The sequence below is a fragment of the Coregonus clupeaformis genome, chromosome 26 (assembly GCF_020615455.1).
Source record: "Coregonus clupeaformis isolate EN_2021a chromosome 26, ASM2061545v1, whole genome shotgun sequence".
In the NCBI taxonomy this organism is placed as follows: Eukaryota; Metazoa; Chordata; class Actinopteri; order Salmoniformes; family Salmonidae; genus Coregonus; species Coregonus clupeaformis.
Window position 1 is genome coordinate 25,168,647 of NC_059217.1, and position 102,210 is coordinate 25,270,856.

The 102,210-nt window shown below is 44.0% G+C and overlaps 2 protein-coding genes across 5 annotated transcripts; both read left to right on the forward strand.

Annotated features, from left to right (window-relative positions):
• The first annotated feature begins 581 nt into the window (after positions 1-581).
• LOC121540237 (centrosome-associated protein 350) lies at positions 582-74,703 on the forward strand. The gene is given in 39 exon segments (XM_045207622.1): positions 582-624; positions 30,967-31,010; positions 31,183-31,297; positions 31,449-31,620; positions 31,982-32,562; positions 32,661-32,762; positions 34,549-34,662; positions 36,418-36,665; positions 38,156-38,174; positions 38,487-39,121; positions 39,422-39,546; positions 40,555-40,870; positions 40,872-41,511; positions 41,610-41,763; positions 42,027-42,169; positions 42,266-42,458; positions 52,986-53,239; positions 53,352-53,515; positions 53,694-53,804; positions 54,055-54,195; positions 54,378-54,580; positions 54,739-54,899; positions 55,024-55,223; positions 56,102-56,286; positions 56,526-56,613; positions 56,717-56,869; positions 58,599-58,738; positions 63,781-64,013; positions 64,263-64,348; positions 64,350-64,451; positions 67,022-67,157; positions 67,609-67,769; positions 67,872-68,008; positions 68,103-68,185; positions 68,289-70,066; positions 71,057-71,518; positions 71,595-71,741; positions 72,022-72,144; positions 72,284-74,703. Coding segments are annotated over 39 exon segments (9,057 nt in total). The 3' UTR covers positions 72,449-74,703.
• Positions 74,704-75,636: 933 nt separating this feature from the next.
• LOC121540236 (sulfhydryl oxidase 1) lies at positions 75,637-98,303 on the forward strand. 4 transcript variants are annotated; one of them, XM_041848943.2, is made up of 12 exons: positions 75,637-76,351; positions 77,240-77,340; positions 77,775-77,874; positions 77,954-78,053; positions 82,331-82,421; positions 84,323-84,468; positions 85,628-85,762; positions 85,884-86,013; positions 89,185-89,307; positions 90,129-90,267; positions 91,646-91,822; positions 96,343-98,303. In XM_041848943.2, exons 1-12 carry the CDS (start codon positions 76,060-76,062, stop codon positions 97,299-97,301), a joined length of 2,493 nt encoding a protein of 830 aa, XP_041704877.1. In that variant the 5' UTR covers positions 75,637-76,059; the 3' UTR covers positions 97,302-98,303. The 4 variants fall into 4 exon arrangements, with proteins under 4 accessions (XP_041704877.1, XP_041704876.1, XP_041704879.1 ...); XM_041848942.2 differs by having other exon boundaries at positions 75,638-76,351; positions 77,951-78,053; XM_041848945.2 differs by having other exon boundaries at positions 75,644-76,351; positions 77,775-77,823.
• The last annotated feature ends 3,907 nt before the right edge of the window (positions 98,304-102,210 follow it).

The window sequence follows — 102,210 nt, forward strand, 5'->3', positions numbered from 1 at the left end:
ACAGCAAAGGACCTTGTGAAGATGCTGGAGGAAACAGGTACAAAACTATCTATATCCACAGTAAAACGAGTCCTATATCGACATAACCTGAAAGGCTGCTCAGCAAGGAAGAAGCCACTGCTCCAAAACCGCCATAAAAAAGCCAGACTATGGTTTGCAACTGCACATGGGGACAAGATTGTACTTTTTGGACAAATGTCCTATGGTCTGATGAAACAAAAATAGAACTGTTTGGCCATAATGACCATCGTTATGTTTGGAGGAAAAAGGGGGTAGCTTGCAAGCCAAAGAACACCATCCCAACCGTGAAGTACGGGGGTGGCAGCATCATGCTGTGGGTGTGCTTTGCTGCAGGAGGGACTGGTGCACTTCACAAAACCTTTGCTTTCTTGGGTACAGGAACAATGGTGGACATCTTGAAGCAAGTGGGTACAGCAGACTGGGATAGGGAGAGATTGAATATGTCCGTAAACACTCCTGCCAGCTGGTCTGCGCATGCTCTGAGGACGCGGCTCGGGATGCCGTCTGAGTCGACAGCCTTGCGAGGGTTAACACGCTTAAATGTCTTACTCATGTCGGCCATGGAGAACGAGAGCCCACAGTCCTCGGGAGTGGCCTGCGTCGGTGGCACCGTGTTATCCTCAAAACGGGCGAAGAAGGTGTTTAGCTTGTCCGGGAGCAAGACGTCGGTGTCCGAGACGTGGCTGGTTTTCCCTTTGTAGTCCGTGATTGTCTGGAGTCCCTGCCACATACGTCTTGTGTCTGAGCCGTTGAATTGCGACTCAACTTCTGTACTGACGTTTTGCCTGTTTGATTGCCTTACGGAGGGCATAACTGCGCTGTTTGTATTCAACTATATTCAGTCACCTTGCCGTGGTTATATGCAGTGGTTCACAGTTTCAGTTTTGCGCGAATGCTGCCATCTAGCCACGGTTTTTGGTTTGGGTAGGTTTTAATAGTCACAGTGGGAACAACATCCCCTATTCACTTCCTGATGAACTGTCAGATCATTGCAATGCCCCTGATTCACACAGTGAATTCAGTGCAAATGTATCTTTCAGCTCCCTAGATGTATTGTGCTCAAAGGTGAGCAAGGTTCAGCTGTATCATCAATGCAGTTTAGTTCCTTTACAATCAGACTCAGAAGGTTAACTCTCTTACAGTGAAAGGTCTCATAAAATGTTACTATTTTCTGTCAGTCTTTCTGCAGAGGGTGAAAAGAAAAGGTCTGTGACCCACTCAGATACTGCTGTTTGTTTGTCACCATGGCACATAACACGATGACCAGTAGACATTAAAACCCACAGAAAAACATTAATGATTAGGTCCAAATAATTAGAGGAAACGCGAAGAGCATAGAGCATCAGGTTAGTAAATGTTCATGTTATAGCAACATTATCTACACAACATATACTGTGGATTCACAAACACTATTATGCCACCATTTTTTTTATTTTTTTATTTCACCTTTATTTAACCAGGTAAGCCAGTTGAGAACAGGTTCTCATTTACAACTGCGACCTGGCCAAGATAAAGCAAAGTAGTGCAATAAAAACAACACAGAGTTACATATGGGGTAAAAAAAAACAAAGTCAGAAATACAACAGAAAATATATATACAGTGTGTGCAAATGTAGCAAGTTATGGAGGTAAGGCAATAAATAGGCTATAGTGCAGAATAATTACAATAGTATTAACACTGGAATGCTAGATGTGCAAGAGATGATGTGCAAATAGAGATACTGGGGTGCAAAAGAGCAAAATAAATAACAATATAGGGATGAGGTAGTTGGGTGGGCTAATTTCAGATGGGCTGTGTACAGGTGCAGTGATCGGTAAGGTGCTCTGACAACTGATGCTTAAAGTTATTGAGGGAGATAAGAGTCTCCAGCTTCAGAGATTTTTGCAATTCGTTCCAGTCATTGGCAGCAGAGAACTGGAAGGAATGGCGGCCAAAGGAGGTGTTGGCTTTGGGAATGACCAGTGAGATATACCTGCTGGAGCGCAGACTACGGGTGGGTGCTGCTATGGTGACCAATGAGCTAAGATAAGGCGGGGATTTGCCTAGCAGTGATTTATAGATGGCCTGGAGCCAGTGGGTTTGACGACGAACATGTAGTGAGGACCAGCCAACAAGAGCGTACAGGTCACAGTGGTGGGTAGTGTATGGGGCTTTGGAGACAAAACGGATGGCACTGTGATAGACTACATCCAATTTGCTGAGTAGAGTGTTGGAGGCTATTTTGTAAATGACATCGCCGAAGTCAAGGATCGGTAGGATAGTCAGTTTTACGAGGGCATGTTTGGCAGCATGAGTGAAGGAGGCTTTGTTGCGAAATAGGAAGCCGATTCTAGATTTAACTTTGGATTGGAGATTCTTTATGTGAGTCTGGAAGTTGAGTTTACAGTCTAACCAGACACCTAGATATTTGTAGTTGTCCACATACTCTAGGTCAGACCCGTCGAGAGTGGTGATTCTAGTCGGGTGGGCGGGTGCTAGCAGCGTTCGATTGAAAAGCATGCATTTAGTTTTACTAGTGTTTAAGAGCAGTTGAAGGCTACTGAAGGATTGTTGTATGGCATTGAAGCTCGTTTGGAGGTTTGTTAACACAGTGTCCAATGAAGGGCCAGATGTATACAAAATGGTGTCGTCTGCGTAGAGGTGGATCTGAGAGTCACCAGCAGCAAGAGCGACATCATTGATATACACGGAGAAAAGTGTCGGCCCAAGAATTGAACCCTGTGGCACCCCCATAGAGACTGCCATAGGTCCAGACAACAGGCCCTCCGATTTGACACACTGAACTCTATCTGAGAAGTAGTTGGTGAACCAGGCGAGGCAGTCATTTGAGAAACCAAGGCTATTTAGTCTGCCAATAAGAATGCGGTGGTTGACAGAGTCGAAAGCCTTGGCCAGGTCGATGAAGACGGCTGCACAGTACTGTCTATTATCAATCGTGGTTATAATAATGTTTAGGACCTTGAGCGTGGCTGAAGTGCACCCGTGACCAGCTCGGAAACCGGATTGCATAGCGGAGAAGGTACGGTGGTATTCGAAATGGTCGGTGATCTGTTTGTTAACTTGGCTTTCGAATACTTTCGAAAGGCAGGGCAGGATGGATATAGGTCTGTAGCAGTTTGGATCTAGGGTGTCACCCCCTTTGAAGAGGGGGATGACCGCGGCAGCTTTCCAATCTCTGGGGATCTCAGACGTTATGAAAGAGAGGTTGAACAGACTAGTAATAGGGGTTGCGACAATTTCGGCGGCTAGTTTTAGAAAGAAAGGGTCCAGATTGTCTAGCCCAGCTGATTTGTAGGGGTCCAGATTTTGCAGCGCTTTCAAAACATCAGCTGTCTGAATTTGTGTGAAGGAGAAGCGGGGGGGGCATGGGCAAGTTGCAGCAGAGGGTGCAGAGTTGGTGGCCGGGTTAGTGGTAGCCAGATGGAAAGCATGGCCAGCTGTAGCAAAATGCTTGTTGAAATTCTCGATTATTGTAGATTTATCGGTGGTGATAGTGTTTCCTAGCCTCAGTGCAGTGGGCAGCTGGGAGGAAGTGCTCTTATTCTCCATGGACTTTACAGTGTCCCAAAACCTTTTGGAGTTAGTGCTACAGGATGCAAATTTCTGTTTGAAAAAGTTAGCCTTTGCTTTCCTGACTGCTTGTGTATATTGGTTCCTAACTTCCCTGAAAAGTTGCATATCGCGGGGGCTATTTGATGCTAATGCTGTACGCCACAGGATGTTTTTGTGCTGGTCAAGGGCAGTCAAGTCTGAGGAGAACCAGGGGCTATATCGGTTCTTAGTTCTGTATTTTTGAATGGGGCATGTTTATTTAAGATTGAGAGGAAATTACTTTTAAGGAACAACCAGGCATCCTCTACTGACGGAATGAGATCTATATCCATCCAGGATACCTGGGCCAGGTCAATTAGGAAGGCCTCCTCGCTAAAGTGTTTTAGGGAGCGTTTGACAGTGATGAGGGGTGGTCGTTTGACCGCAGACCCGTTACGGACGCAGGCAATAAGGCAGTGATCGCTGAGATCCTGGTTGAAGACAGCTGAGGTGTATTTAGAGGGTATGTTAGTCAGGATGATATCTATGAGGGTACCCATGTTTAAGGATTTAGGGTTGTACCTGGTAGGTTCGTTGATAATTTGCGTGAGGTTGAGGGCATCTAGCTTGGATTGTAGGATGGCTGGGGTATTAAGCATATCCCAATTTAGGTCACCAAGCAGTACAAACTCAGAGGATAAATGGGGGCAATCAATTCACATATGGTGTCCAGGGCACAGCTGGGGGCTGAGGGGGGTCTGTAGCAAGCGGCAACAGTGAGAGACTTATTTCTGGAAAGGTGGATTTTTAGAAGTAGAAGCTCAAACTGTTTGGGCACAGACCTGGATAGTATGATAGAGCTCTGCAGGCTATCTCTACAGTAGATTGCAACTCCACCCCCCTTTGGCAGTTCTATCTAGACGGAAAATGTTATAGTTGGGGATGGAAATTTCAGAATTTTTGGTGGCCTTCCTGAGCCAGGATTCAGACACTGCTAGAACATCAGGGTTGGCAGAGTGTGCTAACGCAGTGAATAACTCAAACTTAGGAAGTAGACTTCTGATATTTATGTGCAAGAAACCAAGACTTTTGCGATTACAGAAGTCATCAAATGATAGCTCCTGGGGAGTAGGAGTGATACTGGGGGGCTACAGGCCCTGGGTTAGCCTCTACATCACCAGAGGAACAGAGGAGGACTAGAATAAGGATACGGCTAAAGGCTTTAAGAACTGGTCTTCTAGTGCGATGGGTACATAGAATAAAGGGGGGCAGATTTCCGGGTGTTATAGAAAAGATTCAGGGCATTATGTACAGACAAGGATATGGAAGGATATGAGTAAAGTGGAGGTAAACCTAAGCGTTGGGTAACAATGAAAGAGATAGTATCTCTAGAGGCATCAATTGAGTCGGTCTCTGAGTGTATGGGCGGAGGGACAAAGGAGCTAACTAAGGCAGGTTTAGCTAGGCTGGGGGTCTACAGTGATATAGTACAATTAGAAATAACCGAAACAACAATAAACTAACCATGTTTGGGCTGAGGCTAAACATAAACAGGATGTAGTACCGTAAAAAGGAACAGTCCAGCAGATATCAGCTGTATAGCTGAGTTATCATAAGGTCCGGTGGTGAAGCGCTAGTGAGTAAGAGGCCACGGCTAGCGTGTGCTACGTCCGTTTTGTTGTAGCCAGCTGGTAGCGATGAATCCGGAGTTAAAGGTCCAGTGAATTCAGTGATTCCGGCGGAAAAACTGATATGTTCTGGGTCGATAACGCGCTGTGCAGACTGGCCGAATATCCGGTGATCAATGTCCAGTGATTTAAAAATTAATCCCGCGGAAAAAAAATCCAATATTCTGGGTGCAACACCGCTAGCTGTGGCTAATAGCAAGTAGCTAGTTCAGTAGCTAGTTCAGTTTAGTGAGTAAGAGGCCACGGATAACATGTGCTAACGGGCCAGGGCTAGCAGATGGATGGAATCTTCGTGGTTAACGTCGTAACCACATCAGACGATTTCGTCGGCAGACCAGTCGTGTAGGATCGGCGGGGCTCCGTGTCAACACTAGGTGGTCCCGTCCGGTTGATAGAGAGGTAGATAGCCGGGAGATGGGCCTAGCTCGGGATGATTAGCCAGACCACAGCGTCCGTTTTGTTGTTGTTGTAGCCAGCTGGTAGCGATGAATCCGGAGTTAAAGGTCCAGAGAATCAGTGATTCCGGCAGAAAAACTGATATGTTCTGGGTCGATAACGCGCTGTGCAGACTGGCCGAATATCCGGTGATCAATGTCCAGTGATTAAAATTAATCCCGCGGAAAAAATCCAATGATCTGGGTGAAACACCGCTAGCTGTGGCTAATAGCAAGTAGCTAGTTAGCTGGCTAGCTAGTTTCAACTGGAGATTCTAGATTCTAGATAAAAGGTAAGTCAATAATAGAATCCGTTCCACATTGAGTGAGGCGGGTTGCAGGAAAGTATATTTTGTAGAAGGATGAAAAGTCTGATAGGGAAATATGTACGAAAAATACAAAAAAACAGGGTATTTACAGGCTATTTACAGACACACGACAGAAACAGGACTGCACTACTTCGCCATCTTGGAAACCATAATGCTCAGCATAGAACATATTGGAAAATAAGGTTGTATGTTGTATTTTGAGATGCGGTTGCTGAGCTTTTCATTGACTACCTTCAATTTGAGCTGACTTTAAAACTATCACAACCGGAACTAAGCGGACATATACACACCTAGTGTCTTATAACACCATGACAAATCACGTTACCGGTACCAATAGGTCCTGATGCAATCAACCCTACAATAAAACACAAGCTATTTCTGTCCAGGAGTTCTCACAATAAAGTCTTGCTTTACTGCTCTAAGGCAATAAATACTCAAATTAATAAGTACTCAATTGGATTTCTGATTTATGTTTTACACCCCTAATCCCACATCTGTCAGGGTTCACACATATGGATGGCGACACAGTGAACATTTTGGTTAGCTTAGCCATGGGGAGTGGTGAAGGGAGGAGGCATGGGGAGGCTCTTTATTTATAAAAATGTAAACTGTAAACTGGCTATGCTACAGAATCAGGCAACACGAGCCAAAAGCAGCATGCTGTGCTTTTAAAATAAGTCATTTTTCAGTATTGCTTCGAGGATAGAAGAGAGAAGAACTGTATCAATTAAATACTCTCTGTAAACAGATCTGTTTGTATAATGTCTTCCACTAAGAAATGCATAGGCCACATTTTTGAGAAATGGCCTACTAAAGTACACTCTTGAATAAAAACTGCCTAATCTATTAAAGTTGAATGTTCTAACTTGAATGAAAGAGGGCAACTGTTTATACTTTTTGAGTAGTCTCAGGACTCTGTTTTATGGTAGAGTGTGCTTAGGTTTGTCCTTGGATTGAAGGGACCATGGAAATGGCCTCTGAGAAAGCCATCTGTCTGATCTCACAAACTTTGTTTAGCGACTTAACTGGCAGGGTGAAAACACATTGCTCAACTTCCTGATGTCTTCTCTCATCACAAGTGACTTTAATTAGCACATTTAGAGATTCTAATTATCACCAGGACAAACAGTGTATGGTCAAAACATGAAACCAAACATGAACTTGACAAATAATAATCAACGCCAATAATCCCAAAGTGCGATATTTTCACTGCTGTCAATGTGAAGCCATTGGTCTTCTGTTCTCCTTCTTAAATGCATTACAATTAGGTTGTGTCTACACTTGACACTTACATGCGATTTCTGCAATCAGAATACGAAGATCGCATTGAAAAGTCGCTTCCTGGTCTGATTGTGTTCAGATCTGGCTGACCACTTCAGGACGTGGTCAGGGAGGCATTATGTGTGGATTTCTCCTCAGTCTGGACCCAATCAGGCTACCGAAAGTGCATACAGTGGGCAACGTCATCAGCACTCTTCGCACAAGTCTCTAGAAAACATGTGTTTTGGGACCGACAGGCACCTTTTCATTAAAACGTTGTAGGAAATACGTTCCTTGCGTGTGAGGAACGTGTTTGCTGGCCTCATAAATGCTAGCCAGCTAGTTAATATTTAGAAAAACTATTTTTTGTTTGGCTAGAGTTATGCTAACCCGTTTGCGATCCCTTTAGCATTGCTTGCTAGCTTGCTGGCCAGCTACAGAGGTTAGCTGGCTAGTTAGCTACAGTAGTTAGCTACTGCTCTCAGTTGTTGTTGTGTTATCATATTTATCTAATTCCACCATTTGTAGAATGCATTCTGGCATTTGAATTTAGCGTGGGAAAAGGGAATTCGGACACACTGTGGATACGGTAGACGCATGACGCGTTCGGACTTCCATGATCAGAACTCGAATACTAAAGCTGCATGGACTGTCAAGTCTAGACACAGCCTTAAACACTTAAGAGTAGTCTGTTTTATTTCATCTTGCAACAATCAGGAGAAGTGGAAGGTTTGACCCCAGGTTAAAAAGAGAGGGCTGTGCAGTGATGAAGCTTACTCAATAAGCACACTGAGCCTAAAGGACTGTCATCTTCCATCCAAACACAAATTATTCTAGCTATTGCTTTGCTGTCAACCTTAGCAGACCTCAAAGTAAACATGCTATAGCTAAAATTCTGAATTTAATTACCACATCACTACACACGTATCAGTAGCTGGTAAACAAAGATACTATCATAATGCTACAAATGTACTTATGCATATTTTGAAACAGATAATGTTATGCAAAGTCTGAATAATATCTACAACAGTGACTTGTTTTTTAATGAATATGGCCTGCACTTAATTGGATTTTCAGTGCTTTAGATGGGACTTTATAAAGTTATTAGATTGAGTTTTTAGAAGTCCTAGCTTAATTCATTGTATTGTCTTTAAAGGATTTATCCTCCTCTGTCTAGCTGTGGTAATCATTGCTTTTACCCACCTCTCTTATTGTGTTGGAAAGGTTCTTGTAAAAACGTCCAGCTCATCTCCTTTCCAAGACCCAAACTTTCTTTAGGTTTTTCTATTGGAATAAGGTCACGCCAATCCTCATAATTTTATTAGCCAATCAGCAGCCTTTTTTCCTGGGACTTAGGATAATACCCGACCAGGCAGGGCCTCAGGCAGTCTGTAGTTTCCATTCTGATGACAAACCTGTTTTTATCTCTTGCTTATTCCACCTCCTTAGAAGAAATTGCTTTTTGTTCTGATGTTTATTGTGCGTGCAGCTAAATGTAAGTGCCAAAATCCTGAGTCTGTTGTAAATATGTACCATTTGTGTTAAACTTGTTAGCTAGCTATCTTGCCTACTCCCACTAGCGTTAGCATTATCATCCGGAATGCATTACTATTTAGCATGCTTATTAGCGATTAGCGTTTGTTAGCATTTGTCTGTGGTGCTAGGCTATTTTCGAATGTAGATCGCTCATGCTTATTATGTTGTTTTATAATGTGTAGATATTTCTACATTGCTCTATTGTTCTTTGTACATATTTAATGTGTTTGGGTCCACATAGCCTGTTTAGTTGTTGACATGCAAATAGGCATATTTTTCCCATACTGTGTTATAGCCTAAGTTCTCCTCTTTTCTTTACAGAACCACAATTATTATCAGAGAGAGTGGTGTTGTATGTACAGTGGGGGAAAAAAGTTTAGTCAGCCACCAATTGTGCAAGTTCTCCCACTTAAAAAGATGAGAGAGGCCTGTAATTTTCATCATAGGTACACGTCAACTATGACAGACATTGAGAAAAAAATATCCAGAAAATCACATTGTAGGATTTTTTATGAATTTATTTATCAAATTATGGTGGAAAATAAGTATTTGGTCACCTACAAACAAGCAAGATTTATGGCTCTCACAGACCTGTAACTTCTTCTTTAAGAGGCTCCTCTACAAACAAGCAAGATTTCTGTCTCTCACAGACCTGTAACAATTATTTTTTTTGTCATTTAGCAGACGCTCTTATCCAGAGCGACTTACAGTTAGTGAATACATTTTTTTTTTATATATACTGGCCCCCCGTGGGAATCGAACCCACAACCCTGGCATTGCAAACGCCATGCTCTATCAACTGAGCTACATCCCTGCCGGCCATTCCCTCCCCTACCCTGGACGACGCTGGGCCAATTGTGCGCCGCCCATGAGTCTCCCGGTCGCGGCCGGCTGCGACAGAGCCTGGATTCGAACCAGGATCTCTAGTGGCACAGTTAGCACTGCGATGCAGTGCCTTAGACCACTGCGCCACTCAGGAGTAACTTCTTCTTTAAGAGGCTCCTCTGTCCTCCACTCGTTACCTGTATTAATGGCACCTGTTTGAACTTGTTATCAGTATAAAAGACACCTGTCCACAACCTCAAACAGTCACACTCCAAACTCCACTATGGCCAAGACCAAAGAGCTGTCAAAGGACACCAGAAACAAAATTGTAGGCCTGCACCAGGCTGGGAAGACTGAATCTGCAATAGGTAAGCAGCTTGGTTTGAAGAAATCAACTGTGGGAGCAATTATTAGGAAATGGAAGACATACAAGACCACTGATAATCTCCCCTCGATCTGGGGCTCCACGCAAGATCTCACCCCGTGGGGTCAAAATGATCACAAGAACGGTGAGCAAAAATCCCAGAACCACACGGGGGGACCTAGTGAATGACCTGCAGAGAGCTGGGACCAAAGTAACAAAGCCTACCATCAGTAACACACTACGCCGCCAGGGACTCAAATCCTGCAGTGCCAGACGTGTCCCCCTGCTTAAGCCAGTACATGTCCAGGCCCGTCTGAAGTTTGCTAGAGTGCATTTGGATGATCCAGAAGAGATTGGGAGAATGTCATATGGTCAGATGAAACCAAAATAGAACTTTTTGGTAACTCAACTCGTCGTGTTTGGAGGACAAAGAATGCTGAGTTGCATCCAAAGAACACCATACCTACTGTGAAGCATGGGGTGGAAACATCATGCTTTGGGGCTGTTTTTTCTGCAAAGGGACCAGGACGACTGATCCGTGTAAAGGAAAGAATGAATGGGGCCATGTATCGTGAGATTTTGAGTGAAAACCTCATTCCATCAGCAAGGGCATTGAAGATGAAACGTGGCTGGGTCTTTCAGCATGACAATGATCCCAAACACACCGCCCGGGCAACGAAGGAGTGGCTTCGTAAGAAGCATTTCAAGGTCCTGGAGTGGCCTAGCCAGTCTCCAGATCTCAACCCCATAGAAAATCTTTGGAGGGAGTTGAAAGTCTGTGTTGCCCAGCGACAGCCCCAAAACATCACTGCTCTAGAGGAGATCTGCATGGAGGAATGGGCCAAAATACCAGCAACAGTGTGTGAAAACCTTGTGAAGACTTACAGAAAACGTTTGACCTGTGTCATTGCCAACAAAGGGTATATAACAAAGTATTGAGAAACTTTTGTTATTGACCAAATACTTATTTTCCACCATAATTTGCAAATAAATTCATTAAAAATCCTACAATGTGATTTTCTGGATTTTCTTTCTCATTTTGTCTGTCATAGTTGACATGTACCTATGATATAAATGACAGGCCTCTCTCATCTTTTTAAGTGGGAGAACTTGCACAATTGGTGGCTGACTAAATACTTTTTTTCCCCACTGTATGTGTGTGTGTGTGTGGATCTTCATTAAACCCTTGAACTGGAATTACTGCTTCCTCGTGTTCTGAACTGACACCTTGTGGTGGTTGCTACCGGCCTAAAATCCAGCACCTACGTTTTTTATCCCTTTTTATTGGTCCTTCGAATTCATAAACAACCCATATTTTTCAGTTCTCTTCCCACACTCTGGCGCTTAAGTTTATCTAGTTTGTGCCTCCTTCGTTATTAAGACTATTTAATGAATGTGGGTAAAGTTTGGGTTAATGCACTCATCATGAAACACTCTACTCGCTGAAACATGAAGTCCTTTGAAAAGTATGACCAAAACAAAGTATCTTTTAAAAACACAGACAGTTACGTAAGCACTTGGCCATGTTTGGAACATTACTAAAATAGGTTGTACTTTTGAGAGCACGCAAGCTGGACTGAACAGTGGCGCTAGTACAAGGCCATTTCTACATAATGACTTCAGAAGCTGAAGAAGCACTAGGTGCAAAGTGAAGTGAATGGAAGCAGGTGACTCACTGCTCATTGGATTTGGACAGGATTCTTAGACTACTCCACTGTCCAATCTTATCTCAACTACCCTCCATTCTCTCCCTGGCCTAAAATACAAGCAAACCGAACTGTAATGATGCGTAACTTCAACTTTAAAAATAGGGATAAAGAGCAGTTATGTTGATTCTTGCCTCCTCCCATAACCGTGGTCGTCAACCTGGGCTCATGAACATAATTGCAGACACAATCTGAATGCCAATCAACCCGTAACATAGGCACTGGAGATCTGAGAGGATAGGTGTCTGCAGTGGCAGAGGGTAAGATGGAGTTACTGTATACCACCATATTGCATACACCTATCCAATCCAGATCTATAGGTGCCCATAGGGTTTGAATAGGCTTATTATTATACTAAACATGGGACCAAAACTTTACATGTTGCATTTGTATTTTTGCTCAGTATATGTGTTGCTTCTATGTTTCATGAGCTGAAATAAAAGATCCCAGAAATGTTCCGTATGCAAAAAAAGCTTATTTCTCTCAAATGTTGTGCACAAATTTGTTTACATCCCTGTTAGTGAACATTTCTAATTTGCCAAGATAATCCATCCACCTGACAGGTGTGGCATATTGAGAAGCTGATTAAACAGCATGATCATTACACGGGTGCAACTTGTGCTGGGGACAATAAAAGGCCACTCTAAAATGTGCAGTTTTGTCACACAACACAATTCCACAGATGTCTCAAGTTTTGAGGGAGCGTGCAATTGGCATGCTGACTGCAAGAATGTCCACCAGAGCTGTTGCCAGAGAGTTTAATGTTAATTTCTCTACCATATACCGCCTCCAACGTTATTTTAGAGAATTTGGCAGGACGTCCAACCGGCCTCACAACCACAGACCACGTGTATGGTGTCGTGTGGGTGAGCGGTTTGCTGATGTCAATGTTGTGAACAGAGTGCCCCATGGTGACAGTGGGGTTATGGTATGGGCAGGCATAAGCTATGGACAATGAACACAATTGTATTTTATCGATGGGAATTTGAATGCACAGAGATATCGTGACGAGATCCTGAGGCCCATTGTCGTGCCATTCATCCGTCGCCATCACCTCATGTTTCAGCATGATACTGCATGGCCCCATGTTGCAAGGATCTGTACACAATTCCTGGAAGCTGAAAATGTCCCAGTTCTTCCATGGCCTGCACACTCACCAGCCATGTCACCCATTGATCATGTTTGGGATGCTCTGGATCAACGTGTACGACAGCGTGTTCCAGTTCCCGACAATATCCAGCAACTTCGCACAGCCATTGAAGAGGAGTGGGACAACATTCCACAGGCCACAATCAACAGCCTCATCAACTCTATGCAAAGAAGATGTGTTGTGCTGCATGAAGCAAATGGTGGTCACACCAGACACTGACTGGTTTTCTGATCCACGCCCCTAATTTTTTTTAAAGGTATCTGTGACCAACATATGCATATCTCTATTCCCAGTCATGTGAAATCCATAGATTAGGGCTTAATGAATGTATTTCAATTGACTGATTTCCTTATATGAACTGTAACTCAGTACAATCTTTGAACTTGTTGTGTTTATATTTTTCTTCAGTATATGATCAGGTCATGTGCAGCTGCATTCCAAATTGATGATTACATGTGTGCAGCCAGCTGTGGGGAGGATTGAAACTAACCCAACCTTCATTTATGTTGTGATGCAATCACAACCACAAGTCTCACAAAATATCCTATTTACAATTTGTAGTAAATTTTGACAGTAGAATCTATGCTGTTTTCTAAATGAGAAGTTGGTTTTTAGGGGCAGTTTCTCTTTAACATACAGTTTACACCTGTTCCTGTGAGGTCTTAGCTGAGTTTATAGTGTACCTCCGACTACATTTAATTGATACTTATAAAAATGTCCATTCTTTAATGATTTCCTTGTACCTGTGTTTGTCCTGTGTAACTGCGAGATTTGCTTTGGATGAAGAAATGCATCGTTTTTGATAAAAGCAGGATTTTACTTGACACGCCTAGGGTGCCGTTGTTTGTTAACAGGGAAGTAGCAGTCAGTCATTGGACTGCAGACATTTTTAGTTTGGGCAGGGGACGCATAGAATGTTTTTTTTATTTTATAAAAAATATGAATTTCAAATCCAACGGCCAACTCTATAACAATCAAGACAAGTACAGGTACACAGTAAGCGTAAAATAGTGGATATTTATAAAAGTATCGAGTGGTGTCCCAACTTCCTACTCTATTGGAAAACAGTGGATTATGGGGCGCAGTTTGACAGACGTCACATACAATCAATGAATTTCAGCACCCGAAGAAAAGGCCGCATTTACACGGGACAAACAAAGATACAAGGAAAGGATTAAAGAATGGACATTTTTACACATTTCTACTTATATTGACTCTATGGGCTCATCGCGCTAGAACCCCGTATGGAAGATATCCATATTACAGGGATCTAAATCTAAACTAGAGCAAGTGAGGTGACGTCCATGAAGGGGAGTCAACCAGGCCAAATGGGAGGGTAGGGTAGCCTACCCTACAATTTGGCAGATCCATTGAGATGTAGCCCAGATGTCTAAATTGCGCTTGCCGCCCATGCGTAAACAGGCGCAGTTACTTATTGGATACATCTCATGACAGGTAGTTTGTCCAATCCATTAGAAGACGAAAATGCTCCAACAAACCCCGTCAAACACTTACAATTGCAGACCCCATACAATGTTTTTAGAATGTCTAGTGGTTGCCAACCAAAATCATTACACAATTCCCTCCGGTAGCACATCAAGCTCTGAAACCTCACCGAAGTGATACAGCCAGGGCTCTTCAATTTTGATTCTAAACTAAGAAATGTAATATGAATCCATGAAAAACCTGCCTGGACTCATCCTTGTAACCGACTGTCCACGCAATGCAAAAGTTGTCTGTTTACACTCTCCATGACAAAAACGTATCTTTCCTATGCTTTCAGATGGGAAACATGCACAAAGCTAAAAATATATTATGACTTCCGAAAACCGCTGTGAAATTGGTAGTCGATAGAGCTACAAGTACAACATTCTAACAGGTTATGCCTTCCCATTTCATTCTAACTGAAACGACAGTATTGAAAGAAAAACATATAATACAATTTTACCTAAAGATAATGGCTGTCTCTCCATTTTTTTTCTTCGATTCCTCAAAAAAACAAAGTGTTCTTAGGTAACGTTCATGTTCATCGAATAATGTCCTTGTTGTGAGTGGAAAGATAGAGCCGGGCGGATATACTGAATGAGAGATTGACTGTCTGCTGAGTTTCACGGAGTCATTCAGGTTTGTTCACCACAGGGGGACCGCGAGAGTCACAGTGCATTTGCCAATTTAAGAATATGAATAATTTACTGCCACCACATTGTTCATATAGCCTAATGTAATAGACATACAATAGTGGCCATGGGCCAGTTGTTAATTATTATATTTCAACATCTTATTAGTAATTCAAAATTCACTTTTTGTAATTGCCCTGTGTGTTTTAGACCTACCCTATGAACAAGCAACGGAGTGTAGCCTATAGAAAATGCAGGTTAAAGCATATGCTTCTCACTGGGCACAGACGTCAGTTCAACGTCTAGTTTTGATTTAAATTTGGTTGAGTTATCAACTAACGTGAATTCAACGTGAAATCAACAAAAAGTGTCACCATGTCATTGGATTTAGGTAAAATAAAAAATATGAAATGCCATTATGTTGATTACTTTTTGCAAATCCAATCAGTTTTCCATGTTGATTCAACGTCATCATATTTATTTTTTGGGGGGGTTGAAATGACATGAACAACTTCGATTCAACCTGTTTTTGCCCAGTTGGTTTTGGTTTTAAAAGGCTCATAATTCTTAGTCATTCGTTTCTATGTTCAATTCATGACTCTCCTTTGAGCAATCTCTCTCGTGTTAAAACAATTTATCATATTTTCTCTTTATGCACTCCAATGCCATAGGGACCAAAGAGTGAAATTAACACATGCCACATAATACCAGACATTTAGCAGTAGGCTATCCTGGTATGGAAAGCCGTTTTAACATATATTAATTGAATTGTTTATATAAATTGTATTTTGTATATCAATAATGATGAAAAAGTATATCAATAATTAGAATTGTTGATATCAATTGTAAAAAAAAAAAATATGATAATGACCTTCATGGGGAGGGGAATGCGTTTGCATGCTCCTTCATACAGTTGCTAGTGAAAGTTTACACACCCCTTTAACACTTCACATTTTCCTGCCTTAAAATTACATCTAAAAAGGGATCAAATTAGATTTTTTTCCTATAGATCTAACCCTAATCAATAAAGAAATGAAAATGTATTGATTGCGTATGTCTTTACACCCCAGAGTTAATACTTGGTGGAAGCACCTTTGGCAGCCATTACAGCTGTAAATCATTTTGAATAAGATTATACTAACCTTGCAGAACATATCCATTGTTTTTGTCAAAATTACTCATGCTCAGTAAATTAGTTTGGGAATCATTGATGGACTACAATATTCAATGCTTGTCACTGATTTTCAAGCAGATTTAGGTCAGGACTGAGACTACTAGACCATTCAGGAACACTCAACACCTCTTGGAAAGCCATTCTGGTGTATCTTTGGCTTTAGAATTTGTGTAATTGTTCCGCTGAAAAATACAACTCTATCACAGGGTTAGGTTTTCAGAATACTTTTTACCTGTCCTTTGCGCCTTTCATATTTATTTTGATCCTAACATACTCCCCAGCCCCTGCCGGTAACAGTCATATACATAACATGATGCTGCCACCACAATGCTCACCCTATTCAAAATGATTCACACCTGTAATGGCTGCCAATGCTGCTTCCACCAAGTTCCCCTATCTTCATGCTGTATACAAATTACTGTATCTGCAGGCGGAAAGCAGACTGAACCAGGTTTTCCTCTAGGATTTTGCCTGTGCTTAGCTCCATTCCGTTTCTTTTTTATCCTGAAAAACTTCCCAGTCCTTAATGATGACAAGCATACCCATGACATGATGCAGCCACCACTATGCTTGAAGATATGGAGAGTGTTACTCAGTAATGTGTTGTATTGGATTTGCCCCAAACATAACATTTTGTATTCAGGACAAAAAGTTAATTGCTTTGCCACATTGGTGCAAACAGGATGCATATTTTGGAATATTTTTATTCTGTACAGGCTTCCTTCTTTTCACTCTGTGAATTAGGTTAGTATTGTGAAGTAACTACAATGTTGTTTATCCATCCTCAGTTTTCTCCTATTAGAGCCATTCAACTCTGTAACTGAAATCCCTGAGCGGTTTCCTTCCTCTCTGGAAACTGTTAGGAAGGACGCCTGTATCTTTGTAGTGACTGGGTGTATTGATACACCATCCAACGTGTAATTAATAACTTCACCATGCTCAAAGGGATATTTACATTTTAGTCATTTAGCAGACGCTCTTATCCAGAGCGACTTACAGTTAGTGCATACATTTTTCATATTGGCCCCCTGTGGGAATCGAACCCACAACCCTGGCGTTGCAAGCGCCATGCTCTACCAACTGAGCTACAGGAGGCCTGCATATTCAATGTCTGCTTTTTTTCTTTAATAGGTGCCCTTCTTTGAGAGGCGTTGGAAAACCTCCCTGGTCTTTGTGGTTGAATCTGTGTTTGAAATCCACTGCTCAACTGAGGAACCTTACAGATAATTTTATGTGTGGGGTACAGAGATGAGTTAGTCATTCAAAAATCATGCTAAACACTATTACTGCACACAGAGTGTGTCCGTGCAACTTATTATTACATTTACATTTTAGTCATTTAGCAGACGCTCTTATCCAGAGCGACTTACAGTTAGTGAATACATATTTTTTTATACTGGCCCCCCGTGGGAATCGAACCCACAACCCTGGCATTGCAAACGCCATGCTCTATCAACTGAGCTATATCCCTGCCGGCCATTCCCTCCCCTACCCTGGACGACCCTGGGCCAATTGTGCGCCGCCCATGAGTCTCCCGGTCGCGGCCGGCTGCGACAGAGCCTGGATTCTAACCAGGATCTCTAGTGGCACAGTTAGCACTGCGATGCAGTGCCTTAGACCACTGCGCCACTCAGGAGACTTGAAAAGCACATTTTTACTCCTGAACTTATTTAGGCTTGCCATAACAAAGGGGTTGAATATTTATTGACTTAAGACATTCAGCTTTTCATTTTTAATACATTTATAAACATTTATAAAAATATATTTCCACTTTGACATTATGGGGTATTGTGTGTAGGCCAGTGACACAAAATGTAAATTTAATCAATTTTAAATTCAGGCTGTAACAAAACAAAATGTGGAAAAAGTCAAGGCGTGAATACTTTATGGTCAATCCGACATCTGCATTGGCCATGCAGCATTTACAGTGATATGTCCTCTGCAGAAGTCAGGGCATTCAGTTGTCAAGGAAGTGAGTTTGTGTTTATACAGGACCTCCCGCCCTCACCTACCGTCAACCAATCATGTCAATGCGGAGCTATACGTAGCCCTCTGCATTGTTACAACATTTTTGAGGCGCATGGTGATGCGGTACAGAGCTCAATTTGGCCTCTGCATGCCTCCAGAGGCTCTGCAATTGCGTCACACCATCCATACAACGCCTCCGACCACATTTTCAAATCAAGCATAAATCGGCTCTTAAAATCCAATTATAATCCAAAAGTAGTGTGAAATGCACTCATAAGCAACATGTACAGTAAATAGAGGCTTTTTTGCTGGCATTCTATAAGAACTCCCCAATGTTCTGCCACCAACTTGCACGCATCACCCTCGTGTGGCAATGTTTGCAAACACAGAAAGGGGTCTATACAGAGCCCTCAGCATTGATACAAAATTTGAGAGGTGCACAGCGATGCTGTACGGAGCTTGATTTGGCCTCTGCATGCCTCCGGAGGCTCCGCAATTGCGTCACACCCTCCATACGAAGCCTCCAACCACAATTTCGGATCAAGCCATCAGACTGATGAACACTTGAACTGGACTGAACACATGCACTCACTCACACACACACTCACACCCACACAGACATCCACTCATCCACACACTCACAACTGCTGCTACCAGACTCTTATTATTATGCTAAATACTACACAATTTAAACACTTGCCCCCCAATCCATCCTTCCCCAAAACATGTGTAAATATTGGACTATAAATTGTGCTTCCTGTATTATACTTATGCTTAAATGTTTATTCTATTCTACTGAGCCATTTACTTTATGTTTGTTTCTTATATTTTCTTATTTCATTTCGTTGTTGCATTGTCGAGAAGGAACCTGCAAGTAAGCATTTCGTCGGATGGTGTATTATATTTGTATCCAGTACATACGACTAATAAAACGTGAAACTAATTTAAACTAAAACTAAATAGAACGATACATTTATAACATGAATGTGCACCAGTTATGTTTTCTTATATTATCTTTAAAACTACTAATACTACTTTGAATGTTGTAACTATCAACTGTCCCATTAACAATCACCCATATTAACAAACATATTTCATTTCAAATGTCACATTTCTCTAGAAGGGCCCTATTGGATTAAACTACTGTTAAACTACTCTGTTCATCCTTTTTTGCTGATCTGGCATAAGGTTTTACCTACAGTTGTGGTCAAAAGTTTTGAGAATGATACAAATATTAATTTTCACAAAGTCTGCTGCCTCAGTTTTTATGATGCCAATTTGCATATACTCTAGAATGTTATGAAGAGTGATCGGCTGAAATGCAATTAATTGCAAAGTCCCTCTTTGCCATGAAAATGAACTTAATCCCCAAAAAACATTTCCACTGCATTTCAGCCCTGCCACAAAAGGACCAGCTGACATCATGTCAGTGATTCTGTCGTTAACACAGGTGAGAGTGTTGACGAGGACAAGGCTGGAGATCACTCTGTCATGCTGATTGAGTTAGAATAACAGACTGGAAGCTTTAAAAGGAGGGTGGTGCTTGAAATCATTGTTCTTCCTCTGTTAACCATGGTTACCTGCAAGGAAACATGTGCCGTCATCATTGCTTAGCACAAAAAGGGCTTCACAGGCAAGGATATTGCTGCTAGTAAGATTGCACCTAAATCAACCATTTATCGGATCATCAAGAACTTCAAGGAGAGAGGTTCAATTGTTGTGAAGAAGGCTTCAGGGCGCCCAAGAAAGTCCAGCAAGCGTCAGGACCGTCTCCTAAAGTTGATTCAGCTGCGGGATCAGGGCACCACCAGTGCAGAGCTTGCTCAGGAATGGCAGCAGGTAGGTGTGAGTGCATCTGCACGCACAGTGAGGCGAATACTTTTGGAGGATGGCCTGGTGTCAAGAAGGGCAGCGAGGAAGCCACTTCTCTCCAGGAAAAACATCAGGGACAGACTGATATTCTGCAAAAGCTACAGGGATTGGACTGCTGAGGACTGGGGTAAAGTCATTTTCTCTGATGAATCCCCTTTCCGATTGTTTGGGGCATCCGGAAAAAAGCTTGTCCGGAGAAGACCAGATGAGCGCTACCATCAGTCCTGTGTCATGCCAACAGTAAAGCATCCTGAGACCATTCATGTGTGGGGTTGCTTCTCAGCCAAGGGAGTGGGCTCACTCACAATTTTGCCTAAGAACACAGCCATGAATAAAGAATGGTACCAACACATCCTCTGAGAGCAACTTCTCCCAACCATCCAAGAACAGTTTGGTGACGAACAATGCCTTTTCCAGCATGATGGAGCACCTTGCCATAAGGCAAAAGTGATAACTAAGTAGGCTCGGGGAACAAAACATCGTAATTTTGGGTCATGGCCAGGAATCTCCCCAGACCTTAATCCCATTGAGAACTTGTGGTCAATCCTCAAGAGGCGGTGGACAAACAAAAACCCACTAATTCTGACAAACTGCATTGATTATGCAAGAATGGGCTGCCATCAGTCAGGATGTGGCCCAGAAGTTAATTGACAGCATGCCAGGGCGGATTGCAGAGGTCTTGAAAAAGAAGGGTCAACACTGCAAATATTGACTCTTTGCATAAACGTAATGTAATTGTCAATAAAAGCCTTTGACACTTATGGAATAGTTGTAATTATACTTCAGTATACCATAGTAACATCTGACAAAAATATCTAAAAACACTGAAGCCGCAAACTTTGTGAAGACCAACACTTGTGTCATTCTCAAAACTTTTGACCACGACTGTATACAACAAGAATAATGTCCTTGTTGGAAGGAAGGGTGGATGGATGGATGTTCATCCAGTAGAGGGTACTATAACTCTTTCTTTAAAATTTCCTAGCTACTATAGTTGGACATTTCTCAAATGAAATCTTAGTATATGCAAAGATAATCTATATATAGATAATATTTAGCCTCTTCCTCTCTGATATATGTCAGTACCTAACCACTGTATCTAACCATTCTGTCGTTTGTGTGTCTGATCTAAATGTGTGCCGTTTCTCTTATTTTATCAGAGTGACCTGAGATAGGAGATTGCTGAGGCAGAGCCTTGTAGAAATAAGTCTCCGGGCCAGAGCCCTCGACTATGTACCTAGTTTGAGGAGTTGGCAAGGTAACTTTGGTCAGCTCTGAGTCAGTGGCATAGGCAGAAATCTTTTGATGTCAGGGCCAGAAAAAATGTAGGTGGGCCAAAATTGTTCTATCTGTGAAACGACTGTAGGAAATTCATAACACTCTGCGCTTGGGATTCTTGACCAATCACGTTCACGTTGTCATGCTGCATCACGCGGTTGGCATGGTGGCTGTTTGCGATATCACACCCACATCAAACCACACCCCCAAAACAGTTCTCACTCATGGTTTCTTTGCATTTGTAATGAGCAAGCTAAAAAGCCAGGCCAAAACAGTGTGCTCTTTAAAGTTGTCAACTGGGTGGGGCTTCCTACGGATTGGGAGCGATCAGCCAATGATCAGAGCATTATCTTTTTCTTCAAGCATTTCACTGAACTTGTGCATGGGACAAACATTTTTGAAATAGTGTGCTATGGTTTGTAAATGGCTTTAAGCTATATCAAATCAAATCAAATCAAAATCACATTTTATTTGCCACCTTACAGTGAAATGCTTACTTACAAGCCCTTAACCAACAATGCAGTTTTTAAGAAGGAAAAAAAAAGTGTTAAGTAAAAAAAAAAATTCTAATAATTAAAGGGCAGCAGTAAAATAAAATAACAGTAGGGAGGCTATATACAGGGGGGTACCGGTTAGTCGAGGTAATTGAGGTAATATGTACTCGGCCACAATAAATGAATCACACACAAGATTTGGTTCAGGACTCTAGCACTGCAGGTGGCGCTAAATCACCAATATTAGCTTTACACTTTTTTCAAACACAAAATAAGAAAATTGACTACTTTAAAATGGAGATAGCCTCAATGGCACTGCCACTGAGGTTTATATGAACTAGAGACAGCATCCAAGATGGATGGCCATTGTTTTCAATGTTATCTACTCACGTTTACATACGCCGTTTCGTGGTTGCTGCCATCTTTCTATATCTGGTTTTACTGGGATTACTATGCCTCCGCACTAGCACTCAGTGCGCACTGGATAGACAGCAGTATCGCGTGAACATGCTCCTGGAACTCTGCCAAGCATGTGGACAGCTAAACAAACATTTACATTTACATTTACGTCATTTAGCAGACGCTCTTATCCAGAGCGACTTACAAATAGGTGCATTCACCTTATAGCCAGTGGGATAACCACTTTACAATTATTATTATTTATTTTTTTTGGGGGGGGTGGGTTGGGGTAAGGGGGGTAGAAGGATTACTTTATCCTATCCCAGGTATTCCTTAAAGAGGTGGGGTTTCAAATGTCTCCGGAAGGTGGTGAGTGACTCCGCTGTCCTGGCGTCGTGAGGGAGCTTGTTCCACCATTGGGGTGCCAGAGCAGCGAACAGTTTTGACTGGGCTGAGCGGGAACTATGCTTCCGCAGAGGTAGGGGAGCCAGCAGGCCAGAGGTGGATGAACGCAATGCCCTCGTTTGGGTGTAGGGACTGATCAGAGCCTGAAGGTACCGAGGTGCCGTTCCCCTCACAGCTCCGTAGGCAAGCATTATGGTCTTGTAGCAGATGCGAGCTTCAACTGGAAGCCAGTGGAGTGTGCGGAGGAGCGGGGTGACGTGAGAGAACTTGGGAAGGTTGAACACCAGACGGGCTGCGGCATTCTGGATGAGTTGTAGGGGTTTAATGGCACAGGCAGGGAGCCCAGCCAACAGCGAGTTGCAGTAATCCAGACGGGAGATGACAAGTGCCTGGAATAGGACCTGTGCCGCTTTCTGTGTAAGGTAGGGTCGTACTCTGCGAATGTTGTAGAGCATGAACCTGCAGGATCGGGTCACCGCTTTGATGTTAGTGGAGAACGAAAGGGTATTGTCCAGGGTCACGCCAAGGTTCTTTGCACTCTGGGAGGAGGACACAATGGAGTTGTCAACCATGATGGCGAGATCATGGAGCGGGCAGTCCTTCCCCGGGAGGAAGAGCAGCTCCGTCTTGCCGAGGTTCAGCTTGAGGTGGTGATCCGACATCCACACTGATATGTCTGCCAGACATGCAGAGATGCGATTCGCCACCTGGTTATCAGAAGGGGGAAAGGAGAAAATTAATTGTGTGTCGTCTGCGTAGCAATGATAGGAGAGACCATGTGAGGATATGACAGAGCCAAGTGACTTGGTGTACAGAGAGAATAGGAGATGGCCTAGAACTGAGCCCTGGGGGACACCAGTGGTGAGAGCACGTGGTGCGGAGACAGATTCTCGCCACACCATCTGGTAGGAGCGACCTGTCAAGTAAGACGCAATCCAAGAGTGAGCAGCGCCGGAGATGCCCAACTCGGAGAGGGTGGAGAGGAGGATCTGATGGTTCACAGTATCAAAGGCTGTCTCATCATTGTCGGTAATCAGGCCTAACATTTTTGGATGTGAGTGATGGAAAAAAAATAAGCCACAGCGACCAATTATTTGAAAAATGTAATGGATGTTTTGTGCACAAATGTGATGGCTAAAGTATCTTATTAGGAATATTCTAATTTTACTTCTATGTGGCCGTCTACAGGAATTTTCTTTCTGGGCTATACTTCAGTTAAACTGTGCCAAAACTGCAAATTTAGAGTGGCCATTTATTGTCCTCAGTTAAACTGAAGCACCGAAAGACGCTGCCTATGCTGTCACAGGCGCCATAATTGCACAGATACAAAGATGAGACCTCTTTCCATCTCTATGGGCTGCACCAGAGCCATATTCGGTGCGTTCCTCTGCCCATGCGAGGCGATGCAACAGCCAATGGGCTAATCCTGACGATTTACGCTGGGTTCATAGCCGATTTTTTTCCCCCAACTGTCAACAAACACTGAACAAAAATATAAACGCAACAAGTGTTGGTCCCATGTTTCATGAGCTGAAATCAAAGATCCCAGAAATGTTCCATACGCACAAAAAGCTTATTTCTCTCAAATGTTGTGCACAAATGTGTTTACATCCCTTTTAGTGAGCATTCCTCCTTTGCCAAAATAATCCATCCACTTGACAGGTGTGGCATATCAAGAAGCTGATTAAACTGCAAGATCATTACACAGGTGCACCTTGTGCTGGGGACAGAAAATGGCCACTAAAATGTGCAGTTTTGTCACACAACACAATGCTACAGATGTCTCAAGTTTTGAGTGAGCGTGCAACTGGCATGCTGACTGCAGGAATGTCCACCAGAGCTGTTGCCAGAGAATTCTCTACCATAAGCCGCCTCCAACGTAGTTTTAGAGAATTTGGCAGTACGTCCAACCGGCCTCAGAAGCGCAGACCATGTGTAACCAAACCAGGGCCTCCACATCCGGCTTCTTCAACTGCAGGTTCGTCTGAGACCAGCTGAGACAGCTGAGGAAACTGAGGAGTATTTTTGTCTGTAATAAAGCCCACTTGTGGGGGAAAACTCATTCTGATTGGCTGGGCCTGGCTCCCAGTGGGTGGGCATGGCTCCCAAATCAAATCAAATCAAATCAAATTTTATTGGTCACATGCGCCGAATACAACAGGTGCAGACATTACAGTGAAATGCTTACTTACAGCCCTTAACCAACAGTGCATTTATTTTAAACAAAAAAGTAAGAATAAAACAACAACAAAAAAGTGTTGAGAAAAAAAGAGCAGAAGTAAAATAAAGTGACAGTAGGGAGGCTATATATACAGTAAAATAAAGTGACAGTAGGGAGGCTATATATACAGGGGGTACCGTTGCAGAGTCAATGTGCGGGGGCACCGGCTAGTTGAGGTAGTTGAGGTAATATGTACATGTGGGTAGAGTTAAAGTGACTATGCATAAATACTTAACAGAGTAGCAGCAGCGTAAAAAGGATGGGGTGGGGGGGCAGTGCAAATAGTCCGGGTAGCCATGATTAGCTGTTCAGGAGTCTTATGGCTTGGGGGTAGAAGCTATTGAGAAGTCTTTTGGACCTAGACTTGGCACTCCGGTACCGCTTGCCCGTGCGGTAGCAGAGAGAACAGTCTATGACTAGGGTGGCTGGAGTCTTTGACAATTTTGAGGGCTTTCCTCTGACACCGCCTGGTATAGAGGTCCTGAATGGCAGGGAGCTTTGCCCCAGTGATGTACTGGGCTGTACGCACTACCCTCTGTAGTGCCTTGCGGTCAGAGGCCAAGCAGTTGCCATACCAGGCGGTGATGCAACCAGTCAGGATGTCTCGATGGTGCAGCTGTAGAATTTTTTTGAGGATCTGAGGACCCATGCCAAATCTTTTAGTCTCCTGAGGGGGAATAGGCTTTGTCGTGCCCTCTTCACGACTGTCTTGGTGTGTTTGGACCATGATAGTTCGTTGGTGATGTGGACACCAAGGAACTTGAAGCTCTCAACCTGTTCCACTACAGCCCGTCGATGAGAATGGGGGCGTGCTCAGTCCTCTTTTTTTTCCTGTAGTCCACAATCATCTCCTTTGTCTTGGTCACGTTGAGGGAGAGGTTGTTGTCCTGGCACCACACGGCCAGATCTCTGACCTCCTCCCTATAGGCTGTCTCATCGTTGTCGGTGATCAGGCCTACCACTGTTGTGTCGTCGGCAAACTTAATGATGGTGTTGGAGTCGAACAGAGAGTACAGGAGGGGAATGAGCACGCACCCCTGAGGGGCCCCCGTGTTGAGGATCAGTGTGGCAGATGTGTTGTTACCTACCCTTACCACCTGGGGGCGGCCCGTCAGGAAGTCCAGGATCCAGTTGCAGAGGGAGGTGTTTAGTCCCAGGATCCTTAGCTTAGTGATGAGCTTAGAGGGCACTATGGTGTTGAATGCTGAGCTGTAGTCAATGAATAGCATTCTCACGTAGGTGTTCCTCTTGTCCAGGTGGGAAAGGGCAGTGTGGAGTGCGATAGAGATTGCATCATCTGTGGATCTGTTGGGGCGGTATGCAAATTGGAGTGGGTCTAGGGTTTCTGGGATTATGCTGTTGATGTGAGCCATGACCAGTCTTTCAAAGCACTTCATGGCTACAGACGTCAGTGCTACGGGTCGGTAGTCATTTAGGCAGGTTATCTTAGAGTTATTGGGCACGGGGACTATGGTGGTCTGCTTGAAACATGTTGGTATTACAGACTCAGTCAGGGACATGTTGAAAATGTCAGTGAAGACACTTGCCAGTTGGTCAGCACATGCTCGGAGTACACGTCCTGGTAATCCGTCTGGCCCTGCGGCCTTGTGAATGTTGACCTGCTTAAAAGTCTTACTCACATCGGCTACGGAGAGCGTGATCACATAGTCATCCGGAACAGCTGGTGCTCTCGTGCATGCTTCAGTGTTGCTTGCCTCGGCGAGCATAGAAGTGGTTTAGCTCGTCTGGTAGGCTTGTGTCACTGGGCAGCTCGCGGCTGTGCTTCCCTTTGTAGTCTGTAATAGTTTTCAAGCCCCTGCCACATCCGACGAGCGTCAGAGCCAGTGTAGTATGATTCAATCTTAGACCTGTATTGACTCTTTGCCTGTTTGATGGTTCGTCGGAGGTCATAGCGGGATTTCTTATAAGCGTCCCAGGTTAGAGTCCCGTTCCTTGAAAGCGGCAGCTCTACCCTTTAGCTCAGTGTGGATGTTTCCTGTAATCCATGGCTTCTGGTTGGGGTATGTACATACGGTCACTGTGGGGACGACATCATCGATGCACTTATTGATGAAGCCAGTGACTGATGTGGTGTACTCCTCAATGCTGTCTGAAGAATCCCGGAACATGTTCCAGTCTGTGCTAGCAAAACAGTCCTGTAGCTTAGCATCTGCGTCATCTGACCACTTTTTTATTAACCGAATCACTGGTGCTTCCTGCTTCAGTTTTTGCTTATAAGCAGGAATCAGGAGGGATAGAGTTATGGTCAGATTTGCCAAATGGAGGGCGAGGGAGAGCTTTGTATGCGTCTCTGTGTGTGGAGTAAAGGTGGTCTAGAGTTTTTTTTTCCCTCTGGTTGCATATTTAACATGCTGGTAGAAATTAGGTAGAACGGATTTAAGTTTCCCTGCATTAAAGTCCCCGGCCACTAGGAGCGCTGCATCTGGATGAGCGTTTTCCTGTTGATTAATGGCCTTGTACAACTCATTCAGAGCAATCTTAATGCCAGCATTGGTTTGTGGTGGTAAATAGACAGCTATGAAAAATATAGATGAAAACTCTCTTGGTAAATAGTGTGGTCTACAGCTTATCATAAGATACTCTACCTCAGGCGAGCAAAACCTCGAGACTTCCTTAGTATTTGATTTTGTGCACCAGCTGTTGTTTACAAATATACACAGACCGCCGCCCCTTGTCTTACCAGAGTCAGGCGTTCTGTCCTGCCGATGTAGCGTATAGCCTGCTAGCTGAATGTTATCATTGTTGTCGTTCAGCCACGACTCCGTGAAACATAAGATATTACAGTTTTTAATGTCCCGTTGGTAGGATAACCGTAATCTTAACTCGTCCATTTTATTCTCAAAAGATTGAACGTTGGCTAGTAGGATTGATGGGAGAGGCAGTTTACTCGCTCGCCGTCGGATCCTTACAAGGCACCCGGATCTGCGTCCGCGATATCTCCGTCTTTTCCTCACGCGAATGATGGGGATCTGGGCCTTGTCGGGTGTCTGTAGGATATCCTTCGCGACCGCCTCGTTGAAGAAAAAATATTTGTCCAATGCGAGGTGAGTAATCGCTGTCCTGATATCCAGAAGCTCTTTTTGGTTATAAGAGACGATGGCAGAAACATTATGTACAAAATAAATTACAAATAACGCGGAAAAACACACATAGTAGTACAATTGGTTAGAGGGCTGTAAAACGGCAGCCATCTTCCCGGCGCTGTTCTTCTACGTGGGCCTATGCCCTCCCAGGCCTACCCATGGCTGCGCCCCTGCCCAGACATGTGAAATCCATAAATTAGGGCCTAAATAATTTATTTTACTTTCCTTATATGAACTGTAACTCAGTAAAATCGTTGAAATTGTTGCGTTTATATTATGCTAATAGTCACCATCTACATGGGAGGTGTGAATTGCAGGCTATTACCACATGCCATGTGCTCAGGTAGATGCCATTGGCCCAAACAAAGAAAACCCTGTTTGAAAGATCATCAAGTTGGAGTGATCGGAGGATCATAATAATGGCTAAAACCCGCCTGTTTCTACAATTTATCTTCCTAAAATCTTATTTTAAACCTACCCCTAACCATAACCACACTGCTAACCTTATGCCTAATCCTAACCTTAATTTAATACCAAAAAGCAAAAATTATATATAGCCAATTTCAATTTTGTGGCAGCAGTAACTAGTGACACAACCCCTCTGGGCTCCACAGTGAGGACGGCTCCAGCCTTGTTTTGTGAAGTCACGTTTCCGCCTCCCGCGAGTTTACACGTCACCAGTTTCCTGTTGTTATTTTGTCAATGGCGGACAGTCTAATTAACTCATAACTGCTGGGGAATATCAGCACTGTAACCGGGAAACGACAACCTGGAAGCCGGTTAGCTAATTATTAATAAAAGCCTAAAACCAAACTCTCCAAGCCTGAGGCATTGATAAGAGGCGACAGCAAATTAGCTTAATAGCTGGCAAAAAACGGACAGTGGGCTAGCTACTGTAACAGTAGCAGCGGCCTTGGCCGGTTTTGGAAAAGTTGCCTGATTTTATGACCATCGTCAAGAAATTACCATCATCACTAGCTATGGACATCTAGTTTAGAGCGTCACCCGGACCGGTATGTAGCCACGATTGGCATATTTTAGAAGTTGTGCAAATGTACCTCTAACCGAAGCCCCAAACTGTCGTTAGTATTCTAACTACAAAGTTACCTAACGTTAAGATACTCACTAGCGAACATTGCGTTAGTAAAGTTTGATAGCTAGTTAGCGGTGTTAGCTTGCTGTCACTGTTTTAGCTAGTAGCAGGGGATGTTTGCTAGCTAACGTTAGCCAGTCCGTAGCCCACAGAACAATCATCCTCATAGCTACCGAATAGAGTTTTACGATTAAATATAAAAATGTCTACGATTTGTGATGTAAATCCCCATGGGCAAATCATCAGTTAGTTAGGTAACGTTAACTAGTTAGCAATCTTACCAAACTAGTTAGCTAGCTACAACTAGTAAACTATTCACTGGGGTGTCAGCTTTTCTTGACTAGTTTCAAATTCTTTCCGCTCCTGCAATGAGAACGACTTGCAGGCAACCGATGTTGTGCTTCAAACTGTAATACGCGACAGTTTCTGTGAATAATTATTCACCAAATGTATCGTGGAGTTGCGTTTAATCGGCTGCTCGCTAACTAGCCAAGTTGATTTAACTTTGTTGGGAGCCACACCTCACTTCTCAGCTGTTCTGCTTTTGTAGAAAATTATTTGGCAGATTTACTGTAGTAACTGTTTATGATAATGTCTTTTAAAATGTAAAAACACTGAAACTGTAGCTTGAACTCTAATTTTACATTTAATTTTGACAAATTGGTGCATTTCAAGCCTTTATTTTTGCCTACACTGTCTGATAATTTGCTATGTCTGTAGTGAACGTTGATCTCCAGTGGGACATCTTTTCCAGTACATGTTGGAGCAGACCTCATATTTTATTGAACACACTGATTTGTGGCTGTTATTGGTTTTGCAGCCAGACTATCAAAAGTGCTTGCTGCGAGGTAGATGGTTACATAACATTTGCAATAGTCATCCATGCCAGCCTGAACTGTTGTTTATTAAATAAGAGAGCCTATTATTTGCAATAGTCATCCATGCCAGCCTGAACTGTTGTTTATTAAATAGAGCCTATTATTTGCAATAGTCATCATTGCCAGCCTGAACTGTTGTTTATTAAATAGAGAGCCTATTATTCCTAATTCTATCTTTTTATTATGAGTAAACTGCGATGACATGAGAGGAATGCATGGAGTGTGAAATATGAGATTCCAGAATGCCCTGTTTTTTCCTAAGAACAAATAGCTAGGTAAATGGACCATCATTGCTTTATTTAACCACATCTCAACATTGGAGGGGAATACATTGATTCTACTGTCACCCTACTTAAAGACTGTTTTTTTTTCTCCCCTCCACAAATTGTATACATAATACACCCACAGACATATCTTTTTCTTGCTTATGTTCCTATCTCGTCATAAGGAAACCTTGTTAGGTATTTGCTGTAGAACCGGTTGGAATGGTAGTACAACAGCTCTTTAAATGGAAGTGCAACAGCTCTTGAGTCAGCAGTCTGTCATGAAAGATTAATTGGTTATTTATTTCTACTATACACATGTATGTATGTGTAATCACTCCTTTTTTGACCCACTGCAGATGCTGGGTAGAGGTGCTTGTCCCAGTCACTTAGATTCTTTGCCTGCCTGCAAGTAGCATTAATGCAGTGTTTGGCTTCAATGTGTTTCTGCTCAGGCGGTTTGTACTCTGTTTTTCCTGGATAGATGGCAGCATAAAAGTACTGCTGCTGACATTAGGTTCCTATTTCTCACTTACAGCCACTATGTGAACTGTATTTATTTATCAGATAATTGTCTTAAAGTTGATCAAGTATTTCTTCTAACTTCACTACTGTCTTCTACTATTCTAACTGAAGACTACTGGGCAGGACAACAGGAGAGGTCAGCTTCTTAATGTCTCTGATGCTATTACCATCCTTCTATCAGTGCAACATTCTACTGTCTGCCACACTGAAGAAATAAGGACGAGGGATACCTCTTCATGTTACCTCAATGTGTCTATGGGGCTGCAAAGGCTTTGTTTACCTTTTTGTGTTGCTGTTTTTCTTTTAATTGAAATGCCTTTCTCCCCTCAGAGCTGTCAGCTGCATGGAAAAGTCTGAATCAGACCAAAGCTGCTGTAAGTAAACCCATATTAACAATGTTGTCTAATGATTTTACAGTTTTTCTATTTGTGGAGACTCACCCCTTAATGCAATGACACATGGGCTGTGGTATTTTAAGTGTCTGTCTGGGCTCTGACTTGAGTTTTTGTTCTGTATCTGAGTCAGGCGCTTTTGTTTTCCCTGCAGTTGCGGCACATTGAGAAGCGCCTGGAGGCTGCTCCTGGCTCTGGGGTTCTGCTGGATTCCGTAATGGATACAAAGAAAAGCTCCGGGGGCGCCACCAGGAAAGTGAGCCGCAGAGGTGAGGCACACAATGATATTTCTCATCCTTGTAAGCCATGGTTACTATTTACAGCACAAGGTTCTCCCTCAAACAGCAGCAGGCATCATCATTACTTTGCATTGCAAGGTTAGTTTGCAGGAATTTTAACCCTCTCTCTCTCCTGACTCAGATGGGCGGCGTACAGAGGACTGCTCTCAGGCAGGCGGAACCTCCAAGTCCAGAACGAGGAGTCATCGGAGCCCAGACAAGAGCTCCCGCAGCCCCCTGAGGAACACCACACAGGACAGCAACGTCCGTAGGAACAACTGTGTTGAGTTTAAGGAGCCTCTGGCGTCTTATAGGTATGCACTGTTAAAACACTCTGATTTTTCTGAAAAGTAAAAGAAAGTCTAATCTGAAGGATATTTCTACCATGTTTACTAATGTATGCTGCAACTGAGTTGAGGTTGTGTGATGATACAGTGCAAAATGTTGTGTTTTTAGTCCCTGTCTGTAATCCTGTAAGACCTGCTGTCAGAAATGGTCATTAAGTGGCTACTTCTAAACAGCCCTTTTAGACAAATAAACACCACAAGTACATGTGTAGGTCTTTGCACATAAGGCCACCATTCAAAGCCATGTGATCTTGACACATCCCATTCAAATAGAATAACCTGTTTTGGGTTTTGTCTAAATAACAACTAGCCTATATGCCCCCCCCAGGGAAGCAACCCCAACACCCCTGACCTTCTCCCAGCTGGAGGCCCACAGTCTGCAGTCGGAGGTTGCCGCCCCCCCTCCCCCGGACTCCTGTCTCAGCCAGCTGGTTTACCAGAGCGACAAGCGAGACCAGCAGACTCGTAGAGACCTGGACAGCACACACTCGTCTGCTCTGGACAGCACCGTGGTGCGTTACCTCAACGACCGTCCCGCGCTGGACGCCCTGCTGCCCCCAGGCCACACTGCTGCAGCCAGAGACCAGGAGGGGGGCCTGGAGGACAGGCCCAAAGCACACACCCTGGAGGGCCCGGCCCCACCCCCAGCAGAGACCTCTGTTTCCTCAAGCCCTGGCTCGGCCTCCCAGAGGCTGGAGAACCTGAGGCGGAGGCAGCCTGACGACAAGCTGGAGAAGCTAAAGGAGACGATCCGCAGGCAGAGAGAGCACCTGGAGGCTGCTGACAGAGATGGGTTGCTGGGGTACCTGGAGCAGCCTGTGGGCGTCGCTGGCGCTGTAGAGACCACCACCACCACCACGGCTAAAATACGCAAAGTGGCAGCCGCACCTCTGGCACCTATATACAAAGGTAATGCCCACTGGATAGAGAAAGTTGATCTCCAGTTGCACTGGATGCAAAAATCTGATTACTTAATTCCTTCAAACCAAATCTTATGTTCTTATCAGGTTTCAACAGGAGTGAGAACAAGAGCTGCACTCCTGATGGTAAAGTGTGGCGAGAGGAGGAGTTCCACAACCTGAGCAGAGACCTGTCTCGCCAGCTCTCAGGTGAGCACTGAGTGGTAGATGACCAATCAAAGAACACACCCTATGCTGTTAGCTAAGCTTACATAATGACCCCTGTAGTTAACAGGCGTTATTGATAAAGTTGTAGGGAGTGACTAAAAGGACTGTGGAGTTGAACTGCCAGCTCATCACCGCTCAATAGAATCAATGGGCTGTTGACGTCATAGTGGCTGTACATTGGAAAAGGGCATCAAATGGACAGCGTAGTCCAGGGGTGCTCAAGTATTATTTGAGAAGATCTGATCACATAGATTTCATGGTGGCAAAGGTCCGAATGGATAACATGGTCGCTGTCGTAGAACATTTATTTTGATTGCAAATGTTGTTCATTTTTCAAAATCCCATCAGGTAGCCTGATTTCAAATGTGTCATGTAAACAAGATTATTAGGGAAATCGTTATTTTTGCACAGCATGTAAACAAACTATCGAACTATTATATTAATTTGCTATTCACAATAATCATATTATTGTGTGCATACTCAGTGCTGGGCATGTTCCTATTGGTCAGTCACTGGGATCGTCTCGTAACACCAACCACACTAAAAGATAAAGGAAACAAAAATTCGGACTCTGCCAGAACTTTTTCAGAGCCTACGACCGCACATCGTTGTACTTAATCGTCAGACCTAAACCCTGTCACACTGAATGAGCCAAGACGTCCGACAATCATTTACGACCTAAGAATTTCCCACGACATGGACATTTTGTCTGGGACTGGAAAATCGTGGCATAAGACTGCTAAAATCGTAGTCTGTAAAGTTTAAGTGTTTTTTTTCGGGCTGCCTAAGTCCAAACTTTGGGATGGAAAAATGCTTTCAGTGTTTTACTTAAATGACTAAAAACGGATATAAAGTATGTAGAAAAGATGATGGACCTATATAATCTTTGAGAACTAACAATTCTGAGAACTGAATTCAAGAGGCTTGATTTTATGTTTGAGCAGAAGAACACAGCATTGGCCATGGCAAAATGCATAGAATTGCAGGAAATTAGCTTTAAAACTGCAAGATATTTTCAGCTCCAAGGCAGAACATGTAGAATTGCATGAAATTGGTAAAGATGGAGGCCTCTTAAAATATTATTGTCCAGGGCCATTCAGATTGGCTGACCACACCCATTGCCACGCCCAACACCTAAGCCCCGTTTTGATCCAGAAAAACCCTGTAATACTAGGCTATAAATGTATTTGACGTTCCGGTTTCCAGCTCCTGTGCTTAAATGCTGGTCTGCCATTGAAACTGCCCTGGAAATTAGATGGCATTAGATACGCTCCAGTATTTTCAGGAAGACTAAGCGCTATTTTACCTATCCCAGTCAGCTGTTTTCTTTTAAGAAATAATCAACCATCCTATTTGGGACAAGGATGATGTTGAGAAAAAGAAATCTGAGTGTCCTCTATTACATTGAGGATAACTAAATGTAATAGGTGAGGTTTTTGCTGCAGCAGACTTTCCAGGCATTTTGCCACAACTGCAGCACTGCACGTTTCCCTGCCGTTTTGTATGACTGTTTGAAGAAACATTGTTGTATTTTCTTTGGCCTCCCTGGCTCTCTGCTGATTCCTGGGCTTCCACACAGGTTTTGATGCCAAAGTTCTCTGCTTCCTCCTTTACACTGACACAGTCCACAAGCTTCATGTTCAATTGCTTTGTTTTGCATTCAGATGTTTTTCAGGAAGCTACTAACTTTTTAGAAATGTGATAGTTCTGTTATTTTTCCCTCTTTGGTGTTCAAACTGTCATGTCGTATCCTTTCTCCCCGTCTTAGAGAGCACCAAGCCCAAGCAGCGACCCACAGAGAAGGCTAAGGAAAGGAAGCCATCCAAGCCTGTGAGGAAAGTCCATAAATCAGCTTCTATTCCCGACCCGGAGACCAAGCTAGGTTGGATCTCTTTTCATTTCTCCCCCTCCCTCTGTCTCTCGTGCTTACTCATCCTGGTTCTATGCATTCAATAGAAGACGTGAAAGTTCCTCCAATATTGTGTGTGTAGGTGATAATACATCACAAAGCCAAGGGGTCTTTCACAAACTGGGAATCCTCTCACATTTATTTTGGTTAATCAGTTACTGTGCGGTATGGTATGCACACTGAACCTGAGCAGGCGTATAGTGAATACATCTGGCAGGCCCGTACCACAGTAGGCCTTTCTTAACTGTGTGCTAGTCAACAGGCCTCTTATTTATTTATTTATTTTATTTAACCTTTATTTAACTAAGCAAGTCAGTTAAGAACAAATTCTTATTTACAATGACGGCCTACACCGGCCAAACCCGGACGACGCTGGGCCAATTGTGCGCCGCCCTATGGGACTCCCAATCACGGCCAGTTGTGATACAGCCTGGAATCGAACCAGGGGGTCTGTAGTGACGCCTCAAGCACTGAGATGCAGTGCCTTAGACCGCTGCGCCACTCGGGAGCTCTGTTTGTAAGTCACCATTAAGTCCCTTATCTGCAAAGGAATGTCCAGAATGTATCGCATGCTGATTGCAAGCAAGCCGTAGCTTAGATGCACACTGTAGCTGGAATGCAGATGCGGCGCAGTTCTGCTGGGCTGGGCATACCAACTCGCTGACAGCTGAGAACAGCCACCCTGTACTGGGCCAATTCCTTTCTCTTTCTCGCTCTGTCGCTCTGTCGCTCTGTCTGTCTGTCTGTCTCTGTGTGTGTGTGTTCTTCCCAGTGCAGTGGAAAGTGAGATGAGTGTGGTTTAGCCTAGTCTTACTCGGTCATCCTGCTACTGGACTCTGCTCGCAGCCCGCTCAACAAAAATAGCCCACTGAAATCTATGATCAAGTTCAGCTCCTTTACCAAACAGAAAGAGCTGCTGGCCTAACACCAGCCCCTGCTTTGTAGAGCAAATCAGTAGGCTATGTTTTTCAAAGTCAAGGAAGAATTTAGAAATGTTAATGTTCCATTTGTTCAAAATGAATCCAGTAACACTGTGCTTTGTGTTAGATCCCTTGTTCACTGCAGGGCTGACACCTTTTATGAAGCAATGTTTTATATTTTCAACTTTGGTTTAGCATAATTGAGCCAAACTCATTACATTTGCATGATGCAACTCTTAAAGAATTTCTCTCCAAAGACAATCATACTTGGGCGAGACGACATCATTATGTGTCTCTTTTGGCGACGTGAATATCACTTCAGTAAAACAGTATTGGGTGTTATTTTATAAATTTTCAAGGGGCAATAAGCTGTTGCTACATACATTTTTTGACTTATAAATGAATTGTATGTACCCGTTAAGTCTTGAAGAATATAACTTATAAATGCCTCATCAGAACCCAAAATAGAAGCTTGTTTTACTCCAATGTTTGTAACAATGTAAATCTAAACAAACACTGTATAGCATCAAAACATAGTTAAAACTCTAATTTTGATATCATGGATGGTCAGTCCTTGCATCCATAACGCTGTCTATGACTTTGAGAAGTTACATTTTTCCAGGCCCATCCCTCAGCTTTTCACCAAAACCGAGGCGGTTTGACCGCTTTGTTTCAATTACGGATTCTAGCTTTAAGTTGTAAGTCTTTGCTGTCTGATAAACAATCCTGCCATAAGTAATTAATGCAGAACTCTACACCGATCATGACCTTTCCGTGTGTTTTCGTGGTGTGTTCCCTGTTGCTGCAGTGATCAGCACCACGTCATGGCAGGAGGGTCAGAAGCTGGTGAAGATGGTACTGGGTCCCGCTCCACGTCTGCCTCAAGAGCGAAAGCCAGAGCCCACAGACAGACTGGCCAGGACAGGTGGGTTGGGAGACATATCTACTACCCTCAACCATCTCTGCTCTACTTGGCCTTCTCTCCTCTCCCCCTCCACTACATCACACAGTAAAGAGTATGGTTTCATTCACACAATAATGCGATTATTGTGGATAGTCAGATTAATATAATAGTTTAATTAAAACATTTACATGCTGTGCAAGAAGAACGGTTCCCCTAATAATCCTGTTTACATGGACACATCTGAAAAGGCTACCTGATGGCACTCTGATGAATGAAGAACATTTCCAATCAAAATAAACATTCTACCGCAGTGAACATGTTATTTTTGGGAAGCAGAGTTTGTATGTGAAAACTACTTCTAAGACTCATACATTGAGTTGTTCCTAACTCTTCACTCGTGCTAAAGAGGGAGGCTCGGTCGGCTGGCGCTAGCACATGTCATATCAAATACACAGCTGAAACGCCGATTTAAGGTGTTTACATGTCCTAATAATTCGAAAGATTACTCAGAAAACCAGGTGTTTTAATTGGTGTATGCTTACTTTGATTTTGACCTTACACCGATTTAAGATAAACAGAGTAAGGTGTTTACATGACTATTGCATAATCTGTCAACTGCCATAATCCGTTTAATATAGAATTATTAGTGTAAGAACTAATCAGTAAGAACTATGAAAAAGCAGACAGTTGGTGGTCTGGTAGAACACACAACATTTTTGAGACCGTGTTAGTAGTGGATAGTGTTACAGTATGTAGTGGTCATGTTTTTTTGTTTGTTTATTACATGTTAAAAGGCATACAGTGCACGACAACATACAGTCGGCATGGCTAAAATAATATAAATAAATAAAGAGGTTGTCGTCTCTTCTAGGGGGGGGTGAGTGAAGCATTTTGAGGCTGCTTAAAGGGTTGTACTGCCAGTCTTTCTTTTTTACTGCTATATTGATTTCTGCATTGTTGAGGTTAGAGTTTGCAAGAAAGGCATTTCACTGTACTTGTGCATGTGACATTAAAACTTGAGCTCCAGACAGAACATTTATTTAAATAATTGTAGATGTCTTATCTGGATATAGCTACTAGGGCTTTCAAACGATTGCAAACATTTATCAAGTTAATTGCATGGTTTTCTGTAGTTAACTGCGATTAATCTCAAATTTGACCCTAATTAAAAATGTTTAAATTAAAAACGCATCACATTGTGTTGTAGGAATAATATATTTTAATTATAGGGGAAGAAAACGCAAAATAAACTATATTCTAAGACAATTGAATAACAACAGATCAGCCATGTCTGAGTCCATGTAAAATATCATACTGCTATTAGATCTAGCCTAGACTACTTCTTATCCATGTTCTTCAACATGAAATAGTCACAAGCTGCTGCTACTAGAATTGGGATCATATGGTTAAATCTTTTGACCTGAGGACTACCACAAAATCAGTAGCTAAATGGAATGTCCTGTTGTGATTTAAAATCAGAGTTTAATCTAGAGATATTCGGCCATGGCATTCTAAACATTCTCGTTTGGTTAGCTAGCGTTAGCCTAACAAGCTAGCTACTTCTGTGCAAATGAAGTGTGTTCTGTTATTTAAAGAAACACCTGAGAAAGTGTATGGTTGAACTTTCTACGGTTTCTTTCAGAATTGTTGCTCAAAGCTGCGTGCATAGTTGTTTTAGCACTGCAAGAGAGGCAGCCACTCTACTGCTGCTGCTGTTAGGAGACCAACAGCACAGAGTGTGTTGCGCTTAAAATGGTCTGTGAGGAAACATACTTTTGGCTGACGAATTGAGATGCAATTAAATGCGTAGCAAAGATTGACGTTAATTGTAACGCTTTAACTTTGACAGCACTAATAGCTACCACTATTTTCCCCCTAACCATGCACTCAAAACACATGTTCCTTTCAATTCACAATAACATTTAGTAACCAATCAATACAATACCCCTTGTGTCGTCACAAATCTTTTCCAGGATCCCGTCCTCGGTCAAATTTTGACCCCCGTCCAGTGCTGAACCGTCGGTCCAGACCGAGCAGCTCAGAGAGACCCTGTAGCCGGGACAGGACCACCCAGCCCACCCCAGACCCTCTGTCTGCAGGCCCAGCCGAGGACAGAGCCCCCAACACAGACCTCCTGTCTGTAGACATCCAGGGCATCCTGGACGACCTGCAGCTGGAGCGCAGAGCAGAGGAGCGAGGTCCAGCGGAGCCCAGGGCCAGAACCACAGCATGGACGGCTGGTGGCTCCTCCTTACGGGTCTCCCGCACTGCCAGCCCCGCCAAGCGCAACAAGCCAGAGCCCTCAGAACCAGGGCCCAAGAAGAGGCACTATGACGCCGACTCTGTGCGCCAGTACATCACCCGGCAACAGGAGGAGCGTAAGAGACATCTAGTGGAGGAGCGAAGGGCCCAGAGAGAGGAGGCGGAGAGGAGGAGCCAACGTCTACAGGAGCTTTACAGGAAGCAGAGAGAGGGGGTAGCCAATAAGGGCCCTGCAGTACCAGTCCTGCAGGAGACCTACACCAAACTACTACTGGAACAGGCTGAGCTAGAAGAGGAACCTCTGCCTTCCCAGACACAGCCAGCTGCTACCACAGTCATCCACCAGGTAAAGGCATCTTTAGTTGTAGTGGGGATGAAGCTCTCACTGTCCCATTACTCACATGGCAAGCTTTAGTGAAAATGGGGGTGCAGAGCATGGTATGGTGTGTCAAATGTAATTCATAGCTGCCCTTGTTATGTAAAGGGCAAATATGTGAAATGGTGACATGTAGAATAACCCTCAGTGTAACTCTGGACATATAATGCTATTGCTCATATTTAATGTAGTCAAGTTGCCTTTAGGAAATGACACCTCCTGTGGTGAGTGAAACTAGCTGCGAGTTATTTGTGGTGTGTTCTCCTTTAGCAGAGGCCCCTATACCAGCCATCCGGGGAGTCGGACAAGGAGAACAAGAGGCAGGAGAGACCCCATAGTGCCTCCTCTAGCAGTGACCTGTCTCTGTCTGAGCCACATCCCCCTCCACTCTCCAGGTCAGCACACACACACCTCAGTAAAACACAAACACACATTACAGCTTATATGTTACCTTTTCCACTAGCACTGGCTAGTGTAGAGGCCCAAAACAAAGCATAGAGCCATATTACTTCCTCACAGCGAAGGAACAGAGCCAGTAAGGATTTATTTGTTTCTAAACAGTCTGTTTCCATAGAAGCATTTCAGAACATGGAGTATTTTATTTATTTAACCTTTATTTTTTATCATGGAGTCATACTGAGACCAAGGTCTCTTTTTACAGATGAGCCCTGAATTACAGAAATTACAAAAAATACACACATCAATATAAATACAAAATGCAAGCAGAAAGAAAAACATGCTCATAAAAAACAAACCCATTCATCAGTAATAAGGTCCTCAATCAGCTTTCTGAATTGCCCTAGAGGCACCAGAACATCAAATTTAAGAACATTTTGAAGATTGTTCCACAAATAAGGTACAAGAAAGGTAAATCAGCTTTAAGTTAACTTCCTTATTACTTATTTACCTAGTATGCTCGGTTAACCATAAAATAGGGCACTTCCAGTGCTAGTTTAGATGCAACAGTTATAACTTCAGATGGCTGTGTAAATATTTGTCTGGTCCTCGCGTAGGGTAAACATTACGGTATGTAACTGTCATCTGCATATGTTCATAAACTCTTGAGTTGCTATACAGTTCTTGGAATCTTGAGTTGATCCTAGGCCCATAATTTAGTTTGCTTATATAGTTAACACAAAGGTTGCTCTCAGAAGGTCATGGTTAGACAGTACAAGCCACATATTTTAATGGCTTCCTGCATATTTAGATGTCTTAAATCCTTGTAAACCTTTGACATAGTCTCCTATGGACAGTGTTGCTTTGTACTAAAAGTTGTTATGGGTCCATATACTAAAGGACTTTGTGAATCCATAAAACAATATTTTGAGTGTTTCCAAGCCCTTTGTTTAAGTAACAGAAAATGTATATTTGAATACCAATCCTCCACTCTCTTTCTCCTGTAGGAATGAAGTGGGACTGGGAGTTCCATTGTGGCTGCAGCCAGACCGTCTGAGTCCTGCAGTCAGACCCTCCAGTGCTCTGGCTCCCCCCACAGACAAGCTTTTCTCCCAGCTCCTGGGCCTGGAAACAGGAGGGGGCTCTGGGGGGAGGGGAACCAGCCCTCCAGCCAGGCCTCAGCACTCCACTCTCACAGGAGCAGCCATCAAAACCAAGATGAACCGCATTGAGGCCCTGAAAGCCACAGCTGCATCCATGTCCACCCGCATAGAGAGTGAAGCGCGGAAACTGGCTGGGGCAGGGATCAACTATGGCTGTGCAAGGGACATGGATGTTACCGGTCTGACCCATCTTTCAGCCTCAAGACGACTGCTGCTGGGCCAAGCCTGTGAGCCCATCGGTCAGAGAGAGCGCTGACGCTGCTGACGAGCTGGCCCTGAGGATCCAGAGGCTCCTGAGTGCTGGCCAGAGCTCATACGACGGAGCTCTCCCAGGGGTAGGCAACCCGCACAGCTTCAGAGAGCAGAGAGACGGGGCCACTGCTTCAGGCAGCAGGCCCCAGACAGCCCCAGGCCTCGGCTCCCATAAGCGGCCGGAGGAGCACCCTGAAGTAGCGAGGAAGACCAAGCTCCATGACTCCAGCGGTGACTCCATCAGTGAGGGCCCACTGCTGAGTGAGGGCAGCCTGTCGGAGGGCAATGGGAGCCCCCGCATGCACATAACGAGGGTCCCCAAACCAGCAGAGTGTCTCGTGGCACTGGACTTCTGTGCGGCCCAGTGGGAGGGCTTCCAGCCCATCTCCCACTTCCAGAGAGCGGCAGAGAAGTACCCAGCCCTCAGCACCCTCCCCTTCTCTCAGCCACGGGACAGCAGCCAAGGCCCATGGGAGGAACTGGCCAAGGGAAGCTCTCATAGCGTCATCAACATCTTCACTAAGAACCACCTGCACAACCATACCAAGGGTTAGCCAACACATTTACACACCCAACCATATCCTTAGAAGTGTTTTGAATGAAGAACGAATGTTTAACCCATAGTCTGTTCCTCTGGCTTCTCCCAGCAGTTGGAGGGGAGGAGCGAGCAGACAGGAGCTCCCCTGCTGTGCGTTGTGGCCCTTCTGCAGCCAGCTCGGTGGATGGTGCGCCAGTGTATGAGGATGACTTTGTGTCGTCCCGTAGCAGCAGCCAGTCTAAGAAAGGATACAAGGGACGCAGGTAAGGAGGTTTCTACCACTGTCACATGACATGTGTTGCTATCTGAATACCTCTCTCATGCAATAGAAACATGATTTCGAAATCCTGTAAAAATGATAGGATTAACCACAAGATGGCACTAATGTCACAAGACTGACAGAGAAGACTGGCGAGGAGTTCAACTCACCAGATGTGACCTGCTGTTTTGAAGTTGTCTCAGTAGTCTGTTTGTGGTTGTTTGATGTGGGACTTAAACCACATTCTATCTCGACGTCTCATTGCAGCATCACCAGTGGGAACAGTCACTATGATGAGTTGATGAGTCGCAGGTCCCCATATGACACCCGGACTGTAGACCTGCCATCCCATCGCTCCTCAGGCTCCACTCCAGTATCTTCACCTCACTCAAAGGGCTCAGTGAAAAGGGGTGAGACTTTCCCACAAAATAAAATAACCACTTCCCTTGAAATCATGCCACCAAGTGATAATTTCTTACTAGTGTAAGTGTCTCCCATCTCTTTAGGCGCTGCTTCAGACAAGAGTGATGCCACTCTGGTGGAGGAGCAGAGCAGCCCCTGCTCTCCGGGGTCAGAGGCCCTATCTAGAGACTCAAGACGGGGAGGCTCAGCCTCTGAGAGAAGCTCCATCCACAGCCTGGTGAAGAGTGCGTACACTGACAGTACACTAGGGAGCGCCTCGGGCAACTCACACTGCAGGTAAGGCATTCCAGCCCAGACCACTTCTGAGGGGCTCAGGGGGATTCCCTGGAGCTTGAATATCCTCCTTGACCTTCAGTGATTACTGGTATTTCCTTCTTTCCTGAGCTTCTTGGTTTTCTTACAATCTCGGAGCACATTTGTGTGGGGATATTATTGGTGCTGGCATATATGGGCACAATGCTCCTTTCAATTACTTGAGTTTCTGGTCTATTCGTTTCACTGTGCAGTCTCACTTCAGGTTTGAGACACAATTTCCTTGTTAGCCAGCAGCATACAACCCTGCATCCCACTGCTGGCTTGCCTCTGAAGCTAAGCAGGGTTGGTCCTGGTTGGTCCCTGGGTGGGAGATCAGATGCTGCTGGAAGTTGTGTTGGATGGCCAGTAGGAGGGCCTCTGGGCCAAAAAAAATATCCCAATGCCCCATGGCACTGATTTTGGACATTGCCCTGTGTTGGGTGCTATCTTTCGGATGGGACGTTAACCGTGTGTCCTGATTCTCTGTGGTCACTAAAGATCCCATGGCACCTATCGTAAGAGTAGTGGTGTTAACCCCAGTGTCCTGGCTAAATTTCAAATCTGGCCCCACCATCATCCCCAGCCTCCAATTGGCTCATTCATCCCCCCTCCTCTCCCCTGTAACTATTCCCCAGGTCTTTGCTGTAAAGGAGAATGTGTTCTCAGTCAACTTGCCTGGTAAAATAAAATTATTAAGTGGTCCCTGGCTTCCAAAGACCACCACCCATAATATTTACACATTTCAAGTGACTGGAGAGATTATTGGAGTAAACTTGGACACCACATCAGCCACAGTGTTCTCTCTACAGAGTCTCTTTGCCAACATAAAGATACATCTCAGTCTCTGTCAGTCCTGAGCAGCGAATGAATGGGGTCTTTTCAGTTCAGGACCCAATAGAATGGTGTACCCATTATATACACTGAGTGTACACAACATTGAACACCTGCTCTTTCCATGACAGACTGACCAGGTGAATCCCAGTGAAGGCTGTGATCCCTTATTGATGTCACTTGTTAAATCCACTTCAATCAGTGTAGTTGAAGGGGAGGAGACATGTTAAAGAAGGATTTTTAAGCCTTGAGACAATTCAGATATGGATTTTGTATGTGTGCCATTCAGAGGGTGAATGGGCAAGACAAAAGATTGAAGTGCCTTTGAACAGGATATGGTAGTAGGTGCCAGGCACACCGGTTTGTGTCAAGAACTGCAACGCTTCTGGGTTTTTCATGCTCAACAGTTTCCTGCATATATCTAGAATGGGCCACCACCCAAAGGATATCCAGCCTACTTGACACAACTGTGGGAAGCATTGGAGTCAACATGGGCCAGCATCCCTGTGGAATACTTTCGACACATTGTAGGGTCCATGTCCCTACGAATTGAGGCTGTTCTGAGGGCAAAAGGGGGTGCAACTCAATATTAGGAAGGTGTTCCTAATGTTTTGTACACAATTATGTTATGGATTTAGTCATAACCGATGCCTTTTATCAAAATTCACTACATCACCAAAAGTATGTGGACACCCCTTCAAATGAGTGGATTTGGCTATTTCAGCCACACCTGTTGCTGACAGTTGTGTAAAATTGAGCACACCGCCATGCAATCTCCATAGACAAACATTGGCAGTAGAATGGCCTTACTGAAGAGCTCAGTGACTTTCAACGTGGCACCGTCATAGGATGCCACCTTTCCAGCAAGTCAGTTCGTCAAATTTCTGCCCTGCCAGAGCTGCCCCTGTCAACAACGGCTCAGCTGCGAAGTGGTAGGCCACACAAGCTCACAGATTGGGACCGCTGAGTGCTGAAGTGCGTAGCGCGTAAAAAATTATGTCCTCTGTTGCAACACTCACTACCGAGTTCCAAACTGCATCTGGAAGCGACGTCTGCACCAGAACTGTTCGTCGAGAGCTTCATGAAATGGGTTTCCATGGTCGAGCAGCCGCACACAAGCCTAAGATCACCATGCGCAATGCCAAGCATCAGCTGGATTGGTGTAAAGCTCGCTGCCATTGGACTCTGGAACAGTGGAAACGCGTTCTCTGGAGTGATGAATCACGCTTCACCATCTGGCAGTCCGACGGATGAATCTGGGTTTGGCGGATGCCAGGAGAATGCTACCTGCCTCAATGCATAGAGCCAACTATAACATTTGGTGGAGGAGAGCGTGTGTCAAGAAGCAGCGCTGCTTGGCAGGGTCGTGTTTCGGAGGACGCAAGGCTCTTTACCTTCGCTTCTCCCGAGTCTGTAGGGGAGTTGCAGCGATAGGACAAGACTGTAACTACCAATTGGATATCACGAAATTGGGGAGAAAAAGGGTTAAAATAAAAATAGATTACGTTTGGTGGAGGAGGAATAATGGTCTGGGGCTGTTTTTCATGATTTGGGCTAGGCCCCTTCGTTTCTTGAAGGGAAATCGTAACGCTACAGCATACAATAACATCCTAGACGATTCTGTGCTTCCAACTTTGTGGCAACAATTTGGGGACGGCACTTTCCTGTTTCGATATGACAATGCCCCTGTGCACAAAGTGAGGTCCATACAGAAATGGTTTGTTGAGATCGGTGTGGAAGAACTTGACTGGCCTGCACAGAGCCCTGACCTCAACCCCATCGAACACCTTTGGGATGAATTGGAATGCTGACTGCGAGCCAGGCCTAATCGCCCAACATCAGTGCCCGACATCACTAATGCTCTTGTGGCTGAATGGAAGCAAGTCCCCGCAGCAATGTTCCAACATCTAGTGGAAAGCCTTCCCATAAGAGTGGAGGCTGTTATAGCAGCAAAGGGGGGACCAACTTTTTGGAATGAGATGTTCGACGAGCAGGTGTCCACATACTTTTGGTCATGTAGTGTATTTGACGCTCAAGAAGTAAGACATATTGCTGAAACGTTAGTCTCATTTGGACTACATTTCCTGCTTCTTTTTGAAATGCTGGAGTGTGCCTGCTTGAGCTGAGGACTCAATGAACCCGTTAGTTACAGGCCGTGTGTGTTTTTATATTAGATTTATTTTACAATAAAAAAAATAGTTTGTAGACCGGCGAGCTGTTCAAAGATTTGTAGTTTGTGTAGTTTTAATGAAAAGGATGTAACCTTTCGGCTTCATGCTTCTTCTTGGCCGTCAAATACATAAAAAATGTAAGTTCATTCACCTGGAAATACGTATACAGTTTATATCTTAAATGGCCGTGTTTTCATGACTGGCAATGCAAATTTGAGGCTCATTCTTAGACTACAAAACAAGGACTACTGAAGTAAAATTGACGCGCGACTTACACATCGTAAGGTCTTAGCTAACTCAACACTCTAGAATGCCTATTTTGCTGTGGTTATATATCTGGGCATTGAGGCTAAGCACTAATGATTCAAATGTGTTTAGGAAGTCTAGTTCAGAGTGCCAGGGAAAATAGTATTTTGGCTGTTGCTCTGGTTGTTGCTGAAGGGTCTACAGCAGCCTGCCTCATGGCAGCCTAACACTGACTCTTTTGTTGGGCAGCGAGTTTGTCAAATCTCCCCTCTGCAAAATGGGCATGTTGCCAGGCAGTTTTTTTCTCCTGGGTCATTTGAGCCTCCCCAATGGTGTTTTTTGAAGCCCAGGTGGCAGATTCCCTCCATACCTTTCTGTCTGCGTGATGTGATAGCGATTACATTCAGGATCAAGTCCTTAATGCAGCAGTTGTTCTCTAGTTAGGTAAAGCACTGTGTACAATGGTAGTTGGAGCAGGAGAGATGGAGCACTGTCTACTAATCGTAGATTAGACATCTTTGCCCATTCGCTTGGCTCAAAGCAGCACAATATGTTCATTGAAACAGTTTCTTCTTCACATACTGTAGGCCTTCGGATGGCTTTCCTGGGGCCCCCTTTTCTTGATTCTGTTAGTCACTGGTTCTCCATTTCAGCTTGTTAATTTAGTGTTCTGGCAGTATAGCACACATACCTGAACTGAATCAAAGTAGGAAAGGTTCCGTGTCTCAATGTTTAACATACTGAATGGTCCGAGCCCATTCAATCCAGCCCGTGGTGGGTTTGAGTGTAAAAAAATGAATATGTACAGTGCCCCCTTCCCTTTTTCGACATTTTGTTACGTTACAGCCTTATTCTAAAATGGATTAAATAAAAAATGTACCCGTCAATCTACACACAATACCCCATAATGACAAAGCGGAAACAGGTTTTTATAAACTTTTGTACACAAAACTGAAATGCCTTATTTACAGTGAGGGGAAAAAAGTATTTGATCCCCTGCTGATTTTGTATGTTTGCCCACTGACAAAGACATGATCAGTCTATAATTTTAATGGTAGGTTTATTTGAACAGTGAGAGACAGAATAACAACAAAAAAAAACAGAAAAACGCATGTCAAATTTTTTTGAAATTGATTTGCATTTTAATGAGGGAAATAAGTATTTGACCCTCTCAATCAGAAAGATTTCTGGCTCCCAGGTGTCTTTTATACAGGTAACGAGCTGAGATTAGGAGCACACTCTTAAAGGGAGTGCTCCTAATCTCAGCTTGTTACCTGTATAAAAGACCTGTCCACAGAAGCAATCAATCAATCAGATTCCAAACTCTCCACCTTGGCCAAGACCAAAGAGCTCTCCAAGGATGTCAGGGACAAGATTGTAGACCTACACAAGGCTGGAATGGGCTACAAGACCATCGCCAAGCAGCTTGGTGAGAAGGTGACAACAGTTGGTGCGATTATTCGCAAATGGAAGAAACACAAAAGAACTGTCAATCTCCCTCGGCCTGGGGCTCCATGCCAGATCTCACCTCGTGGAGTTGAAATGATCATGTGAACGGTGAGGAATCATCCCAGAACTACACGGGAGGATCTTGTCAATGATCTCAATGTAGCTGGGACCATAGTCACCAAGAAAACAATTGGTAACACACTACGCCGTGAAGGACTGAAATCCTGCAGCGCCCGCAAGGTCCCCCTGCTCAAGAAAGCACATATACATGCCCGTCTGAAGTTGGCCAATGAACATCTGAATGATTCAGAGGAGAACTAGGTGAAAGTGTTGTGGTCAGATGAGACCAAAATCGAGCTCTTTGGCATCAACTCAACTCGCCGTGTTTTGAGGAGGAGAAATGCTGCCTATGACCCCAAGAACACCATCCCCACCGTCAAACATGGAGGTGGAAACATTATGCTTTGGGGGTGTTTTTCTGCTAAGGGGACATGACAACTTCACTGCATCAAAGGGATGATGGACGGGCCATGTACTGTCAAATCTTGGGTGAGAACCTCCTTCCCTCAGCCAGGGCATTGAAAATGGGTCGTGGATGGGTATTCCAGCATGACAATGACCCAAAACACACGGCCAAGGCAACAAAAGAGTGGCTCAAGAAGAAGCACATTAAGGTCCTGGAGTGGCCTAGCCAGTCTCCAGACCTTAATCCCATAGAAATCTGTGGAGGGAGCTGAAGGTTCGAGTTGCCAAACGTCAGCCTCGAAACCTTAATGACTTGGAGAAGATCTGCAAAGAGGAGTGGGACAAAATCCCTCCTGAGATGTGTGCAAACCTGGTGGCCAACTACAAGAAATGTCTGACCTCTGTGATTGCCAACAAGGGTTTTGCCACCAAGTACTAAGTCAAGTTTTGCAGAGGGGTCAAATACTAATTTCCCTCATTAAAATGCAAATCAATTTATAACATTTTTGACATGCGTTTTTCTGGATTTTGTTGTTATTCGGTCTCTCACTGTTCAAATAAACCTACCATTAAAATTATAGACTGATCATGTATTTGTCAGTGGGCAAACGTACAAAATCAGCAGGGGATCAAATAAATTTTTCCCTCACTGTACATAAGTACTCAGACCCTTTGCTATGAGACTCGAAATTGAGCTCCGGTGCATCCTGTTCCCATTGATCATCCTTGAGATGTTTCTACAACTTGATTGGAGTCCACCTGTGGTAAATTCAATTGATTGGACATGATTTGGAAAGGCACACACCTGTCTATATAAGGTCCCACAGTTGACAGTGCATGTCAGAGCAAAAACCAAGCCATGAGGTCGAAGGAATTGTCCGTAGAGCTCCGAGACAGGATTGTGTCGATGCACAGATCTGGAGAAGGGTGCCAAAACAATTCTGCAGCATTGAAGGCCCCCAAGAACACAGTGGCCTCCATCCTTCTTAAATGGAAGAAGTTTAGAACCACCAAGACTCTTCCTAGAGCTGGTCGCCTGGCCAAACTGAGCAATTGGGGAAGAAGGGCCTTGGTCAGGGAGGTGATCAAGAACCTGATGGTCACTCTGACAGAGCTCCAGAGTTCCTCTGTGGAGATGGGAGAACCTTCCAGAAGGACAACCATCTCTGCAGCACTCCACCAATCAGGCCTTTATGGTAGAGTTGCCAGATGGAAGCCACTCCTCAGTAAAAGGCACATGACAGCCCCCTTGGAGTTTGCCAAAAGGCACCTAAAGGACTCTCAGACCATGAGAAACAAGATTCTCTGGTCTGATGAAACCAAGATTGAACTCTTTGGCCTGAATGCAAAGTATCACGTCTGGAGGAAACCTGGCACCATCCTGCTGTGGGGATGTTTTTCAGCGGCAGGGACTGGGAGTCAGGATCGAGGGAAAGATGAACGGAGCTAAGTACAGAGAGATCCTTGATGGAAACCTGCTCAGGACCTCAGACTGGGTCGAAGGTTCACCTTCCAACAGGATAACGACCCTAAGCACACAGCCAAGACAACGCAGGAGTGGCTTCGGGACAAGTCTCTGAATGTCCTTGAGTGGCCCAGCCAGAGCCCAGACTTTAACCCGATCTAACATCTCTGGAGAGACCTGAAAATAGCTGTGCAGCGATGCTCCCCATCCAGCCTGACAGAGCTTGAGAGGAATGGGAGAAACTCCCCAATTACAGGTTTGCCAAGCTTGTAGCGTCATACCCAAGAAGACGCGAGGCTGTAATCGCTGCCAAAGGTGCTTCAGCAAAGTGCTGAGTAAATGGACTGAATACTTATATCACAAATATCACATTTCCATATTCTTTTTTTATATATTTTTATATAAAAATATGTAATTGGGGAGTTTCTCCCATTCCTCTCAAGCTCTGCCACTAAAAGTGGCAGTGATAAAGCCTCTCTTGAAAAAGCCAAACCTTGACCCGGAAAATATTTTAGAAAAAGCTGTTGCGCAGCAACTCACTGCCTTTCTGAAGACAAACAATGTATACGAAATGCTTCAGTCTGGTTTTAGACCCCATCATAGCACTGAGACTGCACTTGTGAAGGTGGTAAATGACCTTTTAATGGCGTCAGACCGAGGCTCTGCATCTGTCCTCGTGCTACTAGACCTTAGTGCTGCCTTTGACACCATCGATCACCACATTCTTTTGGAGAGACTGGAAACCCAAATTGGTCTACACGGACAAGTTCTGGCCTGGTTTAGATCTTACCTGTCGGAAAGATATCAGTTTGTCTCTGTGAATGGTCTGTCCTCTGACAAATCAACTGTACATTTCGGTGTTCCTCAAGGTTCCGTTTTAGGACCACTATTGTTTTCACTATATATTTTACCTCTTGGGGATGTTATTCGAAAACATAATGTTAACTTTCACTGCTATGGGATGACACACAGCTGTACATTTCAATGAAACATGGTGAAGCCCCAAAATTGCCCTCGCTAGAAGCCTGTGTTTCAGACATAAGGAAGTGGATGGCTGAAAACTTTCTACTTTTAAACTCGGACAAAACAGAGATGCTTGTTCTAGGTCCCAAGAAACAAAGAGATCTTCTGTTAAATCTGACAATTCATCTTGATGGTTGTAAAGTCGTCTCAAATAAAACTGTGAAGGACCTCAGCGTTACTCTTGACCCTGATCTCTCTTTTGACGAACATATCAAGACTGTTTCAAGGACAGCTTTTTTCCATCTACGTAACATTGCAAAAATCAGAAATTTTCTGTCCAAAAATGATGCAGAAAAATTAATCCATGCATTTGTTACTTCTAGGTTAGACTACTGCAATGCTCTACTTTCCGGCTACCGGATAAAGCACTAAATAAACTTCAGTTAGTGCTAAATACGGCTGCTAGAATCTGACTAGAACCAAGAAATTTGATCATATTACTCCAGTGCTAGCTTCCCTACACTGGCTTCCTGTTAAGGCAAGGGCTGATTTCAAGGTTTTACTGTTAACCTATAAAGCGTTACATGGGCTTGCTCCTACCTATCTTTCCGAGTTGGTCCTGCCGTACATACCAATACGTACGCTACGGTCACAAGACGCAGGCCTCCTAATTGTCCCTAGAATTTCTAAGCAAACAGCGGGAGGCAGGGCTTTCTCCTATAGATCTCCATTTTTATGGAACAGTCTGCCTACCCATGTGAGAGACGCAGACTCGGTCTCAACCTTTAAGTCTTTACTGAAGACTTATCTCTTCAGTAGGTCATATGATTGAGTGTAGTCTGGCCCAGGAGTGTGAAGGTGAACGGAAAGGCTCTGGAGCAACGAACAGCCCTTGCTGTCTCTGCCAGGCCGGTTCCCCTCTCTCCACTGGGGTTCTCTGCCTCTAACCCTGTTACAGGGGCTGAGTCACTGGCTTGCTGGTGCTCTTTCATGCCGTCCCTAGGAGGGGTGCGTCACTTGAGTGGGTTGAGCTACTGACGTGATCTTCCTGTCTGGGTTGGCGCCCCCCTTGGTTTGTGCTGTGGTGGAGACCTCTGTGGGCTATACTCGGCCTTGTCTCAGGATTGTAAGTTGGTGGTTGAGGATATCCCTCTAGTGGTGCGGGGGCTGTGCTTTGGCAGAGTGGGTGGGGTTATATCCTTCCTGTTTGGCCCTGTCCGGGGTTTCTTCGGATGGGGCCACAGTGTCTCCCGGACCGCTCCTGTCTCAGCCTCCAGTATTTATGCTGCAGTAGTTTATGTGTCGGGGGGCTGGGGTTAGTTGGTTATACCTGGAGTACTTCTCCTGTCTTATCCAGTGTCCTGTGTGAATTTAAGTATGCTCTCTCTCTAATTCTCTCGTTCTCTCTTCTCTCTGAGAACCTGAGCCCTAGGACCATACGTCAGGACTACCGGGCATGCTGACACCTTGCTGTCCCCAGTCCGCCTGGCCTTGCTGCTATTCCAGTTTCAACTGTTCTGCCGTCGTGATCCCTACCTGTCCCAGACCTGCTGTTTTCAACTCTTAATGATCGGCTATGAAAAGCCAACTGAGAGACCTGAGCCCTAGGACCATACGTCGGGACTACCGGCCGTGGTGACTCCTTGCTGTCCCCAGTCCGCCTGGCCTTGCTGCTATTCCAGTTTCAACTGTTCTGCCTGCGGTTAATGGAACCCCTACCTGTCCCAGACCTGCTGTTTTTCAACTCTTAATGATCGGCTATGAAAAGCCAACTGAGATTTATTCCTGATTATTATTTGACCATGCTTGTCACTTACGAACATTTTGAACATCTTGGTATGGTTCTGTTATAATCTCCACCCGGCACAGCCAGAAGAGGACTGGCCACCCCTCATAGCCTGGTTCCTCTCTAGGTTTCTTCCTAGGTTTTGGCCTTTCTAGGGAGTTTTTCCTAGCCACCGTGCTTCTACACCTGCATTACTAGCTGTTTGGGGTTTTAGGCTGGGTTTCTGTACAGCACTTCGAGATATTAGCTGATGTACGAAGGGCTATATAAAATAAAATTGATATACATTTGCAAAAATGTCAAACGGTTTTTGCTTTGTCATTATGGGGTATTGCGTGTAGATTGATGTGGGGGGGGGGGACAATTTCATCCATTTTAGAATAAGGCTGTAAAGTAACAAAGTGGGAAAAGCCAAGGGGTCTGAATACTTTCCGAATGCCTCCCAAAGATTGCTGCTGGGTCTGGGCCATGTTCTCCTGCAGCTCCACGTGAGCCTGCAACGACAGTTCTGTTAGTGAATCTCACTACAGTCTACACACCTAGTTAAATAGCTCCTTTCTCACACTACATGCAGTGAAGTTAGATTGAGTTCTATACTGAGTATACAAAACATTAAGAACACCTGCACTTTCCATGACATAGACTATCCAAGTGAAAGCTATGATCCCTTGTTGATGTCACTTGTTAAATCCTCTTCAATAAGTGGGGAAAACGATCTCAATTGTCATTGAAATGACCAAAACCGAATCTAAACTGGGTAGAAAGGATAATGAACCTATATTTTATAGTCTTTTCACTCTGTCCAGATTGTGTACAGTCTTCGAATGCTAGACAGTCAGGGAGCATAGGAAATTCCAAAAGCGATGGATATGGCATTTTTTTTGCACATTTTGACAGCAAGGAAATAATATAAGCAATTTTAAGTGCGGACCTCGGTTAAGACTGAATGCGACCCGCGGGGCAAAATGAATTTGACACCCTTGGTTTAAAGCATCATCCCCCCCCCCCCCACACACTTTTTCAAACGATAATCCAGCCTTCTTTAAATTGACAGTTACAAAAGGGAGTTTGTACATTTTCAGAATGCATGCATATGAATCAATTGTGTTTCTTTTTCCTTCTCTTGGTTCCAGTTTGGGCTTGGACAGTAAGAAGTCCCCCAGAAGCCCTAGCCTGTCTCCAGCTGGCTCTCCGACAGGCTCTGGTTCTCCTCATGTGTCTCCAGGCAGCGCCTCCCTAGCCGGGGCAGACATCCTTGGTCTAGGGTCCGGCTGCCCTCACTCCTCAGCCCGCCCCAGCTCCTCCTCATCCCTGTCCTCTGCAGCCAGGGGCAAATCCACATCTCCAGCCGACACACACGGTGGCAGAGCAGAGCCCAAGGCAGCAGGTATACCACCTAGAAACACCCGCTCAGCAGTGTTGATACATACTGTATTGCCTGTCTACAACTCCAGTCTTAACTCTCCCTCTCTTCGTTTCTATCCGTCTCTGTTGTCCAGGTGAGCTCCACTACACCCCAGGGGTGTTGCAGCAGCGTATGTCTGCAGAGCTCCACTACCTGGAGTCTATAGAGGAGTCCGTGCGTCAGCTGGGTGACGTGGAGCGGTTAAGGGGCGTGTCTCTGGCTCAGCAGGAAAGCGTCTCACTTGCTCAGATACTCAAGGTGAGGGAGGCCAACCCACCAATCAGAGCACCTGAAGAGTGCTCACTTATGTATTTGCAATGCTTAGTATAGGCACTACTCCACTCTTGAAACATTAGCTAGTGGCATGTAGTTATGTTCTGGTGGTTTTCATTCACCTTTTTTCATAGGTCCTGACCTTTGACCTCTAACCTTTCAGGCACAGCAGCAGCGGCACGAGCGTGACCTTCATGAGTTGAAGGTGAAGGCAGAGCAGGAGGCGCTGGAGACCCGACGGCAGCTGGAGGAGACAAGGCAGAAAGCAGCCAGGGTACTGTACACACTACACTGGCATTTAGCATGGGCAACTCAGCAGAATCCACATACTTCTCACCTAGAGTTAGAACCATGCACCAACTTGGTAGATTGTTGATCCTCTTGAGGGTGGCTTTATATTTGCCAACACCTTGATAATTTATAGAACTCAATCTAACTTCACTGCATGTAGTGTGAGAAAGGAGCTATTTAACTAGACGTGTGTAGTGTGATTCACTAACAGAACTGTGTGTGTGTCGTTGCAGGCTCACGTGGAGCTGCAAGAGAACATGGCCCAGACCCAGCAGCAATCTCTGGGAGGCATGCAGGAGGCCACCACTAAGATGATCAGCCAACAGGCTGTGTCTGTACGCTATACGGCCGAAGCTGCCCGCCAGATCAAAGAGGTTGGAACACTCTAGCTCTCCCTCTCCACTCTTGTCCCTACAGCCAGTCACTGGGCTTGGTTTGTTTCCTCACTGTTGCATGTATTTGCAAATGTCAGACTTTTTCTTCTAGACATAAAGCTCTTCTCGACACAGTTTGTCTTTCAGTTGATATATTGCTGACTTAGTTGCTCTCTCCTCAGATGGCGGAGCTGGCCCGTTCTCAGATCGCTGGAGGCATCGGTGTTCCTGCTGCTTCTCCCATCACCAACCTGTTTGACCAGCAGAGGCAGCATCACCAGAGCTTCATGGGTAAGGTGTCTGCTGCCAAGAACAGGACGGAGGAGCCCCTCTCCTCCCTGGACAGCCGCTCTGACTCCAGCCCCTCCAGGAGACCCACCCTCAGGTACTGGCTTTCACACACTGGTGCTCCTCACAGACAGACACCGGGGGATGTTTCTCCTTGTCAGCATAATTGGCTTGGTCAGGAAAAACTTTATAGGCATGGCTAAATAAGCAATCGGTTTTCTCTCTCCCCTGTCCACTCTGCATTGCACCCCCCAGTGGTGGAGAAAGCACCCACCTGAGTCCCTCCATGGCCTCCTCTGAGAAGAAAGAGAGGAGGAAGTTGGAGACGGGTAACAGCTCAGTGGAGGAGGAGGCCTATACAGCAGCTGAAGACTCCATCCCCAGTGACAGTGTTCAGTCCCTACTGGATGAGAAAGGTGAGGCCAGGGATCATAGCACTCATTGTGGGATTGGGAGGGAGCCATTATCACAAATAGGCAGTGCATAATAATCGTTTATGATGCATAAATAGCCTGAAGTCTCCAATCTGTCCCCATACAGACAGCGCATCAGTGGCTACAGAGTACTCTCTGAAGTTTGATGAGTCCATGACGGAGGATGAAATTGAGGAGCGTTCATTCCGCTCGCTGCTGCCCTCCGAGTCTCACCGGCGGGGAGCGGTGGAGAAGAAGAGAGGTCCCCACGAGGAGTCCGATGACGAGCCCAGTCAGGAGAACCCCACAGCACAGGACAGCTCCAAGGTTAGTCTGACACCTCATCTCAATAGCTGGAATGCTGGCAAAGTAGCAAGACTACTCAAATGCATAATGATTGGCTGAAATCTTAGCACTTATCCAAAAGCTTAAATGTACTAGTTTACTTTTGGAGGTTTCTCCTTAAAGTAACCAGCGCATAATTCTTATCCACATTTAGCCCGATTTGACCGCTGTAATGGTGAAATTATAGCTTCTCTCTAATGTTTGTAGCAGCGTCTGTCTTCGCTCTTAATGTCAAGCCACAGTGGTAGCTCCCTGCTTCTCTGAAGGGTTCAGTCCCTGAGATGAAGTATGCGGGATTGTGCCTGGCCATACTGACGCCTGGAAACAGCTGCTTGCCTTGTAGGGCTCCACTGGCCAGGGCATCAGAGAGACTGGGAAAGCCTGCTCAACTCATTACTACCCTGGGCACAATAAACGTTCTGTGTGCCCCAGCCCCTCTTAACTGCATCTTGGAGATTCCCTGCCTGGTTGTATCATACTCGGTCCTCTCAAACACAACAGGTTGAGGGGAGGCTGTGGTGCAGCTAAGAGAGGGTGGAGAACCAGAAGCCAGGGTTCTCACCTGGCTGCCACATGTAGAGATGATCTTGTACATACCTTGGCCTTCATTGGGCCCAGGTGTTTTGTCCAGATTGACAGCGTTCTGAATAGACTTTTGTGTTTACAACACTGATTCTATGTAGCAACCACCTCAAGGCCAGCAGCCTCTCCCTCGCCTCAGTGTGTTTGCCAGCTGGCAGGAACATGTAACCAGTAGCCAGGGTGATCTTTTGCTCTCTGTGTATGCTTGGTTTCCTGACTGATAAGGCTTTGTGAAATGTGTTAGTGACTCATTGTCCCTGCTCCACTCCCGGCAGCAGGACGGCAGCATGCCCTTCTCCAGCGGGCAGGACAGCTTCTCCAGGTTCACCATGGACATGGTGCGCCAGTACATGAAGGAGGAGGAGGTGCGCGCCCACCACCAGAGCTCCCTGCTGCGCCTGCGACAGAAGGCCCTTAAGGAGAAGACCAAGGCCGAGCTCGCCTGGCTGGAGCACCAGAAAAGGCACTGGTTTACTTTTATTAGGATCCATGTTTTCTGAATTAATATTGTCTCATTCCCTGCTAAAGCCAACGTTTTTTGTTTTCCATCATACGAAAACATGCGCTAGAAATTCAACAGAACACATTGACCAAAACTGAGTCGTTTTGGTCAAGGTGTTCTGTTGAATTTCTATTGCATGAGGCACTTCTGTCCTCATTTTGCATTCATGTTCTCACTGTTTCTCCTTTCTGACCTCATAGGCGCCTCAGAGACAAGGGTGAGGATGACAAGATGCCACCCATCAGAAAGAAGCAGAGAGGCCTACTGATGAAACTTCAACAGGAACAGGTAACTAACTAACAAACTCTCTGCCCATCTCACCTGCTCCCATTACTGCCCATCTGTAATGCTGAGTGACCATGACCCTTGACCCTGTGTGTGTGGTGTCCAGGCGGAGATCAAGCGTCTGCAGGAGGCCAACAGGGCAGCCAGGAAGGAGAGGCAGCTGCTGCTCAAACAGCAGGAGGAGATAGAGAGGATGAGACACACCACCCTCAAGCTGAAGGAGCGCCTCAAGTGTGCCGGCACCGGTGACACTCCACCGGTCAGTACTACCACCTTCTTACATCATATTCTTATCTGAGAATATCTTATTTATGGAGATATTGAGCTAAACTTCAGAAAGAGATGCTTTGTGTTATGCATACAGTGAGGGGGGAAAAGTATTTGATCCCCTGCTGATTTTGTACGTTTGCCCACTGACAAAGACATGATCAGTCTATAATTTTAATGGTAGGTTTATTTGAACAGTAAGAGACAGAATAACAACAACAAAATCCAGAAAAACGCATGTCAACAATGTTATAAATTGATTTGCATTTTAATGAGGGAAATAAGTATTTGACCCCTCTGCAAAACATGACTTAGTACCTTGTGGCAAAACCCTTGTTGGCAATCACAGAGGTCAGACGTTTCTTGTAGTTGGCCACCAGGTTTGCACACATCTCAGGAGGGATTTTGTCCCACTCCTCTTTGCAGATCTTCTCCAAGTCATTAAGGTTTCGAGGCTGACGTTTGGCAACTCGAACCTTCAGCTCCCTCCACAGATATTCTATGGGATTAAGGTCTGGAGACTGGCTAGGCCACTCCAGGACCTTAATGTGCTTCTTCTTGAGCCTCTCCTTTGTTGCCTTGGCCGTGTGTTTTGGGTCATTGTCATGCTGGAATACCCATCCACGACCCATTTTCAATGCCCTGGCTGAGAGAAGGAGGTTCTCACCCAATATTTGATGGTACCTGGCCCTGTCCATCGTCCCTTTGATGCGGTGAAGTTGTCCTGTCCCCTTAGCAGAAAAACACCCCCAAAGCATAATGTTTCCACCTCCATGTTTGATGGTGGGGATGGTGTACTTGGGGTCATAGGCAGCATTCCTCCTCCTCCAAACACGCCGAGTTGAGTTGATGCCAAAGAGCTCAATTTTGGTCTCATCTGACCACAACACTTTCACCTAGTTCTCCTCTGAATCATTCAGATGTTCATTGGTATACTTCAGACGGCCCTGTATATGTGCTTTCTTGAGCAGGGGGACCTTGCGGGCACTGCAGGATTTCAATCCTTCACGGCGTAGTGTGTTACCAATTGTTTTCTTGGTGACTATGGTCCCAGCTGTCTTGAGATCATTGACAAGATCCTCCCGTGTAGTTCTGGGCTGATTCCTCACCGTTCTCATGATTATTGCTCCACGAGGTGAGATCTTGCATGGAGCCCCAGGCCATGGGAGATTGACAGTTCTTTTGTGTTTCTTCCATTTGTGAATAATCGCACCAACTGTTGTCACCTTCTCACCAAGCTGCTTGGCGATGGTCTTGTAGCCCATTTCAGCCTTGTGTAGGTCTACAATCTTGTCCCTGACATCCTTGGAGAGCTCTTTGGTCTTGGCCATGGTGGAGAGTTTGGAATCTGATTGAGTGTGCTCCTAATCTCAGCTCGTTACCTGTAGAAAAGACACCTGGGAGCCAGAAATCTTTCTGATTGAGAGGGGTCAAATACTTATTTCCCTCATTAAAATGCAAATCAATTTACAACATTTTTGACATGTGTTTTTCTGGATTTTGTTGTTGTTAATCTGTCTCTCACTGTTCAAATAAACCTACCATTAAAATTATAGACTGATCATTTCTTTGTCAGTGGGCAAACGTACAAAATCAGCAGGGGATCAAATACTTTTTTCCCTCAATGAAACCATGCAGTATTATTTTAGACATTCGGTAAGATTTGAAATGGTCTTTCTCTCTTCATTTCTGGTGTGTGTGTAACCATCTATGTCCTACAGGAGACTCCTGTGTCGGAGCGTGTCGAGGGGGCGATGACAGACGGGGACGTGCGCAGCGCCTCTCCCCTCTCAGTGTCTGGCAGTGAGACCAGCAGCATCATGCAGAAGCTCAAGAAGATGCGCTCTCACATGGATGAGAAGTAATTTAAACTTCAATTAACCTATTAAAACTAAACTGTCCAAACTCCTATTGACAACTAAAATGTTTTATTGGAAGTCTTCATTATGGGCTATTTTATATAACAGAATTAGCTAAGATGGACACTTCAATTCTGGTCACTGAATATTAATTTATACCAACTTTTAAACAGCTGAAATGACCAGATCTTTGATAGCTTTATCTTTATGGGTGTGATTGTTAACTTGTCTTACACTGACGAGCTAACAAAACCAAATTGGGCATATCAATCATTTAGGCTGTTTGCTTTGTTATTCATAAGGAATTATGTACCAGCTTCTGTTATCGTAAATAATTTGATACAAGTTGCTTTTGTCTTGTGAAAGTGAGGGATTGGCTTCACTAGAAACCTTAATTATTCTGTGGTGTGGATATGAATATAAGCATGCTCCATGTCCTCCCTATAGATTAGGGATCATCAACTAGATTCAGCCGTGGGCAGATTTGTTTTTGTTTTCTCAGAACTTGGGGGGCCAAATAAAACTTTGAGTGCCAGTTGGGGAACCCTGCTATAGATATATTAGTTATTCAGACTGCATCCTCTCCAACCTCTGTACTCATTCCAATATTTACAATATGAACCAGAGCAAATATGTAGTGTAAATTGTCTGTCTGGTGTCTCATACAAGCAGCCAGGGCAGGTTAGTCTTTTAACAATGTGGTAATGTGACTGGAGGGGACTCACATGATGGTTAAACATCGAGACCTGCACAGACTGACCTCATTCTTATACATTCTGCAGTACAGGTCCTAACAAACGTTCAGTTGTTGTGGTGTTTAAGGATTTGTAACTCTCTTTCAATAGCAACGTCATCAGTACTAATTGTAGGCCTAGAGCAAATTATTCCTTGAATTGAATAATCTACCAAAGAACATAAAACTGAAGGTACCCTATATCACAGCTAAAAGTGGGAAGTCGCTGTCAATTTGAGCCTAGACGTTATTTTCTATAGGGAACTAACAAGCTGCTTGTAGCCATGCCTCTGTCTGCTTGCTTGCATTGGTCTTCTAACAACCTGCCATTTCATTATGTAAACACAGTCTCTTTTAATCATGCCCTAGTGTTGTTGTTGTGGATCATAGTGCAGGTTAATGTGTGATTTAGCCAGTTTTATTCTAATGAAGCCTAAATCAGGTTTTAGTCACCAGTGCTTAAAAACATTAACAAAATTATCACCCATCACTACCTTTGCAACTGTTTGCTAAAATAATCTAATCTCCCCAAATTCCTCCATCCAGTGCATTTAATTAAGGAGAAGCATTATGTCCACTGGGGTGCAAAATGAGACAAATGCCTCTCTCGTAACCCTTTAGGATTATCATTTTTCAGTCACATCTAGCTCCCCTCTTGGCACCGCCGCATGCATTCACACATGGCTACACATTCCCACACACCCGCTCTTTATTGTAGTCCAGCTCCAAAGACAAACATGCACATCTTGCCATGTCCTGGCCAACTCCTGATGAAAAGAACTGGGTTTTAATACCCCTTTAAGCACTGCCACCAACACAAAGCCCTGGCAGAGTAACTACATTACTTCTCTTTGAATGAAACATGAAACATTCAGTGCAATAAACCACATGTTTACTCACTGCTCTCTTCTCTCGCTCCCTGTCTCTGTGGTTGTGTTCTATTTTATCCTCCCGTTCTCTCTCTATTTTGCTGTTTTCTCATTCTCCAACTCATATTTTGTGGGGGTTTTCTGTGCGTTTCGTGTCCTTGTGTTTTTTGGTTGTGGACACTGCTCTCCTGTTCACTGCTTCTTCTCTCTGTTTACGGCCCACCGCTGGGCCTCTCTGTTTCCCCAAACTCTACATCCAGCTGGTCAGGTACAGTGCTGCTCTCGCCTCACTGCTGCCTCTCCTTCTCTGCCCTCTGTCCCAAGGAGCATGCTTGTGTTCAGCCCCCGCCTGTGGGGGGGGGCAATTTCATTTTTCCAGGAAGTGTGGAAGTGAAAGCTTGAAAAACACCCAATGCCATTCTGTTCATACAGTGGGGGGAAAAAAGTATTTAGTCAGCCACCAATTGTGCAAGTTCTCCCACTTAAAAAGATGAGAGAGGCCTGTAATTTTCATCATAGGTACACGTCAACTATGACAGACAAATTGAGGAAATAAAATCCAGAAAATCACATTGTAGGATTTTTAATGAATTTATTTGCAAATTATGGTGGAAAATAAGTATTTGGTCACCTACAAACAAGCAAGATTTCTGGCTCTCACAGACCTGTAACTTCTTCTTTAAGAGGCTCCTCTGTCCTCCACTTGTTACCTGTATTAATGGCACCTGTTTGAACTTGTTATCAGTATAAAATAAACCTGTCCACAACCTCAAACAGTCACACTCCAAACTCCACTATGGCCAAGACCAAAGAGCTGTCAAAGGACACCAGAAACAAAATTGTAGACCTGCACCAGGCTGGGAAGACTGAATCTGCAATAGGTAAGCAGCTTGGTTTGAAGAAATCAACTGTGGGAGCAATTATTAGGAAATGGAAGACATACAAGACCACTGATAATCTCCCTCGATCTGGGGCTCCACGCAAGATCTCACCCCGAGGGTCAAAATGATCACAAGAACGGTGAGCAGAAATCCCAGAACCACACGGGGGGACTGTGTGTTGACCTGCAGAGAGCTGGGACCAAAGTAACAAAGCCTACCATCAGTAACACACTACGCCGCCAGGGACTCAAATCCTGCAGTGCCAGACGTATCCCCCTGCTTAAGCCAGTACATGTCCAGGCCCGTCTGAAGTTTGCTAGAGTGCATTTGGATGATCCAGAAGAGGATTGGGAGAATGTCATATGGTCAGATGAAACCAAAATATAACTTTTTGGTAAAAACTCAACTTGTTGTGTTTGGAGGACAAAGAATGCTGAGTTGCATCCAAAGAACACCATACCTACTGTGAAGCATGGGGTGGAAACATCATGCTTTGGGGCTGTTTTTCTGCAAAGGGACCAGGACGACTGATCCGTGTAAAGGAAAGAATGAATGGGGCCATGTATCGTGAGATTTTGAGTGAAAACCTCCTTCCATCAGCAAGGGCATTGAAGATGAAACGTGGCTGGGTCTTTCAGCATGACAATGATCCCAAACACACCGCCCGGGCAACGAAGGAGTGGCTTCGTAAGAAGCATTTCAAGGTCCTGGAGTGGCCTAGCCAGTCTCCAGATCTCAACCCCATAGAAAATCTTTGGAGGGAGTTGAAAGTCCGTGTTGCCCAGCGACAGCCCCAAAACATCACTGCTCTAGAGGAGATCTGCATGGAGGAATGGGCCAAAATACCAGCAACAGTGTGTGAAAACCTTGTGAAGACTTACAGAAAACGTTTGACCTGTGTCATTGCCAACAAAGGGTATATAACAAAGTATTGAGAAACTTTTGTTATTGACCAAATACTTATTTTCCACCATAATTTGCAAATAAATTCATTAAAAATCCTACAATGTGATTTTCTGGAATTTTATTTTCTCATTTTGTCTGTCATAGTTGACGTGTACCTATGATGAAAATTACAGGCCTCTCTCATATTTTTAAGTGGGAGAACTTGCACAATTGGTGGCTGACTAAATACTTTTTTTCTCCACTGTATGAGCTGACCTATTGGCAACACAAACCAAAGTCATCAGGCATTGCATGTACGATCACAACCGTATGCATGAAGGGTCACAGAAATTCAAAAAGAAGTGAAAAACGAAAGGCATTTTTGTCAGTAATGATATGACATCACTTTGATCTTCTAAGGTCAAAGGTCATATTCATTTTAATACAGTTGGCCTGATTTGAACGAGACTCTCAGAGAACAGAGAGAGCTCTCCAATCTCTGTGGTGTTGCTTTGAGGTGCTCATTTAACTCTCATTCAGAGTGAATGAATCATGATCTCATATTCATGCCACTCACTTCTTTGTTCGAGCAAAGTCCATAAGAGTAAATGATAAGATGTTAGGCTCCATCCATGAAAAAGAGGCAGTGCCTTTGGCCGGTGCTTTAGCAGTGATAGAGGGTTTTAATCTGTTTAATGAACCCAGTAAATCTTCACCGATGCTCCTGATTAGGTAACTGTTGCTTGTGATGGGCTAATGAGTATATATTGCAAGTGGGCTTAATAGAATTGGGAGCACAGTCTAACCCAAAACCGTACTAGTGAGAGAGGGAGACAACCAAACACAGTACTGTCTGGCACTTCTACTAATTATAGTCAACATGCAAAATAGCTGATTAACTTGCTGTGTATAATGAACCAGTTCTTTTCAATGTACATTATAAATCAAAGCAATGGAGAAACAATTTTGAAAGTCTTCTTTTCTCCGCAGTATACATGGGAAATGTGTAGAATTCATGTCAAAGTTACACCCATAGACACATTCAGGCCTATATTCTGTAATGCATTTTTTAACCCTTGGTGGTCTTTGACTGAGATGTTTTGAGGGGTGTCTTCCTACAGTAATGTTAAGCCCTGGGGTCAAACCAGCTGCATGAAGCTGACCTGGTGATCAGGCCGCCACTACACTTTGTGCCTGTTGTTTTATCTATTGTGATCAAATGTCTGTAATAATAATATAATAATAATAATATAATATGCCATTTAGCAGACGCTTTTATCCAAAGCGACTTAGTCATGCGTGCATACATTTTTTTTGTGTATGGGTGGTCCCGGGGATCGAACCCACTACCTTGGCGTTACAAGTGCCGTGCTCTACCAGCTGAGCTACAGAGGACTCTGTTGGGGGAAGAGTTTGGATGAGTTGTGCACTATGGTGTCAAAATTAAACCATGTTTGTCGTGGTAAGCATGGTTTGGATGGTTTGTGTGTGTGGACAATCCCAGAGGTTTTGAGTTTGCAGTGAAGATGGGCAGGGGGTGGTTGGGTTGACTGTTTGGACTACTGATGGCTCTGCTAGCTTCTACGATGTTGCAATCATTTCACTGCTTCTCACACCAATTGCACCTACCGTTCTTTGTGCTTTCTCTCCCTTCCTCCTGTCCTCCCCACCACCAGGTTCCTGACCAAGCGGGAGCAGGGTCTGATGCATCGGCGGAGGCACGCGGAGGAGCTGCTGGAGTGGAAGCAGAGGCTGGATGCTGAGGAGGCTGAGGTGAGGCAGATGGAGAAGCAGGCCCTGGCTGCCTGGGACAGAGAGCGTCCTAGAGATGGAGACGAGCGGTCAGATCACAGAGACCGCTCCAATGCTAGCTCCGGCCAGCACAAACCTGAGGGAAAGACTGATAGAGGTGAGAGACCACTGTTGACAGACACTGAGCTATAGGCCTATTGTATGAGATGAAATATATGCACACTGTAGTATGCAGTAGTTTCTGTTTATTGCTTGTTATCAGGTATGTGTTTGCTTGCCTTGTGCCGTATATTTTTATGAATGCGAGAACATCGTACAGTCCATCTAGCTAGCTGCACCTCCATGTTTGAGGCTGCAGGTGTATGTATCTGCTCTTGACCTTTGTGTGTGTGTATCTCCTCCTTAGACTCTGTGAGTGAGGGTGACTACTCCCCAGTAGTGACTGGCTCCAGTGTGCACACAGAGCTGTCTGGGTCCCAGCAGCCAGACATCCCCTCCACTGATCCGCCCTGGTTCTGTCTCTGACCTGCCTTCTGCCCAGTACAGCCCCTCCATATACACCCAGGACTTTGATTCCCCCTCTGCGAGCAAGAGAGTAAGGCACTGTGCATTTTGTGATGTTATCTATTACTACGGTAGAAAGACATTGATTACATTTGTTTATGAACTCTTCCATAAGTTTAGATCATTTTAAAAGTCCCCCTCCTAAAAAAAAAAAAAAAAAGCAACATATGAAAAGGAATACAGGGAATTGTATGAGTTAACAGAATCTGTCAACGCGCATGCACCAAGTATTATCCCTCCTGAGAGCGAAGTGAGACTTTGTTAGCTCTCTTCCCATCAAATTTTATTTGTGATATGCGCCGAAGACAACAAGTGTACACTTTACCGTGAAATGCTTACGAATGAGCCCTTTCCCAACAATGCAGTAAGAAACTTAACAAATAGATAAAAATAAAATAGTAACACAATAAAATATAAATAGTACCGGGACCAGATCAGTGTACGGGGTAGTTGGGGTGGTAGATTGAGGTAATATGTACACTACCGGTCAAAAGTTTTAGAACACCTACTCATTCAAGAGTTTTTCTTTATTTTTACTATTTTCTACATTGTAGAATACTAGTGAAGACATCAACACTATGAAATAACACATATGGAATCATGTAGTAACCAAGTGTTAAACAAATCAAAATATATTTTACATTTGAGATTCTTCAAATAGCCACCCTTTGCCTTGATGACAGCTTTGCACACTCTTGGCATTCTCTTAACCAGCTTCATGAGGTAGTCACCTGGAATGCATTTCAATTAACAGGTGTGCCTTGTTAAGTTAATTTGTGGAATTTCTTTCCTCCTTAATGCGTTTGAGCCAATCAGTTGGGTTGTGACAAGGTAGGGGGGGTATACAGAAGATAGCCTTATTTGGTAAAAGACCAAGTCCATATTATGGCAAGAACAGTTCAAATAAGCAAAGAGAAACGACAGTCCATCATTACTTTAAGACATAAAGGTCAGTCAATCCGGAAAATTTAAAGAACCATCAAGCGCTATGATGAAACTGGCTCTCATGAGGACCACCATAGGAATGGAAGACCCAGAGTTACCTCTGCTGCAGAGGATAAGTTCATTAGTTACCAGCCTCAGAAATTGTAGTCCAAATAAATGCTTCACAGAGTTCAAGTAAGACACATCTCAACATCAACTGTTGAGGAGACTGTGTAAATCAGACCTTCATGGTCAAATTGCTGCAAAGAAACCACTACTAAAGGACACCAATAAGAAGAGACTTGCTTGGGCTAAGAAACACAAGCAATGGACATTAGACAGTTGGAAATGTGTCCTTTTGGTCTGGAGTTAAAATTTGAGATTTATGGTTCCAACCGCCATGTCTTTGTGAGACGTGGTGTGGGTGAACGGATGATCTCCGCATGTGTATTTCTGCATCAGATGGCCTGGCCTCCACAGTCACCCGACCTCAACCCAATTGAGATCGTTTGCAATGAGTTGGACCGCAGAGTGAAGGAAAAGCATCCAACAAGTGCTCAGCATATTTGGGAACTCCTTCAAAATATATTTTGATTTGTTTAACACTTTGTTGGTTACTACATGATTCCATATGTGTTAATTCATAGTTTTGATGTCTTCACTATTATTCTACAATGTAGAAAATAGTAAAAATAAAGAAAAACCCTTGAATGAGTAGGTGTTCTAAAACTTTTGACCGGTAGTGTACATGTAGGTTTGGTTAGGTGATAGATTGAATAGGTAGGGGGTGAAAAGCAGAAATTCCGGGTAGCCGTTTTAATTAACTGTTCAGCAGTCTTATGGCTTTGGGTTAGAAGCGGTTCAGGAGCCTTTTGGTCTCAGTCTTGGCGCTCTGGTACCGCTTGCCGTGCGGTAGCAGAGAGAACAGACTGTGACTTGAGTGGCCAGAGTCTTTGACAATTTTAGGGCCTTCCTCTGACACCGCCTGGTATAGAGGTCCTGGATGACAGGGAGCTCGGCCTCAGTGCTGTACTGGGCCGCACGCACTACCCTCTGTAGCGCAATGCGGTCGGATGCCAAGCAGTTGCCATACCAAGCGGTGATGCAGCCAGTCAAGATGCTCTCAATGGTGCAGCTGTAGAAGTTTTTGAGGATCTGAGGACCCATACCAAATCTTTTCAGCCTCCTGAGGGGGAAGAGGTGTTGGGCAGCTCAGTGAATGTAGGCCTTTGTCCAGGGTCCAGACTCGGTTGATTCTTCAGGGAATTGTCACTTTCCTTGTGCACAGTTAATTTGTTACTTGAGTGTTTTGTGATTGTGACATTCAGTATTGTTCATTTAACTGCCCTATTGGGTCAATAAGAAAACACTTTAAAAAATAATTTATTTCATTCACTCTTGTGAACTTATTTTATGGAACTAGGTGTCATAGTTATTTGGGGTTAAATCATCTCAGGAATTTAGAAGCCACATGCAAATGAGATGTAAGCAGGAAGACTCAAGTCTAAATGTCACAGAAAGGCATCTGTGCATGTGCCGTTAGGGACACTGCCTTTTGAGTGTTTTGGTGTGTGTGTTTTGGTGTGGCGTGGTTAGTTAGTTGGGGCATGCTGTTGTTGTGAATGTCAGACTGTCCTGAATTCCCCTTGGGCCCTATCATTTTCCTCTGTTGTATAGTCTCCTTCACCAAAAGCCAGCCTCAGCACTAACACACACCTAGAGGGCAGCAGCAGCAAGATGCAGCTCCGCTCCTCCTCCAGGACCGCCAGCCACGACCCCAAGGCCACTGACACCCCCTCTGGCACACACACAGGTGAGTTGGTCCCCTCTCTGGAGCAGTAGGACCTCCAAAACGGGACATCATTTTTATTTTCTGTTAGAGCTGTCGAAAGAGGACTGACTGTGCAGGCATAATGTGATGCCGTAAGAAAAGGATTGTGTGCAGTTCCTTGACGCTCAACCTGCTTAGTTGTGTTATGGGAGTATGGAAGCTTCCCAGCCTTCACTGGGCTACAGTCATAGTCCTTAAACTGTAGTTTCTGGTTCTGTTGTGCTATTACAGTGGACATTTCAATCATCAGATTTTATCACAAACATAACATTTTTGGAGTAGCCTATGAATGTCCGTATCGACAAACCGCAAATAATTACATATTTGCCCCCGCTTCTGAGAATTTGAGTTCAGTAGTTCTAAGTTGGATTACTTTATACTAATCAGTCTGGCATGGATTTAGCATTTTAACCAAACCTATTGTGTCACACAGAGCCCATGTCGGATCAGAGCGACATCGAGAGCCGTATCCGTGCCCTCAAAGAGGAGCTACGCAAACGCAAGTCTGTGGTGTACCAGCTGAAGAAGGAGCAGAAGAAGAGGCACAAAGAGCGTCTGAAAGCCCAGGAGGCCAGCCTACTGAAGCAGCTAGAGGTCAGTGTGTGTCAGAGAATCCTAGCCTGCCCTGCTCCATTCAATGAGCAATAACAAGAAGAGTGACTTACTTTGGGGCTTTGTTTGTTTCCTTATGTCTAGTCCTACAATGACTTCATTGAGAAGACCGAGACTGAGTTGAATAAGGAACCAGACTCGACACCTGCTGCCAAGCCTCAGATCAAGGCCCCCACCTCAGCCACAGAGAAGCCCAAGGTTAAACCAATACCTCCTTACAGGTACACCAGCGCACTAACTATGTGTATGTTGCACAAACTGATCAATGGGTCCATTTTCATTGGATCTTCATCTAAAAAAATGGTTTCTCTCCAGGCCTGAAACCGGCAAAAACTGGAAGGTTGTCTCTGACTCTGAGAAAGCTGAGAAGACACTTCCACATTCTCCAGTTGAACAAGGTGGGTTGTGCATTGTCAAGAAGTTTATTTTTCTCCACGTTGACGTTTGTGCCCATGCTGTGATGATATCACCATTTTTTTCCTATATATATATATTTTTCAGATGACCTCACAACATCTGGGCTCAGTAAATATACCGCAGGGCATGAGGAATCCTCAGACGAGGACCCCCCTACAGTGACCCCAACTCCAGTGTATGGGAGTCCAGAGCACACCAACGGTCTGAGGGGCCTGCTGTCCCCCAAGCCTCTCCCCAGGAAGCCCTCTGAGGGGGCACTCTCCCTGAGGGAGCCAGCCAGGCCACAGGCCACCAACTCTGGGGATGAGCGCGTCGTCTCCAGCCACCGGTCAGAGGTCATCGAGGAGCTGGACTCTGTGAAGTCTGAAGGATGTGAGCACACTCAGTCACGCTCTGAAGACAGTCACTTTGACCATCTACTCAAACCTGACCTAGAGCAGAGCCCAGCTTCCCAGCAGCACCAGTCTCTGTCAGAACATGTTTCCTCAGAGAAAGGAGAACAAGGGCTTTCCCCGATAAGCAGTCTTGATGTTGATGAGAAATCTGCTAAATCACCATCCCCCATCAAAGGGCAATCCTACACCCCTGAGTCTGATGTCTTATCATCAAAGAGTGACTTTTCAGCCAAGGGTAAAGAGGCCTCTCGTCCTTCAGCTGATGGTTATCATGAAGACTTTAAATTCTCAGTGGAGTCTTCACTCAGGGAGGACAACCAAGGCTCCAAACCTACCTCACCATCCCACCAAGAGACCAGAGAGGCTTCCCACAGCAGGTCACCCTTCTACAGTAGTGAGGAGGAGATCGGTGAGGAGCTGAGTGGAAGATCTGGAGCTACTAGTGGCAGTCCTCGCTCTGAAATACTTCTGGACCTGCAGAGCCAGACCAAGGATTCCCAGGTCATTAGTTCAAACCGCTCCCCAACTATCTCCCCTTCCCAGACCCCACCTTCACTAGCACTGGATGAAATGCCTAACTTCACGATTGGAGACAGGGTTTTAGTGAGTAACGTCCAGCCTGGTACGCTTAGATTCAAGGGCCACACCAGCTTTGCCAACGGCTTCTGGGCTGGAGTGGAGCTGGACAAGTCTGAAGGAAGCAACAATGGCACCTACGATGGGGTGGTGTACTTTGAGTGTGAGGAGGGCCATGGCATCTTCGCTCCTCCGGACAAGATCTCCCGTTTGCCAGAGAAGTTTGAGATCTACGTAGACACCACAGAGGATGAGGACTCTTTCCTTGACGACCAATCTGAAAACAAGCCAAACAAATGCAACTTTGAAAAGAAAACGCATGAAAGAAATCTGCAAAATAAAAGAGGGGGAACATCTCAGAATTATCGTTCTGGAGACAACGGACCTACTGATGTGAATGATGATTCAGCTGAACACCAGACAAACCTGATCAACTTACATGAGTTCAAAGAGGGAGAATATCCAATGTCCAATGGAAGAACCAAGACCATCATCCTGGACCTTGAAGATGTACCTACCAGTCTCTTCATCACTGACATAGAACGTAAGATAAGTCTTGATGAGACCTCTACCCTCATTGAGAGGAAAGGCCTAGATGCCCATCAGAAGTTTACTCCAGAGCAGACCGTGGGGAAAGACGTCCTCAGTGCTTTTGCAGATAAGGTCCTCAACAACTTCATGAAAGATGCTGTGAAGCAATTCGCACAGATCAGAAAGGCCAAAGAAGAGAAGATATCAGCTGCTAATCAAATGAAAGATTTCATTAAAAAGGTAGAGGGTGGGGAAACTGTCTCCCAACCACAGGTTGTGGCACAGAGAGATGGTCTGCCCTTCTTCCTAGACGGAGACCAAAAGGAGCAAGTCTCGTCTCCAGAACTCTGTAACCGGCCGGTGAGTTCATCTGATCTCTTTTTAAAACTGTTATACAGTAAATGTTGTAAGTGTTAAAACATACAGTATTTTCTTCAGATAATGTGATAACCTGCAATCACATGTGCAATGCATTTAATTTCTAAATTAGGATATTTTCAGCTAAAATACTTCAAAGAGCTGATGTTCTAGTAAATGATTAAACAGAACTGATAACATTGCTGTAGGGGAATCGATCAATAATTGAGCTTAGCAGCACTGTTGATAACCATCCAGAGTTGATTTTACCTCAAAATACCCTTTAGTCCAAAGGTCAAACAACTTTGACCAACAGGCTTATCTACACTGAGTGCAAGAAACATTATGAACACCTGCTCTTTCCATGACAGACTGACCAGGTGAATCCCGGTGAAGGCTGTGTTCCCTTATTGATGTAACTTGTTAAATCCACTTCAATCAGTGTAGATTAAGGGGTGGAAATGGGTTAAAGAATGATTTTTAAGCCTTTAGACAATTGAGACATGGATTGTATGTGTGCCATTCAGAGGGTGGCTGGGCAAGACAAAATATTTAAGTGCCTTTGAACGGGGTATTGTAGTAGGTGCCAGGCGCACTGGTTTGTATCAAGAACTGCAACGCTGCTGGGTTTTTCACGCTCAACTGTTTCCCGTGTGTATCAAGAATGGTCCACCACCCAAAGGACATCCAGCCAACTTAACACAACTGCAGGAAGCATTGGAGTCAACATAGGCCAGCATCCCTGTGGAATGCTTTCGACACATTGTAGAGTCCATGCCTGACGAATTGAGGCTGTTCTAAGGGCAAAAGGGTGTGCAGCGCAATATTAGGAAGGTGTTCTTAATTTTTTGTACACTCTGTGTATATCCAATTGAATGTGGTGCTCTGTTTTCTTCTGTTTTTGTAGATATTTATCCCAGTAGAATTAAAAACGTTATTAAATTTTCATAGGGTTTTCACTTAGTGACTCTTGTCCTTCCTCTGTATCCATAGGAGAGTCCAGTGTTGGGGGCTAGTGGTCAGGAAGAGTTGACCAAGCGTCTGGCTGAGCTGGAGTTGAGCCGAGCGCTGCTGGATGAACTGGGGGACGAGCAGGAGTGGTTCGATGAGGACTATGGCCTCAGCTCCCGTAGAGAGCAGCAGAAACAGAAGCAACAGCAGGAGGAGGGGCTGTCAGCTGGGTCAGTAGGCCTGGCTGACCAGGTGAAGACCCCACCCAGACCAGAGCTGCCCCGGCAGCCCAAGCTCCCTGAGCAGCCTGCCATGGTGGTGCCTCACTCCGCCCCGAAGGTGGAGGAGCTGGTCGACGCTGCCACCCAGGAGATCTGGGACAGATGTAAACTGGGCCAGGGCACACAGACCCTCGCTGGGCTCGCAGTCCCCAAGCCTTCAGAGGAGTTCCTGGGATGCGATGGCAAGGATCAGGAAAGTCAATGTGTTCGCAGCTACAGACAGGTAAGGACACATTGAAAAGAGATGACCCATGTCATTTATTGAAATGTATCCACTGACATTTGCTTGCTATCTGCAGGCTGTATATGACTTATCATGGGAGATCATCAAGGAGATCTTTGCAGAGGATCCTAACGCCCATCAGCCTCAGTGGGTCAAGCCTCGACGCATGAACTCCTCCTACTTCCATAGAGTAAAGAGCCCTGGCGACATCACCAGAGTTCAGGTATGTATGTGAAACCGACATCAGTGTGCTTCTAACCGTATAGCTTCCTCCACTGTCCCTGTTCCATACCAGGCTCAAACTAGTGGTGTTCTGCTCGCAAACACACGTGACCTCCCTCCTTGACAACGTACCAAGCAATTGAGCTATAGAAAAAGCTCTATATCGATAGCTCCATTGGCAACATTTCAAGCTAGCTGTGGAGTGAGCTTACGCCACGTTGTTAACTCTGTTACATATGCAATGCTTATGGTGCCATCTAAAGTTTAAACTCGTCTTCCAGGCGTTCATCACCACAGAGGTGTTGAAACTGTATGGCCTGAAGAAGGACCACAACCAGAAAACAGATTGGCAGAAGATGCTGAAATTCGGAAGGAAAAAACGGGATCGAGTAGATCATATTCTGGTAAGAGCATTAAACGGTGATGCTTTAGGAGTGACTCGTTCTGAAACATTCTTAATTCAAGAAGTACTTTATTTTATGAATTACCCAACAAATGTGAAGTGTATTTTCTGATAGTAAGATGTCTTGTGTGCGTTTTCAGGTCCAGGAGCTTCATGAGGAAGAGTCTCAGTGGGTGAACTATGATGAAGATGAGCTCTATGTCAAGATGCAGTTGGCTGACGGTATCTTTGATGCATTGATAAAGGACACAGCAGAAGTTCTCACACAAATTCAGGAGAAGAGGTCAAAAAGAGCCCTTTCCTGAGCTTTTAAGCCTCTGTTTTAAACCCACCTTCCACCAGACAGTCCCTCCCACAGCCAACGTGCCAATGATCTCCAGATGCCTTCAGTTCAGTCAAACTGGTACCCCTCTGCAACACAGCTTTGGACTTGCTAATTGTGGATCTACCACGTCTTACACCAAACATCTTTGATCCAGCCTTTAACCAACATGTAAAGCCTCCCATGCTGGCTCCCCTGTTCATGTCCAGTCAAAGATGGAGTGGATCTTGTTTCCCAATAAATTCATCAATGCTGCTAAATTGACTGTTCCATGGCGAACTCATGAACTCAAGACAGTATTGAGGAGCAGTCTGGGTCATGTAATAACATGGGATGATGAGAAGATTATATATAACGAGTGGAAGTCATTGGGGTTATCAGATTGTATAAAAATGAAGTATTTTGCCTCTTGTATTGTGATATTTATTGTATGGAAATTATTTGATTATAGTTTTGTTGTAAGAAATCTTGCTGTTAACATGTTTCGAAACAAAGATTATTTTAGCATTTTGTGAAAGACTGATGAAATAACAAAGCACAAAAAGAAACGGCAATACATTGTATAGGGAGTGAAAAATAAATTCAAATATACCTTTTTTTGTATTTAATATTTAAGAATTCAAATATTAGTAATTGATGGGTTTAAACACTGTCCTTTTTCTTCCATGTTTTTGCCTAATAACTAGCCTATTGGCAATGAAAACGGATACCAAGAGGTTCTACCTGGTTAGTTTGGAAACCAGCCTGTCACGCTGGATTCAAGCCTTAAAATTAGCCTTTTACCTGATTTAGTTAAGTGCCTCTTTTGTTCTGTATGATTATGAATTGCCACACTCAAGAGCAACAACACAATTTCCAGGCCTTAGTTGATGTCTCTACTCTTATGTACCTCCTTTCTTTTGAATGTTATTTACATATACATAAATACCTAAAGGAAAACTGTTTTTCCAACTGGGTTAAACTTCAGTCTCTGCCTTGTTCAGTGTCTACCTAAGCATACTTCTAACCAGAGAACACCTTTTGAAATCCCCCATTTGCCTTTTGCTCACAGACTGTCGGTATTGCATTTCTAATGTTTCTAAGGTAGTATAACTCAAATGCCATTTATGGTAGTTAAATACACTTGCTTCTATGGCATTAGGCCTCTGGGCGTCACTGATGATGCGCTTCTGATATACTACAATGGAACCAAGTGTTCTCTCCATTCGTCACGTACACAATGGCTTTAGCAGCATGGTAGCAAGTGTGAGTCATTGATTAATTTGTGTGGGTCATAGCATTCAACAATGTTCAAGGGCTTATTCTGTCCTCTCATCACTAGATACCTTAGTCTAAGAATGCTGTGATGTACAAATTAATTTGCCGTGCACGACGATGCTTGTCAATTGTAATGTCAGTTAGCCAAGTGACAATTGTGGGAATGAAAGTAGTTTCCATGCCAATTTGCATTTGACCACCACTGTTCTTCTACCAGAAGAAGGAGTGGATAAACTGTCTATTGTGAGATGTTGGGCTGTACATTTCCGTTTGGTACCCATTTCTCCATGATATGCCTCATTTTCCCGTCCCTAACTGTGTGTAATGAGAAAATAGTGATGTGATTTAGTACCTAGGAAATGCATTTCCACAAGTCTGTATTGCAACACTTCCCTCTAGAATGGTCAGAGAAATCTGAATTGATTGTAGCTGCGGATAAATATTAATTGATTGTAGCTGGTGGATGTAATGTCCCGTTTTATAACTAACTATGCAGTATTTGTTGATCGGATACATTGCTTTATGTTTGGATTATACAAGCCAGCTTTGTAGTCTTTTGGAAAATCATTGAATCGCAATGTAATCAATATGCCTCCAGACAGTTTTCAAACTGCTGTCTGTAGTAGGACTGTGTTGGCCCTTGCTGTAAAGATGGGGATTTTAACTCCAAAGCAAAAATGTATATTAGGCAAAAATCGTTCGATAATGAAATTGAGTAGACTAGAGAAATCTTTTTGCATCTTTTAAAGTGTATGAATATTTATAATGTATTACTGTCAGAGACGCAGGTACACTTGAAGACTGATGTACATTGTTTTATGGGGTGTAAATATACTAGAACAGTTCCCTGTTGGAACTGACTATTGAACCTGGAAGATTATTGTAAAATAAACATTGTTCACTTTGCAGATATGTATATAGTATACATATATTTGAACTAAATTGAACTTTGAAATTGTAAATAAATCTTTCATTTCCGAATCTTAAATGTCTGCTATAACCTGCAAAAATCGCTACCACACTTTTCTAGCTCAGTGCCCCAAGTGTTTGGCCAAATGTGGTTTGCCTTTTCATTTTTTTATTTTATTTGAGTGATTTGCATAAGTGTATTATTATAAACAAAGCTGCAGGACATCCTCACTGTGTCCTGTTACACCCTGAGTTATACCCCACACTTTGTCAACGCTGACTCATCACCTCAGCATTTGATCATCATTAGCGTGTGGAAGTAGAATATGACAAGCATTAAAATACAATGAAGCTCATGCATTGAAAATGTAACCCATACTCACAATTCCTTTTATAAAACTATACTGAACAAAAAATATAAATGCAAAAATGTCAACAATTTTACTGAGTTAGTGTATATAAGGAGATCAGTCAATTGAAATAAATTCATTAGGCCCTAATCTATGGATTTCACATGACTGGGCAGGGGTTTAGGCCCACCCATGGGGGAGCCAGGCCCAGCCAATTAGAAATAGTTTTTCCCCACAAATGGGCTTTTATTACAGACAGAAATACTCTTCAGCACCCTGTGATCATGCTGTTTAATCAGCTTCTTGATATGCCAAACCTGTCAAGTGCATGGATTATATTGACAAAGGAGAAATGCTCACTAACGGGGATGTGAACAAATTTGTGCACACATTTTTTTTGTGCCTATGGAAAATGTCTGAACTTTTATTTCAGCTCAAGAAACCAACACTTTACATGTTGCGTTTATATTTTTGTTCTGTATATACGGTTCAAGGATAGTTGTTTTGGGGTTACAAATTGCATGTTCAAAATCTGGATTGGACAAAACACCGCCTGATATGTCAAGTCAAGTGATATGGCAGATGCAGCTGGCAATGGTTGATTGGCCAGACAGTATGGAATAGCCACAAAGTAAATATTTAACAAGAGGTTGATTCTTGACAGAAAACAAATCTAGCAGGCCAGGCTGAATCAGCTGAACATGATGTGGTTCTTTGGGAGGTTACAAATGAATACATTGTATGAAATATAGGCCAATGGATAGACTTTGGACACCACAATTATTGGGGATGTTACAATGTATATCTACTGTCTGTTGGCAAAAGTCGCTGCACAATCCTGCTGCTGATCAAACTAAATTGCTTTCCATCATTGAGGTTTAAGAACAACTATAGCCAATGGAATGTCTCTGTCTTACGTTATGAATTTAGCCAAATGACTGATTTAGCCCTGCTTCTGCGGGCGGTGAGGGGATGGGGGAGGGAGTTGGACGAGTGACAAAGTGAAAAAAGTTTATCACTTTCTTATACAGTGGTTGCCTTGCTGAGCTGCTGGCTGTCAGAAAGAAAACACTCGAAGATGGCGCGGCGCTGCTGCCGTGCCACGTCTCGGTTTACAGGGAAAATACAAGCAAATTTGACAGCGTCATTCATATCTACGATCTTCATATTTGTGTGTTTACTTTTTCCTTTTACCACCGAAGCTGGCTTGTACACTGCTTCTGATCAGATAGTCATCTTAACCCCGGATAATGTGGACAGCGTTTTGGTCAATTGTACGGCGGCACTGGTGGTTGAGTTTTACGCCTCTTGGTGCGGGCATTGTATTGCATTTTCTCCCGAATGGAAACGTCTCGCAAGAGATATTAAAGGTTGGTGTGCATTTTCACGTAATAAAAATGTTCAATGTAAATTCAACGGGTTGTTAGTAAACCAGTCATAATTGACTGGTCGTGGTGTGCATAAGTGCATGGGTAATTGTTTTTTATATGTTGCAATGTGAATCCATAAATGTGTCTTCATTTTGCAGAGAAGGCCTATACATGTGTTTTTGATGTATGCCCATCATCAAACTTCAGTGCACATTGAGGCAGTGTGTAGTAACCAGTTAAAAATGGTTATGTAGACTTTTTAAAATGAATTATAAACTTTTTAAATAAAATAATTATTAATAATTGTTTACATTTATTTTCCTGTATTCCACTTTAACATGTAAAAAAGCTGTGTGATTCTGACTGGTGATATGAGAACACACCTTGTTGTTTCCCACAGTACAGGACAGACAGTTTCTCAGCCCCCCTTCCAGAAAGCAGCCTCTACATTTGATTATTGGAGCATATGATGTGATTTAGGAGTTCATATTCTGTCCATGTCTGATCGCAACTCTTGTTCAAACACCATCCTTTGGAATCTCAAATGAGAATACTATTTGGCATTTCAGACCTCAGTCTATAAGCAGGATCCAGTTAACTATAACAGGAAAATAATTCCACACAATTAGTTTGAAATTGACATAGTTTCCTATTGGCAGCAGGCCCAAACACAGAAAGGTTTTAAGGCCTCAGATCTCGAGAGCGCATGGCCCACCAGCCTCTGGCCTGCTTTCAAGCTGATCATACAGAATCATTTTATATGCTTGGGAGCAGTAATAATAAGAGGAATATTTGGTACAATGGTCAAAAGCTGTTTTGACTTTTGAATTCCTGCATATAACCCTTATTTGGTGCATTGACTTTGACACTAATTATCTGTCTCCCCAGAGTGGAAACCTGCTGTGGATGTAGCAGCCATAGACTGTGCTAATGAAGAGAATGGGCCGATTTGTTCCCGTTTTGGCGTCAAGGCGTACCCAACGCTGAAGGTACTTCAACTGTAATATTCCACAAGCCTTGTGGATTTTCAGTGTCTTACCTCACCGGAACATGTATCCAATGTTTAAAAATGTACCGTATCTCACTGTGATCGTGAGTCATTATCAGCTTTTTTGACTCTGAAACGTTGCTATATATAAACTCATAACCCCTAAGTGTTACATTTCAGTCGTTACATTTCAGTCAGCAATGCACTCACTTTAGATTAGTCAGCAATAAATCTGTTATTTTTCTCCCTTTCTGTCATCCGGTGAAAGTCAAATGAAAGGGATCATTTGTCTGAATGAATGAGGGAACTGAAACATCTGCAGTTGATTTAAAGCATGAAGGGGTTGTGGGGGGAGGGGTGTCCCCAGTTCCTCCCAGTGGTCAACATGTGGCCACCTGCCATCTGATCCTCTCTCTCTCTCTCTCCCTCTGACAGTTCTTCCACGCTTACTCCAAACCTGACTCCAAGGGACAAGGTTTCAGAGGTAATGCAAATGTTCTGATAATTCCTGGGGCAGATGGTGATCATATGAATGGTTAGTATGAGAAGTTTTGAAGAAAAAAAAAGTATACATGTCCTCTTATTAATCCTGTGTGCCTGAATCCTCCCAGAAGTTCCTCGTGATGTGAGGGGTTTACGCCATAAGATCATTGAGAAGATGGAGACCCATGAGGAGCCCTGGCCACCTGCCTGCCCCCCTCTGGAGACAGCTAGGTGAGGCAGCCTCTTCTGAACACCCTGGAGCTCACACAACAGACAGTACCTCTAGGGCAGGGGTCTCCAACAGCTCGATGGCGAGATCCAAGTAGCTAGCAGACAACCTATGAGTAGCGCGCCAAACAATTCTGAAAGTACATGCAATTTTCACGTGTTCCATTGCAAACTTTCATAAACAAATCTCACAAGTATCAGACACCATAACCTCCCAGCTACTACCTAACCAATGCAAAATTGATATTTTCCCACCCCTGTTTAGACACTACTGGCTTAAAAAGCCAAACCTAACACAATATCTGCCAATACGTTTCCAGCAATATTGCCCCTTTCGGTCTGTGTGGTGTGGGCGTTTGTCTATCACTTCATGTGTAGTCAGTGCTTGACTTGGATTGAAATTGTTGCCGGTACTCATTTTGGGTGCCGGTACTGTTTATATTCAGGTGCAGGAGCTCCACAATACTTTTTAGCTAATATTCTATAAGAGGAACAGGAGCTCAAGCAGTAGAACATTTGAGGTGCTGGTACTCTGCTCCGGTGAGCTCCTGCCCAAGTCAAGCACCGGTACCTATTGTGAAATGTGAGTTCAAATAAATGTTTACCTGAACAAATGATTAGATGGCCTGCAAAACAACTGCCAGTAGTGATGGAACGTTAACGAACGAACGGCTCTTTTTGAACTGCTCTTTTTGGTGAATGTCTGGAACCAAATTGCATCTGTGAAAGAGCTGATCATTTTGCTTCCTGATTTGCATACTTTTGCTATTGCTTTTTGTGCTCCGGACATCGATTATCTGCAGATACATTATAAAAACGTTCTCTGAAGATGGTAATTCCTCAGTGCAGGAGCAATATAGTGAGGAGAGAGCCTCATTCTGGCCCACGCTAATTTTTTCAGTGTGTTAAATTTTGTTTAAAAAATAATATTTGCAGGCCATCTAATAATTTGTTCATGTTATCATTTATTTGAACTCACATTTCACGATCTGTCATTGGTGGAAAACACATTTTTTTTCATGTTTTAGGTCAATTTCTAAGCATTACTGAAAGAAGAGCCGTTTGAGCCAAATTAACGGCTCTTTTAGGTGAACGGAGCCAAATGATCCAGCTCACAGAAAAGACTCGGAATGCCCATCACTAGTAGCCAGTTGATGCGATAACTGTCTTGTGGGTTGACAGAGATACTTTTCCCAAAACTTTCCCAAGTAAATGTTAACTGCAAAGTAGTCTTACCTGGCAGAAGTACACTACCGTTCAAACGTTGGGGGTCACTTAGAAATGTCCTTGTTTTCAAAAGAAAAGCAAATTTTTTGACCATTAAAATAACATCAAATTGATCAGAAATACAGTGTAGACATTGTTCATGTTGTAAATGGCTATTGTAGCTGGAAACGGCTGGTTTTTGGGGAATATCTACATAGGCGTACAGAGGCCCATTTATCAGAAACCATCAGTCCTGTGTTCCAATGGCAAGTTGTGTTTGCTAATTCAAGTTTATTATTTTAAACGGCTAATTGATCATTAGAAAACCCTTTTGCAATTATGTTAGCACAGCTGAAAACTGTTGTGCTGATTTAATGAAGCAATAAAACTGGCCTTCTTGAGACTAGTTGAGTATCTGGAGCATCAGCAATTGTGGGTTCGATTACAGGCTCAAAATGGCCAGAAACAAATAACTTTCTTCTGAAACTCGTCAGTCTATTCTTGTTCTGAGAAATGAAGGCTATTCCATGCGAGAAATTACCAAGAAACTGAAGATCTCGTACAACGCTGTGTACTACTCCCTTCACAGAACAGCGCAAACTGGCTCTAACCAGAATAGAAAGAGGAGTGGGAGGCCCCGGTGCACAACTGAGCAAGATGACAAATACATTAGTGTCTAGTTTGAGAAACAGACGCCTCACAGGTCCTCAACTGGCAGCTTCATTAAAACACCAGTCTCAACGTCAACAGTGAAGAGGCGACTCCGGGATGCTGACCTTCTAGGCAGAGTTGCAAAGAAAAAGCCATATCTCAGACTGGCCAATAAAAAGAAAAGATTAAGATGGGCAAAATAATACAGACACTGGACAGAGGAAGATTGGAAAAAAGTGTTATGGACAGACAAATCTAAGTTTGAGGTGTTCGGATCACAAAGAAGAACATTTGTGAGACGCAGACCAAATGAAAAGATGCTGGAGGAGTGCTTGATGCCATCTGTCAAGCATGGTGGAGGCAATGTGATGGTCTGGGGGTGCTTTGGTGGTGGTAAAGTGCGAGATTTGTACAGGGTAAAAGGGATCTTGAAGAAGGAAGGTTATCACTCCATTTTGCAACGCCATGCCATACCCTGTGGACTGCGCTTGATTGGAGCCAATTTTCTCCTACAACAGGACAATGACCCAAAGCACAGCTCCAAACTATGCAATAACTATTTAGGGAAGAAGCAGTCAGCTGGTATTCTGTCTATAATGGAGTGGCCAGCACAGTCAACGGATCTCAACCCTATTGAGCTGTTGTGGGAGCAGCTTGACCGTATGGTACGTAAGAAGTGCCCATCAAGCCAATCCAACTTGTAGGAGGTGCTTCAGGAAGCATAGGATGAAATCTCTTCAGATTACCTCAACAAATTGACAACTAGAATGCCAAAGGCCTGCAAGGCTGTAAATGCTGCAAATGGAGGATTCTTTGACGAAAGCAAAGTTTGAAGGACAAAATTATTATTTCAATTAAAAATCATTATTTCTAACCTTGTCAATGACTACATTTCCTATGGATTTTGCTATATTTCCTATTCAAACTCATTTCATGTATGTTTTCATGGAAAACAAGGACATTTCTAAGTGACCCCAAACTTTTGAACGGTAGTGTATATTATGAGGAAGTATATCATTTGTGTGTATTTGTTATTTGCTAACTTTGCCATGAAGTGAGCAGCAGCAGTACAGAACCATCCTAGACCAGTACATTAGACGGCACACTGGAGGGGAATTACACTCAAACATCTAAATGTTAGTGTTCTTCCAGACCAAAACATATTGTCTTCTGATGGGATTTAAGCATTGACATTGACTCAGAACATCCAATTGTGTTGTTTCTCTATGAACAATTGTATTTTTTAAAGTGAAAACCCCCCAAAATAGAAAACCAGGAAAATAGAGAACAGAATATGGGGGAAAAAATATCAAACATTTTATAGAGCTCCCCTTAGAATTATTTTACCAGGTATATTGACAGAATACATAGTGCACTGCTTTCTCTTGTACACTAAGGATCTGGGGAAGAGTTGCAGGGGAGAGGAGAAGAGAAGAATGTGCCTATTTGAAAGCTAGAAAATGTATACCTTTTAAAAAGTAGCTCTCATGCTAGAAAAGGTTGGAGACCCCTGCTCTAGAGCCTAGGCCATCGTGTCTTCCATTTATAATGTGACAATACCACCCTTTCTTTAAATGAGGGTGTATGTTGGGTTGTGCCACAGACTGCTCCAAACCATCATAAGTGCAACTTCAGTTTTACTTTTCACATGATTTATCTCAGTGACTTTACAAGATAATGGTTGATAAAATAAGAAGTAGAATAAACAAAAGTCAAGAGATCACATTGCTTCCTCTTTTCTGAATGAAAGTGTTAGATAATGAGGTCCTCTTCCTCTTTTTAAAGAAAACAACTTATAGGGATAGTTCACCCAAATTACAAAATGACGACATATTAGTTTCCTTACCCTGTAAGCAGTCTATGGACAAGGTATCACAGCAGTCCATGCTTTGGTTTTGTTTACCTGGCCACTGTTTCAAATGCTTACTTTTGAGCATTTATGGCACAAATCCAATGCCAAAGTCAATGGTACCTATATTAGCATTTTTGCACTTCATATCCAAATCATCCTAAAGTATGTACAAGTTGATTGTGTAACTCAATTAAGTTACTTATAGATGATTTGGACATGAAGTGCAAAGATGCTAATGACTTGCTGACTTGCATTGGATCTGTGCCATAAATGCTAAAAATGTAGCGTTTGAAACAATGGCCAGGTAAACAAAACCAAAGCATAGATTGCTGTCATACCTTGTCCATAGACTGCTTACAGGGTAAGGAAACCAACATGTCATTTTGTAATTTGGGAGAAGTATCCCTTTAAGGCCCTATCCCATGTGCAATTTGTGTTACATGTCAATGCTCAGGTTGTGCTGCTGTTCACTTTATAGTCTTAATAGAAAAGTACTTGACGTTTCAAACGTCAGTGTTTATGGAAATGTTGTGGTCACTCTGTAGAATGTATTATTCTCTTCTCTCCACAGCAAAGCAGAGATTGACAACTTGTTTGAGACTAACAGTGTGGAACACCTGGCCTTGATCTTTGAGACCTCTAACTCATATGTGGGCAGAGAGGTAAGAATTAATTATCAAGCTACATGCTCCTCAGAGGGAAATGGAGGAGAAAACATCCTGGGGTGATCAACTAGAAAATGTTTTTCATGAACATGTTTACTATGTATAGAGCTCCACAGTGGAGGTGTCATAATACCCATAAAGCTTAGCGGTCAAACAGGAAAATGGTTCCAATCGTTTTTCCACCATTCATTTTTCCCATAGGGGATTTTAGAAACACTTAAAATAAGGGCAGTGTTTGGTAACACTTTACTTGACACCCAGCGTCATAACACATTATGACATGGTCATAATGTGTCGTAACAGCTGACATAACTTGTCATAACCTGTTAAAATGTGATCATAACACTGTCAAGACATACATTTAGACCTGTTGTGACATATATTGCATTATTTTATGGCTGGTTATGACACCTACATAAGAATGTCAAAGCTCACAAAACCTACCATGGTAGTTATTTTATGGCTGGTTATGATGCCTACATAAGTGTAAAAACCCACAAAACCTACCACACAAGGCAAAACATTCCATTACACCATAGCAAACGTGTCAACAGTATGTTTATGTTATATCATTTTAAAATTACATTTATTGACCATGTTATCATTGTAATTGTGCACACATTGATGTCAGACATGCACCTATCCCAATGCTCTGTTGCTGATGACTGGGATGAATACAGGAGCAGATTTCAGGAGCAGGACAAGACACCCTCTTTTTGACTGATGACTGATATAAGGGCATGATAGCCCTATCTGGCTTATATGGTGGTCATAATGCTTCATGATAGTGTCAAAGTGTATTTTCTACAAATTATAAAAAATATGATGAAAAAAACATGACTGTAAAGGATGTAAGAAACTTTCAAACGAAAGGAAACTTCTTGAATTTGATTAAATGTTGTTTTTGACACATATGTAGGTGTCATAACCAGCCATAAAATAACGCAATATATATCTCAACAGGTGTAAATATATGGGTCATGACAGTGTTATGACCATGTTATGTCAGCTGTTATGACATGTTTATGACTGTTGCATGACATGTTATGACACTGGGTGTCAAGTTAAGCGTTACCCTGTGTTTCGTTTAGGCTTACCCTGGTGTGACGTTTTGATAAATCTCTCTTGTACAAGGTGACTTTTTTATCAATATATTCGGCTCAATTTACTCTCAGATTCGAAAATGCTAAAGAAACATCATGCAAAACTGCAAATCTTTCCAAATCAAATTTTATTGGTCACATACACGTGTTTAGCAGGTGTTATTACGCGTGTAGTGAATTGCTTGTAGTGCATGCTCATTGCAAGCTCCTGCACGTCATCTCTAGCTGACACCTTTGCTAACTGGTATTGTGTCAATTTAAAACTTGCACAAGACAGTTCACAGAATTGTCAATTTTAAAGAAATGTAGCCAATTTGTTCATTACTACATTTAGCTAACATTAAATAGTTAATATAGAGATTCTTACCTTTGCCTCGATTCGGCATGTCTAGTTCTTTATGGTAGCCACATTAGCAGCTAATTAGCATTTTATTTTTGTGGGGTAAATACAGGAAAATATATTGATAAGTCACCTTGTCCTAGAGAGATTTACACGGTTATCAAAACGTCACGCCAGGGTAAGCCTACACAAAACACAGCCCTTATTTTTCTAAAATCCCCTATGGGAAAAATGAATGGTGGAAAAACAATTGGAACCATTTCCCTGTTTGACCGCTAGGTTTTATGGGTATTATGACTCATGCTGTGGTACTCTATAGTATGCAAACAATATGTTGACTGTGTCAACAAGAGTGTGTCACTATGTCAACAGTGTACTTGCATGTTTAGTACAACCAGTTTTAAACAACAGACAGACAGTGGGTCATTACTGTGTTGGTTTGTCTTCGTCAACAGGTGACTCTGGACCTACTGCAGTATGAGAACATAGCCGTGCGGAGGGTCCTGAGCACTGAGGACGCCCTGGTGGCTAAACTGGGTGTGACTGACTTCCCATCCTGCTACCTGTACTATCCTAGTGGGAACGTCACCAGGCTCCATGTGTGAGTGGCTGCTCTAATACCATCACAATATGTGACAGAACTGCAGATCACTTTAGCTATCCTCAGTCTGGATCCTAATGTATCTACTCATCAAGAGTTTTTCTTCTTCAATTTTCATGGTTCAATAAGCAACAATCTTGTTGTGAAAGGCTTTATTTCGTTGTGTTATCCACAGCTATGATAGGATGCCTTTTAACATCTGGCCTCTTAATGGGATCATGGAATTAAAATACAAGTCATTATTCAATATCATAGTACTTTGTATGATGATTGCTCACCCCATTAATTAATCTGCTGTTTCTTTCGCGTTGTTTTGCTTATTTCAGTAACTTGGCATGCAAGAGAAGTCTTTTTAGTTGACAAATGCAAAAAAGAAATTATTTATTGCTCATTTATTTATTCCCCCCTCCTCTTCCCGAGCATAAAGAGGGGTTTTTCATTTCTTGCATGAAAACAATGGCGTTCATTTCCTGCGGTTCACCTGCCAAGCCACCCCAGCCTCGCCTTCGCGACAGATGGTCGCCCATCACAGCTGAATTGATCCAGGAGGGGTGGGGAAATGCAGTTGCACATCCGTCATGCGTGTGCCTCTCCCAGGTGAACGCAGCCCCTCCTCTCTTCAACGCGTGCCTCTGTGCTCTGGGGAACCCACTCTGTGCTCTGGGGTGGGCCGGGCGAGCTCAGGCCTGGAGCAGCATCCTCCTCCTGCTCTCATGTGCTCCTGGGAGGGAGGGTGGGTTTGGCTGGCTGGTGGGGACAGTGGGAGGGGTAGCAGTGTTTTTGTTCCATTGCCAGGGTTAGTGGAGAGGGAAATGATCAGCTATGGTATCTCAGCACCATCTGTTCAGCAGAGGAGAGAGGAGGCCATGAGGGCTTAGTGAGGGGACCAGGGGCCCACCTGTGGCTCCAGTTCCACACTCTACTGTGGTCTGATGAGGGCAGGCCCTGGCAGAGGCAACCACTTGTATCCTATTCCTAGACAGAGAAGCTAAAAAAGCTTATTCTTCCACTGTAGCTAGAATATACTGTGAGGTCTGTGTTTGTATTCTAGTGGGAAGGATTTTTCACCTGTTTCCATGGTTAAAATCCTCCTGTGGATGGCTGCCAGTTCAATGGAAATTCATCAGTCCTACTGTGAAACTGTCTGCTTGTCTTCCAGACAAAATGAGGCCCGGACCTTCTACACCTACGCCCTGCAGAGGCTTCCTGGGGTACTGCGGGCTGGAAAGCCACCACCAGTGACCTCTGACCTTGTGAAAAACACAACAGAGGACCAATGGAGACCGTTCAACAGGTAAACCATTTTAGCTCGACAAAGCAGTAATAGTGTAACCCAAAAAAGTTGGGGGGGTTATAAGCCTTAACAATGTAACCCCAGTGATTCCATGACAAAAAATGTGAATTCTGTGTGTTAGGTCTCGTGTGTATATGGCAGACCTGGAGTCTACTCTGCATTACTCTCTGCGCGTGGAGCTGGCAGCTCACCCTATCATCAAAGGAGAGGCTCTGAGCGCTCTACAGCGTTACATCTCAGTACTGGCCAAGGTGATTGGGCAGGTCTACTCACCCCCTGAGACAAACCCTACCCATACTGAACACTAACCTCACATACAGTACATTCATCCTCTGTTCATATCGAACACCCTGAGGAAAGGGCTGTGTAGTTAGGGTGACACACCACTAGAGGGAGAGTGAGACAGTGCTTTGGAGTTGTAGGATATCAGTTTGGAAACGCACCTTTTTCTGCATGATTTAGCTGGACAGTTTGTTCTAAAATGTAACTTCGCTTTGAAAAATATAGCTGAAATATGGTCCCTATAATGCGTCATAATAATTAACAATTGCTCTCTTAGTACTTAGAAATATATACAATATTCATAATGGTATAACTATGTAATAATGACAATGTTACATATTTATTTTCAGAAGAAGACATTCACAATTATTTGGGCACAGTATCACAGTAGGAATGACACCCTCAATGTCAAGCCCAAAATTGGAGGCCATTGACTTGACAGGACACAAAAGGCTCTCTTGGGTATCATTGAAATACTTAATTTGCTTCCCTGGTGAATAGAAGCGTGCCCATACCCCCCTCTTTTTTTGTATGCAGACATACCGTGATTTCCTAGGACTGGGTCCCCTCCTCTCCTCCCCTCCCATCTCCTCCCTTCCCAGCGCTTAGCCTACCCAGAAGTGTGCCAGGGATTCTTTTGATTAGGCCCAAGACGATGGTATGTCACAACAAACTAAGATCCTTAACTTCCAGACTGTAATTGGATCATCCTGAGAATGAGTTACTGTGTACAGAACCTACAGCTGGTGTCACACTGATGAATCTGTGGTGTGCTGTGCAGTGCTGCACCCACATCACAGTGCATCTCCGTTCCAGACAGGACGTAAACAAGTTATATTTTCCTACGCCATAATATTACTAGATTTACTGTCTTGTCAACCAGAATCCGGATTTATGAATCCTTATATGTATATGAGGATTTTAAAAAGTGGATCTGGGAAGCATGAGCGCATTACAAAGAGGTTTTAGGATTACCGTTTCTACCCTGCTTTCTTGAAAGAAGCCTCCAGCAGCGATGGCGGGAGGGCCAGGGAATTAGGGGAACTTGAGCCCAAATCCAGCTGTCCTCCATCTCTCTCCCGTGGCGCGTGCCTCAGTGTGCCCATGCTAAGGTTAGCAGTTAGCGGAGGTGCATGGTGGTGGAATGTGGCTGTGGCAGCTGCTTGACATCAGTGATACTGTATAGGTAGCCCACCAACCTCTGGACTCCACAGTAGAACAAAGGTTGTTTGTTTGTCAGGCTTTGGCTGGGCTGTGGGCATGACAGATAGGTCCACTCGGCTGCTGCCTGCTTCCACAGTGGGAGCAGTTAGGCAGATTTTACTCAGTGGCATGTATATTGGTCCCTGAGGTCGAATGAGGCAGGATTAAAAAGGGCTTCCCCGGGCCAGGCCGACAGATGCATTCTCTTTTGAACGTCTCTGAGGAGACTGCGGTTTCTCAAGTGCTGATACTAATCGGATTTAAGATGACATATTGCTGTGGTGAAGTGGATTGTCATGGTCCTCCGAGAGGCTGGGGAGAGGGGGCAGAGTGGTTAAGGTGGGGGCTCTGATAGTGGTTGGAGGTACACTAACAGAGAAGAGGTCACTTAGAGAGATCCTTCATAATGGGGATACAGTATGCTGTAGCATTGGTTCATCACAGTTGATATGTTCATGAAACTTTTGCCCATCAGTGACCTCTGCCAATACTTCAGACAATGTACTATTGATTTCCAAGCAAAATATGTTTGCCTTTGCTTATGATTTGGGAAATAGACACACAAGTGGAAAGCAGAACATGCTAAACGTTTGGCTCTAGTGAGCAAAGCCCATTAGTATCTCCGTCCCCAATTTCATCCCTCTTTGATTCAAATGTGTGTTAATGAGCTTTTCGGCCTGGTTAATGCCCAGTAGTCCCCAGACCTGGGCATCTGGGCCGGCTGGTCGCTAAACCAATTGTCCTCCTCAGCAGCAGCAGCCAGGGACCTCTTTTGTATCTTGTTAAAACCCTACCTGTAGTACATGATTGGGTATCTGTGAATACCCAAACACCATATTTTTGGCTGAATGTCTAAGATTAAGGGAGCAAATCAAAGCCTGTGTGGGGTGCAGGGGTTAAGTAAATCTCCAGGAGCCTTTTTAAGTGGGCTTGGTGTAATGGAGATCCAGTTAGAGAGTTATGAATAGAAGCCTGTGACAGGCACCCAAACTCTGCTGAACAGATGGCCAGGGCAAATTGAAAAGACTCCGCAGCACAAATAAAAAAAGGTGCACTTCTGGGATGCTGGCACCCCAGCCGTGCTGGGCCGGGCCCCTGCCTCTGTGTCTCACTGATGGGTTTGTGCCCCTGTGCCGCCCAAGGAAGCAAAAGGTCAGCTCTGGCCCACTTTCAGGTCCACCATATTCACACTGCTGGATGTTACTACACTGACTGTTTCTTTCCTTGTGTGCTTATGCGGGTGTGGGCATGTGTGCATGTGCATGTAATTTCATTGTTATCTACATTCTCCTCATAAGTAGTCACTTTTTCATGACTCAATGCCAGAAAATGCTAATGAACTTAAATGGTCCTTCGTGACTGAGACATCTTACCTCTGTTTTGAATGGGAGGAGATTGCCATGACAGCCTACTGTTTATTTGGTTGTCTCTCAGCCATTAGGGTGAAATCCAGGCCGACCTGTAGGATCTAGTCTTTACAGTATAATAGTGTGTCCTCCAGGGTGGCCGTTTTAGGAGTTCTTTAAGGATAGGAAGTGACTTTACACCTCCATTCAGCTGACAGCTCTTCTGTCACCACCGTCTGAAACACAAGGCACTGGGATTTCCTCCCTGCCTTCCATAGTGGCCCACTGTTGGTTGTAGTGTCATTCCGACACACGCCATGTTGTCTTGACAACTACAGAGGTTAGAGAACAGAAACAAACAGTATGAGAGAGAATACTGAAAAATCCTCCAGTGACTTATTACACGTTAAGAACTGCAAAAGCAGTTTTAGGTTAAACTTCTACCCTCAGACAGATGGCAAAAAGGATGGATTTCAAACTCCTAGTGATAACCTATTACCATACAGTTAAAAAGATGCTGTTAAAGAGTCTATTGTATAAAATGTGAAGAGAGTTAATGATGATGTTTAACTGTAATGTTGTCTTGGGCAGTACTTCCCTGGTCGACCTGTGGTGAGGAACCTGCTGACGTCAGTGGACACGTGGCTGAAGGATCAGAACGACACAGAGCTCTCTTACAGCTCTCTGAGGGACGCCCTGGACAACACAGCAGAGGTGAGGGGTCAACCCAAAGCCACGAGCCAATCAGACAAGCCTGAGGCAGAACCACCCACCATATTGAGCCAGAGTTTATAAATAATTACTGAAATATTACAGGCATACTGCACACAAGGAAGTAGGTTTATGTAATGCTGTATATTCAGATATATCTCAATATGAATCTTTGCTCACAGCCTTGTGCCAGCATGTGTATAACTGGAAAATGTATGTGAAGTTGTCTTTGGATGAAAGCTTGCATGCCTATAGGTTTACAAATTGGACCAGTCACTTAGTGGCATCATTAGCTTTTAGCAGCCGAATCAATGAATCAATGAGGAGGTATGAACCAGCTCCCCTAAGGAAATGGACTGCTGTCGAACAGTATACACACACCAAATCTTTACTATTGACTTCGGAGTAATTCTGTCAATCATAGACTCTGCCATTCTGGCCAGTGACAGGGAGGAAACAACTACATTCAGAAGAAATATGCTGTTGGATCAAACCATGTTTCACCAGTGTTTCCTCCTTCTGACCTGAATGCACTCTCTCCACTATGTTGAGGCATTTCCATTACCTGGAATTGACATGATATTCAATGAGAATAGTATGGCACAGAATGCTCTACCACTTAACATGAAATGTTGCAGTAAAGTAGCTTGTAGATGTATTTTCCTCTATGTACATGCTAATGTTGTTGTTTACATTAATGTAAACCAACCTCTATTAAGAATCCTCAGATGAAGCTGTTTTCCATGTAACCTGCTCTGTGAGGAGAGTGATCAATGTGGCCATATCTTGACCAGTGTTTAAGTGTCAATAATGTGTGTGATCAGGTCCCCGATGCTGCTCTGCCTGATGGGGTGAGGTGGGTGGGCTGCCAGGGCTCCAAGCCCCACTTCAGAAGGTACCCCTGTGGCATGTGGACCCTTTTCCATGTCCTCACGGTACAGGCCAATGAAGCTTCTGGCAAAGGTAGAAAAAACTCAATAAACAACAGCTGTCTACGTCTTTATGATAACACTATCACTAAACTTTGGTTAATTCAATAGGAATATTCCTGGGACAATGGTAATAAGTGAGAAAGTGTTGTAAGATTCTAAAACAAGCCCTCCTGCCATGTTAGCCTGTTTCTGTGGCCTGTAGAGCCCATCGTCTGGTAGGAAATTGGCCAGAAGTCAGCAGCCATCCAGTCTTGGAGGAGTGAGCGTGCCCAGGCGATGAACCATGACAGAAGTGTTTGCAGTCTGTTAGAACTCCTATGGCTCTCTGGGGACAAATCCTTGTAGTGCATTGAGCCAGTCAGAAGAGTGTGCAGCATTAACACAGGGGCTGCTGCTTTCAATACAGGGATATAGAGCAGCCAGGGGATGGCAGCAGGGAGGGGGAGGACCGACTGGGGACAAGCGCTTTGTTGGGCTTTGTAAACAAATTAGCCTGGAATGTTTAGTGGAATGTTTTGCATTCAGCTGATGTGACCGCACACACTTGCACAACATTTAGACACATGCACTCAAACACAAGTACGTTCACTGTTAAATTCCATTAGTAGCCTATACAAAGCAGTGTTATTTTTGGGGTTTTGTTATTAGTTTTGTTTTCTTGACACACCACCAGCTGAAACTAATTGTGGGTGGGTAAAAAGGGATTTCTTTAGATTAGTGGTTAATAAAAGAGGCAGCTGACCAGCACTCCTCTACTGGAGGGGTTAATCCCAGGGCTTATGGGATGGGGAGGGGGGTTCACAACCTGCAGATGGGCCACCAGGGGACCAGGGGTGTCCATCTGGCACCCTGCGGATGGACCTCTGGATTAGATCTCCACCCCTCCACCACGGCTCATCTGCGAGAAAAATAAGGCTTTACTGTAGCAGGGCATTAAACACAATAAAACCTGCAGCAAAAATATCTGCACTGGTACGGTGCTGTTACTGACATTGACATCTGCAGACCTGATTGTTCTCACAGCACATTGACTAAATACTGTTATTCATGTTACGTACACATCACAGCACCGTAAGAATGCCCAGGAAACTCAGTTTGCATGCCCTTATTGCCCTGTTATTAACAACTAAAGGTTTAAAACTGGAAAAGCCCTCACTCCATTGTCAATTATTTTTTTTTACCTTTAAGCCTAAACCTTTAACAATTGGCAACAGAATTTAAGGGGCAGTTGCATCTTTTTTTAGTGTGCGAAGCCCATATGGCCATAGCCTATCCTAAATGTATATAAAAACACATTTTCGAATGTACAATATTAGACTACTTTTCAATAGTACACATCACGCTGAAGTGCATAACAAGTATGTTTAATCTTGTTGAGGACTTCCTCCTCCTGTGCGTTCTTCTCCCAGACCCCCAGGAGGTGCTACAGGCGATGAGGTCCTACATCCACAGTTTCTTTGGCTGTCAGGCATGTGCCACCCACTTTGAGAACATGGCCAAGGAGAGCATGTCCCTTGTGGGGAAACTGTCCACCGCCATGCTGTGGCTATGGTCCCGCCATAACCACGTCAACAACAGACTGGCAGGTAAGGACACATGACAAATGTTACTGTTACTTCCATAGAGGATGATTGATCGGCTGTCTATAAGACTGAACCTCCAACACATAAATCATAATATGCTAATTACAGTGGGGGAAAAAAGTATTTAGTCAGCCACCAATTGTGCAAGTTCTCCCACTTAAAAAGATGAGAGAGGCCTGTAATTTTCATCATAGGTACACGTCAACTATGACAGACAAATTGAGGAAAAAAATTCCAGAAAATCACATTGTAGGATTTTTAATGAATTTATTTGCAAATTATGGTGGAAAATAAGTATTTGGTCACCTACAAACAAGCAAGATTTCTGGCTCTCACAGACCTGTAACTTCTTCTTTAAGAGGCTCCTCTGTCCTCCACTCGTTACCTGTATTAATGGCACCTGTTTGAACTTGTTATCAGTATAAAAGACACCTGTCCACAACCTCAAACAGTCACACTCCAAACTCCACTATGGCCAAGACCAAAGAGCTGTCAAAGGACACCAGAAACAAAATTGTAGACCTGCACCAGGCTGGGAAGACCTGAATATGCAATAGGTAAGCAGCTTGGTTTGAAGAAATCAACTGTGGGAGCAATTATTAGGAAATGGAAGACATACAAGACCACTGATAATCTCCCTCGATCTGGGGCTCCACGCAAGATCTCACCCCGTGGGGTCAAAATGATCACAAGAACGGTGAGCAAAAATCTCAGAACCACACGGGGGGACCTAGTGAATGACCTGCAGAGAGCTGGGACCAAAGTAACAAAGCCTACCATCAGTAACACACTACGCCCGCCAGGGACTCAAATCCTGCAGTGCGAGACGTGTCCCCCTGCTTAAGCCAGTACATGTCCAGGCCCGTCTGAAGTTTGCTAGAGTGCATTTGGATGATCCAGAAGAGGATTGGGAGAATGTCATATGGTCAGATGAAACCAAAATATAACTTTTTTGGTAAAAACTCAACTCGTCGTGTTTGGAGGACAAAGAATGCTGAGTTGCATCCAAAGAACACCATACCTACTGTGAAGCATGGGGGGTGGAAACATCATGCTTTGGGGCTGTTTTTCTGCAAAAGGGACCAGGACGACTGATCCGTGTAAAGGAAAGAATGAATGGGGCCATGTATCGTGAGATTTTGAGTGAAAACCTCCTTCCATCAGCAAGGGCATTGAAGATGAAACGTGGCTGGGTCTTTCAGCATGACAATGATCCCAAACACACCGCCCGGGCAACGAAGGAGTGGCTTCGTAAGAAGCATTTCAAGGTCCTGGAGTGGCCTAGCCAGTCTCCAGATCTCAACCCCATAGAAAATCTTTGGAGGGAGTTGAAAGTCTGTGTTGCCCAGCGACAGCCCCAAAACATCACTGCTCTAGAGGAGATCTGCATGGAGGAATGGGCCAAAATACCAGCAACAGTATGTGAAAACCTTGTGAAGACTTACAGAAAACGTTTGACCTGTGTCATTGCCAACAAAGGGGATATAACAAAGTATTGAGAAACTTTTGTTATTGACCAAATACTTATTTTCCACCATAATTTGCAAATAAATTCATTAAAAATCCTACAATGTGATTTTCTGGATTTTATTTTCTCATTTTGTCTGTCGTAGTTGACGTGTACCTATGATGAAAATTACAGGCCTCTCTCATATTTTTAAGTGGGAGAACTTGCACAATTGGTGGCTGACTAAATACTTTTTTCCCCCACTGTATATCAGTATAGAATATGAATATAATATTACTATAGAGAATATGAAATATTTAGAAGAAAATAGAAATGTCTCCTACAGCGGTCACCATTGTCCATACAGAAGATAAATGTGGCCCTCACAGGCCACTACTTCTCCCTCTCCCACTTTCCCCGCTAGAGGATATCTTTCAGCCTCTCACTCCTTTACACAGGTCTCATAAGGACCACTCCTTACTTTTTGGGTGGATTTCCTCCCCCAAGTGTCCCAACCCTGCTCCTCGCCCCTAAATCCCTATAATACGCCCGGGGATCCTCTGGGTAGACACCAGCTGTCCCTCCTCGCTTCTCTCCCATCTCTTCCTCCTCTCAGATATTAGCCCTCCTTCCAGGAGACTGCGATTCCCTGCCCCAGCCTGTCTATAGCTCACTACAGGTCAGCAGTAAATACTCAATCTGTGTGCTAAAGACTGCAGCCTTGTTTATTCCATTTTGGCAATTATTTGTTTCTATCCTTTGGCAGTGTTTTAATGTCATAAATGTTTTATCCAGTCATATTTTGTGAAGATGGTCAAGCCCGTCTGTGGTACTTAACGTTTTGACGTCTGTGTCATTTTAATGAGGGCTATATGGCTGCTGCGTTGGCTTCCCTCTGTTAGGGCCATCATTTGAGTTTATTAGGCACAAACCTGTCATTATCAACTCACTTTGTTAAATCACATTGTTCTCTTTTCTCTATGGTGGTGGTGGCTCCCCCATCCTCAATCTCCTGGACAGCCTGTGTCCTGAATAACAGGGTGTGTCCCCTTCTGGGCCTGTCCCTGGTCCCCAGACACTCCTCCCTATTAGGACTGACGGTCTGTCCCTCCCCAGAGAGTCATATCCTCCGCTTGACAACTGATATGGCAACAATCTCCCAGAACAGGGACCACCAACCCAGGAGGAGCCCAGAGGCCCCGCCTCAATTCCCAAGATGCTTGTGACAGCAGGTGGCACACGCCATGTCACCGGCATCACGCCGCCCTCTGTTTTGTAATCCCTCACCAGGGTGGTTCATGGTTTGGGGGCCAGGACCTCAGGGGGTGGGGTGGGCTGGGCTGTGGGTGGGGGAGGAGGGGGCAGGAGTATTGGTAGCAATGCGTAGCAGTATATCCTCTGTCGGCCCACCCCCTCACAGACCCCTCACGCCTCTGCTTCTCATCCCAGTCTTCCCCAGGGGGAACATCCTCTCCTCCTGCCCTCCTCCCTCTCTTCCTCCTCCCTAAAGTGGGGCTCTTTAGCAGCTCCCTCCACTGTCCTTTCAGAGGCAGCCATGCATGAAGTAGGCCCAATTTGTAAAGCAGCAACACAATTAATTTAGCTGGCACAAAGGGTCCCCGAGCCAAGCCCGGCGCAACAGCAGACCTGTCCTCTTGCCAACAGGGTGAGATAGAGACTCATGTCTACAGACGGCAGAGCCACGGGCCTGCCAGGGCTCAGTGAGGAGGGGACGGGAGATGCTGTGGAGGATCTCATAGTAGTGCTGCTGGAGACTGGAGCAGCTCATACTGTACTATAGGGTGGCAGGTAGCCTAGCGGTTAAGGGCATTGGGCCGGTAACCGAAAGGTTACTGGTTTGAATCCCGGAGCCGACTAGGTGAAAAATCAAGGGACTTGTAAGTAAGTCCTGTAAGTTGCTCTGGATAAGAGTGTGTGTTAAATGACTAAAATGTAAATGTATGCTTCAGAGCATCACTATGCTAATCTACCAGTCCGTCTATACTGTCACTACTCCTTTGTCCTGTAGTGTAGATCTCTTCATTCACAATTAGTGCCGAAGAATCTAGTTTAAACATATTTATTTATACTCTATGAATATTTATGCGGTGCTATGAATGACATTTCCTGACAAGCCTTTGTTACAATATCAGTATCGGTACTACTGTTAGTCACCTCTGAAAATGAAAGGCAAGGTGATGAGAATAGAGACATCAGAGGCATGTTGTCATAAGGGGACGGGATATGAAAGCTGTCACGCTGGTAAAATTTATAAAAGGCCCCAATCCCAGCAGGACACGGTAAAATTGATGTATCTCTTATGTAAAGTGCTGTATGCAGAGTACATGCACACATGCATATGACTGAGATTAATCTGGCAGAGAGACTGGAGATGTAAAGTGACAGAGCTGCTGTAAAGTGACAGAACTGCTGTAAAGTGACAGAACTGCTGTAAAGTGACAGAACTGCTGCAGCTTTGACTTTCCTCCTGCATGGTGACGCCAAGCAATTTATTAGCAGATGCCTCCATTTGGGGGGCTAAAGAAAACATGTAAAGCAAAACAATTGTAATTCGTTAAAAGGAGAGCTCCCCTCTGGAGGTGCTGCTTTCATATTCAATTTGGAGATTGGGCTGTCTTCAAAAGGGTGTGGAGGTAAGGGTTTGGGGGTCTGGGAGAGGTTGGGGAGGAGGGGGAGCTGTCTGCTTGGACCACATCTATTATCTCTCCTCCGGGACGTCCCAGAAGCCCATTGATCATTGTTAGACCCTGTCACACTGTCACATACTCACACACCTAGACACCACACACACACTGCACTTACTGCTTATTATGAGCCATGTGGGGGGAATGGATCTAATGTATTCAAGCAGCAACATAGATTCTGCATACAAAAATATTTATTGGTATCAGTTTGGTTTTATTGTGGGCAATGCAGTATGTCATCATTATGTCCTTCTATGTTTTACCTAATACATTTCCACCAAAACAGTTTGCCCTCTCAACATGACTGGGTTATCTGTATCATTTATATTATCTCAGATGACCATCCAAATTGTCATATTCCTTCTGACCAGGTGCTCTGAGTGAGGATCCCCACTTCCCTAAGATCCAGTGGCCGTCCCCAGAGCTGTGTCCCAGCTGCCATGGGGTTAAGAAGAGTGGAGAACACACCTGGAACCAGGAAGAGCTGCTCACCTTTCTCCGCTCCCACTTCTCCTCTGAACACCTCCTTTCTGACTACCTGGAGGAGGAGGCCCAGCTCATCAGCAGGCAGAAGGAGAGCTTGGTCGCCAGGCAGCAGGAGAAGGACCAGGAGGCTAAGAGAGGAGCAGAGAGGAGGGCCAGTGAGGCCTTGGCTGAACCACCTCCAGGCCAGGAGGAGGAGGAGGAGGAGGAAGAAGAGGATGAGGAGGAAGGGGCTCAAGAAGAGCCAGCAGCAGAAGAGGAGGTAGAGCAGAGGGCAAGAGGAGAGGCGCAGGGAGGTAAAACCTCTGAACCCCCCCCCTGGGTAAAGCCTGAGGCAGACGTGTCCCGCCAGGCCCAGCGCAGGCCCAGCATTGTGGGGTTGAAGCTCAGGCCCCCCCAGGAGGAGATTGTGGACCTGGACTCCTTCGTCAACCAGCACTACAAGGCTAAGGCCCTCCGCGCTGCAGCCGCAGGGTCCTCCCGCGTCAAACGCAGGACCCTGCAGAGGAAGGAAGAGCCGCAGCCTGGAGCCAGTCTGGAAAATGGGCCAGGGCTGGGGCTGGGGCTGCAGCCCGTAGAGCCGGAGGACTTGTTGGGGCAGCGCAACACTCTGTGGAAGAGGATCCTGACGGGCCAGTATACTGGGTCAGAGGAGGAGGGGGCTCTGGAGATGTATGCTCATCCTAACAAGAGGCGCTGGATGTCCTTCCTGAGCGTGGGCTTCTCCAGACTGGATATCAGCCTGTGTGTGCTCCTCTACTTCCTGTCCTCCATGTGTCTGCTGGCCATGTATCTCTTCTTCAAGAACCGCCTGCGGCTGCGCCGGGCCAAGGTAGCTCTGCCCTGAGTCAACTCTGCCTTGCTGTGCTACTGTAGATTTACCCATGCATGTGACAGTGATGCTGTGGTCAGTTCTTAAACCCTCCAAGTGAAGGATCCGTAGTGTTCCGCATCAATGGATTGCTTTGTGGTGCTTGCTTCCCGGGATAATAATTTATGACGACGTATGCTTTTTTTGTGTGCCTTTTTTGACCACTTGTGAAGGATTATTTAAAACTCTAGGAAATTAATGGGATTTTGATTATATTTGAGTGAATACAACAAAAGGGTTGTTTTTGATATTTATTGTAATTTTTAGGCAGTGTATATTGCCATATTATAAATTCATTTATGTGAAAAGGAATCACTATATAGTTTCATGGATAAAGTTAGTCAGTAATTCAATATAAAAGACACAGCTCATACTGTTACTGCCAGCCCTTCCAAAGAGTCCAGTAAGCTGTGTACTCTAACAACTAGAGAACCATTTTATATTCTTAGAATGAAATCAACCTTCTATTTGAAAATGTGATTTTACAATGAGAAATGTGCCTTGAATGACATTTGGATAAACAGTGCCTGACCGATGATTTATCCATATTAATTTTAGCATTAAGCAAGCGGATGTTTCCAAATAAACAAAGATGCCATATGATAACAGATATATAAGCCCTGTTCAGATAGTATGTGGTCAGAATTGTAGTGCTCAGAGTTCACACTATAGATTTAGAATTAGCTCTAATTCTATGGTTCACACATTCTGTTCCACAGTGGTCTATGTTGTGACTGACCATGCTATGCTATTGTCTGATTGGCTAGGACATCTTACATATACAAATTAGCTTTGCACAATAGAGTTTAGACAGTTAATGAAATGTTTTGGAGTAGCACTAGTTAATGGTACAAAATAAGCAGGATTTGGGTTTTGGCTGGTGTCCATTACAATAAACTTACTGGTCTCAATCAACTCGAGATACTGTGTTTTGCTTTGCTTATCTCAATCAATAAAATTATTTTTGCTAAAATTGTGCATTGTTGTCACGATTGGTCACTTGTTGACTTTGGTAGTTCTCCTGGAGCAAGTGGTACTGTTAGTGTATATTCTAACTGCTTTTCTGCTGTTCTACAACTATAGATGAATGGAAACCAAGTGTACATTTACCATCAATATACAAAGTACCTGAGATGTCAGATTATGCTTTCTCTGTCTCTCTACATTTTACCACTTGATGTTTTGCATGAGTTCAAATGAATAACATGAATAACATTCAGATGTTTTGTTTTTCATAAGGTGGCTGGGTAAGGAGTGGTGGTTGTGGGGGTGGCTGTAGGTTAAAGGAAAAAGCCTGTTGCCATCTGGTCTGTTGCTCTAGCTAAATCCTAACAATTTCATTGGGATTATAGCAAGTGAGTAATCCAGCTTTCCTTTGGACTGTGGGAGATTACCGTGAGGATTAGCTCCCACCCGATAATAAACTTTATTAAAACGCAATCGGCTTTCAGGTTCTCTTCCTTCACACTTGGAAGTGAGCTCTGTTGGGGGTGTTTTTTCAACCGTGGGGGTGGATGTGAAGGCCGGATTGGTACCTTGGGGGATAGGATGGTTTTGATGTGGTCCAGGTTACAAGCTCATCTGAAGGACACTAACGCTTGATCTTGAGCTTTGTGTTTTCCTGGAACATTGCACTCAATCCATCCCATGTTGCTGCCCCCTCTACACCAAGCCCTCCCTGTCTCTTGGCTTTCAGATTGGCTGAGCAGAACAGGGCAGAACCATGGTGGCAGCAGTAACAGTAGCCTGCAGTGTGGCGGTGGAGCTCTCAATTCTCCACAAAAACACAACATGATTAATGGCCCTACATTAAAGGAGTGGAGCACCAAACCTGAGCAGCTGTGATCTCGGACTAAATCAAACCCTTTCAGAATTCTGAATTAAGCCAAATGACAGTTTATGATCTGTAGAATGGACTGAGAAAAGCATAGTTTGTCATGCTGAAATTACTGCAAGGTTTAGACATTTTACTGATTGCCTCCGATGTATCATCTATATAACTCATTCCAGAGAGGTTTATCGCTGATCGAGTTCTCTTTCTTTGGCTCGTCAAACTGGAATAAGAATGATGACATACACAAACTTGTAAACAGTACTTATTTACTTGCTTTATCACTTGCTTTGTTACAACTTACCTACTTATCCTTCTCAATTTACTTGTTTATTTGTTTACATGCATTGCTATTGGATTGTGAGCGGTAAAGGTGCTTTTTGACCCCTTCCCTGCTGCTCATGGCTACCCTCCGGTGCTCTGAGCCCTGAAGCCCAGGGTATTATGTGGGTTGAGACTAATGCAAGTTAATGAGGAAGTTGGCTGCAGTGCAATATACGTCTTTGGCTTTGCCAATATGGGAGGTGAAAAGTGCGGACAAGGGTTTCTAATCCAATCGTAGACTCTCAGCCATCCACTTGATATCCCTGCTCATGAATTGAGATCACACAGGGACACTCTTATACCAACATCTTTTAGAAACTGAGAAAGCCTCTCCTTGCACTGATCCTAAAATGTGGAGAGACTCAGGCAGGGAGGTCTGTGTCTGTAGTTGCCTGGCTACCCAAACTCCTTACTCCGGCCAAACGCTACGCCACGCCCACGGACATTAGTTTCTTCTCCGCAATGTAGCCTCTGCCCAGTCCCCAACTACCGCATGTTCCAGTTTTCAGGGGAAATGGAAAGAGAACGACTTCCGCTTAACTCCATCTTAACTCCTCCTCCACATTTACTGGATTGGTTGAACAGTGCAGAAGAGAACCTCCTCCGACATGTTTTATTCTTCTCGTCAAGACCAGTATATAGGGGATCTAGTTTAAGGCGTTTCTTTTGCGCCTGCTACGTTAGGTTACCGCAATGAGTCTAGATCTGAGTGCCTCCTCGACAATTTCTAGAATTCAAACACATTCTAGCCATTTTGATTGGTCCCAGAGACAGATATTTTGGGCCAGAGCCAGAACACACGTGGGTAAAGCGGCGTTTTAAAAAATGGCATTGGCTTTGATACTCTGATTGGTTAGAGATTATCCAATCGCTGATGACTTTGCTTTGTACAACACCCCTCATTATGATGTCACCACAAACGACTTCAATGATGGCAGTTTCAGACTGAAGTATGTAGCGAACGATAGAGCAGCGGAAGAATTCAGTTTGTGTCGTCTGGCAATGTCTACAGCACTATACCAGAATGTAAAATGTTATGTTATGGAAGCTCGAAACTCAAGGGCAAAAACGTCACCTTGCTGCTCTGTATGATGTTGTCTTCCATAAATTAGACAATGCACAGTTTTATTGTCGGCCTCCTGTATTCACAGCCTGCATGTTTACTACCAATGTGTTGATATTAAAATGAAGGACAGGTTTGATACATTTTCTGTCATCTCTATCTGACCTTAATAATACCATAAAGCTCCAGCATGTGGAAACAGAGTGAATAATTTAAAATGGAGTGAAAAAATTGGTTAATATATGATACCCTTATCACATCTCATTCACCCCGTTTTTACATTTGCCCCTAAAATAGGAGTCAAGCTGGGTCAGATTCATCTAATTTTACTGCTGTGGCTCCACCCCCTCCTCTTGGACCCATCTCATCTCTCACTCATCTCATCTTCACAATCCCATCCCCACCGTGGCCAACGGATCATCCCAGGAACAGGCATAGCAGAGGATACATACCTCCACGAGAGTAAAGGAGATATCACAGATATCGCTATAGCAGTCAAAACAGTGTACCCATGCATACTTGGGAGGATGGACTATACATACACAGCAGAATCCATTTTACAATAATTCCATTTGACAATAATTACATTGTCAGCGTGCTGCAGACTAATATTCACGTGTACTTCACTTGGGATAATTATTCAGTGTAATTATTCAGTAATGCATGATAAAGAGTTGTTTGAAGATGTGTAGATAGATGCTTTATACCTGAATGTATATATCTCAGTCCACAGCCCTCTGACTGGAGTTCTACTGTTTGCACTCAGACCTTCAACTCTCCTGTGACTGTTATTTATGGGGCTGCTTGTTGGTGTGTGGGTTTTTCTCAACCCAGGGGAGCAGGTTGATTGACAGAATAGAAGCAGGGAAGAAGGGCTTTTTTTTTATGTACAGCTCTACTTGTGTTTTGCCAGAGCAGCCAATGTTAGGAGCAGTTGCTTTATATTTCGCAGTCCATCTCCAGTGTACCCTAGTGGGCTGCTATTTGATAAAGGAGTGGGCTGGGTTGGGGGGAGTGGAGGAACAATTGATCAATACATTTCAGAATCTAATCAGGCCCTGATACTATTCTCTACTTTTTGGAGTTTAAATAGGGACCATGCCAACTTGAAGGGGCAGAAAGTTTGGTAACCCTCAGTGTCTGCCTAACATTGGGTACATGGATGATAAACTTGGACAAATTCCCAGATGTGTCAATCACATTGGTTTAATAATGCACTCAAACACCCACATGCCTTGTCACTCAACAGGGTATATTTTCTGTTTCCCAAGTATTACAAGATGTATATTTTCTGTTTCCCAAGTATTACAAGATGTACTATAGATCATCAGTGTCAAGGCTACGTGTTCTCATTTATCAACAAGGATATTCTGATAGGCCTATAGCATTTATACAAAATATAAACCTTTTTAATCTTCTCAAATTAAACGTAGGTCTGTTATATGGGGAGGTAGATAGTCATTATTGCAAAACAAACTTTTGTGAGGTTTGTTTTTTAAGTCTTCAGTTTGGTCATTTTTTTTTTTGTATGCGTCTTGTTACACACAGAACCACACATATGCATAATAACCATAGGGAGCGTCACTACTGCCCCTCGTTTTGACAAAACACGTACAACGTCATTCAAACCTACCTACGCAGGTGTAACATAATATAATGGCACCATT

What these genes read in the sequence shown, in the direction of transcription:
- LOC121540236 (XM_041848942.2), top strand. Translation starts at nt 76,060, where the DNA reads ATGGCGCGGCGCTGCTGCCGTGCCACGTCTCGGTTTACAGGGAAAATA. An exon ending in ACATCTCAGTACTGGCCAAG is followed by an intron (nt 86,014 to 89,184) that starts GTGATTGGGCAG and finishes TGTCTTGGGCAG; the next exon opens with TACTTCCCTGGTCGACCTGT. An exon ending in CCCTGGACAACACAGCAGAG is followed by an intron (nt 89,308 to 90,128) that starts GTGAGGGGTCAA and finishes GTGTGTGATCAG; the next exon opens with GTCCCCGATGCTGCTCTGCC.